Source organism: Triturus cristatus, chromosome 1_2 (genome assembly GCF_964204655.1).
Source record: "Triturus cristatus chromosome 1_2, aTriCri1.1, whole genome shotgun sequence".
NCBI classification, from domain to species: Eukaryota; Metazoa; Chordata; class Amphibia; order Caudata; family Salamandridae; genus Triturus; species Triturus cristatus.
In genome coordinates, this window is record NC_140580.1 from 766,417,118 (window position 1) to 766,561,296 (window position 144,179).

The 144,179-nt window shown below is 45.8% G+C and overlaps 1 protein-coding gene across 1 annotated transcript; it reads right to left on the reverse strand.

Moving 5' to 3' along the window:
* Window positions 1-44,299: 44,299 nt before the first annotated feature.
* Window positions 44,300-113,849, reverse strand: DUSP13A (dual specificity phosphatase 13A). Its single transcript, XM_085608745.1, has 3 exons — window positions 113,610-113,849; window positions 58,718-58,935; window positions 44,300-47,428 (listed from the first exon to the last, which is right to left on the reverse strand). The coding sequence occupies exons 1-3, from the start codon at window positions 113,813-113,815 to the stop codon at window positions 47,232-47,234; spliced, it is 621 nt and encodes a 206-aa protein (XP_085464871.1). The 5' UTR covers window positions 113,816-113,849; the 3' UTR covers window positions 44,300-47,231.
* Between the last annotated feature and the right edge of the window lie 30,330 nt (window positions 113,850-144,179).

Consider the following 144,179-nt stretch of genomic DNA (forward strand, 5'->3'; position numbering starts at 1 on the left):
ACACCTGGCTAAGTGAAGTGATAAATCTTGTCATGTTCTTACTTGTTCTAGGTGACATTTGTACCACACAGCCTACTTGTCTTCCTTGTGTAAGGAGTGATGATCCCTCACTACTGTCTCTCATGTGATGGTAGCCGTATTACATGCAACATGGCATACTGTGCAGTTTATGCAGTGATTGGCCAACACTTCCCATTGGTAAGTTGTGCTTTAACAGTGACATGAGTGTGCTAACTTCACTGGTGCCAAAAGCATTAGTGCTTACATGTTGCCCAATGTACATTTGACTGTTCTTAGTTCATCTGCAATAGTGTTTTTAAAATCATTCACTGACTGGTGACATGCAACAGAGAGTGAGATGTAGAACTGTAGAGATCGAATGTGAGTGTCTACACTCATCCTTACAAGGCAATCTGAGTTTGCAATACCAAAGAGTGCTGGGATGTGCCATCTCATTGGGACTCTAGTGATCCCACATCTTCATGTACTAGATATTCACGAACACCCAACAACCTCCAAAGGTGTATTGGCTTCTAGGAATACAATCTAAGAATGGCCTTATCACCGCTACCACGCAGGATTGGGGATGGTTATATGGCTAAATGAAGTCTTGTGCTGTGTGAATTTGGAGTATCTATCTCCCAAATGTTTGGACCTCATTTTTTTAAGGCAACTTACTAAGGTCCATGTGATATATAGCTAAACTACTTAAGTACAGCTTTCATTACACTTTTCAGGTAGTGGACATATGGTGATGTTGATGAAAATCTTGTATCCAGCCTATTTGGTTACATCATTTTACTATGATATAATACAAGTGGCAAAGTATGCAAGGTGAACAACTGTTGTAGTGTGGAAATAAGGACGGAGTGTAGACAAGTCCATCAATGCATTTGGAGCTGTGTGCAGATTTGACATAAGTGGAACCAACATTTTTGCGGGTTATGTAGCATGCATGCATGTGCTCATGCTAAATGTGAAGGCATGATATGTGCACTTAATAAATGTTTTCTGTTTATTTGTGATGGTCAGGTGTAGGAAAGCAGTTGCAATTCACTAATTTAACATGTCAATTCAGATTCATCCGCGCAAGGTGAAGGAGAAGGGGCCAACCTCGTTGGGACCCAGTGGGTCACAGTAGTTCCGGATGTGACACATCAGACACGGAGGGACCCAGTGACCAGGAGGCTGTGGGCTATGCCACAGAGGACAGCAGCCCACCATCATCTTCATCAGAGTCATCTCCTGGTGGACACTCCCAAGTGGTGGTGGACACCACAGGATTTGCACCATCTTCATCCTTGTCCGCCACCCCCAGTTCCATCAACACCCTCATCTGTTTTCCACCAACCAGTTTTCCAGACCCGCTCCCCTAAGGGGGGAGCTGTCTCCTTCGCTCCAGGCCCCTCAGCCCCTGCCCCTGGTATCCTGCTGCCCTGAGCGAGGAGGCTATTGACCTCCAGAGGAACAGCTCTCTGGGTCAGACTGCACTCCTGAGTGCCTTCCAGGGGCAAGGCAACCAGCTGGCAGAGATGGTGGCCTACCTGGAAGGTATTCACAGTGCAATGTCTGGCCTACAGAGGTCTTTTCAGGTTCTGGCCTCCTCACTCACTGCAGCCCTCCACCCATTTCACCTCCTGCCCCTTCCCCATCCAAATTTCCTATTCCCATGCTTGTCCCAAGCACACACACACACACTTCATCAGATCCAAGCACCACACGCAAACTAAAAACACAGGCATGCAACCACGCACCATGCACACACACCCCTCACCACCACCTCCATACCCCCAGACACTACACCAATACCTACAGACCCCTCCACAACCACATCCATACCCCCAGACACCGCACCAACAATCGCAGACCCCTTCACACCCATACCTCCAGACACAACACCATCACCCACAGACCCCACCACACCCATACCCCCAGACACCACACCAACACCCCAGACCACTCCATAACACCCAACACATCTACATTAAAACTTTTCATAGTTTTGAAGATATTGGTCCTTTGTCAGGGCTCTGATCTCTTAAGATCCAAACAGCACAGGAGCAGAATGATGCCTAGGTCCCAATGCCCCCTTAGGAACGTCCCTGTTAAGTTCTAAGTTTCCTTCACAGGTAAGTACCCAGGAGGGGAAAGGGGGTGGGGATAAGAAGAGACTGCCAATCTTGATATTCTGCATTTTCTTGCTTTGTTTCTTCTTTCTTCTCTGTAGCTTTAACTAATTACATTTCACTCAATACCTTCTAACGTTAGACCTTTTAACTTTTCTTTTCAAATATGAACCATAACCTGATTTTACCAGAATTATTCTTGGCTTGAGCCTCTCTTCTGTAGATTTCTTGATGAACCAATTATTATATAATGTAGAGACGCCTTACAAGTTGAGAAGTGGCACCAAAGAACTGTCTACTAATGTCTTGCAGGGAGAGCTTGCAACTGAAGCCCTACGGCAAGAACTAATCACCAGGAGAACTTAGGTAAGTGTTATGTATAACCCTTTAATTTTTTTAATTGACTAGGACAGGATTAATAATAGTTGAACCTTTCAGGAAGACTGTTATCTATCTGATTCCTCTACTTCTAGTAAGGTTAGTAGATTTAGGAAAGAGATCATTTTCCATGACTGTTTTCACGCTAATAGATATTATCCTATCTAGTCTTGAGTAGGAATTCTGGGAGTACCAGGAAGCAATTACAAAATTCACTGAGACATTAAATATTAGCTGAGGAGTGAAAACGCGACGTAAGAAAGCTTCATGTCCGCGAGTTCACAACTCTGTGAACACCACTCAGCTGAAACACTGTTCCAAGGCGAGCGTGCTCTGACTGAAGACTGCGAGATGAATAGAGCATGCACCCGGGAATACTGTGAATATTTGGGCATGTGCAGGTTAACTGACCTGGGAACAATAGATGAAACTTCAACTAGGCCGGCGAAGCTAAATGCCGCCTGCCTCCTCTACCCTTCTCTTCTTTAACATGATGGAGGAATTCAGGTAAGCTCCTACCCTTGGAAATTCTCCGGTGAAGTGCGCAGTCGAACATTGATGCGCGCTTCACCAAACGGGAGAATTCCAAGGAAAACTGGACCGCTAATCAGAGTGTGAGCTGGCGGCCCTCTTGGAGTTCCAGCTCCGCCAATTCCTACTCCAAACAGGTGCATGTCGAGACTAAGGACCTTGCCTACTACGTCTCGGAGTTTGAATGCAGGCTATCAGGGGCTCGCTAGGAAGAAACCTCCTGTGAACCCTGACAGTACCCCCTCTCAAAAGGGTTTCCTCCAGTCTTGGTTTAGAGGGAAATTTACAATGAAAGGCTCTGACCAATCGTGGGGCATGGACATCAGTACTTTTCTCCCAAGATCTGTCGTCAGGTCCATAACCTTTCCAGTCAATTAAATAGTAGAGATCGTCCTTGACTTTTTTGGAATCTAAGATTCCCTTAACTTCATATTCGATCTCACCATCAACGACTAGGGGTATTGGAGGGGTCTTTTGTCTTAAGGTAGGTTGAACTTTCTTTAGTGAGGATATGTGAAAAACCGGATGGATTTTGATAGACTCCTGGAGTGTTAAACCGTAAGTTACTGGGTTAATGATTTTTTCGATAGGGTAGGGACCTACAAAACGTGGTTGAAACTTTCGGTCTCCTGTTAGTCGCAGGTTCTGAGTACTAAGCCAGACTTGGTCCCCTATTTGAAAACTGGGTACCTCCCTTCTTTTCTGATCAGCCAAGTGTTTATAACGACCTTTAGCTAGTGTCAGATTTTGTGTCGCTGATCGGTGAATTTTAGCTATGTGTTGAGCTGTGCTGCTGGTACTTCTACACTTCCAAATTTTATCATGGAATTAGGATGTCTGCCATAGTTCATGAAGAAGGGGGAATAACCTGTGGACACATTTTGGGTGTTGTTATGAGCAAACTCGGCCGTCCACAAGAATTCCGGCCATTCTCATTCCTCATCCAATAAGTAGAGTCTAAGGTACTGCTCTAATTCCTGGTTTGTTCTCTCTGTTTGTCCATCAGTTTCTGGATGGAAACTAGTGTAGTACCGGTGTTCTATATGTAACCCTTTGGTGTAAGACTTCCAAAAGTTCGATAGAAACTGGGAACCTCTATCGGTAACCAAAACCTTGGGGACACCATGAATCTGAATTAAATTTTGGTTAAGGAGTAGAGACAATTGTTTCGCTGTGGGTATTCCCTTGAAGGCCACAAAGTGGATCATCTTACTGAAAGTGTCTACGCACACTAGGATTGTATTGAAACCAAGGGATGAGGGCAGATCTACAATTAGGTCTAAGGAAACTGTGTGCCATGAGTATGGGCAGTGGGTAGCGGTTGCAACAATTCCTTAGGTGCCAGCCTTTCCGACTTTCCCCGTGCACAGTTGTCACACCCCAAAACGTATTGGTGTACGTCGTGACTCATGTGTGGCCACCAGAATTTGCATTTAACTAGGTCTTCAGTCTTTTGAATTCCCATGTCACCCGCCAACGGGCTGTCGTGACACTCATGTATTGCTTGGTTCTGAAGTTCTTTCGTGGGCAAATATAATGCCTTTTCGTGATATGGTAGTTGATCTCAAATTTCTCTCCTTGGATCTTCTGCTGCCCACTCTCTCAATTCCTCTTCATTTTGTGTGTGCAGAAGTTGCTCTTCCAGAGATTCTTTGTAGATTATTCCTACGATCTTGTCACTTGGAATTATCTGTTGGTCTTCAATGATGTTCTTTTGGTTCTCCGTGTCCAGTCTTGATAACGTATCCACCTTACCATTCTTCGACTCTGTCCTGTAAGTGATAACAAAATCATAGTCTGCAAAGTACAGCGACATCGAAGTTGACGAGGTGTGAGGGTTCAGGCTGATCTCAAAAACTTCAAGTTTCTATGGTCAGTGAACACAGTCACTGTGCGTTTTGCACCCATTAGGTAGTGCCTTCAATCCTTAAAGGCGTCCTTTATAGCCAAGAGTTCTTTTTCCGTGATTGTGTAATTTCTCTCCGCTGGATTGAGTTTACGGGAATGATAAGCTACCGGATGCAATTGCCCCATGTCCTTGTGTCGTTGGGAGAGAATTCCCCCGATGGCTTGTTCCGATGCGTCCGTTTCCAAGTAAAAGGGCACAAATGGGTCTGCGTGGAGCATAATTGGTGCAAAATTGGTGCTGTAGTGAAACTCTTTTTTAACGAATTAAAGGCTTTTGCAGCCTCTTCAGACCATTTGAAAACCCCTCCTTTTTTGAGCAACCGAGTCAAGGGCAGGATCTTTTGGGAGAATTCATGAATAAATCTCCTATAAAAATTTGTGAACCAATCGAAGCTCTGGACTTCCTTCACCGCCGTGGGGGATGTCCAGTCTGTTACCGCTTTCACTTTTTGTTCATCCATAGTTATCCCTGAAGGCGATGACACAAATACTAAGATCTCCACAATGGTGGTATTGAATAAGCACTTCTCCAGTTTGACATACAGCGTAGTCTCTCTCAAGCGCTGAAGGACTGCTCAGACTTGTTCTCGATGTTCTTCTGTGTTCGAGTATATCAGAATATTCTTGATGTACATGATTGCGCATTTGTCTAAGAAATCGCTCAAAACATCATTGATAAAGTATTGGAACTCTGCAGGAGCATTGCACAGACCATACGGCATCACTAGATATTCATATAACCCGTATTTTGTTTTGAAGGCCGTCTTCCACTTGTCACCCTTCCGTAGTCTTATCTGGTATAGATCTTAGCCTCCTTCATTTGGTCTATAAGCACTGAAATGAGGGGCAATGGGTAGCGATTTTTTACAGTTATTCTGTTGATTTCTCTATAGTCGATGCAAGTCCTCAGGTTGCCTCCCTTCTTCGGCATGAAGAAAAGAGGAGAAGAGATTTGGGACTGGGATGGCCTGATAAAACCGTTCTCCAGGTGTTCTTCAAGTAATCTTTCAAATGTAGATTTTCTTTTTCAGTCAGTGCGTAGATTCGGCTGCATGGCAGGTTCGCCCCTGGTTCTAAATCAATTTTTAAGTCGTAGGACCTGTGAGGTGGTAACTTCTCTGCTTCGGTTTCATCGAATACGTCAACGTAATCTTCGTATTCTTTGGGAATTTCTGTTGTCTGTATGACGCACACTGACACACCATTCTTGCAAAGCTGTGCTGCGACACTTGATTCAGACTGAATTTCTCTCTCCGCATAACCGTGTTCCTTGCAATATTCGGAATTTAACTTGACTGTTCGAGCCTCCCAATTAATGGACGGATTGTGTTCTGTTAGCAATGGTACCCCTAGGATGAGTTGGAACTGTGGGGCATCAATTAGATTAAACTGTAACACCTCCTGATGACCTTCTGTAGTAATCATTTGCACTGACTCAGTATAACTGGCTATGGGTCCTGAAGTCAGATTGGTTCAGTCTACAGTTCTTACGGTCTCGCTTCTCTCTTTTCTGATAGCCCGTAAACCTATGCAGAATCAATCATAACCGTGATTTCTTTCACTACCACATTCGGAAACTTTAACGTCATGGTCAGAATTAAATTAGGGAAAGACGCTTGTAGTGTGTTAGCTACTTGATGGTTTATTGGAGTTGCTTCTTTACTTGCATCCAACAGTCCAACTCCATTTACTGGTGGGGCTGCAAGTTTTCCTTTTCCTTCATTGGAGTCTTAGGTCTCTTCTGACACGCCTTCACAAAATGTCCTCCACTGTTCTGCTGTCTATTCTCCTTCTCCTCCCTTGACATAGGACCTCTAATTGCGCCAATTTGCATTGGTACAGCACCTGTGGAATTTTCTGCTGCTCGTGTAACGTCAGAATTCACTCGGTCAAACCGGGGTACACTAGGTCAAAATTCCCTCTTCTTCTCGCCTTTTCTTTCGTTTTGCCGGAAGTCGATTTCTAAAACCAGGTCCACCAACACCGAGATCTCTGTTGGACGGTTCGGAATTTGCGCTAAAGCGTCTTTTAACTCTTCCCTTAACCCTCGATAGAAGACTGCTGCCCTCTTATTTTCTGGTCAATCTGTCTCCACCACTAGCTTGTTGAATTGAGTCAAGTAGGTGACCAATTTTCGATTTCCTTATCTTAGCTCTAGCAGCTCATTGTCTGTAGCTTGCAATGCTTTTCTTCTATAGAAGATTCGAAGGAATTATTTTTTAAAGTTCTCAAAATTGAACAAAATGGGATTATCATTGGTAACTAAGGGCATGGACCAAGAGGCAGCGTCTCTGCTGAGATAGGACTAAATGAACGCCACACGATATTGAGCATCGGGGGAAATTGTTAGGCGGGACATAAAGTGGAGGGAACATTGCGTAAGAAAGATTTTGACTTTTTGAGGCTCTCCATTGAAACGCTCTGGCGGGGCTAGGGGTATCACAGGAGATAATGAGTGGATCACTTGGGTGGGAGCGAAGGATAAGGGACTCGCGTTTGACCTCTGGGCTTCAAAGGTTTGAGTATTTTGGCTAGTCCCTGAAGCGGACTCACCCATCCTACTCGCTAGTTCTGTAGTTTCTCTTCTAGAACTGATTATCTCTTGTCTCAAAATTTTGTTCTCTTCTCTGACTGCTTCTAAATCTCTTTGAATACTTCCCAGTAGCTCGCCTACATTTTTTTAATCAAATCCCTCAGCCATTCTGCTCGGGTGCAAGCACCAACGTGGGCACTTCATTCTGTCAGGGCTGTGATCTCTTAAGATCCAAACAGCACAGGAGCAGAATGATGCCTAGTTCCCAATGCCCCCTTAAGAATGTCCTTGTTAGGTTCTAAGTTTCCTTCACAGGTAAGTACACAGGGGGGGAAAGGGGATGGGGATAAGAAGAGACTGCCAATCTTGATATTCTGCTTTTTCTTGTTTAGTTTCTTCTTTCTTCTCGGTAGCTTTAACAAATTACCATTCAATCAATACCTTCTAACGTTAGACCTTTTAACTTTTTTTTCATATATGTACCTTAACCTGATCTTACTGGAATGATTCTTGGCTTTAACCTCTCTTCTATAGATTTCTTGATGAACCAAATATTATATAATGTAGAGATGCCTTACAAGTTGAGAAGTGGCGCCAAAGAACTTTCTTCTTATGTCTTGCAGGGAGAACTTGGAACTGAAGCCCTACGGCAAGAACTAGTCACCAGGAGAACTAAGCTAAGTGCTATGTATAACCCTTTAATTATTTAATTGGCTAGGACAGGGTTAATAATAGTTGAACCATTCAGGAAGACTGTTATCTATCTGATTCCTCTACTTCTAGTAAGGTTGGTAGATTTAGGAAAGAGATAATTTACCTTGACTGTTTTCACGCTAATAAATATTATACTATCTAGTCTTGAGTAGGAATTCTGGGAGTATCAGGAAGCAATTACAAAATTCACTGAGACATTAAATGTTAACTGAGGAGTGAAAACACGACGTTAAAAAGCTTGACGTCTGTGAGTTCACAACTCTGTGAACACCACTCAGATGGAACACTGTGCCAAGGCGAGCGTGCTCTGACTGAAGACTGCGAGATGAATAGAGCATGTGCCCGGGAATACTGTGAATAATTGGGCATGCGCAGGTTTACTGACCTGGGAACGAGATAGGAAACTTCAATTTGAACTGCGAAGCTAAACGACGCCCTCCGCCTCTACCCTTCTCTTCTCTAACACAACGGAGGAATTCAGGTAAGCTCCTACCCTTGGAAATTCTCCGGTGAAGTGCACAGTAGAACGTTGGCGCACGCCTCACCAAACGGGAGAATTCAAAGAAAAACTGGACCACTAATCAGAGTGTGAACTGGCGGCCCTCTTGGAGTTCTAGCGCCGCCAACTCCTACTCCAAACAGGTGCATGTCGAGACTTAGGACCTTGCCCACTACGTCTCGGAGTTTGAGTGCAGGCTATCAAGGGCTCGCTAGGAGGAAACCGCCTGTGAACCCTGACATCCTTCCATTACTTTTCTAATTATTTAATGTTATTGTATAGTTAGTGATGTGTGACTACAGTTGCGTGTGTTTACTTTCTGATAGCCGATCAAGTTGAAATGGTTAGTATGATCTGACCTTAGAGCCAGTGCTGGAGTTACACAGGACAACGGGAAATGGTGAATGGGTGTCTGTCTGGGATGAAATCCAATTGGGGCTGACATTGCATTTGGTGTTATATAATATGGTAAGTATTTCAGCCTGGCCTGGTCACTTTCAACATCATTTAGGCTGCAGTTCTCCCTATGATGTAGGGTGGATATGTGGTTGATGTGTTCAAGTTAGATATTTGTTTATCCACACAAAAAGTTTGTTAAATTGTCATACGTTTTTCGACATTTGTATGGACATGTGTCTATTTTCCTGTGTGTACCTTACACCTACTTTACCTATGTTTGACAAATTTTATTAGTGCTGTGTTTGCTTTCATGACTTGTACTTACACATTACGATCCGACGCTGAGGCCACGGCGGTCCCAAGACCGCCAAACTCATAATCATGCCCTTAGTTTGGTCTTTCAATAAGATTTCCATGCCCCCAGAATCATAAAGGCCATGTTTGTAGTTTAAAGGCTGCAGTATAGGTTTAATATCAAATTATAATTTGCAAATAATATAAACTGTTTGGCAGTCTCGATGTATAAACATTCTCAATCCAAAGGCTTTTAAGTAAGGAGACTCATGTGCAGCTTTACAAAGTATCGTTACATGCCCAAATTGTAGCCATGTATAGATAAGTTGTGGAGATTTATGGAAGGTATACAATGAACTTTATTCACTTCTAACAGTCGAACACACTTTATATTTACAAGGCCAGGGACACATTTCTCAATAATGGATCTACCATCTGAACCTTCCACACCTTCCTCTAAACCAAAACCTATGAGATTATAACACCTCTTGTTCTCCAAATGGACTAGTGATTTTAAGGACATTTCTTATCAGCTAATAGTCTTATACAATATGAACAATTAGGTTCCAAATCAGAAACCTTTTTAGTATTTTCAGTAATATCTTTCCTGAATGCAGACATATCTGTTACTTGTTTAGCTCAGCCCGACACAGAGTCTCGTTTCGTATTTAAAAAAGCATGCAAACCCCCATATATATAGCTTTGCAGTGCTTTGTTATAAACAAAGTAAGGCAACGTATCACACAGCGCTGCTTTGCATTACCTTGCATCAGGTGTGAGATACATGGGTAGGGCTTGGGCATTTTCATTCACCCATGTATTTTGTTACAAATCCATATTTACAAAGACTTGTAAACATGGATTTGCATCAGAACGGGTGCCTCCCTGAAGCTGATGTAATGAGTAGAAATATCTTTATTTCTCCTCTTTGTATGTATGTGCTTTCTGCAGCACACATACAAAGAGGAAATAGCCACAAAGAATAGTTTTTGTGATGGAAGTTATTCCTTTCTGCACAAAACTATCCTGACTACAATGCAGGCACCCTTGTGATATGACGCAGGGTGCTCGTACTGGCACTAGGCAGCCACAAATGCACCAGTGCTAGGAGAGAGCAGAACTGCATCATATCTTTGGAACTATAATACAGTTCTTTTCCCTTTTCCTTTCACATAATGTAGCGCAGAAACATCACTTGCTGCACTGCATGAAATATTAGTAAATATGCCCCCAATCTTTGATAATTCCGTAAGTTATTTGAGTTATGATTTTATTGGCAATAAAGTATCATTAAGTAGAAAAGATGGTTCAACAGTTTTGTCCTGAAAACATATTTTATACTAATTAAATATATTTATGGAAAAATATATCACTTCAAATACCTTGAAGTTAATATAAGCATTAGAACAAACAACCAGTTGTAAAATTGGGTGTGACATTTTTTTGAAGAAATTTCTGCGCAAATGAAAATCAAAACATTGCTTTGTGCTGTGAAGTTGGAGCTCTGCCGTAAACTAATTTCAATTTCTGCTGGACTGTAATAAAGAAATGCTGCTATGGCAAACACATGTCCCACCAGTGCAGAGAGAGGTGCTACTTCAAAGCCTGGAGTTTTCACACTAAGGCCCTCATTATGATGACAGTCGGACAAGCGTCCGACCGACATTGTTTCGGGATCCGACCGCCTGACAAGGAGGTGGCAGTCCCGAACCCCAAATTACGATCCCACCGCCAAGTAGGCAGTCGGCAACATGCCTTTTTGAATTGAGGCTTGTTCTGCGGCCCAGAAAAGAGCCATAACACAAGCCTCAATGCAAAAAGCATGTTTGGAAACATCCCTGCACTGAGTGCCAGGCAGTATGTGGTGCCTGGCACTGGGTGAATGGATGTTTCGGGGGGCCATAACGAGTGCCCGCTGGCCCCATAGCAGAGGCCCAGGAGGGATGGGGGCCTTGCCACGTGCCCCCAAAGCCCCTTTCTGAAAACCTTTCTATGGCAGTGGTACCGCCATCGAAAGGCTGTCAGACATCGTAATCCTTACGACAGTGTCTGGGCAGGCACCACCCCTATTGTAGGATAATACACTGCAACTGACGGTCAGACTGGCTCCTTGAGCCCGTCAGAAGTGTCAGTCGGTCTCTCCGCCCGCTGCCTACAACTGCCCGCATCATAGTGCGGCGGTTGGACCGCAGCACCAGTTGTCGGATGGAACACCACCAACAGGCCATCCGCAGCGGTCCATCTGACATCGTAATTGGGTCATAAGATGTAAACAACATTGCTAATGGAAATAAATACACATATCAATGTGATAGTTCAGTGTCCTTAACTATAAGATTAAAACGAAAAACACACATCCCTCAGTGCCAAGTGAAAAGTGCATTCTTTAAGGTTACTTTTACAAAGCCGAAGGCTATCAAAGTTAGGTAAAGTCATCAAGGTAATAATGTTACCAAATCTGATTTATAACATAAATGTGTGAAATCCTCTGCTTTCAAACTGAAGTATTAATAAGAAAGGTAGCACCAGCAAGCAATGACAACTATTATCAAAATTCTATAATTAAATGATATACCCATGCATATTAGACTGCACTTTTGTTAACATTGCTTTATGTTAAATAATAAAAACATTAGGAATCATCCTGGTTTGAGTCTTATAAAAATATAGGTATGGTTGTCCAGTCCAACATATTGTTTTTAATTATCTTTTTGTGTTTTAGTTCTTATATTCATTTTATGTGTTATTGTTGTATGTATAATTGTTAATAATATTTTTAAATACAGTTTTTCATTTTAAGTGATTTATAAGTTTTAATTCAATTGGTAACAGTAATTTATAGTGTTGTAGCAGTTTGCTAGGTGGAAAGTTAATTAATTATAATTAACAATTATTACTAATGATGTAATTGATTATTAATTATGCTAATTGTGTAATAATTATATTTTGTAATTTATGTATTAGGTGCCGGCTGCTGGGTTTGTAGGGGTATAGGGTGGAAAGTTAATTAATGATTAATTAACAAATAATTATGAATTCAATAATAATTATTTAACTGATTATTAAATATTTAAATTGTTTAATATTTATATTTTTAAGGTATATATGATGTGCAGGATGCTGGGTTTGTAGGGGTATAGGTTGGGAAATTAGGTAATAATTAATTTATTAATTGACAATCAATTATTTATGTATTAATAATCATTTAATTCATTCTTATATATCTAAATTATGTAATAATTATATTATTTAGTTATAGATTAGGTGGGGCTGTTGGGCTTTTAGGGGTATAGGGTGGGAAGTTAATTACGTAATAATTAACAATGAACAATTTATTTATTTAATTGATTATTAATTCTGTAGATTGTGTAACAATTATATTTTTAAGTTGTATATAAGGTGTGGGCTGCTGGATTTGTTGGGGTGGTATAGAGTGGTAAGTTAATTAATATTTAAATAATAATTAATTATGGATGTATTAATTATTATTCTATTATTAATTATATTAATTGTGTTTTATGTATTTATTTTAATTATATTTTAAGTGTGGGCTGGTAGGTTTTTGGGGGCATAGAGTAGTAAGTTAATTAAGTAATACATACATGTAAAATATTTTTATTGACAATTGTTAAATTGTTTAACGGTCAGGTTCATTGTTTGTTTGTTTATTTCTATATATATAATTTTTTGGGGCGTCATTAATAGCATTCATATTAAGAGTTTTATATTTGTTATAACTTAATAGGGTTATTTTACAAATAATGTTATGTGTTTGAAGTGAAGTACTTTCCCTACTGTTGCACAGACCGAGTAGGAATAGTAAATGTAATCCCTCTGAAGTCTAGCGCTTTCCTTTTATTTGCACAGACTGGAGAGGGAATAGTAAATGTACCCCTCCGAAGTCCAACGCTTTCTTTACTGTTGCACAGACAGGAGTGGAAATAGTAAATCTTACCCTCTGAAGTCCAACACTTTCCCTACTGTTGCACAGACTGGAGTGGAAATAGTAAATGTTATCCCTCTGAACTTCAATGCTTTCTCTGCCATTGAACAAACTGGAGTGGGATTAGTAAATTTAACCCCTCAGAACTCCAGTGCTTTCCCTACTGTTGCATAGACTGGAGTTGAAATAGCAAATTTAACCCTTCCAAATACCAACACTTTTTCTACTGTTGCACAGACTGGAGTGAGAATAGTACATTTTACCCCTCCGAAGACCTACGCTTTCCCTACTGTTGCACAGACAGTAATGGGAATTGTAAATTGAATGCCTCCGAAGTCTAGCGCTTTCCCTACTGTTGCACAGACTGGAGTGGGAGTAGTATATTTTACCCCTCTGAAGTCCAATGCTTTCCCTACTGTTGTACAGACTGGAGTGGGAATACTATACCTCTTATTCCAAGACTTCAATACTTTTATTTTATATAATTTTTTGTATTTTTATATTTTTTATAATATTTGTAATTATTTTATATTTAATTAATTTGGACATTTATTTAGTGTTTGCAGTTGATTTGTTAATATTTTTTATGTTACATTATTTATATATATACCAATATGTGTGTATATATATATATATATATATATATATATATATATATATATATATATATATATATATATATATATATATAGTTCACAACTTGCGACTCCAACGTGCATTCATGCACTCCAAGAGATACGGACAACTTAGGGGCCGATTCCGATCCTGTATTTTTTTTTCCCGTCTGACTCGTATCTGTAAATTTTTCCATACAGATCGTACAAGTCCCGTCCGACCCGTGAAGTACGATTCGTACGGGAAAAATACAACTTTTCCCGATCCGATTTGTACGGATCGGCCCGATCCTTACAAATCGGATCGGGAAAAGTTGTACCAGACGGACCCGGACACTTTTCCGTACAAATTGTAAACATGCAGTCCAACCGTACTAGTACGATCCGGACCGGCTTTCCGATTTACGATTTGTACGGAAAACGTCCCGTACACGGGGAATGCCATTATCCGCTACGAAGCGAACTTTGTACGACTCGTATCTCGGGAAAAGTTGTTCCCGGGGTGCGAGTCGTACAAGGGTACGAGTCGTACAGGCATACACCCCGTGCGTTGTGTATGTATGGTGCGTACCCCAACATCGCATACCCCAACATCACGTATGTACGGTGCGTACCCCCAGCATCGCATACCCCAACATCGCATACCCCAACATCACATATGTACGGTGCGTACCCCCAACATCGCATACCCCAACATCGCGTACCCCAACATCGCGTATGTACGGTGCGTAAATACGCGATGTTGGGGTATGCGATGTTGGGGTATGCAATGTTGGGGTACACCATGTTGGGGTACGGGATGTTGGGAATACGCACAGTACATACGCGATGTTGGGGTACACACCGTACATACACAACACACGGGGTGTATGCCTGTACGACTCGTACCCCTGGGGACTCTGCTTTTACAGCTGTTTTTGGCTCCCGTAAGAAAAGAGCCATTCTGAGTGCCGTAGGGACGAATCGTACATGCTGGGCTGGAATCCGCTGCTTAAATACATACAGACGTCGCGTGCAAGCTGTTCCGGATCAGGATCGTTGGTTTATTTTAGCTGTATGGTCTTTTGTACGATTTGTATGGAAAGAGGCTTTCTATACGTATCGTACTTCCTAGGTTGTGAGAAAAGTTTACCGGGTATGAGTTGTACGGGAAAAATGCTCCATACAACGATTTGTACAGCCTTTTTCCAGGATTGGAATCGGTCCCTAGTAAGCTTGGTGCCCAGTGAAGCATTTATTTTTTCAGTTCAGTGCTTTGTCGATCATGACACGTTTCGGCCAACGCAGATATATTTCCAGCAAATCCCTCCTCCAAGAAGCAGATTAGGGGACACAGCGGGTCACAAGAAGTTCATTCATTCTGATAAGTGGCATGACACGTTTTGGCAGATGTGCCTTCTTCAAATGCCTTCGATAGTGGGGGGCGCTTGTTCATGATTTTAAACATGCTGCTTCACTCCCATTGGTGGGAGCACAGTTGACCACTACTTGATGAGGTAACATACTCAAGTCCCTCGTCATGGCCTGCAATTCCCAGAATGCATCATAACATGGACAATACATCAGTCGAATTTTTAGACACCAAAATCACGATTATCGAGAACAAAATAGAAACATGTCTGTACAGAAAGCCCACTGCTGGCAACTCTATCTTACACGCCAGCAGTGCCCATCCACGACACCTCATAAAAAGCATCCCCTACGGGGAACTCCTCCGCATTAAACGCATTTGTAGTATACCAGAGGAGAGAGCCAAATGTTCAGAGGAGGCAATGAGTAGGATGAGGCAAAGAGGTTACTCTGAGGGGATCCTCAGGGAAGCCTATGAGAAAGTGGAATCCATCCCCAGGAACTTACTGCTTAAAGATAAATCGGTCAACATGAGCCAACACAATTCAGTTGATATCCCCGATAACGTAATCTCCAATGTACCACGTTTGATTACAACATTTAACAAACAGCACCACAAGATCAGGGCCATTGTTAATAAAAATTGGCCGATTGTGCTAACAAACGGTGTTTTGGCCCCAACGCTACCCTCTAAACCAGTACTGACGTTTAGAAGGGCCAGAACCATGAAAGGAGAGCTCATGAGACCAAACATCCTAAGCCATACTAGCTGTTCGTGGTTAAAACCCAAAAATGGGTTCTTCAAATGCACCAGTTGCAGAGCGTGTAAATTTGGTCAAAATACTACTGAATACACAGTCCCATTCAGTACCAACCCTAGACAAATCAGGGGCCACTTTACTTGTAGATATGAATTCGTGGTTTATGTCCTTATCTGTACATGCAGCTTGAATTACATTGGGAGTACCAAATTACAAGCCCATGTCAGAATTTTACAGCATTTAAGGGCAATTGTGAATAATGACTCCAGCTACCCAGTAGCACGTCATTTCAGAAAACAACACAACAATGATCTCAGTTGCCTGAAATACTTTGTTGTCGACAGTGTCCCCGCACAGCGAAGAGGGGGCAACAGAGAGAAAGCTTTACGACAACTCGAAACCAAATACATTCTCAAATTCGATAGCAAAGCCCCAACAGGGCTAAACAACACTGAGGACTTACACAATTTTATTTGAGTATTTGCAGGCCACACTGTCAAAAATATTATTTTAATACTCTTTTAATATTTTATTATGATTCACAGTGTGTGCATTGGCAATCCTGCTGATCGAAGCCATCTTACTGACCAGTTCATGTATTTAACCTGTATCCTCATCAATATTGTTTGAGAGTTGACTTTTTATCTAGCCACTGAATTAATTTGTTCCTTTTATGTCTTGTTTGTTATTGTTTTGTTTTGTCTTTCGAATTTTTAAATGGGTATAGTTTGGGAAAGTGAAGAGATAAAGAGAAAAAAAAAGAGAAGAGAAAAAAAAGAAATAAAGAAAAAAAGAAAAAGAAAAAAAAGAAAAATACAAATTTCTTCCTCGTATATTGGAGCGTTCCGGCTCTACACATCTAATGAATCCTTCAGCCAGGTTCCTTTCATTATTATGTGTATTATAATTCAGAGGAATGCTGACCTATTAGACATGCCTAAACATTATACCGTAGATACATTATTCGAAAGATTTTAGGGGGGTAGCTGAATTCATTGTGTATATGTCAACATGAAGACACACACATATGATAAGTGTTTTAATATCATTTTCCCGTTGTTGTTTGCTTTCTTTTCTCGCTTGTGTTGCTATCCTATTATCATTTGCACTTTCTTCACCTTTTGACCAGTTTTCATGATTTTTACATAGGCAAAAGATCTTACGAAGCAATCTCGGGTTTTATGAAATGAGTGTGTAAATTGACACAATTTTAACATTTGTTGAAAAATTGTAAAGAATTCAGACCGTGTATTAGTTAACTGTATGAATTAGGTTTAGAATATAGCTGCTATGTGTGTATATACAATACATTTGTTTGCATTTTGCACCATTGTTGCGTATTTTGCACCTTGCATTCTTGCACTTTGAAGGCACATTTTGCACTTTAAATAATCAGGATTTGCACTACTATTCTGCGTATTTGCACAAGCTAAACTTGCACATCCGAATCATGGAACCTACTGTGTTTTTACATGGTCTGTAAAGTTTTCCAAGAGTTTTAAACAAGTTCTATACAGTCATCATCCAATATTATCACTATGAAATTTCATAGACCCATGCTGCTACAATTACCAACATTGTTTGTATATATATTGTATTGTTACATTTGCCATGTAAACTAGAGTATTTTTTATATGTTTATTTAACACCAGCATCACGAGGTCATAGAGTGCTCCTAAATATAAAGGTTAATGAAGCGGCAATTACTTTATGTGATCAAGGCCATCTGGTGGCCGAAACGCGTAATGGCGTGTTGTGTGGGTGCTGATCTTTATTAAAACCTGTGAAGCACGAATCGGTGTCCGTGTGCTTCTTCCTCGCCGTCAGGAAGTGGGAGACAGCTTTTTGGAAATCATATATATATATATATATATATATAATTTTGAGTCGGTGTATCAAAGGTTATATTAGGGTGTGAGAAGATGTGGTAATTTATCACATGGATGACGTCATGAGTGATGTCATGAGTGATGTCATTTGAGATGTCATCAGTTATGTCATGAGTGATGTCACTGACCATGTCATGAGTGATGTAATATGTGACGTCATCAGCAGTGGATTGCGGGCGCGCGAGTTATAGTTAGCTGAGCTCACTATAACGGGGGAATTTCATTGGTTTTTTACGAGTGAAATGTCCAGCTAACTATAACATGTGTGAAACCTATGGTTTTTTCAGTGAATTTGCAAGCTTTTTAAATGCTAATTCCTAACTAACATGTGTGAAACCTATGGTTTTTTCAGTGAATTTGCAAGGTTTTTTAAATGCTAATTCCTAACTATAACGTGTGTGAAACCTTTAGTTTTTTTTAGTGAATTTCAAATGTTTTTTAAATGCTAATTCCTAACTATAACGTGTGTGAAACCTATGGTTTTTTAACTGAATTTGCAAGGTTTTTTAAATGCTAATTTATGAATGTATTATTATATTTTTTACATATTTATTTTACAATAAGCCACCTATATATATAGTTATAGATTAACTTTATCCTGTAATATGGAATGGCTCAGTTTTTTTAAAAAAATTTGGATAGAGTTGAACAGCATAGTTAATATCTTCTATGAACTTATAAACACTTTTAATTTTTTCTTTTTTTTTTAAGTGTTTTTGACCGTGCGCGCACGGTGCGCGCACGGTACACGCATGCGTACGTGCTCCGTGTGCGCATGCGTACGTGCTCCACGTGCGCATGCGTACGTCGTGCGTGCTCCGTACGCGCGTGCTCTGTACACGCATGTGCGCGTGCTCCGTGCACGTACACGCATGCGTGCGTGCTCCGTACGCGCATGCGTGCATGCTCCGTGCACGTCCGCGCTCCGTACGCGCATGCGTGCGTGCTCCGTGCGCGTACGCGCATGCGCGCGTGCTCCGTGCGCGCACGGCAAGTCATGTGATTCAGAAACAACACTTTTCATTGGTTTATAGTAGTTTCAGGTCATGTGATTAAGAAACAACACTTTTCATTGGTTTATAGTAGTTTCAGTTCCAGAAACTTCCAACACCACACCCACTTCCCTCATTACTACTTCTGATTCCCTGGGAGAAGGAGCTGAGCAGCTTTTCCAGTACTCCAGTACTTGAGAATGGCAGAGCAGCAGTCATCTTCTGGGAGGGAGCAGGAGACCCTTGTGAGACAGAGACAGAGGAAACAGAAAGACTCTTTTATGTGGCAATTTTTCACTTTTCCAGAGGGGCAGAAGAAGGTGAATGCTCCAAAAGTCACCTGCACTCTTTATGATCGTGTCTTATCAAGAGGAGATCCAAAAAAGAAATACTCTTTTAGTATCTTCACTATGATCAGGCACGTTAGAGATGTTCATCCTGTGGCTTATGCTCGAGCTGCTAGAGAAAACCCTCCAGCAGCTCAGCCGAGCACATCCGCAGCAGCTCAGCCGAGCACATCATCGGCAGCTCAGCCGAGCACTTCATCTGCGGCGGCAGCTTCACCTGCTTCGGTTCCTCTGGATATACACCCTCTGTTTAAGAGGTTGCATATACGGTGCAATGCATGTAATGCTCCTCTCTCTTATGGGGACACCAGCATTCCCCTAATAGAGAGCAAGATACAGCAGCACACGTGCGGCACCCTATAAATTTTGCCATGTTTTTTGTTCCTCTGTCCCTCAATTAACATAACGGCTCTTTTTAGAGCCACCTAACATCTAAACACTTAAATTTGATTTTTAATTCTATTTTTTTTATGATTCCGCCGTGCGCACCCCGCGATTTATACATTTTTTTTTTTTTCAACCTTCATGGTCCTTCATGGACCCCCTGACAAAAGCTAGGGGGTCAGGAACTCTGTACCCTGCCCCCTTTTCACGTTCTCCACCTTTCTTTTTCACTGTCACACACAAAATGGCGGACAACACTTCCTGATTTCAACCGATTCGAATGTTGACTGACATGTAACCACCAATCAGAATTACGCTCGCGCACGGCACCGTACGCGTACGGTGCGCGGCTATAGATATTTATGTTCTTTTAACTGCACTTTTCTCAGGAACTACTGAACAGATTGACACCATATATGCAAAAGGCACATCCCTGACCTTAGGACTACCTCTTTGCCAAATTTCAAGTAATTCTGTTCAGCCGTTCGGGCTGTACCTTCGACTAAAGGTCCTATGGGAAAATGCATGGGGAAAACGCGTTTTGGGACCCCCTTTTTTCTCGGCCCCCGCTTGACAAATCACCCCGAGACTTTCAGGGTAGGAGCTGAGCGGAGCGCCCCATTAGTTTTGAAAATTTTGCGAGTATTCGTAATTTTGAGATTTCCTATGGAAACTCGGTCCTAACTATAACTATCTACTGGCGACCGCCAGTAGATTATATATATATATATATATATATTCACTGAAAAAACCATAGGTTTCACACACGTTATAGTTAGGAATTAGCATTTAAAAAACCTTGCAAATTCACTTAAAAAACCATAGGTTTCACACATGTTATAGTTAGCTGGACATTTCCCTCGTAAAAAACCAATGAAATTCCCCCGTTATAGTTAGTAAAGGGAACTATAACTCACGCGACCGCAATCCATTGCTGATGACGTCAGATATTACATCACTGTATTTATTCACTTATTTACCCATTTTTCTTTCCTTTAACCTTTAGCTATACATATTTAATAAATATTTATTTTACAGAAAGACACATATGATATCAGTGATGTAATATCTGACGTCATCAGCAGTGGATTGCGGTCGCGTGAGTTCTAGTTCCCTTTACTAACTATAACGGGGGAATTTCATTGGTTTTTTACGAGGGAAATGTCCAGCTAACTATAACATGTGTGAAACCTATGGTTTTTTAAGTGAATTTGCAAGGTTTTTTAAATACTAATTCCTAACTATAACGTGTGTGAAACCTATGGTTTTTTCAGTGAATTTGTACGTTTTTTTAAATGCTAAGTTATGTATTTATTATTTAAAAAAAAAAAAATTTTAAGGTTTTTCACCGTGCGCGTACCGTGCGCGTACCGTGCGCGCACGGTGCGCTTCGCTCACCGTGCGCGCTCTGTTGGCACGCGGTACGCTTCGCGCACCGGGCGCCCACATTACGCCGTTCGCGTTATTTTCACGTTTCTACCGTGCGCGCACAGTAAGCGCATTCTGCGATTTTTCGTAAAAATATTAAAAACATTTATGGCCCTTGGGGGTCCTTTGAGGACCCCCTGACAATGGCTAGGGGATCAGGAACTGTCCACCCTGCCCCCTTTTCATGTTCTCCACCTTTATTTTTCACCTCCCTCGGACTGCGAGAGACAAAATGGCGGCCGACACTTCCTGGTTTCGACCGATTCGAATGTTTACTAAGATCTAACAACCAATCAGAATTGCGCTCGTGCACGGCAGGGTGCGCTTACCGTACGCGCACTGTGCGCGCCTATAGATATATATATGCTTTTAAATGCTCTTTTCTCAGAAAATACTGAACAGATCTACACCAGACCTGCAAAAGGCACATCCCTGACCTGAGGACTATCTCTCTGCCAAATTTCAAGGTTTTCTGTTCAGCCATTCGGGCTGTAGCGCGGACTAAAGGTCCTATGGGAAAATGCATGGGGAAAACGCGTTTTGGGACCCCCCCTTTTTCTCAGCCCCCGCTTGAGAACGAGACCACCACGAAAAGAGTACGGGTTACTATGCCGCTCTGGTACTGAGTCTAGCGGAAGACTTTAAGCAGCTTTCGCCCCTACATTTAATTATTTTACGAGTGCTTCTGGTACCACACTCAGAGATACACATATCAATTGGGTATTGTCCCTCTTTTATTGAAGGTCTCCACATAACGTTTCCTTTAACTGATGTAATTCTATGCGATAATTCTTTTTTTGCCCTGAAGAAGTTTCCTTGTAGAAGACGAAACGCGTCGGCTATGGCTTTCTTTTGCTATCAAGATTGTGATACTACATACCTGTGATATGTGAGAAAAGAGCATTTAAAAGCATATATATATCTATAGGCGCGCACAGTGCGCGTACGGTAAGCGCACCCTGCCGTGCACGAGCGCAATTCTGATTGGTTGTTAGATCTTAGTAAACATTCGAATCGGTCGAAACCAGGAAGTGTCGGCCGCCATTTTGTCTCTCGCAGTCCGAGGGAGGTGAAAAATAAAGGTGGAGAACATGAAAAGGGGGCAGGGTGGACAGTTCCTGACCCCCTAGCCATTGTCAGGGGGTCCCCAAAGGACCCCCAAGGGCCATAAATGTTTTTAATATTTTTACGAAAAATCGCGGAATGCGCTTACCGTGCGCGCACGGTAGAAACGTGAAAATACCGCGAACGGCGTAATGTGGGCGCCCGGTGCGCGAAGCGTACCGCGTGCCAACAGAGCGCGCACGGTGAGCGAAGCGCACCGTGCGCGCACGGTACGCGCACGGTACGCGCACGGTGAAAAACCTTAAAAAAAAATTTTTTTTAAATAATAAATACATAACTTAGCATTTTAAAAAACGTACAAATTCACTGAAAAAACCATAGGTTTCACACACGTTATAGTTAGGAATTAGTATTTAAAAAACCTTGCAAATTCACTTAAAAAACCATAGGTTTCACACATGTTATAGTTAGCTGGAAATTTTACTGATAAAAAACCAATGAAATTCCCCCGTTATAGTTACTGTAGGCAACTATAACTCACGCGACCGTAATCCTCTGGTGATGACATATGTGTCTTTATGAGAAAAAAAAAATTTGTCAAATATGTATAGCTAAAATTTAATGGAAGAAGACATGGGCAAATAAGTGTCTAAATACAGTATTAGCATCAGCAGAGGATTACGGTCGCGTGAGTTATAGTTGCCTACAGTAACTATAACGGGGGAATTTCATTGGTTTTTTATCAGTAAAATTTCCAGCTAACTATAACATGTGTGAAACCTATGGTTTTTTCATTGAATATATATATATATATATATACACATATATGTGATCAAGGCTGCTTGAACGGCCGAAATGCGTCAAGGCAACGAATACTGGAATAAAACATTAATTGCACTATTGATGGTCTGCACTCGTCATTTCTGTGCGAAGCAGAGGAAAGGTGTCACGAGTTCGAGAGATATACACATATATATATATGCCGTTGGTGTGATATTTTGGTGCGTGGCCACTAAGCACCTTGGGCACCCCGTCCAAAGCAGTATGGCAGGCTAAGTCGCATATTTGGACTGTTTTCAAAGAACTTGAAATACTGCCGTTCCGCAGCTGCTGTAACATCAAAGCAACTTTGCTTGGGACTGACTCCAGTCCAGGAAGCCAGGCCGGGATTTCCCGAAAGGCTTGCTAGCGGCGGATGTTGGATTCTGGGACCGGCAGTGTGGTGCTTGATTCACAGGTGACACTAGCAGGAACGAGAGCGCCACCCACATGGGGAGGAGGTACTTACCTGAGGCGCCCAGAACTCTGCTACGCCCACCATGTAATCTTCGTCTATCGTAGCAAAGCAGGCGCCATAAAACGTTGGATCCCGGAAGCACTGTCTTGTTGGAGGAAGGCATCTGAGGAAGGATTGACTCCGAAATGCATAATGCCATGCCAATAAAGCTGCCGGTCTCATCAAATCCATTGTGTGTGCCTGGTCTTTCCGATGTGAGGGGCCGTTGGTGTGATATATATATATATATATATGAGAAAAGCCGTGGGCTTGCTGCGAATGCCACTCCACACCGTCACAGCATACACGGACACGGACCAAAATTGAAGTGCTGATTATTTTATTTTGTGCCTTTCTGCCGCCATAACGTTTCGGCTCCTCCGAGCCTTGATCACATGACAACATGAACCAATAAAGAGTTGGTTGATAAAGTGACTGTGCTAACATTCAACTGATCATGTGACTGCCTCTAAAAGGATATAGACAACAAGCTATCTTTCGGACCACATATTTCATCTCTTACTGGGAAATGTTTCGGCATCCTGCGGATGCTTCGCAAATTTCTCCCTCTAGTCTCTATCCAGCACAGAAAAATTATTGTCCAGGCACTGATCTGCTCCAGGCTGGATTATGCAAACATTCTGTTTCTTGGACTTCCCAAATATTTGGTCAGGCGTCTGCAAATCGCCCAGAATTCTGCAGCCCGAGCCATTTTTGGTCTTCCAAGGAAAGTCAGAGCCACGGATCTTCTTGCCACATTGCATTGGCTCCCAGTTGCAAAAAGGATTCTATTTAAAACTCTGACCACGACTTTCAAGGCCTTGCATGGCATAGGCCCCAAATATATCTCCAAACGACTGTCTTGGTATACCCCTCCCAGATCTCTTAGATCCTCGTCCTTATCAAAGATGAGTGTTCCCACTATCAAACGAGCAAGAGCAGGAGGACGGTCTTTTCGTTACTTAGCCCCTCATGCCTGGAATGATCTTCCACTCTCTCTAAGACAGACTTCTAGTCTTCTGTCTTTCCGCAAGGCTCTTAAGACTTTGCTCTTCCCGTAATCTTGATGCTGTTTCTGTGTTTGTATGCCCTTTTGGTGTTATGTTTTTCCCCATCTTCGGTTGGGAGTCTTCGTTAAAGCGCCAGGATACTCCAGTGGAGTGGCCGTGCGCTATAGAAGTGTACAAATAACATAACATAACATAACAACAGACTTAACTGATATAATAGTGCAAAACAGCGCATTTAAAAGTAGTGAACACACGGTAATTAAATTATAAATAATTTTAAAAAACCAATGTTAGGATATACATCAAATAAATAAATATATAATATTTAAAATCGATGTATGTGCAAATAACAAGCAATTTTACAAAGGATAAATAAATATATATACTTTCATTTGTGCAAAAAATCGCTGTTTTGAATGCTTTGCGTAACCATCTGAATGAATCAAGATGACACATTTTTATAAACGCATGGTCTCACATCTTAGTGTTCAAAACTGTATTGACATATTACGGGGTAAATCCCTGAAGGTAACGCTGTAAGCTAGTCTGCTTAAATTAGAACTCATGTCATAAGTACCGTCAAAAGATAGAAATTTTTTGTGCAAATGTGCAAAATAAAATGTGTGAACCAATGAGCCGCACCTGTGAGATAAATAAATAAAATTAGATATTTAAATGTATGCAAGTGTGATTTTAGTAGCAATAATTAACTGCTAATCACATATTAAGGGGTATATTCGATTCAAGATTTAACTTGAATGTATAAAAGGACTTGGCCCTGTATACCTGGTGACTAAAATTTAAGCAGGATGTTAAAACTCTTAATAAAAAGCATGTAAAGAGCATACAACAGACAGACGGAGACCTATAAATCTGCTTGATATTTTCTGCCTCACTGGACACAATGAACAGATCTCAGGGGAAGGCAAATCCAGTAGCCATCGAAATAAGAGGAGGCTGTGCAATGTTTTCTCAAGGTAAAACACCCATTTGTGAGAGCCCTCACCTTGGCGTATAATGTAATGAGAAAACACGTGAGACAATAATGGAGAAGAGCACCATATGTATTAAGGGTGCTAGAGTGACTTTAAATCAAGAACAGGTAAGTTCAGATTGCACTCTGAGAAGACTGGCAGCAACCCCGGGGGTACATATTGAATCATTATCTAAAAGGGGTCATGTTTCCTACATCAGATTGTAAGATTATTTAAAATGCATAAATAAATAAATAAATAAATAGATATAAACGAATTGGAGGAGCTGTGGGTTACCTCTAAGTCCTGCCAGATGTAATAGAATCTATGATGAAGGGACTGCAGTCAGCCTACTATTAGAAGGTGTTTAAGGTAGGCAAGTGTAAAGATCCTCTGTGATATTCAATCCCCCAGGGTGTTTCGAATCAAGCTGCAATATGTATCGTGTCTCAAGTTGGCGGAGTCTATGCTCCCTATCTCCTCCACGTCTGCTCGCTGTCACTGTATCAATGACAAAAAATGTTATGCCCTTATTGTCACTACGCTGGTGCTCCTTAAAATGTCTGGCCACTGGATAAGTATTATCTTCGTTAGTTATAGCCCTGAGATGCTGTAATATGCGCTTATGTACGGCAAGTTTCGTACTGCCGACATATCTAAGTTGGCAGGGACATTGTAAAACGTATATGGCAAATTCTGTTTTACAGGTTAAGACCTTCTCAATAAGGTGCTCCCTGTCACTAAAGCCATCTTTGTATGTTTTCGTGTTAGAACCATGGATGCAAGATTTGCAAGTTTTGCACTTAAAGAATCCGCTGTTGGTCTGAAGCCATGTGGTTCGTTCAATAGTTTCGGGACTAGTATTTACCAAACGGTCCTTCATGGAGGGGGCCCTGCTATAGGTGATAGAAGCTTTGTGAGGAAGAGTAGGGCCTATGATTGGATCACTGAGGATAATGGGCCAGTTTCGATTGATGATTTTGTACAAATCTGAGTGTTGACTACTGTATCCCGTGATAATCCTGAATGGACTAGCTGTTAGTGGTGGCAAAGTATTCTTTTTGACGGGTACCGTAGAATCAAAGGTTCTATAGGTATCAAGCAGTTTTTGTCTGTCTACTTGCATACTTTTCATAATAGCACTGTTGATGACTCGTGCATTATATCCTCTCTACAAAAATCGGGTTTTACTTGCTTGTTGTGCAAGCTCTAGGTCAGATTGACTACTGCATATTCTCCTCAGTCTAAGCATCTCACCGTATGGAATACTGTGGATAAGATGATTAGGATGTGCACTCCCTGCGTGGAGGATGGTATTCCCTGCAGTGTGTTTTCTGTATAGCCTGGTATGAATTGTGTTGTTAAAAACGAAATACCTCATATATATATATATATATATATATATATATATATATATATATATATATATATATCCACCAGTCTTTCTCCAGGTAAGGACAAAAGCGCGAGACAGCTCCGGGATAAACTGCAACTGACTTTAATAATTACCAGCGCTCTGTGTACAACAACTCCTGAAACGCTAGGCAGACGCGTTTCGCTGTGATAGCTTCCTCAGTGCCCGTTTCAAAAGTTTAAACAGTGTCCTGGGGGTCTGCTGGTATTTTAGCTGTTAATGCGGCCACTCCCAGTCAGGTGCTTACTTGCCCCTCCTCCACCTCCGAGGCTGTAGGACATCTCGCGCTCCACCCATCAAGCCACTGCATACTGGGAATTGAAGTCCTCCATGAGTGCCCATACAGTGATAGGGCCTCTCAGGCAACAAGTGATGCCCCAAACCAGTTTGGATGGTGGCCCCCACTCCTCCGCAGTTCCTTGGGGGGTGCAAGTCAGTTACAGTCTCTCTTATCAGGCAAATGATTTGCCTCCTCTCTCCCCTTACGCCAATAACCTCCGTGTGGAAATATGCAGTGTCGGGGGGGTATCGCGGTGTAGACAATACATCAACCAAAGGTTGCAAGTGTTCCACGATCCTACAGAACGAGAGGGCGTCTCGCTAAAGCCAGCACCTGCAAGCTGGCGACACACAACCACCAGTCTTTCTCCAGGTAAGGACAAAAGCGCGAGACAGCTCCGGGATAAACTGCAACTGACTTTAATAATTACCAGCGCTCTGTGTACAACAACTCCTGAAACGCTAGGCAGACGCGTTTCGCTGTGATAGCTTCCTCAGTGCCCGTTTCAAAAGTTTAAACAATGTCCTGGGGGTCTGCTGGTATTTTAGCTGTTAATGCGGCCACTCCCAGTCAGGTGCTTACTTGCCCCTCCTCCACCTCCGAGGCTGTAGGACATCTCGCGCTCCACCCATCAAGCCACTGCATACTGGGAATTGAAGTCCTCCATGAGTGCCCATACAGTGATAGGGCCTCTCAGGCAACAAGTGATGCCCCAAACCAGTTTGGATGGTGGCCCCCACTCCTCCGCAGTTCCTTGGGGGGTGCAAGTCAGTTACAGTCTCTCTTATCAGGCAAAAGATTTGCCTCCTCTCTCCCCTTACGCCAATAACCTCCGTGTGGAAATATGCAGCGTCGGGGGGGTATCGCGGTGTAGACAATACATCAACCAAAGGTTGCAGGTGTTCCACGATCCTCCAGAACAAGAGGGCGTCTCGCTAAAGCCAGCACCTGCAAGCTGGCGACACACAACCACCAGTCTTTCTCCAGGTAAGGACAAAAGCGCGAGACAGCTCCGGGATAAACTGCAACTGACTTTAATAATTACCAGCGCTCTGTGTACAACAACTCCTGAAACGCTAGGCAGACGCGTTTCGCTGTGATAGCTTCCTCAGTGCCCGTTTCAAAAGTTTAAACAATGTCCTGGGGGTCTGCTGGTATTTTAGCTGTTAATGCGGCCACTCCCAGTCAGGTGGTTACTTGCCCCTCCTCCACCTCCGAGGCTGTAGGACATCTCGCGCTCCACCCATCAAGCCACTGCATACTGGGAATTGAAGTCCTCCATGAGTGCCCATACAGTGATAGGGCCTCTCAGGCAACAAGTGATGCCCCAAACCAGTTTGGATGGTGGCCCCCACTCCTCCGCAGTTCCTTGGGGGGTGCAAGTCAGTTACAGTCTCTCTTATCAGGCAAATGATTTGCCTCCTCTCTCCCCTTACGCCAATAACCTCCGTGTGGAAATATGCAGCGTCGGGAGGGTATCGCGGTGTAGACAATACATCAACCAAAGGTTGCAGGTGTTCCACGATCCTCCAGAACGAGAGGGTGTCTCGCTAAAGCCAGCACCTGCAAGCTGACGACACACAACCACCAGTCTTTCGCCAGGTAAGGACAAAAGCGCGAGACAGCTCCGGGATAAACTGCAACTGACTTTAATAATTACCAGCGCTCTGTGTACAACAACTCCTGAAACGCTAGGCAGACGCGTTTCGCTGTGATAGCTTCCTCAGTGCCCGTTTCAAAAGTTTAAACAATGTCCTGGGGGTCTGCTGGTATTTTAGCTGTTAATGCGGCCACTCCCAGTCAGGTGCTTACTTGCCCCTCCTCCACCTCCGAGGCTGTAGGACATCTCGCGCTCCACCCATCAAGCCACTGCATACTGGGAATTGAAGTCCTCCATGAGTGCCCATACAGTGATAGGGCCTCTCAGGCAACAAGTGATGCCCCAAACCAGTTTGGATGGTGGCCCCCACTCCTCCGCAGTTCCTTGGGGGGTGCAAGTCAGTTACAGTCTCTCTTATCAGGCAAATGATTTGCCTCCTCTCTCCCCTTACGCCAATAACCTCCGTGTGGAAATATGCAGCGTCGGGGGGGTATCGCGGTGTAGACAATACATCAACCAAAGGTTGCAGGTGTTCCACGATCCTCCAGAACGAGAGGGCGTCTCGCTAAAGCCAGCACCTGCAAGCTGGCGACACACAACCACCAGTCTTTCTCCAGGTAAGGACAAAAGCGCGAGACAGCTCCGGGATAAACTGCAACTGACTTCAATAATTACCAGCGCTCTGTGTACAACAACTCCTGAAACGCTAGGCAGACGCGTTTCGCTGTGATAGCTTCCTCAGTGCCCGTTTCAAAAGTTTAAACAATGTCCTGGGGGTCTGCTGGTATTTTAGCTGTTAATGCGGCCACTCCCAGTCAGGTGCTTACTTGCCCCTCCTCCACCTCCGAGGCTGTAGGACATCTCGCGCTCCACCCATCAAGCCACTGCATACTGGGAGTTGAAGTCCTCCATGAGTGCCCATACAGTGATAGGGCCTCTCAGGCAACAAGTGATGCCCCAAACCAGTTTGGATGGTGGCCCCCACTCCTCCGCAGTTCCTTGGGGGGTGCAAGTCAGTTACAGTCTCTCTTATCAGGCAAATGATTTGCCTCCTCTCTCCCCTTACGCCAATAACCTCCGTGTGGAAATATGCAGCGTCGGGGGGGTATCGCGGTGTAGACAATACATCAACCAAAGGTTGCAGGTGTTCCACGATCCTCCAGAACGAGAGGGCGTCTCGCTAAAGCCAGCACCTGCAAGCTGGCGACACACAACCACCAGTCTTTCTCCAGGTAAGGACAAAAGCGCGAGACAGCTCCGGGATAAACTGCAACTGACTTTAATAATTACCAGCGCTCTGTGTACAACAACTCCTGAAACGCTAGGCAGACGCGTTTCGCTGTGATAGCTTCCTCAGTGCCCGTTTCAAAAGTTTAAACAATGTCCTGGGGGTCTGCTGGTATTTTAGCTGTTAATGCGGCCACTCCCAGTCAGGTGCTTACTTGCCCCTCCTCCACCTCCGAGGCTGTAGGACATCTCGCGCTCCACCCATCAAGCCACTGCATACTGGGAATTGAAGTCCTCCATGAGTGCCCATACAGTGATAGGGCCTCTCAGGCAACAAGTGATGCCCCAAACCAGTTTGGATGGTGGCCCCACTCCTCCGCAGTTCCTTGGGGGGTGCAAGTCAGTTACAGTCTCTCTTATCAGTATTGTCTACACCGCGATACCCCCCCGACGCTGCATATTTCCACACGGAGGTTATTGGCGTAAGGGGAGAGAGGAGGCAAATCATTTGCCTGATAAGAGAGACTGTAACTGACTTGCACCCCCCAAGGAACTGCGGAGGAGTGGGGGCCACCATCCAAACTGGTTTGGGGCATCACTTGTTGCCTGAGAGGCCCTATCACTGTATGGGCACTCATGGAGGACTTCAATTCCCAGTATGCAGTGGCTTGATGGGTGGAGCGCGAGATGTCCTACAGCCTCGGAGGTGGAGGAGGGGCAAGTAAGCACCTGACTGGGAGTGGCCGCATTAACAGCTAAAATACCAGCAGACCCCCAGGACATTGTTTAAACTTTTGAAACGGGCACTGAGGAAGCTATCACAGCGAAACGCGTCTGCCTAGCGTTTCAGGAGTTGTTGTACACAGAGCGCTGGTAATTATTAAAGTCAGTTGCAGTTTATCCCGGAGCTGTCTCGCGCTTTTGTCCTTACCTGGAGAAAGACTGGTGGTTGTGTGTCGCCAGCTTGCAGGTGCTGGCTTTAGCGAGACGCCCTCTCGTTCTGGAGGATCGTGGAACACCTGCAACCTTTGGTTGATGTATTGTCTACACCGCGATACCCCCCCCGACGCTGCATATTTCCACACGGAGGTTATTGGCGTAAGGGGAGAGAGGAGGCAAATCATTTGCCTGATAAGAGAGACTGTAACTGACTTGCACCCCCCAAGGAACTGCGGAGGAGTGGGGGCCACCATCCAAACTGGTTTGGGGCATCACTTGTTGCTTGAGAGGCCCTATCACTGTATGGGCACTCATGGAGGACTTCAATTCCCAGTATGCAGTGGCTTGATGGGTGGAGCGCGAGATGTCCTACAGCCTCGGAGGTGGAGGAGGGGCAAGTAAGCACCTGACTGGGAGTGGCAGCATTAACAGCTAAAATACCAGCAGACCCCCAGGACATTGTTTAAACTTTTGAAACGGGCACTGAGGAAGCTATCACAGCGAAACGCGTCTGCCTAGCGTTTCAGGAGTTGTTGTACACAGAGCGCTGGTAATTATTAAAGTCAGTTGCAGTTTATTCCGGAGCTGTCTCGCGCTTTTGTCCTTACCTGGAGAAAGACTGGTGGTTGTGTGTCGCCAGCTTGCAGGTGCTGGCTTTAGCGAGACGCCCTCTCGTTCTGGAGGATCGTGGAACACCTGCAACCTTTGGTTGATATATATATATATATATATGTATGTATATATATATATATTACCTACTGGCGGTCGCCAGTAGGTAGTTATAGTTAGGTCCTGTTATCCATAGGAAATCCGCAACATTCTATTTGGATTAACTTTGGCGCTGGTTCACGAATCTTCGCAAAATTTTCAAAACTGGTGGGACGCTCCGGTCCGCTCCTATCCTGAAAGTCTCGGGGTGATTTCTCAAGCAGGGGCCGAGAAAAAAGGGGGGTCCAAAAACGTGTTTTCCCCATGCAATTTTCCATAGGAACCGTTAATCGCAGCTGCAGCCCGAACTGCTGAACGGAATTACCCAAAATTTGGCAAAGAGGTAGCCCTTGGTTCACACTCGTGCCTTTTGGTTAAATGGTGTAAATCCGTTCAGTAGTTGCTGAGAAAATCAAAAGTAAAATCATAGATATATCTATGGCCTCGGAGGATCCGCACACCCTATGCGCACCCAGCGCGCACCCTCCCGATCACGAGCTGCATGCTAATTGGCTGGCAACTGGCTGTAATCACTCCAAACCAGGACGTGTTGGCAGCCATTTTGTGCCTCGGTAGAAGCGAGGCTTAAGAAATCAGTGGATGAAGTGTGCAAAACGTATAAAGGGGGCACATTTTTTTTTTTTTAACTGCAAAATGCGCGCTAGGTGCATGGATCCTGCTGTAAAAAAAATAAAACGAAGCGTGGGATGCTTCTTTAATAATTATCCCCCGGGGGGGCCAAATCCCGGGGGCAAAAAACATAACATTTGATGGGGCCCCCGGGGCTACAAAATAAATGGGTGGGGGGGGGCTCAAAGACCCCCCCAAGCCCCGGGGGGTTTTATATTGTGGGAGGGGGGCCGCGTGGCCCCCCTCCTGGAGCCGTTGATGGCCCTGGGGACTGCCACCCCCTAGGGCCGGCTCCTGCAGTGTCTCCGGGTGCCCACCCCCAGGGCACTGATGTTTGCTATGGCAGGGCGTGAGCCTAGGCTCCTGCCCTGTCATAGCAAACTTGGTTTGGATTTTGAAAGAGAGAGCAGGAAACCTGCTCTCTCTTTCAAAATGCAAACCATATTGTTTTTTCCCACGGGGAGCTGCATGTTAGCAGCACCCCGTGTGGAAAAGCAATGCCGGCTCCGGAAGGACGCAGGGAGCTGGCTGGGACCGTGGGGGCATTGGGGCTCCCCCCACGGTCCCCAACGTTGTATATAGGCCCTGGGGGATGGGGTCCAAGGGGAGAATAGAAATTAGTGATAAGTGCTAATTTTTTTTTATGGGCAAATTAGGAATCGCGCGCCTAGCGCGACGCTCAGTGTGGCCCCCTGGTGTGCACGCGCTGGGTGCGCGACTCCTATGCGTTGAGTGCATGACTTCTAACGCGTGGGGTGCACGACTCCTCTCACGTTGGGTGCGCGACTTCAAAAAAAATTGGGGAAAAAACAATTAAAAAAATATTATAAATATATTTAAAAATATATAAAATAAACAATATTAGAGTTTAAATATTTTTTAAAACATTTTTTTTCAATTTATATTAAAAATGTGTCATGTAATTTAAAAAATGTAGAAAAACAGTATCAAATAACTAAATATAACAAATAATATATTTAAAAATTATCATTTAAAAAACCTTTGAAATTCACTGAAAAAAACCATAGCTTTCAGATATGTTATAGTTGGGAATTAGCATTTAAAAAACCTTTGAAATTTACTGCAAAAACCATAGCTTTCAGATATGTTATAGTTAGGAATTAGCATTTAAAAAACCTTTGAAATTCATGGAAAAAAACATAGGTTTCAGGCACATTATAGTTATAAATTAGCATTTAAAAAGCCTTGGAAATTCACTGAAAAAAATCATAGGTTTTAGGGAAAGTTATAGTTAGTTGGACATTTCACTCATACAAAACCAGTGAAATTCCCCCGTTATAGTTAGTCCGGCTAACTATAACTCGCGCCCCCGCAATGCACTGCTGATGACATCACATATTACATCACTGATGACATCACTGATGACATCATCCATGTGATAAATTGGTGCATCTTCTCACACCCTAATATAACCTTTGATACACCCACTCTAAATTACAGACAGCCATTCTCAAAACCAATGACACTCCAACACCAATAACTACATACCCACTCACTGATTCTTAGGTCCACACACACATCCACTCACTCACCCGTACAATCACTCATACTTACGGTCACTCAGTACAGGACTATCATATGCACTCATACATCTATATAGACACTCACACACCGCCACTCATCCATAGAGGTACTCACACACCTAGTCAGTCATGCAAATAATTAATCACCCTCCCATTTACTCACCTATACAGTTATACATACACCAGATCACTTACTCATACAAATACTAGCACATTCTTATGCTCTTATACAAGCACACACTCATCCATAAAGCTACTCTCATAATCGCACACTCACTTATAGCGATTTATACACTCTAACACACATATATACTGCCTTTCACATATGTAGTTACTCACACATGTATTACTGAGATCTACATTCACTCACTAACACACTCATATACACACTCACTAGCCCACCCATACCATCCATCACAGATGTAGGCTTGAAACCATTCACCCAGTGAATCACCCAAGCCCGTTCCCGGGTCAAACGCGTCACGGCGGGTTTATGATGTGAATAAACCCCTTTTGTTGTTATACTCCTGTGGAATCCTGGTGTGTCTTTGGTCCGAGTGCGCGAGTGGAACTCCGTTTCTGTTGGATATATATATACGCCTTTGTTTGAACCTTGATGACGCTGATGGTTTGTTACAAGGATACTGTTAAGAACGCGGAAGTTGGGCTCAACGAGTGATCCGTGTACGATAGTAATTCCAAACTGTTCAGTAATATAACCTCGCAGGACTATTCTATTTCGTATTCAAGAAGTATATATTTCAACAATTGAACATCAAAGGCTGTCTCATGATGCTACTTTCCCCGTACACACTACATCCATATGGATTTGACCGTGTATAAAGGGGCTACCAAAGATTTGCACTGCCAGAAAAGATCGGTTCAAATTGTGAACAGGGGAGGTCGACATTAGTTGACCTGGAGGTGGAGGTCTAACAACACAGCAGACCTCAACCAGCCGCCATGGAGGAAGATATGGATGCACGCAGGAGGTTGAGAGCAAAGTCCATGTTCACTAAAGCGAGTGATCAGTTGCCTACTCAGGGGGTGGACTCTCTGCCGACCTAGTTAAATCAGAAGTATTCTAAATTGGAGAAATTGATTAAAAAAGAAATATCGAAATGGTGGGAAGCTATAACTTTGGAGAAATACCAAGAAGAAGGAAGAGTCCCTAGGGGGCTCCGTATTTTGATCGCACCATCATATGAGGATCCAGATCTGGAACTTGCTAACGAATGGGCAAGCAACTTAATGGAATGTTCGAACAGAATGCTGTCCATTTTAATAAAGTTTGCCTGGAAGGAACGGGCAACTTTGTTGAAAACAATTACGGATCTCAAGGAAGAAATACAAAAAGAGGATAACGCAGAGAATTTCACAATAAAAATGAATGAGATCAACAAACGTGTTGAAAAACATGAAGAAGAAATAATAGCTAAAAAAGAAAGGAAATTTTTACGGGACAAAATTGATTATCAATCTGGAAGGATTTTTACATTCGGTCGTAGATTTGATAATATTAAAAGAAAGGACACAGAAATAACAGAGGATACAACCACAGTCAGTGTAAGAGAAGAAAGCGACAAAAGTGATGTTAGCGAAAGTGATGTATCAGATGATGGAACAACGACAAATGCACAAACCCTACCCAGACCAGTAAATTTTTGGGAGGAATTCCGATTAATGAACCAAACCCAGAACCAACAGGGTTGGCAAAAAGATCGTGGCCGGGGAAGAGGAAGGGGGTACAGAGGACGAGGCAGAGGAAGAGGAAGAAGAGCAGGAGGACAATCCTTAATGCCAAACAAATCAGACGTGGCGGATGGAACAAGAACCACATCAACCCCCATGGGAATGGAAACAAGGGGTCAGAAAAATCGAAAATGAAGAATTTTCAGAATGTGGTAAATCTTTCTAGCCATTGTTTAAGTACTGATGAGCATGATGTACTACAGTTTGGTTTATCTTTCTGTCCCACAGCTTTGTTTTCGTATCCTAAAGAAAGAGTAGATTTATATCACTTCACTAGGAAACTAAGGTTACATAAATGGCACAAATTGAAAGTTAAAAACACCCACCCTCAGAACCTCTTAACTAAAGTTAGTCCAGTGCAGGACACCATTAATGAGGTTAATACTTTGATTGCCTTAAAAGAACTAGAATTTGAAGACATCATTGATCCTATTCCCATCACTGCTCATTCATTAGGCTTTAAGACTGACCTCAGTTGTCCCAATGACTTTTCACCCAAATCAAATTTTAACCCTACTATGCCCCCTAGTGGCATAGACATATTTGAAACTCTAGTGATTGCAGACCTTAAATCCTTAGCCAGAAAGAGGAAATGGCGGTGTGACAATCTAAGTAAACGACAAAGACTAGCAGTAAAGTCCCTACAAACTGACAAAAACATAGTGATCCGGCAATCGGATAAAGGGGGTAATGTAGTTATACAGGATGTACAGGATTACCTTCAGGAAGGGCTACGTCAGCTGGAAGCTATTGAATGTTATGAGACAGTGGATGTAGGCAAAATAGACGAGTCCAATACTACTTATCACAAAATGTTAAAGGATTGGCATACTCAGGGGATCCTGGAATGGAATGAATATTCCTATCTATTGAACCGTACACCCAAAGTAGCTTTACTATACCTTTTGCCTAAAGTACATAAAGACATGAAGAAACCCCCAGGTAGACCTATTGTGTCATCTATAGGATCACTTTTGGAAAAAACATCTAAGTACATTGATTATTTTCTGCGTTCTTACGTAGAGAGTCTTCCATCTTACCTGAAAGATAGCAGGGATTTTCTTAGGAAAATTAACAACATCATTTGGCAAAAAGACTACTTGTTAATCACACTTGATGTGTGTAGTCTTTACACGTCCATTAGACATGAGGACGGTTTACAGGCTTGTAAACAATTCTTGTCGTCACGTTCTATTTACTTTCTGCAACACACAGACATGCTACTCCTGATGATTAGATTCTGTTTGGAGAATAATTTTTTTGTCTTCAATGACAATTTTTACAGACACAAACAGGGTACTGCTATGGGCACCTGCTTTGCTCCCAGTTATGCCAACCTGTTCATGGGGTACTGGGAGCAGCAGGTGCCTAAGGTGTACGGTCCATATCGCAACCATGTGAAAACATGGTTGCGATATATTGATGATCTCTTTATCATCTGGGAGGGAAGTGAAGATCTTGCCCTGGAATTCATTAAAGTACTCAATGATAATGAGTTCAACTTGAAATTTGAGGGGACCATCAGCAATTCATGTATTGAATTTCTTGATCTGCAGATTCAGCCAGTAGGAGATACATTAACTACGAAATTGTATCGTAAGAAAACATCTGGTAACACGTTGTTACACGCTGACAGCGGACATTCCAAAGCCCTCATTAAAAGCATCCCGTTTGGGGAGTTCCTCCGGGCGCGGAGGAACTGTAGTTCTGACTACAATTTTGAACTAGAATGTGAAATCATGAATGAGAGGTTTGTGGAAAGGGGATATAATCCCAATATCATCACACAAGCTCGCGTGAAAGCTTCCAAATTCAAGCATGAAGAACTACTGGTCCCTAAAGTAAACCCTGATGAGGAAAACAGCAATATTATCAGATACATAACAACGTACAATTCAGGTTCATATGATGTGAAAAAGTGTCTGAAACGACATTGGGGCATCCTTAGAACTGAGTCAACTCTGGAAGAGATCGTTAATGATGTGCCCAATGTTACTTTTAGGAAGGCAGATTCCTTAGGTAACAAACTCTGTAAGAACGAAATCAGTTGTATGAGACCCTCTACCATAGAAGTGCAGGGCTTTTACACTTGCATGTCTTGTAAGGCTTGTAAATTCAGCTCTAATGTGAAAAAAGTTCACTACCCTATCACAGACGAAAACAGAAACATTGATAAACATCTTAGTTGCCTATCGGATCACTGTGTTTATGTATTAACTTGCCCTTGTGCCAAAAGATACGTGGGCAGCACGATGTTTGCTGCCAAGAAACGTGTCTTAGAGCATATGAGGGCCATACAAAACAGGGACAAGCTTTCTTCTATAGCACGACACTATGAAGAGTTCCATAAAAGCAATCGTAGTTTGCTAAAATTCTTTGTGATTGATCGGATACCCGCAACAATCAGAGGAGGGGATAGAATACGCAAACTACGACAGTTAGAATCCAAATATATTTTGGAACTTGACACAAAGATCCCGGTTGGTCTGAATTCCGAGGAAGAATTGTCTTGGTTTTTGGGCGAGTAGAAATTTAATCTATAATTGTTCTTCTGTGATTTTTAAGGAATGATGACTTGCATTTGGTGTATTAATGGACTTTGACCCATATATCTTCTGACAGACATCCTTTTTAACTTATTCATGCACATTGATCAGTTTTCATTCCAGTGTAAGAGTAATAATTGATTGTGAAATAGTGTGTCCTAAATGTGATAACCATTGAGTTTCATCGCATCTATTATTCTTTTCAGATGGAGTTGACATGTAAGAATTATTTGATGTGAAGACACACTCCGAGTATGATTTATTATTAATAATCAATTATCAGTATTGGTCTACGATAGTTCCATCACCCACTGGGGTTCAATTGAGAATGGTTTTGTTTCCTTTACTGTCATTAGTAGGATCACATGTTTAATTCTATTTATGCTAATTCTGCCACCTGAATATTTACCCACTGGGGTTTTATTGTGAGTCTATCTGCTTACTCGCATAATATTTGTTTTGTATCTCACAATGTGGTTTATATTGGTATATTGAAGAAATCCTTACCCACTAGGGTTGTATTATTTAATTTGGCTTCATAATTTACCAATAGTAAGATATGTACAAAATTAATTTTGGCTCCACCACCTTCAATTTTTGTTTACTGATTGTGAGTATTCGGTGTATTGTGGGTACCTTCATTGATTGATTATTTCATACAACCTGTATTGGTTTGATGCATCGTTTAATTTGAGGTGGATTATTATCTTACTCTTGGTGAAGCCATTTGAAGTTTTCTTCTGCCTATTAGGCGCATACCATTTTGCCCATATATACATATGTGTATACAGAGATATGTATTTACTTATATATTGCTTCAATATACGCAGTAGCAGTGACACTACCGAAATGGTAGCAGCATTTTCGCATTTACGGAGTGTCAATAAAGTTTTGTATATATAAAAAAATATTAAAAAATCAGATGTTGATGTACATACATGATGAGTTATCGGATGCTATTATGTTATTAAAACAGTATACTATGTTTTTTTAGGCACACCTTTTCCTAAGTAGGTACTATTTGTTACAATTTGTATACAGCGTGTATATAGGAGGAAATCTGTGGCTGTTGAATTGTACGTAGTTATTTAAAATGGCGACCGTATGGCACAGACTATGTGTAAAGTAATGCACATTTGTTCAAATCAAGAAGCAAATGACTTAAGTAATTTGACAAACTTGTAATGTGAATAATTGAGTACCTTATTTGGAGTGTTTTACCATTCAAAAATGGACGACGCATTGGGAATGAGATTGTATCAATGTGCCTGTGTTCTGTTTCCGATATGTCCTCTTTTTGTTTCACTTTATTTGGCGTTCACGCCATGCGTAGTAAATTGTTGATTGTTTAAAATGTGACATACTTGGAAAACAGTTTTACCCGTGATCAAGGCGGTGACGCCGAAACGCGTTGGGCATGTGCGGCTTGGTTATTGAAAATAAACGACTTTGAAGCCCCGTGATCTGGAGCGTGCTTTCTTTGGTAAGGAGTGCATGGAGTGCCTCTGGCATTGTCGAACTGAATTGTTGACAGGGAGCCTTGGACCCTGTAATGCACCGCTGTTTAAGTGTCCCGGTAACTTCTAAGGATGTGACTCGCAATATATATATATATATATATATATATATATATATATATATTCCAAAGAACAAAATTGCCAGGCCCAGATCCGGATACAGGCTTTATTTAATACTGCTGGCTGCATGCACAGAAATCCCTGACGCGTTTCGACATGAAATGTCTTAATCATAGGGCGGCGCTGACTTAACACAACACAGCTGTTAAATGCTCATTATCACGTGACTTGTAGTGAAAACTGCATTTCCCATAAGGCTCTTTAAACTGCAGTGCAATGTTCGTCATACCAGATGGTATCTTTTCACACTAATATGCAGTTTCACGTAAGTATTTCCCCTGAAGTTCTTAAGCCACAGTGCACTGCAGTTTAAAGAGCCTTATGGGAAATGGAGTTTAAATTAACGGGATTCTCCGTCCCCGTCTGCCTGTGGCCGCCCTGCAAGGTTGAGGGCCCCCGACGATGGAGTTTGGTTTTTGGATTTAATTGGGGGGCATGACCTGCCTTGCGCCAGATGGAACAACGGATTTGCCGAGTACTAACCATTTTGGAGGCAAGGAAAGGGAGACTAGAGGGGCAACAGCTCCCTCATGTCAAGATCCGGAGGCATCGCATGAATTTTGTATGGATTGGCAGCAGCAAAGTTTAATATCGGCCTGACTTCACAAAGTGACTTTACAAAATGAATTTTCATAAGCTTTTCGTGACTGCATTTGTGAGAAACTGCATATCAGCGTGAAAAGACACCATCAGGTATGACGAATATTGCACTGTGGCTTAAGAACTTCAGGGGAAATACTTACGTGAAACTGCATATTAGTGTGAAAAGATACCATCTGGTATGACGAACATTGCACTGCAGTTTAAAGAGCCTTATGGGAAATGCAGTTTTCACTACAAGTCACGTGATAATGAGCATTTAACAGCTGTGTTGTGTTAAGTCAGCGCCGCCCTATGATTAAGACATTTCATGTCGAAACGCGTCAGGGATTTCTGTGCATGCAGCCAGCAGTATTAAATAAAGCCTGTATCCGGATCTGGGCCTGGCAATTTTGTTCTTTGGAGTTTAAATGAACGGGATTCTCCGTCCCCGTCTGCCTGTGGCCGCCCTGCAAGGTTGAGGGCCCCCGACGATGGAGTTTGGTTTTTGGATTTAATTGGGGGGCATGACCTGCCTTGCGCCAGATGGAACAACGGATTTGCCGAGTACTAACCATTTTGGAGGCAAGGAAAGGGAGACTAGAGGGGCAACAGCTCCCTCATGTCAAGATCCGGAGGCATCGCATGAATTTTGTATGGATTGGCAGCAGCAAAGTTTAATATCGGCCTGACTTCACAAAGTGACTTTACAAAATGAATTTTCATAAGCTTTTCGTGACTGCATTTGTGAGAAACTGCATATCAGCGTGAAAAGACACCATCAGGTATGACGAATATTGCACTGTGGCTTAAGAACTTCAGGGGAAATACTTACGTGAAACTGCATATTAGTGTGAAAAGATACCATCTGGTATGACGAACATTGCACTGCAGTTTAAAGAGCCTTATGGGAAATGCAGTTTTCACTACAAGTCACGTGATAATGAGCATTTAACAGCTGTGTTGTGTTAAGTCAGCGCCGCCCTATGATTAAGACATTTCATGTCGAAACGCGTCAGGGATTTCTGTGCATGCAGCCAGCAGTATTAAATAAAGCCTGTATCCGGATCTGGGCCTGGCAATTTTGTTCTTTGGAGTTTAAATTAACGGGATTCTCCGTCCCCGTCTGCCTGTGGCCGCCCTGCAAGGTTGAGGGCCCCCGACGATGGAGTTTGGTTTTTGGATATATATATATATATGTATATGTATATATATATATATATATATATATATATATATATATATATATATATATATATATATATATTTATTTATTTATTTATTTATTTATTTATTTACTTTTTATAGTAGTAAATCACAGAAATATTTACTATAATATATTTTCTAATAAAAGCATCATATATGTTTATATAGGTACATATAATTTATATGTAGTATTAATTATTACATTTACTTAATTTACATTATATTTATCTTATTAAAATATTCAGGATTTACTATATTGTATTTCATTTGCATTTACATAGCGATTACTACCCCGACGAGGCACCAAAGCACTTTTTCGGAGATGAGCATGCTACTCTGGAACCCAAATAGATTAGTGGTGAATTAACATAGGGAAAAATGAAATTAATTTGAGCGGTGGACATGTTAGTCTGTTATTTGGATTGAAAGGGATAGTGGAGGGATAGAAGAGGGAAGGGTTTGCATTTATAAAGCGCTTGCTACTCCTAATGAGGTGGTGAAGCACATTTCAGCAAGTAGCATGCTACTCCGGAACCCAAACAGGCTTAGTGGGGAATTAGTATAGGGGAATATGAAATTAATTTGAGCGGTGAACATGTAAGTTTGTTATTTGGATTGAAAAGGAATAGTTGAGGGATAGAAGAGTGAAGGGTCTGGAAAGTTTTTTTTTTCTGGAGTTCATATCAGTAGGAGGAAGCTTGGGATGAGTAAAGGGGAGGTGGAAGGGGAAGATTAGGAGGGAAGGATTGTTTGGGAGATCTGAATAGTGAAAGTTATGAGAGGATGCAAGGAGGGGTAGAGGAGGGAAGGGTCTAGAAAGGGTTATTTTGGGGATCCTAGTAGTGGAATGGGGTTTGGGATGAGTGAGAGATTGGAGGTAGAGGATATATGAAGAGAGGTATAGGGTGAGAAATAGGATAGTGCATTGGAAAGAATAATGAATTAGGTTTGAGATGAGTCAGAGAGTTGAGGTAGAGGAAATATTGAGAGAGGTATAGGGTGAGAAATAGTGTAGTGCATTGGAGAGAATAGTAGAATGAGGTTTGAGATGAGTCAGAGTGGAGGTAGAGGATATATTGTGAGAGGTATTGGGTGGGATAAAGGGTAGTGCATTGAGTTGCTGAATTAGAAATAAAGTAATAAATATAAAAGTACATAAGCACATGGAAGGTATATATGTATAAGGAAGGTTAGTTATTCTAAATTCGTTTTTTTGCAATAGTGAAGCAATTGTCGATAAATAATTATGATAAAAGATTTACTTATTTATGCAGTCATCTATATATATGTTAAACATAGAAGAATATAAATATAAGTAATATGTACATTTGTTAAGCAGAACTAATGAATATCTACATATTTAAAACCGTAATTATTATACATATTTAACAAAGCAATACCCATATGTAGGTACGCATCTAAAGTCCAAATAAATGCTTATATACAGAGGCTTGTGCTGTGGGCAAGGAAAAGGGATGCAGCACAAGCCACCGTGATAAGGGGCACCTTCTGCCCATCCATAGACTGTGTACCATGCTTCATGTCATGCATGGCACACGATGCATGGAGGTGAGTGGGGGCACTACATGTTCCCCCAGTGCCACTTTGCAGTGGCTCATGATGGATGGAGGCCCTGTTTGGAGCCCCTAATTTCCCTTCCTGGCAACCTATACATGGAGGTGTTCTCACCATGAATAGGCTATCGTAAAGGGATATCCAAATCCAGACAGCGGTGCCTGGCTCGGCACCGCCACCATTATGTTCTGCGACTCCGACTGCCACTCCGTCAGGATCTGAGATTTTGGCGGAGGTAGCAGTCTGGACTCCGACCACTGTGGGCCAACCGCCACGCATTGTATTGCGGCGGTCAGCACGAAGGACAGGATGTCGGAGGCGATCTGACCGCCATCGTAATGAGGCCCTAAATGGTAATCAGGAAGGAATTCAACTTAAGTGCTTAATATCCACCATTTGTGAGTTAAACATGTAAAAAACTATCTACTGCAGTTTCGGTGTGAAAATCGTCAGATGGTATTTTAGCAGTTCTATTCAAACCATAAACACTACTGAGGGTGATACTGACATTCACAAAGTAATTAATCAAACATCCTTGTAGCCTTCTTCATCATTTATTGACACTGTCAATAAAAATATTCTTGCTCTCTAAATGTTTTAAACTAGGCTTGAATAAATGAATATTGCGGATGGTACCAACTTCTTGATCTTTCAAATAATACATATTAATCTCTGTTGCTGAACCTCTCTCATTGAATCTATACTTTTTCTGAATGAGTGCTTATCTTCCTCCATCTGCAACCTTTGAGTTTTTCAAAGGGAGCTGAAGCCTCTAATTTTGAGGTAATTGCACTCACGATTAGAGTTCATGGCACCCAGCAATTAGCAGCCGGCTGTATCTCAGCAGACATTCTGGATGCGGTGTAATTTACAGTGAAAAAACAACTTATTCTGTCCTGAAACCTCTGACAATTGTTTTATATTCTGAACATACTACAGTGGTTGTCAACTGATTACCTCACTACCACCCTCCAACAGTGCCCCTTATCTCTCCCAAGCCCCACTCTCACATATATTTCATTTGTTTTATGGCACTACTCAAACCAGTGTTCAGTGTCAGAGCACTTTACATCACACTCACATTATACTAAGACAATGAATCATACCTGTGTATAGGAAATGTTACACAAGACAATACAGACTACAAAGTGTAGGAGTCACATGTCATCCATACTGGTAGGCGGTATAATTTAAGAGTGCTTGGTCTGGAGAAGCACAAACTCAGGATTTAAAACGGAACACAGTGGTTGGCTTTTCTAATAATAATTTATTTCTACCCAAACAAAACTTTTTTTTAGCAACAATAGGATAAAGGAAGTCTGGGGAAAACCATAACGTTTGAATCTATACCTTGCAGTTTGCATGCAGCTCTTTGATGACACCTCATAGCTCACTGTGCTATATTAGCATTGTAACTTATGAACTGAACGTAACAGAACGATCTCTATGCCGAAAGCAGTAACGCACTAAGCTAGCTCCATAAAATACAATTCTGTGTACTGCATGGTACAATATAGTTGCAGCAGTCATTTTAACCCTCTGTGCTACTTTATGATGAGTCAAAACTGTCACTAGACAAATATTCAATCTCTCTCCAGAAGGTACATTAAACACCAGAGTTATTGTGACATTTTTATTATTGCCTGAAAATGATTGGATACTCTAGGATCTCTGCAGCAGGTTCTTTTAACCCCAAAAGGTTTTTCATAATACAGTGTCCACTCAGCTCGGCGCCCGGTGCAGTGGCACTGGTCACACCACCCTAAAGTCGCCCTGCCTCAGGCTATCATCAGCTAAGCTCATTGATGGCTAAACCTTATCAATGTATTAGCAGACCTCTGTGGCAGCAAACTGCTGCTGATTTCCATTTTCCAGATTCCAACTGGTGGTCAGATCTTCTGTGATCCTCATTTGAGTATCTGCTGATGTTATAAAATCAAGGGGAGGGGGGCTTTCGTATTTTGCCAGAGTACACACGAGGCTCGAACTTCACTTGCTCTATTATGCGATTGTTTTGTTTCAGCTTTTTAATTGCACGAACCTGGCCCAAGAGGGCTGCAGCGATTTACAGTGGGACCAGAGCAGGTATACATTTCAGAGGCACTGGTAGAATATGTGATTTTCCCTCAAGTACAGGATGTTGATAAAAGGCTGCAATTCAAACCTCATTCCCCATGTTCCAAAGTCAGCAGCTCTACCCATTATGCCTCATCTCTTTCCTATATTCAGGTTTCACCAGGGCTTCTTTTAGGACTACCTGGCAGAGGTTAACCTGATTCCTATCAGCTGTTATGCTGAGTCCTCTGACATAGTAGATTCAAAGTATCTGGCTAAGGAGGCAGCATCCTTATATAGCAGAGTGACTAAAGGCCGTCCTAAACAAAACCATTCTTAACAAGACCCTCACAGAGTCCGAGCATCAGCTTGGGCTGAGCTTCACATAAACCAGGAGTACTGCAGCATCACTTTGCAATACAGCAAGAAGATTGTGGCCCAGATCTACTAAACGTTGACGCTACACAGCAAGAGAATTTCCTGTGCTGCGTTGCGTCAGAGGGAGAGAGCAGAAATGTGACATATCTACCAAAAGATGCTCTCTCGTAGCGATGGTGCACTTCTGGCTGCCTGATGCCAACACAGTCACCCTGTTGTGGCCAGAATAGTTTTTGTGCAGGAAGGAACACCTTCCTGCACAAAAACTATTCTTAGAGCATTATTCATCTTTCTATGTAGGATGTGGAATGCAGCACACATGCAAAGAGGAAGTAATGAGGAGAAATAAAGATATTCCTCCTTGTAACGCCAGCCTCGGGTAGGCACACCATTTTGGCTCAAACCCATCTTTACTGACTTTATTAGACATGGTTTGCATCATACTACATGGGTGGGTCCACAGGAATGTCAATGCTCTTCCCATGTAACTCCTCTCCGATGCAACTTATCGCAAGGCAGCGTAAGCGCTGCCTTGCTTTACTTTTGGGATAAAATCCCACGGAAAGCCACATAAATCTTAGTTTACGTGGGTTTGGAAATCCCAAAATGGATTTTGCATCACACTGGCCACAAAAGTGGTGCATTCTTGGCGCAAGATCATAGAAAATGTGGTAATGTATATGGTGGGAACTTTACATGGCTATGTTTACCTTTTGAGGGTACGCTTTATCCTCATTTATTTCGAAAGCAATGGAAAACAAAAACAAAATAGCAATACCATAGGCCACATTGGCGTGTAGGGAATAAGTCATATGCACACTCAACTAGTAATAAAAACAAGTTTCTTCATAGTAGGAAAATAGCTGTTCTGTTATCAATGCTGAGGTGGGTAGGAGAGAGGAGAGACGCCGCACCTTTGCTGGTGCCCTTTCACAACATGTGGATACTTCAGACAGAACACAACTGAGTATATGTCACTATTTGGGGCACCATCACAGTTAACAAAAGCCCCAGCTGAGCAGGTGTCCTTGACATTGCTCAGGTATTATCAATCAGTAAGGTGAGATTATCTTCTGCAACCAAGTCATATGTTATCAAAAGGCTGATTTGCATGCCATGCAAGAAAAGCAGGATGTGTACTCTCCTGTAAACAGAACGGACAGGGTGAACCGGCACGTGACAGAGTCCATACTGCCCTCAGAGGTGGTAGGGTTCTCCGAGCTGTCTCACAGATTGGCTGTTCTTCATGACTCAAGTAGTGAGAAAGGCTGAATGTTCGTGCCGGGATTTGAACCCGAAGCCATGAGATCATCAAAAACATATTTCTGTAGTGGATCCATTAGCCTACTGAACTACAAGGCCCAATACTGCCTAATAGAGGACATTTCACCATTGACTTCCACTCCGAAATCATAATTCCCTCCAGAAATAAGAAGATTTCCAATTACCAGCCGCTCCACATCAGCCCTCACACCTTATGCATCTTAACGAGGGTGACCAAATGATTTCATGTCACCAGGACACCCCTTTTCATTCCTGCACTTTGCTTTTCCATATCATTGTTGTCAGGTGTTCTGGTCCAAGTGGCTCAATTAAAATTAACCAAGACTACAACTCCCAGAATGCGCTATTATGTAAAAGCGAAGCCCGGGGAATGGAATACTGGTGTCTATGTGAGTGACATCTGGGCACCTTATCCTTGATGCCTCTTGAGAGGAGAGGACACAGCGGTCTCCTCGCCATGTCCTACTGGCATGGCGGTGCCAACTCCGCATCCAGGCGCAGTAGCTGCTTGAGGAAGCCTCGGTTAGGCCAGATCCAGCGATGCTCCGCCACGGCCCGAATGGCCTGCTCTAGCCGCAGGTGATGCCTTATCATCAGGTAGGCGAGCACCAGGGTCGCCGATCTGCTGATCCCCACTGCGCAGTGCACCAGGATCCGACCTGGGAATAAATACACACACGTTAGCTCAGCCCAGTACAGTCCTCAAATGAAAGGCAGCCAAAAAGCGAACACAGAGCTTCAAGCGTCAGTTGTTGTTGTAGACACTCATGCTCATAACGTCACTGAAAAAGTCTGTGGAACTCAGGGACAAGCACAAACCAAGATCACACAAGGTGTCAGTGGCGAGCCAAGCTAATGTGCGATTTAGTGCCTTAGCCACTGCATAGTTAATGTCCTAATACTTTTGGGTTGAAACAATACATTAAGAGAACTAAAACATGTTATTGTAGTATTAGTTGCGCACAAAGGAAAGTGTTTGTTGAAATATACGGAAATCTAAGGACTGGATGGTTAGGGCTGAGGTAATATGTCAGATTTTCCGATGAGTCAGGACTCTAAAAGGCGGGCAGGATTAGTGTAGAGTCAGTCATATCCTACTTAAGACCTTTCGCTATACTGACTTAATTCACAAGAGATGGGCTTCTCGGTGGAACGTGTGTCTTGCCCTGAACTGCACCCTCAGGGCAGCAGTGGGCGTGGCTGACGTTAGAAAGTCAAAATTACTATTCTAACTCTAATCCAAGAATGTTTGGGGAAAGAGCAACTTCATAACAAATATTCCAGGAGGCTAATTTAGAATTCCGAATCCAGTCGTGGAATATTTTGGGGAAAAGTATACATTCCAAACACAAGATGATGGATGGAAACTTTTCGACCACTCACCCCCAGTCAAGAGATCTGGGTTGAATCCATCCTTCTTTTGCTCACCAGGCCACCCCAGTTTGAAACCAGCCATATGCAAATCAGTCTTGATCCTGCTCCTCGTGGGAACAGTCCAGTCCAAGTTGCCAGGCCAGGTCCTCCCTGGACAGGAAATAAGCATCCTGGGACCGGTTTCAGGGTATCACCCCATATCAGCTGTGATAGCTTGAATCCAGTGGCACAGTGATCAAGGGACCCCCTCTGAGCATACCCATGGCCACTTAGGGCAAACAGCAAACATAACAAGTTGATGGATGGAGGGGTGAATGTTTGACAATGTTCAGCATTCAGGCCATCATCTTTTTGTGTTGCGAAAAGTATACATTCCCCAAGTATTTTTAGGAATGGTTTGAAAGTAGTATTTTGGAATGGCAAAAAGTGCTGCCCCGAGGGCGAAGCTCATGGCAAAAAACGAGGAATGCCGCCAATGACCACAACCTAGGAATACCATGCCCCGTCAATCACGGCTCAGCTAGTGTGCTGATGTGGATGGACAGGCACATGTTTACTGTTTTAATCGCATTAGCACCATAGACATTTCCATTTGGGGTTGGAGCTAGCCTGGCTTTGACAATAAACAGTGAGTTCTTTTCAGCGGACACAATGCAGTTTTTAATTCCACAGTTACACGTAACCCTGTTTACTGTGTTGTACTTTGGACAGTGGGCATTTGTGGGTGGCATGAATAGAACACTGTGTACTGCCATGGGGCCCACATCTATGAAGGCAGGAAAATAGAATGGCGCCTGGTAGAAACCTCATGCCCTGCAAAAAGACGTGCAAAAATGTGTGTTGTGAAGGGATTTATTTATACATTTTCATAAGAACTAGAAAATGCCATTAGTCAATAAGCAAATTAATAACTGTTGAAAGATTACATGGATTTTGCATCATACTAAAAGGCTAATTTTCGCGAAGCATGTTTTTTTAATTCAAGGGCATAACTTTCTCTCATCATTATACCACTCGCCCAGCTTGCTCTTACCCCAAACTTAACTGACCTCACCTTAAAGCCATATATTGCCATAGGAAGCGTCAACTGTTGAGAAAGCACATACTTTACCTAAGTGGCACGCGGACCACTAAATAATCATAACAGGTGGCAAGTTTATTTCAAACCTCACAGTCATTCTGAATAGAGATCCATTTCAACTCCAATTTTACCAATAAGGCGAGTAACTAAAGAAATCAAATTCTGCATTCGATCCCATGACTTAAGAAACTACTACCACTTAACTAAATAATTATCCAAGCAAAAAAAAATCAACTAAGCAAAATTAGTATATCGTCCCTTCCCACGCCACCTCCCCCCCTCCTCTCCCCAGCCTCTCTTCCATCCTCTTGTTTCTTGGTGCTCCTCGACCTACTCAAGTTAACTGCTTGGTTCTGGCTAATGCCCCTTAATACCTAACTGATTAGAAGGTGCTATATAAAAACTTCAAATATTTAAATAAAAGAAAGCAGGCAGAATATCGGGCACTCACCGATACTCGCCAACACTCACCAATACTCCCCCCCATACATCGCATATTGTTCACTAAGAACCACACTTGTAATTTGATAAATCCTATACTTATACACACCTGGTTTAAGTAGCCAGTGTCTACCTGCAAACGTATGTAGCAAAAGGGGCATACTTCAACATTGGGTACCTCCTTGTAGTTACTGATGACTTAAGCATGTAGCAGGCCCCTTGGGAGATCTTAACAGGATGAAGACTGTAAGGAAATGCCCCTTTTTGCATGATCACCCCCAAAGTTTTGGACTGATGCTGCTGGTTTTTGACTCTGAGAGTGCACTGAGCCCTACCAAACAGGCCTCAATGCCAGTGATCTGACACTTAAAACATGCATGTCTGATTGACTTAACCACATTTGGCATAAGTTAACTTACTTATAAGTCCCTACTTTATGGTGCAAGGGGTAACCAAGTCATGCAAGGTGAAGTGTCCCTCATGGACTGCGACACTAATTGTGCCACCACAAGTGTGACAAAGCAAAGCAATGCTCCTAGCCCACATTGCTGGCTGAAAGAGCAATATTTGAACTGTTAACTATTTTTATTTTATTTATTTTATTTATTTGAACTTATAACGCGCATCAGCTACCCACAATGGGTTTCCCGGCGCGAAGGGATAGACTCAAGAAGAAATACAGACCTCTAGACTAACTAGAATTTGCCATTTAAGCTTAATGACAAAGTCCGGGCCTTCCTTTTTAATATATATGTCACCCCTAAGGCAGACCTATCTAGACCTATGGCAAGGTGCTGTATATTAAAAAGTGGGACACAACTTCTGTTATTCAGCTCCAAGATACCCTTGGGTGAACTTGTGCTTTACAAATACACGTTATGTTATGTTACATGTGTTTTTGCATGTTCTAACAGAAAAACCCAAATTGTCATTCTTGCTGTAGAAAGGTTAGTAGTCCTATTGGCGAGTACAGGGTTACACACTGACAACTCAGCTGTGCTAACTTTTGAATGAGACTACTAAAGTTGATACTTCAAGGTTTCAAAAGAATCATTACATTAAACTCGATTTGATACCCAAGTAAAAATGAATGTAATTTTTAAGTGAATGACAACTTTAGAAAGTTGCCACTCTGTTGGCCAAGTTTTGCAGGGACTGATTACAGTTGCTGGCCACAAGACAGCCTTCTGCCCTCCTGGGAGAAGGTGTGAACAACTCTCAGGAAGGAACACAAAGGGCCTGCCAGTGGAAGAGGTGTTATCTCTTCCTTGCAGAAAAAACAAATGGAGAGTGAGCCCAAAAGTAGATCTTCGAAAGGGAAGCCTCCTTTGAAGGGCAAATGGAGGACACACACAATGGGGCCTGCTCTTTTTGTCTAGTAGACGGGTTGGCATTGGGGACACAGTTGCCAAACAAATTTTACCCTGGGCATGTAGCCCTTAGGTACCCACACCTCTTGGGTGGGCTATCGAGCTCCCCATACTGACAAAGGGGGGGGTTCTACAATCTTAGGAGTGAACAGAATATTGCATTCTGAGACAGCTAGATGCCACATTCGACAGGACGTTGCCATCAGGCAAAAGGGGACCTGGTAGCCCATTGGCTAGTAGCCATTGCATCCCAGAGGGCAAGTTCTGGGCATAAAAGTGGCACCCTTGGCACTGAGACCTCAGATCAGATCTGCACTGGAGAGACGACAGAAGAAGGACTGCCCTGCTTTTCCCTGGACCCGGCAAAGAGAGTCTGCACCAAAGACTAGACTGCACCTGCTGATCCTGGGGCTAGCAAAGAGAGGACTGTGCCTGTGGTGCCCAGCTTTAGGAAAAGTCATCCCTGAGCCCCAGACAGAAGATGTGACTTCAAGAGTCAGTTGGCTGACTTCCTGTTACAGCTTCAGGATCACAAATGCTGAAGAAGCCTGACTTTTGGAGCTGGTTGTCAAGATTGCCTGACTACCGCTGACCGTCGAAGTGCAGCCTGGGAGTCAGACTCTCGATGCTCAAAAGTTGCACCAGAGTCTGCCGGATTTGGGAGAGTTGCCAGAGTACAGTTTGGTTGCCCAAGAGGGACACTAGCCTCAGTTAAAGGACTGTTGACTTTGCTGTAACCGGAGACCAGTAGATCAGTGGCAATTGATTTTCAGCTGGATCTCAACTGGACTTCGAGGTACATTAAACCCTGAACCCAAAGTCACCCCACCATGTTTGTAGACTCAGGAGTGGCCCCAGGAAGACCTGCATCCTCAGCATTCTGTATTCCTTGCATCAGACTGAAGAAATAGTGGCATCTAGCAAAAACCCAATATAGTCCCAAGTAAAATTTTAGCATCAATGTTGCCCTCCTTAAGTGACCAGCTGCCAGATGGTCATAAATCATACAATATATAACACAAGGTATGAGAGGCAACACATAAACAAACAAGCGATTTGATATGAAACGAACCAATAAAATTCTTTCAAGAAGTGTATAAGGAGTCCGATCTTGCTTGACTGTTCCTTTTATTATTTTTCTTTCAACCTTCAGAATGTAATAAGCAGACGCAACCAACGCGTTTCGCCAAGAACAGGGGCTTTTTCAGGGCCAACAAGGTCTGTTGCTGGTAAACAATATACTTCTTGAGCAACAGAGTCCTACCAGAGTCCCAAAGCCTTCGCTTCTCACTGATTAAACACAAGTAAATGTTTCAGAAGATCTTCAACACTTAGAGAATCATTAAGTATCGTAGTTCACACATCCGAGTGCTCAATTTGGGAAACATTAATCACAGCGGCAAGGATACTATGTTCGGCGACACCATTCGTCCGTCGCGTCTATGTTCGTGTGAGTCCTTGCATCAGGACTACGTCCTTGATGTCTATGGCGGTTCACTCATAAAGACTGGAACTGAACTGGAGACTGCTTTGACTGCAAGGTACCTGTCCTGCCAAGCCACAATGACTGACACCTGTGACATGCTCCCTGTCAGAGTTGGTCATCCATAGTGCTCACTTCTGCTGCATGTAGTATTAGAGTGGAATCATAAATTGTTATGAGTTTTTCTCAGAAAGGGACAAAGAGATATATAAATACACAGGAGAAGGTCGGTGGTCAAACATCTTTATTGCAGGCCTCTTCTTTGTATCATTAAAATAATATTCCTAAAAGGTGTGTGCTATTAACACTTTTAGGGAGTCAACATGTTTCTGCCGACAGTCAATACTCATCCAGGTCAGGGGTGTTCATCTGGACTGGTCTTTCACACTATCCAAACCCCACTGAAAAAACACCATACTAACATCAGAAATGTATCAGGTGTTTTCTTTCTTTCCCTTCCCCCATACTCTCTAACAATAGAGGTTAGATAGTGTAACTGGAAAAAAGGGGCCAGTTCTGATGAATGACCTGTTCATATTCGGCCTCAGTAGTACCCACTAAACCTCTGAGGAAAAAACAATGTGGCATGCTTAAACTGCTGTAAGGGTCACATTAGCAGAGGTGCAGGCCCGATTGCCCTCCCCATATACAATGTATATTTTGATACCTATGCTTTCTTGTATGCCACAATACTGCCACAATTTCTAAAGTCCCTTTATAGAAACTTGACACTCGGACTTAGGTCTCGACCTTGGATGGTAGTCTGCAAACCCTGCACTGATATATATTTAAATGACATGCTTAGGGTGCAAGAGTGGTGATGCCACCTTATCACAGCAGAAGGTTACATTTGTAATGCTGGGGCATTTGGTTTAATGATTACTAGCTATAAAGGTATAGTAGTGTGGACTGTCAGCATTTTGGGCAAAAGAATGGCATTTTAACTTACAAATCATGGCTGTAAGCAGGAAGGCTCCTTTGTGGTTCCTTCAGCAATCACCTTTCCAGCACCGCAAAGTGGTCATTTTTCTACAAATTGGTGCAATAACAAAATAGAGTAAATATGGATACATTCTATGGAGCAGCTGTTAAATACATCAAAGCCCACTGTGATGTTACATTAAAACTATTCTGGCGTTTTGACTTGCTAGACATAAAGCAAACACAGGGAGATGATGGACGGAGTGCTGAAACTTTTCAGATACTCACCCCCAGTCACAGATCTGTGTTGAATCCATCATCGTACTTTAGGTCACTTCGCCACCCCAGTTCAGACCCAGCCATATGCAAATCAGTCTCGACCCTGTTCCTCATGGGAACAGTCCAGCTGCTAAAGGCCAAGCAAGGTCTTCCCTGGACCAGAAACAAGCATCCTGGGACCGGTTTTGGGGTGATAACCCTCATCAGACAGGCCAGCTTGAATCCAGGGGCAAAGTGAGCAAGGGACCAACGTCTGGGCATTCCCTGCCAATTTAGGGTGAACAAAGCAAACACAAGGAGATGATGGACGGAGCGCTGAAACTTTTCAGACACTCACCACCAGTCACAGATCTGGGTTGAATCCATCTTCGTTGCTAGACTTGAAACTATTCCTTGAACCATTATGGTTGGCCGGATTGATAATAAATGAATTTTTAAGGCTCATTGAGAACAGCAAAGAGTGAGACTCCGTTAATGTTTATGTGGGAACTGAGCAAGGCCACGACTGAGTGTTGTTTAAAGTCTTTAAGGCCATTAAGGCTAGATACAATTGAGACACCATTACTATTACTGGCAAAATTGAGCCCCCCTCAGGTTGACCAGGGGCAGGTGCAGTTCTACCATGCAACGTGTGTGACCCTGCTCTGCCCAAAGACTCAGCACTAAGGTATCACCGCCACTTAGAATTTTTGAGTACATTGCAGCATCTTTCTCTGGCCACAGATGACACTTTACAATCTTTAGGTACTACTTCCCTTCCCCCTCACACACTTTCAGCTCCTGCAGGTACACCATTTGATGTTTGAATGATAAAGACTACTGATGATTCCAGACTGATGCTTCTGCGTTGGGAAAATAGGGAGGCAGCAATAGTAGCCACACAGTGAGGGTAGGGACAGCCGCACACCTGATATGGTGACCCAGAAATCACGTTCCCACAAGCCTTAGGCTCTATGTGCACAGTCCCTACACTAATGATTTCTTGTTTCTCCAAGCTCCTGGGGCTCATGACTCATTGATTGCCGAAGAGATTCTTACTCAAAACGCACTGTTCCACCAAGCCCTCTCTTGGCTCACTGTTTCTCCTGGCTCTTGGAACTCATTATCTGTTTTTCTAAGATCTCGATGTACATAACTCAGTGTTCGACAAGCTCTAGGCACTCAAACCTCAAAATGTGTCCAAGCTAAATTCATGACTTGCTCTATCTACAAGCTCACATATTTATGATTTCTTGTTTGTCTCAACTCTCACTTCCTATTTGACCATCATTTATGTACATCTCACTATTTGTTCCTTCAAAGTATTGATACGCACAACTCTACATTTCACTAAGATCTCAGTACCTCTGCCTCACTATCTTCTAAACTCTTTTTACTTCCTGTACTCCAGTGATGTTCCATGATTCACAGTTTCTTCAAACTCTTAGAATTGATGACTCACTGCTTCTTCAGGTTTCCAGCGGCCATGATTTGCTTTTAGTCCAAGCTCTTGGTACTCATGACCTACATTCATGCCCAACTATTTATTCAGATTCTCATAATGTACTCTTATTGTGTAAGCTCACAACTATTTGTTTAGCCAAGCACTTGGTTCCAGGGGCGGCTGGTGGCATTTGAAAGTGGTGAGCCGTAAAATTATTTGCATACTGCACTCCAATTATTTCATCCAGAACAAAATATTACAAACAATCCGCCCAGCGGGTTTCGTCTATTGTGGACATCATCAAGTCTCAGTCATTCATGAAAAGTCACATGTTCTGTGTTCCCTCTTAGACCAATCGGTCTATTCCCGCCGTGTCACCGAGAAGGAAACGCGTTAGATGCGGAGTTTGCAGATGAGTACCTCAATATAGGACTCAAATGCCAGAGACGAACTACCATCACACAACATGTCGACAAGAGCGTCAACAAACCACCTCATGCTCAGAGAAAATCGGCATGCTATCTACTCCAGGAGGCATGGAGCTGCTGTATCAATCACACCCACCAAATAAAGCACAAAGAACAGACCCTCAACAGTGTCACTCGCTTAATTAAGAAATGGCAGAACTGGTAACGCGTCTTCATTCTGGGTCCGAAGAATGAAATGTCCACAGCTCCAACCGTGTGAGCCTCACTCAGGCCACAAAACCCCAGATGCGAGCGAGCAACGACAATGCTCCTTAGCTTTGCATAAACTTTTCAAGACCCGCCAAGTAATTTCTGGCTGCAAAATTATGGTGTAAAGAGACAATGAGGCATTAGCATAAATTAAGTGTTAAAACTGAAAAGAAGAAAGTTTTTCGGGAGATCTAACCAGCTGATTATTTCCTTTTGAAGATCCGCCCCCATCTCGGTCGGAAAAACGGGTCGACTGAAATTGCGTCTCAGAGCTCCAATCTTCCTCACCTCAACAGGCTTGCTTCCTCCTTCTGCGCTCCACCGTGGGACCACAGCCGGTCCGTGCCACCTCTACTCGCTCCCCTTGACGCCTTCACGATTCGAACGGCACTGGATTGGACTGGCAAGTGGCAACCCCTCTCAGCCAAACCTGCCGCTGCCAGCAGCGCCAGGATTGGCCTAGGGCACGGTTACTACTCGCCCGCCTTCCCATTAGGAGACCAAGGTTTGAGCCTTTGCTCAACCCTCGCTCTCCTAATGGGCATGCGCCAGCCAGAGCAGACACTAGTGCGCATGACTGGGCACGGCGCAAAAATTCGCCCTCCGTCCCCACTCATGCGCACTTGTGCTGCTGCCTGTTGCCCCTGGTCTGACATTCATGTCAGTCAACATGACGCCGGACCGCCCACCCCTTCAGACTCTGAAGGGGGTGGGCGGTCCGACGTCATGCTGACTGACATGATTGTCAGTTAGTTCTCCCTCGGGCCGGCGTCTTTGAACTTAAGTAAACTGATTCAGTTTACTTAAGTTCAGAGACGCCGACGCTGCGGGCGGGGGGGCTACGCCCCAATGGACGTACCGCGCCTGCTTGGTTCTCAAGACTCACTGTTTTTCTGAGCTCTCATTATTGATTGTGCACTATTTCACTGAGTTCTTGATACTGATGATTTACCGTTTCTCTGCGTTCTCCGTTCCCATAATTTACATTTCACCAAGCTTTTTTTTGCTAATGTGATCGCACTACTTGTGATGCCCTTGGTGTCCAAGCTCCCAGTAGTCACATCTCACTATTTCTCTGCGGATCTCAGAAGCCGTGGTCACAGTTTCTCTCGTTTATCAGTACGTGCAGTATGAGTAAATGTTTCACCAAGGTCTCAGTACTCATAACTCATTGTTTCTGTTCTCAGGATTGCCTGTATACTGGCGTCTTCTGTTCTTATAACTCAGTGTTTCTCCCAGGTAGAGGTGCTCGTGATTTACTGTCTCTCCAATAGGTCATTGTCATGATTCACTGTTTCTCCAAGCTCACAAAATTCTTAACAGTTTCTCCAAGCTCTCAATAATCATGACTCACTTTTTTTTCTCCATCTTGCAGTTTTTGCAATTTGCTGTTTCCCCAAGGGCTCCACAATTTGGAATCACTGCTTCTCCCACCTCTCTGTACTCGCAGTACCCTACTAATTTTGATGCTTGTGGGTCTTTGTTTGTCATGGTCTATATAAGCAAGACTCATTGTTTCTAAAAGCTTGCTGTACATTCTCCAAGTTTCCCATACTGATGATTGGTTATATCTCTATGATCGTGGTCCTTATCACTCTCTGTCTCTACACACACTCAGTACTATTCCCAGTTTGTATAAGCTCACTTGACTCATGATCTCAGTACTAATGACTCATTGTTCCTCTGTGTTTCAGGGCGGCTCCTCCATGTGGGCGGAGGAGCATCGCCCTACTGCTTTCTTGCAGTGCAAGAAGCAGAAACATAAAATGGTATAAATACCATTTTATGTTTCTGCTTCTTGCACTGCGGGAAAGCAGAAGAAGGGTTTGCTTGGTTTTGGATCGGGGAGGAGTTGTGTTGTGGGCGCTGACTGTATGGTGGGCCCCAGGGCCGACCAAACCAGTCACGCACACTCTCCCTTTTCTCCATGCAGCCTGCATGCAGAAAACATCCTCCCCATAGATGCCTGTGCGGTCAGCGTCCCAGCCAATCACAACGCTGCCTTTGCAGCAGTGTGATTAGCGTAGTGGAGGGGAGGGAGGCTTCCTGCGAGGACAACGCGATGCAGGACCGGACCACCAAAGGTATTTTTTTTTTGTATTTAAAATAACCCCCTCCCCCCCCCCCCACTTGGCGTGCGACACCCGCCCCCCCCCCCCCCCCACCCACGAGTCATGCAGGCCGCGACTGCTGTGCTTTTTCTTAGCATGATGCACAATCTCCCCTTTCAAGCTCTTGATACTCACAACCATTTCTCTAAGCTCTCAGTAGCCACAACTCACCTTTTCTCTAAGCACTCATTATTCCTGACTTACAGTTTCTCCAACCATACGTATACTCAGAACTCAAACCGTCTCAAGGCTCACTCTTGTTAACTCACTGTTTCGCCAATATCTTGTATTAGTGACTCTCTGGGGGATTTGTACAAGGAAGTGGCGGAGAGAGGCGTTAGCTTTCCTGGCTTAATATAGAATGCTAGACTACTTTTCTATATTATTGGAACTTATGATTCTCTGTTTCTTTGTGCTCTCAGTATTCATGACTGTTTCTCAAAACATCAAGACTCATTGCTTATCCAAGCTCTCAGTGCTCTATCTATGCTCATAACTAAATATTTCTGCAAGCAATCCATGAATAAATGTTTCTCCAAATTACAATCGGCCTGCACAGATATAGATTTGTAATTTAACCTCTTTATTAAGTTCAGGAGGGACTTAAAGACCTGGCTTTCCACCCTGGATCTTTGAGTAGTTTATTCTGGAAAGCCAACGAATTATTCTCTGTCTCTTCTGTCACACGTAGCACCAAGAAGCCTCCAAGCAATCGTTAGCGCTTTACAAAAATGAAATCATATCAAATCAAGCCACAAAGTCTTGTAGCCGCAGTGAGACGTCCATACCTCCGGTTGTGTTCAGGGCTTTGTCGATAAATTCTGCAGCAGAGTAGAAATACTTGCTTATGTCAAAGTCTGGAAGGTCGTTGGCTGGCACACCGTGGTACTCTATGGTGGTTCCATAATATTCGTGGCTCCCCTGGCTGAAGAACTTGCCGTGAGCTGCATTGAGCACGTGGGTGATCCCCATCTTCCAAAGGAGATATCTGTTGTGGGCTGTCACCCTGAAAGGGAATGGATAAATGAAGGGCACGTTGTCACAGACAAGACCATGCCTGCAGTGTCAGGGTAGCCTGTGCTGTCTTGGTTGACTGTGCCTGCCCACACCATGATATCACCCTCCCTTACCAAGACACACACTCACCTACTCTTACGTGCCTAATATTCATGTCTTGTTTTACTTCCAAATGACTAGAAAATGTAATGATATCGCGTGATGTGATGATATTATGGTTAAGGGTGAATATTCTGGGGGTGTGGTAACTTCATAAAATGAAGGGGTGGGCTACAGGGTGGACATTCTGGTACAGCAGTGACTTCGTGGATGGAGCAGCGGGTTGTAGGATGAACATTCTGGGACTGGAGTGACATAATGGAATGAGTCTCAACAAAAAAAGAAGGGAGACTAGGAGCTGGTTGTGGTCCAGTACCCGTGCTCCTGATAATTATGATACCAAATTGGGGGTAACTCGGGGTGTGTGAGGGCAACAAGAGACAAGACATGTGCTTGCCTCTGATTAGCGGGTTCTAGACCTAGAATTCTTCTCTCTTCTTCCCCGTTATTTTTTCCCCCCTCTACACTTTTTTCCTTTGTCGGTGAGTGGGTGACTGCCAGCACCCCTCCCATTGGGACAGTTACCCCCGATTTGGTATCATAATGGAATGAGTAGCATGTTTGAGAGTGAACATTCTGGTACAGTGTTGATATCATAGAACCGAGCAGGTGATTATGAGATTAACATTATGGCAGAGCTGTGATATCATGGCATGGAGGATTATGTTATGGGTTGTACATTCTGGGAGAAAGGTGGCCTACTGGAATGGATTAACAGGTCAGAGTGTAAACATACTGGGAAAGGGGTGACATGAAACTCAGCAGAGGATTGGTTATAGGATGAACATTCTGAGAGAGAGTTGTGACATACTGGACTGGAGTAACAGGTTAGGGAGTCAACATTCTGGGAGAACAGCGTCTCATGGAATGGACCAGCTGGTTAGCAGTGAACATTCTGGAAAAGCAGTGACATGGAGTGAAGAATCAGATTTTATGGCACGACATGGAGGCCAACATTATGCAATAAATCCTTTATTGCCACCACTCAGCAGCATGTTAAAAGGTTCTTGCAATAGAGAATAAAGAACTTTGAACAACATTCCAGAAACAATAAAACCCTTAGGCAGGCCTGTCCTCTTCCTTCTTTTATTGCTGCTACTCTAAGGGAGAAGTACAATTTCATGTTCCCCATACAGCTTGATAAGTTTAAGGTTGTTTGTTATTAAGGGTGTTTAGAACTTTAAGATTGATGTGTGGGACACCCTTTGAATGATTTAAAATTAACTGGAAAAAATAAAGATTTCTTTAATGTATTACCTTTTTCAATTTTATTATTATAAATTTGAAGGGAAATGCTTTTATGTCTAGGGGATCTAGAGTTATTTACCGATTACCTTTGGGGGTTAGAAAACTGATCTGTTCGTTTTATTCGGATTATAGGAATTTTGGATCGTGAGGCAGAGTTAGATATTTTAATGAGCATGCTTCGAGGTTTTTTTCATGTCTGTAACGCGGTTCGTTTCGCCATTATTAGGGAGGCCTTCCTAGGGGGATTTATTTTGATCCGTTTGTGTCTATTTGATTGAATTTTCAAAGTATCATTTTTAAAATTAGCAGTTGTCAGTTATGTGCTCGCGTCATGTTACCTTGGTTACTAAGGGAAGCATGCATTTCTCTAACCTCGCTCTCCTGTGACGACCGCGTTCTGACTCCTGTTCCGAGGTCTCATGAACGTGTGTACGCGCGCTCGCGAGTTTGTAATGATCGAATTTAGTTTTGAACTTCTATTGTTGCCGTAGAGTGTAGCGTGTCACAGGTTACCTTGGTAATGGCGTTTCTCTCACACAAATACTTCTTGTGAAGAGATCGTTCGATATTTAGCGCTTGTTTTTGTTGGAGGTGACACATTATTTTTGTGAGCAGTAGGATATTTAATTTTCCTTAATAAATATTTTTATGTGAAAGAGAGTATATTTTAAGAGGATATTTTGGTAACTTTGTTAAGGAGTTGTTTCTTTAGTTTTGAAATAGTTTGGAAGCAAGCTAGTTTCTTTAAAGTGTTGTGAGTATTTAATTTACAAGTTTTTTGGGGTTTGAAGATTTTATATTTAAATACGGAACAAGGAGAGGGTACTCTGGATGAAAAGCGTAATAAAGCAATTGAAAAAATTACCACTGAGGTGTCTCTTCGCATGGAAAGGAAATTAGAATTGCTGGCAGCATCTAAGTCAAATAGACAAGATGAGGAAAGATTCTGGTCTGCGCCAGAAAATGAAAATGCACATGCCTCTCATGAAAAGGCATCACGTAAAAGGAAACATGTGTCTTACAGTGTGCAACTGGGTAAAAGGAAGAGATCTACTATGGTAGAACATGTTTGCTTTGCCGACAGGCAAGATGATGATGCCTCGGGCATGCCGAGTGATGATGCGGCTAAAAGTGTGCGCAAACATATGTCTGTTTTATGTGACGAATCCTCTGGCAGTGCAGTGGTAGATTTGAGTTGTACTTCAGACTTCAATTCGGAGGAGGATTTAATACATCATAAAGGTTCTCTAAAAGAAGACACCTCATGCACGGAGGGTAAACAAAATCTTTTGGACCGACTGGGTGAGAATATGTTTGATCCTCTACTCATTAAGCACCCAAAGAGGAAGGTCCTTTGGCTAAGGGACTTCTTTGTGGAGAAGCATTCATTAAAGATCTGTCTAGATATGTTGGAGCATTCAGCTCACTTCAAAAATCTCAGAGGGAGATTAAAAAGGTGTTCAGTGATCGTTTTTTTGGGTCGGCCGGGAGAACGAGGAGTCGGTTCTCCGGCCAAGGCCAGGGCATCACTAGAGGCTCCTTTTCACGTGGATACGGATTCAGAGGTTTCCAAGGTCAATCTTTTTCTCGCGGCAGCGGATTTTTTCCCCAAAGACTAAGAGTGAGGGGAAGATACAACAGAGGTGAAAGACGAGGATTTATTTAAAGAAAGGGGCAATCGGAAGAGAGAGAGATCAGGTAGAAGGATTTGTCAGCAACATTTTCTTAGTAGAGTAGGACAAAGGTGGTATGCGTCCAGTAATAAATTTGCGAGAGCTGAACGATTGGGTGGTTTATCACCACTTCAAAATGGAAGGGATACACTTACTGAAAGATGTGTTGTTGAAAGGAGATTGGATGACTCGGTTGGATTTAAATGATGCATACTTTATGATTCCTACTTGCAAAGAACACCAGAGATTTCTAAGGTTTGTGTGGAAAGGGATAACTTGGAAGTTTGTTTGTTTGCCATTCCGCCTGTATTCAGCTCCATGGTGCTTCACAAATGTTTTACGACCTGTGACGGCTTTTCTGAGAGAGAGGGGTGTACAATTAATAATCTATTTGGACGACATTTTAATTATGGATCAGGACAAAGAGACTCATCTTTCACACACTAGGGTGCTGATTACGATCCTGTAAAAAATTTCCCCGTACGACTCGTATCCGGTCTTTTTACCGTGCAAATCGTACAAGTGTCGTACAAACTGCCAACTACGATTGGGAAAAAGTCCATACGAATCGCATTGGGAATAATTCCCCACACGTCCTCGGGTCGGAAAATGTGTCCGACACGTCCCCAGACGATTTACCGTACAAATGTGAAAAGTGAAGTCTGACCGCGCAAGTACGATCCATCCCGTGCGTACAATGTTACAACCGTATGGAAAAAACACCGTCCGCACCGAACTCCCATAGCAACCATGGAGACATGTGCCCGCATACGCGCCCAACACTCCCCCCAGCCCTCCTATGTACGAGTCAAATCCCCACCCGTGTATGTACACCCGTGTATGTACGAGACGTACCCCCACCCGTGAATGTATGGAGCGTACCCCCACCCCAACAGTGTATGTACGACCTGTACCCTCACCCGCGTACGTATGGAGCGTACCCCCACCCCAACCGTGTATGTACGGACCGTACCCCCACCCCAACCGTGTATGTACGACACGTACCCTCACCCGCGTATGCATGGAGCATACCCCCACCCCAACGTGTATGTACGACCCGTACCCTCACCCGCGTACGTATGGAGCGTACCCCCACCCCAACCGTGTATGTACGGACCGTACCCCCACCCCAACCGTGTATGTACGACACGTACCCTCACCCGCGTATGCATGGAGCATACCCCCACCCCAACCATGTATGTACGGACCGTACCCCCACCCCAACCGTGTATGTACGACCCGTACCCTCACCCGCGTACGTATGGAGCATACTCCCACCCCAACAGTGTATGTACGACCCGTACCCTCACCCGCGTACGTATGGAGCGTACCCCCACCCCAACAGTGTATGTACGACCCGTACCCTCACCCGCGTACGTATGGAGCGTACCCCCACTCCACCCGTGTATGTACGGACCGTACCCCCACCCCAACTGTGTATGTACGACACGTACCCTCACCCGCGTATGCATGGAGCGTACCCCCACCCCAACCGTGTATGTACAGACCGTACCCCCACCCCAACCGTGTATGTACGACACGTACCCTCACCCGCGTATGCATGGAGCGTACCCCCACCCCAACCGTGTATGTACGGACCGTATCCCCACCCCAACCGTGTATGTACGACCCGTACCCTCACCCGCGTACGTATGGAGCATACCCCCACCCCAACAGTGTATGTACGACCCGTACCCTCACCCGCGTACGTATGGAGCGTACCCCCACCCCAACCGTGTATGTACGGACCATACCCCCACCCCAACCGTGTATGTACGACCCGTACCCTCACCCGCGTACGTATGGAGCGCACCCCCACCCCAACATTCTAAGTACGGAGCGCACCCCAGGCCTCAACACCAACACCTTCACCCAACATCGCGCATGTACGAGTCGTACCAAGCCAGACACAAGGACAGCACTGTACAACAAAATTCCCGAAGTACACACCGTACACACACAAAAAACGCACGTACACAACCAGGACAAAGCAAAACAACACAAGAATACACCATTCGAATGGCACAAAGCCACAAAACATGTCCAACAAGCACAAAAACAACACATTCACTGACCTGCAACTGCCAAAATCCCAAACAGAGGCCCAAAACACAACCACTCCTTGTAACACACCCACCCAAAGTTCAAACACAGCCACACCCACCAATGGACCAATAAAAAGGGCCCACAGACACAACCCATGAGCCTTTGCAACAGACTCACTGCTGCCAGACCCCACAGACAACCTACAGCACCATACTTGAACCTTTACCACACCTTACACTTGCACACCTTCACACACACACCTTCACAAACACCCCCTCATCACATTCACACACACACCTGCACAACCACACCCACAACCATCCACACCCACACCCCCACAACCATCCACACCCACACCCCTCACCATGCCCACTAACAAGAATCCAAAGTTCACTAGCCGAGAGTGGGAGGTCCTTGTCGACGAAATCCTCAGAGTCGAGCCACACCTCTTTGGAACATTGGTCAGACAGACCTGCATGTCCGAAAAAACAGCCATGTGGCAGAGGATTGTCGATGCTGTGAATGCTGTTGCGGCCACCAGAAGGACCAGGCATGAATGCCAAGCCAGGTGGTACGATCTGCGGAGGAGGGTCCAAGCCAAAATGACCGACGACTACAACCAGGCCAACGTCACTGGAGGAGGGCCGCCCCGCAGACCCGTACACTACCATCCCTGGGAGGAGAGGGTGATGGCCATACTGCCGGTGGTGTCAGTGGACGGATTAGAAGGACTCTGAGACCCGGGTGAGTACACAAACAACTCACCTCACATGGGGGGAATGTCATCCACAACCAAACTCACAATCAGGCACGCAACCACCCCAAGCTATCGCATGACTCAACCACACTCCATGAACACGCACATGCCACTGGCGCCACCATGCCCCATGCACCCAGCTGGACAATGCAAAGTCACAGGCCGCAGAAAACACCAACACAAGACACGGTAAGCCGGATGGCGGGAGTGTGGGCCCCAAAAATCACATAGTGTAACTCAGAAGCAGACAACAATGCCCTCTGCCCATATGGCCTAGGTCACAGCCAGACAAACAGTGTGTCCCCACACAGGAAAGACTTGCCAGCAAATGGCGTACGCCTTGCATTAAGACATGGGGGTGACGGCACGTTTTTGCACATGACAGCAGCTAATGAACAGCCAACACTGTGAAAGAGTGGCAGCACACACCACCACAGCAGCAGCGCAGACACAGACACTACACCCAATGGGTGCCTGGAGATCAGAAACAAACTCACATCGACAAGCCAAGGCCATTCAAAGGACTGGAAAAAGTGTGTGTCTAGGAAGCTGGGCTGAGGTGACAGAGGGTGACACACAGAGGGAGGGAGAGGGGGACAGAGAGGGAGTGAGAAAGGGACACACAGGGAGACCAATTCAGCCTTGGGGGGTGTGGGAATGTCTGCTCGTCAGCAGGTGGACTGCGTGCATGTAGACAAGGGTGGCCAGTGCCTGAATCCCCCTCTCTTCTCCATGGCAAAACACTGGGCCATGTCTCAACCTGTGCATGAGCACAACGCCAGCTACCTGCATTATATAAGTGTGTGGAACAACTCCATGTGCCCACGTACAGTGCAACACGGAAGGCGCCAATGCATGGCTCGCCACACCTGCTCACTCCACTGGTGACTGCAGTCACAATTGACGCAGCAAGTAAGACTGTGCCACACATAGGTAAAGTCGCAAAAGCTGTGGCCAAGGGACATACCCATGCACAAGTGCACTGTGAGTGGAATGCAAGACATATCCAAATTCCCAGAGAAAATGTGCCAACTTAGAAACGAATGAAACATGGATGTTGCATGGAACAAAATTAACATTGTCTCTCTCACACACAGGTCAACGCCGTGGATCACCCCCCAACACTAGGGGGGAAAACTCACAGGACCAGGCTCGGCGGGATGACGGACCCACCGGCAGCGATGACTCTCACCACTCTGTGGACGAACCCGACCCCGACCAACCTGGCCCCTCTGGTGTCCAACCACCTGCAGCACCTGCGTCAGGTACAACTGGGCCAACCACCACCCCCACTCCTGCCACATCCCAGGAGACACCCAGGATCCCTGCCCCACCACCACAATGCAGCCAGGCTGGCCAGGAGGGACACGGTGTACCGGGCACCCAGGAGGAGGCAGGCGACAACGCCAATGCCACCCCTCAGGGGTCCCGGAGACCCGATGTGCCCACAAGGGCAGGCCAGCTGCAAGTGGGCAGGGGTGGTGGGAGTGGAGGACGGCGGAGGCACGAGCCTGACCAGTTGGCAGCGGAACCGGTATATTCCCATGTCAGAAACATCCTGGAGACATACCGGCAGGACACCACGGGCATGGCCCACGTTGTGTCCATCCTCGAGGAGATCAAGACCCAGCAGGCCCAGCAACATGCGACACCAAGGGCGGATGGAGGACAGACAGGCTGAGCTTGTGACGGTGCTCACGGAAATTAACCGTTCACTCCGTCGGATAGCCGACAACATGGGCAACCCTCTCTGTGCCACCAGGCCTAGAACATCACCACCCACAGGGAGGGATCAGGAGGAGGAGGAGGAGACATCCGACGGAGCATCCCAAACATCGTCACGGCCTGCTTCTGAGGGTCCCCGCAGGAGGGCGGGTCGTCCACAGAAAAGACCGTGAGGGTCAGCGCAACAGCACCATCTCCCAGGACACCTGGCCTGGCACCTGGCCCACTGGACCAACAGCAGCACAGCAGCAAAAGACATTCTCTGCCACATGGACTTGCTGGTCACTGTCTGACCAATGTTGACAAAGACTGTGGCATGGACTCTGAGGATTTCCAATGGCAAGGACACCAACTCCCCTAGTGAACTTTGGATTCCACACACCCGGAAAGCCCCTCATGTCATACCCCTCCCCCCCCCCCCACGTACCCCAACCAAAATAAAAAGTTACACGATAAAGAGATGCCTACATTTTGTATTATTACCTTACATGTGTCTTGTAAAGTCTAACCATGCCTGAGTTCTCATTTGACTTCAACCATCCACACCCTGGGGCCTGAGTCTGGCACAGGACACACATGGGTCACAATGTATTAGGCAAGACAGACATGGAGCACCATACACAGCCGTGATGGGCCCAACCAGCTGAGGGGGTGGCCGCACAACCGTGCCGACAGACATATTGAGTACAGCGACAGCCATGCGCAGAGGTCAGGGATCATGTGGAGTGTCCTGGGGGGCACCCAGGTATGTGTGGACAGGTGGCAGAACCATGTCCTGCAAGCTTGAGTCAGGTGGATGCAGAGAATGGTGGCCTGGCCAACGTTGGATGCATGGGGATGGCACATGTCACAATACCCACACAGTCATGGACATCATGTACAATACAGAGTCTAATCCCACACAAACAGCTTGCATCTTGCTACTCGACACATAGACACATAGCCACTATCAGGGAAAACCATGCCAGACATGCCGTATGCACCATGGCAACACACCAGCATTGACTGAGAATAGGCACCTTGGAGGCATAGGGACACCTTTATTATTCATGTATTCCGGAATGCAGAGGCAACTCGGAGTACACATAAACAGGTCATGTGGAGTAACATGTGGGTCCAACACTGGAACCCCCCTTCTGCAGCACAAATGCGTGATAGCCATGGAACTGGCAGACAAGTGTCGGCTAACAGCTAAACACCCCCTGCTGCTCACGGAGAGGCTGCCATACACCATTGATCCTCTGATGTGGAAGTCCCACACCATGTCAAGCCAATGCAAACCGTATGTGTCCGAGGGCAGTGTTACACACATTGATGCCATCATCACAATCCACAATCCCATCACAGATGACTGTCAACAAGTCTGACCATCTATTCAGGTGTACCCAGCTACATGTCATGTGTCCCATGGTGATGCGACATGTCTGCAGAGGAACCAAACATCGACAGGGGCAGTGTGCACACATCGTAAACAACTGCCACACCCAATACACCCCTGATGCATCCCTTACCCTAAGGAGACTTCCAAACTTGTCTGTGCGTGTAACGCTGAGTCAGCACACGATGACGTGTCCATGAGGAATAGCAGTGCCACAACAATGCAACCAGCAGACGGCATGCGCAAGTACCTGGGGATGAGAGACACACAAGAAGTCAGCCACAAAAAGCACAGCCACTTGCATGTGCATGTACACGACACATGTAAGGATGACAACATGCTAGGTCACAATTATGACTGGGGAAATACACTCATCACTGGCACCATCACTCGAGTGACACATCCACACACACCTCTGACTCACGTGGCATACATGCAGATGGACACACACATCGCAACACATGCCACACGGGGACCAATGCGTGCACACACAGACACTGGTACTCACCACTAAGCAAAGAAGTCGCGTATGAGCCGACTCCGGATGTCCTCTTGCGGAACCACATCCTCCACATCACTAGCCCCATTGCCAAGCCCTTCGTCCTCCACGGGTGGATGGTCCTGATCATCTTGATCCAGGATGAGTGGCACAGCTTTCTTAACTGCCATGTTGTGCAGCATGCAGCAGACCATGAAGATTTTGCAGACCTTCGCCGGGGCATATGGGAGGGCGCCGCCGGTCTTGTGGAGGCATCGGAATCGGCTCTTCAGGAGGCCAAACGTCCTCTCTATCACTCGCCTTGTGCGGCCATGGGCGGTGTTGTAGCGGAGCTGGGCCGGCGTGCTGGGGTTGCGGAGAGGTGTGATCAGCCATGGCATGTTGGGATAGCCAGCGTCCCCTACATGGAAACCACATGGACATAAGTAGGACAGGAGAAGCCGTCGTGCTGGAAGTCTACGCAAAATACAGGACAGACAGAGTGTACCCACCAACAACACATGCTCGTTCGTTGAGCAGCTGCGTCATCATTTCAGGCACCCTGCTACGCCTCATGATGTAGGCATTGTGTGCTGATCCTGGAAAACGAGCACAGACATGTGAAATCACCATGTTGGATAGACACACCACAAGGGCATTGATGGAGTGGTAGTGCTTGCGATTCCTGTACGCTACCTCCTGTGCCTGTGGTGGTACCAAAGCCACATGTGTCCCATCTATGGACCCAATGACATGGGGCATCCCTCCCAGGGCATAGAATCCACGCTTGACCCCAGTCAACAGTTCAGGAGTTGGGAAATGGATGAACTCATCCAGGTGAAGCAACATGGCCTCTAAGAAATCATGCAGCACACGGCTGAACATGCTCTGGGACATGCCACCAACATGAGCTATGGTATAATGAAAGGTACCCGTGATAGGAAATGTAGGGCTGCCATTACCTTCAGCTTGGGTGTCAGTGCTGTAGGATACCTGTGCAGCGGTTGCAGGTGTGGTGCCAGCTTTGCCGTCAACTCCTCAATCAACGGTTGGGGGAAGCGGTAGCACCGGATACAGTCATTCTCCCGCATGTCAGCCAAGTCCGGAATTGGTCGGGGAAGAGGCGGCGCTCTGCAGTAATTTGGAAGTGACAAGGAAGAGTGAGTGCACTACAACAACAATTTATTTGTACTGAGCACATGTTAATCTGTCAATACACATATGCTACATACGGAGTAAGGTATGTGCCACATGCCCTGGACACGTATGGCTGCCAGGTGACACTCCTACCAAGACCCAGCTACACACGGAGATTGTGAACCTCCACATGCCATGGCATGGGATTAGCTGTGTCCCAGTGTAAGTGAACAGCCAGACGCAACACAGGAGTGACATACATCAACACATCAGCAGAAGTAGGATGTCGATTTCAGAGACAGGTAGCGGAACACTAGAGCCACAGGTCACATGACATTACACTAGGACAGCCCACACACCTTGCCAAAAAGGTGTACATGTAATGACTCACCACACATTCATTGAGAGGATGCAGACATGTCCTTGTTACGCTACTCCGTGTCCCATGCATACATACGCACCTCACATCCGATACCACATGTGGCCTGGTGTGCGTAACAGTGTGCCATGTCCATCTACACACAGACACATGTTGGTTGCTGCAACAGATGATGCTTTTGAGGGAGCACCAACATCAAACTAATGGGAACACCCCACATATACATGACATAGACACATCGTGCACCGTGGGTAGTCACATGTCTGGTGTGGTAACCCCTGTAGCGGGCATCAGGGGACACTTGCATGTGTTGTTGACTGTACCATGCCAGTGACGCTCATCCCAAGTGTGCAGTACGACATGCACACATGTCAAAGGAGTTAAAGGCATGCCTGGCATACATTGCACCGTCACACATAACATCTGTACACATCTCATCATACATCTGTTGCCTTCTCGACTCAGGAGTAATGTGCCACATCACAGCCTTTCACACCTGTGCCCCACACATGTAGTACTGCCCAGACAATGCCTTGATGTCCATCCATGGACAAGTATGTCAGCTCTATTCCTTCCTGTGTGCTGCCTGTCACCACTGTGATGTGTGAAAGGCACCGTACATTCGCTCAGAGGGCCTGTGTACGTTCCCTATCACTATGGGAGTGCTGCCGTATGCGTACCCATAGTGCTAGTGAGCGTACGCACGCGTGTACGGTCCGTTTCACTATGGGTACGCATACGCGAGAACACCCATAGTGATAGTGAGCGTACAGGCGTGTGTACGGTCCGTATCACTATGGGTGTGCTCGCGTATGCGTACCCATAGTGATAGTGAGCGTACAGGCGTGTGTACGGTCAGTATCACTATGGGTACGCATACGCAAGAACACCCATAGTGATAGTGAGCGCACGCACGCGTGTACGGTCCGTATCACTATGGGTACGCATACGTGAGAACACCCATAGTGATAGTGAGCGTACAGGCGTGTGTACGGTCCGTATCACTATGGGTGTGCTCGCGTATGCGTACCCATAGTGATAGTGAGCGTACAGGCGTGTGTACGGTCCGTATCACTATGGGTACGCATACGCGAGAACACCCATAGTGATAGTGAGCGTACGCACGTGTGTACGGTCCGTATCGCTATGGGTACGCATACGCGAGAACACCCATAGTGATAGTGAGCGTACAGGCGTGTGTACGGTCCGTATCACTATGGGTGTGCTCGCGTATGCGTACCCATAGTGATAGTGAGCGTACAGGCGTGTGTACGGTCCGTATCACTATGGGTACGCATACGTGAGCACACCCATAGTGATACGGACCGTACACACGCCTGTACGCTCACTATCACTATGGGTGTGCTCGCGTATGCATACCCATAGTGATACGGACCGTACACACGCCTGTACGGGCCGTTGCTATGCATTTGGGGTGCCCTAGGGCCACGGTACGCACCGTACCTGTGTGTGAAACTCCAAATTACATAGGGGACACATGAGGGACAAGTATAAAGGCCTACATGCATGCTGGTTGTCATGGAGACCAAGTTTAAAGTATGAATTTTTTCCGGAAGGTGCACAGCAGAAGTCAGTTTGAATGAATCTACTTTGTTGCAATGTGGTTCTGGAGTTGACATCATGCTCAAGAAAAAAAACAATAAAAACCCACTGACTGTTCTAGGTTTGAAGGGATTGGAGGAAACATAGGATGCAAATGTGAGTGACCAATCACTCTGTACTCCTGTGCATGAAACAGGCCAGCAAGGCAGATATAAGGCAGCCAGGTCCCATGAGAGAGCACTTGCCTGCACATCTTTGGATTCTACGACCCAGCTGCTGCTCCTGATTCCCTGGAACCATGTCAAGGTCTGTGGAGAGGGCACAGCCTTTCACCCTGGAGGAGAACCTGGCATTGCTGGATGTGATCCTCCCACAGTACCCCCTGCTGTATGGGCGACCAGGGTCTCAGGTGAGTGCAGAGTCTAATAGCACAGACTGTGTCCCTTTTTTGTGACTGTGACTTCTGGCATTGTGTCCAGGTGTGACACACATGCTATGTACTGTAGGGGGGGTCCCAGGGGGGGGAATGCCTGATGTCTCCCAGCCAGAGCATGCTGTGGTGCATGTCTGCCGTCCTCACTTGCATTGTGTTTACTGTGACAATCACTGCATGGTGCATGCCACATTCTGCCTGTCTTGTCCTCCTGGGAATGTAGCCTCTACAGTCCTCATTTGATTATGTGGTCAGCCCAGTGTGACAGGTGACTGTACCCACAGATGTGTGTTAGTTCTGTGTACCTGTGCTGAGAGTGTCCACGTGATGTGTTCGTACCCTGGACATGGGTGTGTGTGTAAGTCCCCTGTCATGTGGGTGGGTGCATATGTGGAGTGTAGCACCCGGGCTGCATGAGGGATGGATATACCCTGCCCATCTGATGTGAGCAGGGAGCAGTGCTGTGTGTCTGACGTGCAGAGCCAGCCCCACACCTGTGAGCCCCCCCCGTCTAGTGGCACATGTGCAGAGTCAGGTTTGTCGCTGCATTTGGCAATGGCAGGTGAATGTCCTGTGCCTGTGTGTGTCTGTGTACTCTGCTGAGGTAGCGTCAGTGGCCTGTGGCATGTGACTGCTTAGAGGTGCTGCACATAATCCTGGTGTAGCTTGTGATGCACAGTGTGAGCCTGGATCATTGATTGTGTCGTTGCCCTCATTCCACCTGTGTACTTTCAATGGCACGTACTGCTTTTGCCCTTCCCCAGAGGATCATGTCCCTATGACAAAGGTGCAATGCGTTGGATGCATACTATGCCTTGTTGTAAACCGCAAATTTGTTCTAATATGTGTCTCTGTGACATGTGCCAGGTGTATTGATGTAGTGTCACTTGTTCATCCTCACAGGTAGGCGCCTCTGCCAAGAAGCAGATCTGGATGAACGCCGTCAGTGCCGTGAGGAGGACGGAGGGTCGCAAGCGGCGCCTGGCCCAGGTGAGAAAACGCTGGCAGGATATCCGGTGCTGGACGCGGAGGATTGCACGGGTCCTGCTGGGGGACTCACCTGAGACCCATAAGAACCGCGGGCGCCGCCTTCTGACCCACATCCACAAGCGTGTGCTGGCGGTGGTCTTTCCAGACTTGGACAGGCGCTTACAGGAGAAGCAGCAGCAGGAAGGGGGTAGGTACATGTGTGTTTGTTGTGTGTCACCAGCATTTGTAAGTGCACAGTTGCATGGATACACTGCCAGGGTTTAAAGGTGCTGTGCAGATCCTGTTACCCACAGTACAGCGGTGCTCTCCTGCCTCCCTTGCCCTCCTTGCAATGTGTTCCCTGGTCTGTGTGTAGTCACTCCTTCACAAGGTTATCTAGGCTGGCACTTTATCCACGTGAACAATGCCTGTAGCATCATGTGTGGGGGTGGTGTGTAACAGGTTTTGGGACCTTGCCTGTGCCCTGTCCAGTTCAGTACTTGTGGGTTCCATGTCAGTTGGCACTGATGCTGAGTCCAGACATGGGAGTTAGTCTCTCAAGTGTCATGCCTTACAGCACGCATGTCCTATGTTGTGGCCTGTGACATGATGTGCATGAGTGTGCGATACGCATGGTGCAGGGATGGTGGCGTGTGTTGCAGTCATTCCCATTCAGGACCATGGAGTTGTGTGGCCACTACTGTCCCCTGGGGCATATTTTCCTAGGTGTCATGTGTGTCATCACAAAATGTGGACACTCTCAGTGTCCACAGCATAGGTTGTGCTCTGTGCCATTGTCCCCTGGCACCATGTATATTGACGTAAAATGTAGTACAAGTGTCCACTGTACAGCCTGACCTGATTTTCCTTGTTCATACTCACGGTGGCCAGTGCCTGTGTGTCTTGTTACAAACATCTGATGATGACTATTTGTACATGATTATTTGGACAGGCGCACCTTGGGTATTTGGTGTCCAATCTTGCATTTATGCAGCCCATGTGTATTTCACCCAGACTAAGAGATGTAAGTGCTTCCTGTGTCTCAACTAATTGTCTCATGTAGGGGGTGGTTGGTGCGGGCAAAGCCTACATGTCAAAACCCGATATCTCCTTGCTAGGTCTGGCCAGTGTGTGCTGTTTGTCTGGACATACACTCAAGGTGCAGTGAGCCAGTCATGGTGGGCATGTTTTCAGTATTACCTATGCAGCATGTGCCTCAAGTTCATGGATATGGTCCCTGCGCATCCCTATTTTCGGCGACGCTGTGTGGTGCAGATGCAGTGCTGGATTGTCCCCAGGGCCTGGCTCCTCTGTCAAAATTCCATTTCATGTCATTTGCTATTGTGTCATGCTCTCCACAGTTTTTCAGTGGCATGGTGGGTCAACCAACTGTGTGTTGCATGCCCCACATATGTACCTTGTTTTGTAGATGTTACTCATCTTTCTTTTCAGGCTATGCACTGTAACCTATGTAGATTGGACTCATGTGACATATGTATACAGGTGTATGATTAATTGCTGTCTCTTCACCTTGCCCACAGCACGTCGGGGGACACGGAGGGAGACATCAGCACAGACGGAGCGGAAGGACCGAGCACCAGTGCCAGCGGTGACATCGTGCCTGGCACATCGAGTGGAACTGAGGCGGAGGAGAGTGAGGCCGAGGACCTGTCCACTGCCACCACAGAATATGAAGCTGACGGGTCCGAGGATGATCTCTCCGAGTGGACGGAGGCTGCACCAGCAGCTGCAGCGGCACAACATCTCTCCCCGCCCCCTCCATTGCCATCAGCCGCCTCCCACTTGCTCGTGTCCCTTCCCAGCGTGCCCAGTCACCGCATGTCTCCTTCCTGCCAGGCACCGCACCCCCTGCCACTGTCTCCACTGCTGCTGCCAATGCCGAGTCTGTGGACATCCAGCGGCAGTTGCAGGTTGGTCAGGCTGCGATGCTTAATGTCCTCCATGGCCACAGCCAAGTGCTGAACAACATGGAGGCATACTTGGAGGACATTTTCTCATAGCAGGCTGACCAACGCAACTTGCTGAGGTCCATTGACTCGACACTGACTGCAGCAGTGGGTCTCCTGCAGCGCTTCGTCCAACCCCCTACCCCTGACCCATCCACACTTCCCACTCCCATGCCTGTCCCACGTACACCCAGACGTCAGCATGCACCCACCACAACAGACACAGGCACCACACCAGCAGGGAAGGTCAAACGCACACCTCCTGGCACGCACACACAGGGTGAAGTAGGCACACCCACTGGGTCGGGGGGCAAACGTAAGACACGCAGCCAGAGTGGGAGTCCGCATTCCACCAAGTCCACTCCCTCCAAATCCCCTCCCCTCAGCTCTCCTGGCCACATATCCGGCAAAGACTCCTTCATGGCCGCTCTGTCCCTGAGCCCCACAGTGACACCACCCCGCAAGCGGTCAAGGGAGTCCCCGGTCAGGGTGGTTGAGTCCCCCCCACTGTCCACACCCTCCCCCAGTAGCGCTGCGACCCATCCCTCTGACCCCCCCCCACTCCTTGGGGCCTGTGGTTCCTTCGGGTGCAGGGGAGTCGCTGGAGGACCTTGCTAAGGTGTGCAGCGCCATCCTGGCCTCCGCCTTTGGCCCTGCCCCACCCCCTGTGGTGGAGTCCTCCATCCCTGCACCCACGACGCCTACCCTTCGCCCTCATGTCCCTGCGGTGCCTGGTCCTTCCCCCCCACATGATGCCCTCCCTCCTCTGGAAGACGAAGGAGTCTGACTGTGCAGGCAAGCTAGGGGACACGCGTCCCACTGTGTCCCCCACCTGGATTTGAACTTTGGATTGCCCTATGGGCATTGTACATTTTGAACTTTCAAGGGACAAACAGATTTTTGGATGCTGAATAAAGCAATTTATTTTTCCTTAGTACACTACTGTCTGTCTGGTATTGCTGTTGGTGGACCTGCCCCATTATTTTGGGTGGTGATAATGTGTTGGGTGTGTGGGAATTGTAGTCTTGTGCTGGTCATAGAGTGGATCCTGGTATCTGTGTGCCATCACAAGCTGTTGGCTACATAACTTTGTTCATGTAAGCAGTTACTGCATGGTGACATCGTCCCAAGGTGTGTTCCTTCCTCTGTGTAACCTGACATCTTCCCTGCAGGGTCTTTCCAATATGTGGTGCTGAGCTGTGTCTACATTGGCTGGGTGTGTGACGGACTCGTTAGACTTGGGCCATGCATGCTGAGCGATGTCTCCACCTGCATCATTCGTAGCGTCCTTGTTGGTCACTGTACTTGTGTATGTAGACTGTTGTCATGACTTCATGTGGACATGTTTTCTTTTCGGCGCTATGCATGTGTATACTCCCAGCCTCGCACACATGTGGTACATGTACTGCAGGATCTTTGTGCACCTGACTGACATTTGTGGGTATTGGATCTGTGGGTACTCCACCCTTTTCTTTGCAGGGGCACTGCTGTGAGTGTTAGGCACCCACCCCTCCTGTGTCTGGGCACTGCTGGGAGTGTTAGGCACCCACCCCTCCTGTGTCTGGGCACTGCTGGGAGGACTCTGCACACACCCCTCCTGTGTCTGGGCACTGCTGGGAGTGTTAGGCATCCACCCTCCTGTGTCTGGGCACTGCTGGGAGGACTCTGCACACACCCCTCCTGTGTCTGGGCACTGCTGGGAGGACTCTGCACACACCCCTCCTGTGTCTGGGCACTGCTGGGAGAACTCTGCACACACCCCTCCTGTGTCTGGGCACTGCTGGGAGTGTTAGGCACCCACTCCTCCTGTGTCTGGGCACTGCTGGGAGGACTCTGCACACACCCCTCCTGTGTCTGGGCACTGCTGGGAGTGTTAGGCACCCACCCCTCCTGTGTCTGGGCACTGCTGGGAGGACTCTGCACCCACCCCTCCTGTGTCTGGGCACTGCTGGGAGGACTCTGCACCCACCCCTCCTGTGTCTGGGCACTGCTGGGAGGACTCTGCACACCCCTCCTGTGTCTGGGCACTGCTGGGAGGACTCTGCACCCAACCCTCCTATTTCAGGATATGTACGCTTAGGACATACACGGGTGTGGGTTCGCTCCATGCATACGTGGGTGAGGGTACGGGTCGTACATACACTGTTGGGGTGGGGGGTACGCTCCATACGTACGAGGGTGAGGGTACGGGTCGTACATACACTGTTGGGGTGGGGGGTACGCTCTATACGTATGCGGGTGAGGGTACGGGTCGTACATACACGGTTGGGGTGGGGGTACGCTCCATACGTACGTGGGTGAGGGTACGGGTCGTACATACACGGTTGGGGTGGAGGTACGCTCCATGCATACGCGGGTGAGGGAATGGGTCGTACATACACGGTTGGGGTGGGGGTACGCACCATACATACGCGGGTGAGGGTACGGGTCGTACTTACACTGTTGGGGTGGGGGGTACGCTCCATGCATACGGGGTGGGGGTACGGGTCGTACATACACGGTTGGGGTGGGGGTAGGGGTCGTACATACACTGTTGGGGTGGGGCTACGCTCCATACGTACGCAGGTGAGGGTACGGGTCGTACATACACTGTTGGGGTGGGGGGTACGCTCCATGCATACGGGGTGGGGGTACGGTCCGTACGTACACTGTTGGCATGGGGGGTACGCTCCATACGTACGCGGGTGAGGGTACGGGTCGTACATACACGGTTGGGGTGGAGGTACGCTCCATGCATACGCGGGTGAGGGTACGGGTCGTACATACACAGTTGGGGTGGGGGTACGCTCCATACATACGCGGGTGAGGGTACGGGTCGTACTTACACTGTTGGGGTGGGGGGTACGCTCCATGCATACGGGGTGGGGGTACGGGTCGTACATACACGGTTGGGGTGGGGGTAGGGGTCGTACATACACTGTTGGGGTGGGGGTACGCTCCATACGTACGCGGGTGAGGGTACGGTCCGTACATACACGGTTGGGGTGGGGGTACGCTCCATACATACACGGGTGAGGGTACGGGTCGTACTTACACTGTTGGGGTGGGGGGTACGCTCTATGCATATGGGGTGGGGGTACGGTCCGTACGTACACTGTTGGCATGGGGGTACGCTCCATAAGTACGCGGGTGAGGGTACGGGTCGTACATACACGGTTGGGGTGGGGGTACGCTCCATACATACGCGGGTGAGGGTACGGGTCGTACTTACACTGTTGGGGTGGGGGGTACGCTCCATGCATACGGGGGTGGGGGTACGGTCCATACATATCCGTACCCACGCTGTGGAATGCTTGTGCGGGCCGTACCCAGGCCTTTGCCACGTGGGTACAGCCGTCCCGCCATTGTTGGGGTGACGTAGGTGTGGGCGTGGTACGACTCGTACCCACGCTCTTAAGGCGTGGGTACGGGACGTACCTGTATTGTTGTGTTGCCGGTTCGCATCGTCAACCACTTCCGTTGTGGCGGACGCTGGCTTTGCTGGACACACCCCCACCCCCTCGTAGTGACCAGGGCCTGGAGGTCAGGTATGTCCAGGGCATGTGAGCTGTGTGACTTGGGTGGGGGTTTTGTGGCCTGCCCCTGCTCCTGCCCCCCCCCCTTTCCCCCCTCCCTTTGTTGTTCTGACCTTCTGCGGCGTCTGCGTCGTAACCTGTAGAGGGGGTCGACTGCTATGAGGGCCGGGGTGACACGTAGGTTCAGGTCCATGTCTGTCCGTCGCGTGCAGGTACTCCTTGTTCGCGTCGTCCTGATTTCCCGGCTGTTTTTGGCTGCCGGAAAATATTCTCCGTGCGGGATGACGTCGGTGCGAATCGTACTTCCTGGTTCGTGAATGGCAGGCTGCGTGAGTCCCGACGTCACGTCGGCGCTTTCCCGGATCACATTTGTATGTTTATTTTCGTCGGTCGGGGTTTTGTACGATTCGTACGGAAATAGTATTTCCGTGCGAATCGTACTTCCATGTTTGTATATTGTTGCGACCGGGTACGCGTCGGACGGAGAATATGCTCCGTCCGACGGTTCGTACCTGGTTTTTACAGGATCGTAATCGGCACCAAAGTTGGCTGTAGAGTTGCTAGAATCGCTGGGTTTTATGATAAACAGGAAAAAGTCTCAATGTATCCCAAATCAACAAACACAATTTTTGGGTTTTGGAGTAGATACGATAGAGGCTGTCCTGAAGCTTCCAAAAGAAAAACTGAAGAGAATTTGGAAAGAATTGAAAAATACTCTCAAGTTGAACCATATTTCTTTAAGAATGTTGGCGCGCATTGTTTGATTTCTATCTTCTACAATTCAGGCTATTTTCCCAGGTCCATTACATTACAGGGCCTTACAGAGGTTAAAGGCTTTGCATTTGAGAAATAGTTTAAAATATTCAGAGAATGTATGTCTGTCACAGGAGGCAAGACAGGAGTTGATTTGGTGGTTGAGGAATAAGGAAGCATGGAATGGGCAAGCAATTTTTGGAGTGAATGCGGATCTGATTGTCGAGGCAGATGCAAGTCTGGAAGGTTGGGGTGCAAGTTGCGGATCGCAATGTACTGTCGGTCGATGGACGAGTCAGGAAAGAAAGCTGCATATACAGTCTTTAGAGTTGTTAGCTGGTTCTTTTGCTATAAAATAACAGACTGCCAGATGTTTGGTCCTCTTGAGGATGGACAATATTTCTGCTGTGAGGTATGTGAACAGGTTGGGAGGTCCTCGATCGAAAGGTCTAGCAGATTTAGCGATAGTTTTTTGGGAGTATTGTTTGGAAAGAAACATTTATGTCCAAGCAGAACACATCCCAGGGAACACCAATTCAGTGGCAGATTGGTTCTTGAGGAATTTTTACGATTCAAGCGACTGGACGCTAGACAGGACAGTTTTTATGAGATTGAACCTTCTTTGGGGCCCATTTCACATACATCTCTTTGCGAACAGCATAAACACTCAATTATGGAAGTTTTTCAGCTGGCGCCCAGACCCAGAGACTCTGGGGATAGAGGCTTTTCTTCAGGACTGGAGGGGACCCGACTGTATGCTTTCCCTCCTTTTTCAATGAGAGTTACAGGGATGATTCGGAAATGGAGGGAAACGGTGGTGGGGATCACCTCGTTTTGGAGTTCTCAGGCTTGGTACCCTATATTGTTGTAGATGAGTGTGGACTACCCCATACTTCCTCCGATGTTTCAGGGAATTTTACAAAGTCCTCTGGGAGAGATTCAGGGTCTGGTAGAATCGGGGCATCTCTGACTTGTGGCTTGGAGACTTTCAGGAGAGTCTGGAGAAAGCCAGGACTTTCATCAGAGGCTTCGAAACTCATTGAGGAATCCTGGGCGCATGGAAGTAGGAAGGCATATAAATCAGCCTGGAATAAGTGGAACGGTTGGTTTGTGGAAAGGGACTTGGATCCCCTTTCAGCTGATATAGTTCATGTGTTAAATGTTTTAACTGATTTGTTTTCTATGGGTTTATCTTATCGGTCAGTGAACCTTCATAGGTCAGATATTTCAGCAGGTCACATTCTCTTGAGTGGTATAACAGTCGGCCAAGATGTTATGGTTAGGAGACTGTTAAGAAGTATCCGTCTGGCTAAACCTCCAGGTCCTAGATATACTGCCCTTTTGGATGTTTCTAAAGTTTAGCTTTTTCTTGAATCATGGAATGATAATATGGAATTAAATCGAAAAGATTTATCTTACAAATTAACAATGTTGTTGTGCCTTCTTTCATTCAGAAGAGTATCGGATGTTCGTGCTTTAGAAATCACAAGTAGATGTTTTACTCCTGAGGGTATTTGCTTTTATGTTAAGCAAAGGACACAAACAAATTCTTCTTCTATATTTTACCTGTTCTTGGATGAAAAGGAGAAACTTTGTGTGGTGCGTTGTGTGAAGGAATATGAACGTAGAAAGAGCACACTAAGACCTGTTGGGGTGGATCAATTACTCATTTCTTTCAGGTATACTTATCAAGCTGTTTCTTCGCCAACTTTGGCATGGTGGGTAAAAGAATTGATGAAGAGAGCAGGTATTGATATAAGTTTGTTTGGTGCGCATTCAGTGAGGGGTGCAGCTGCTTCTAAAGCTTGTGTCTTGGGTGGTAGCCTACAAGACATTTTACGATGTGCTGATTGGTTTTCAGATTCGATTTTTAGACGTTTTTACTTTAAGCCTATTGAAAGTGCAGCAAGATGTCTAGTTAATATGCTTTGAACTTGCATAATGTTGTTCTCCGTTTCGTGCCATAAAATGTAGATTTTCCATAGCCTTAGTGGGTTTAAAATCTGCATTTTATTAAGGACACGGAAGCTAATATTATCCCTCCTATGTTTTTTTCCCTACCCTGATGTTGTTCTGTTTTGTTATTAATGCAGGTCAAACTTAATCTATCTGGAGTTGGTTGGATTCGATTTTATCTCCTCTCTTCGTCTCTTGAAGCATGAAGATTTCACCATTTGTTTGGATTTATTAGAGACTGAAAGTTATTTTGAAATGTGGATGTTCTTCTCTTTTCGCAGGCAATGGAAAGAAGGAAGATGACAGGCTGCCTACGGGTTTCATTGTTTCTGGAATGTTGTTCAAAGTTCTTTATTCTCTATTCTAAGAACCTTTTAACATGCTGCTGAGTGGTGGCAATAAAGAATTTATTGCATATTAGCCTCCGTGTCCTTAATAAAATCCAGATTTTCAGCCCACCAAGGCTGTGGAAAATCTACATTAGTGTTGAATATTCTAATGCAGCAGTGACATCATGGAATGGAGCAGCATATTAGACAGTAAACATTCTGGGAGAGTGATGAGAGCAGCAGGTATGGGATAAACATTCTGGGAGAGCTGTGATATTACAGATTGGAACAGCAACAGATTATGGGGTGAACAAACTCGGACAGCACTGACATCATGGAATGGAGAAGCAGATTACAGAGTGAACATTGAGTGGTGATATGGAATGGAGCAGCGATTTACGAGGTGAACATTCCGGGACAGCGGTGACGTCATGGAATGGAGCAGCAAGTTACAGGGTGAGCCTGCTAAGAGAGCGATGACACGAAATGAAGCAGCAGGTCAGAGAGTAAACATTCTGGGAGAGCGGAGACATCATGGAATGGAGCCACGGGTTACAGGGTAAATATATTCAGTGAGAGTTGAGACATTAGGGAATGGAGCAGCTGGGCAGGGATTAACAGTTCTAGAAGATTGGTGGCCTCATCGAATGGAGCAGCTGGTCATGGAGTAAGCATTCTGGGAGAGCAGTGAAATCGTGGAATGGAGCGGCAGAGTACATGGGAACATTCTGTGAGAGTGGTGACATAATGGAATGGAGCAGCAGGTTACAGGGTTAACATTCCGGGAGAGCGATGACATGATGGGATGGAGCTGCAGTTTACAGACTTAACATTCTATGAGAGTGGTGACATCATCGGCTTGAGAAGCTGGTAGGGGATTAAACGTTCTGGGAGAGTGGTGACAATAGAATGGGGCAGCTGGTCAGGAGTAAAATATTCTGAGAGCAGTAAACTCATGGAATGGAGTAGCTGGTCAGGGAGAGTAGTGACATTATGGAATGGAGCAGCAGGTTACAAGGTTAACATTCTGGGACAGTGGTGACGTCATGGAATGGAACCGCAGGTTACAGAGTTAACATTCTATGAGAGGGTGACATCATGAAATGGCGCAGCTGGTCAGGGAGAGCAGTGACATCATGGAATGGAGCAGCAGGTTACAAGGTTAACATTCTGGGACAGTGGTGACGTCATGGAATGGAGCTGCAGGTTACAGAGTTAACATTATGTGAGAGCAGTGACATCATGGGATGGAGCAGCAGGTTACAAGGTTAACATTCCAGGAGAGTGCTGACGTCATGGAATGGAACCGCAGGTTACAGAGTTAACATTCTATGAGAGGGTGACGTCATGGAATGGCGCAGCTGGTCAGGGAGAGCAGTGACATCATGGAATGAAGCAGCAGGGTACAGGGTGAACATTCTGTGAGAGTGGTGACATCATGGAATGGAGCACCAGGTTACAAGATTAACATTCCGAAAGAGTGGTGACGTCATGGAATGGACCTGCAGATTACAGAGTTAACATTCTATGAGAGCGGTGACATCATGGAATGGCGCAGCTGGTCAGGGAGAGCAGTGACATGGAATGGAGCAGCAGGTTACAAGATTAACATTCCGAAAGAGTGGTGACGTCGTGGAATGGAGCTGAAGATTACAGAGTTAACATTCTATCAGAGCGGTGACATCATGGAATGGCGCAGCTGGTCAGGGAGAGCAGTGACATAATGGAATGGAGCAGCAGGTTACAAGATTAACATTCCGAAAGAGTGGTGACGTCATGGAATGGAGCTGCAGGTTACAGAGCTAACGTTCTAGGAGAGTGGTGACATCATGGACTGGAGCAGCTGGTCAGGGATTAAACTGTTCTGGGGCTGCAGTGAGATCAGTGAATGAAGCCGCAGTTTACAGGTTGAACGTTCTAGGAGAGGTCACACATGTGCTTTATGAGATTGACCTTTGTAGGATGTGTCGTTTTAAACAAATCGACTCGCCGATTTGGCACCCGTAACTCTTGCTTCATTGCAATAGAAACGATTTTAAAAGAGAGCCCCATGTTTTAATGGCTCGTCCCTGACTACGCTACATCCGAGAGTCTCCAGATTCTAGAAACATGTCCGGCTTTGGCGCTGCCCTTCATTTGACATGAACATGATGACTCCTGCGGATCTCCACAGAGGGAACCATTTAGGTCACTGGCTGCAGGGTAGAAAGTGTCACTGGACTGTTCTACTGCAGTCAGCACAGCCTCCAGGGTGTCACATATCCACTAATGCTGCTGATTCTTGAACAAATGATCAGCAAATTGAATTGTGAAACTCCAATTATACCTTCAATGCCATGGTAACCAAACTGCCATGGTAACTAAACTTTGATCCTGGAAAAGCAATCTACAATAACTCTTAAGGAACATAAAAATATCATGCCTACAGTTGTATTTTAACTTCAATGTGATGGGAAGTATATACTTAAATACTCTGCGAAATATGAGCCATGTTGTATGGCGTCCTAGCATTAGAAGCGCTTTAACCTACAAACTCAATCTGCAGTCATTTTCCGTGCCTTCCTGCTGCTCTCGTATTACCAGGAAAAAGTTCAGTGAAGTTAACACTGAACTGCTGAGTGGTGGCAATAAAGAATTTATTGCATATTAGCCTCCGTGTCCTTAATAAAATCCAGATTTTCAGCCCACCAAGGCTGTGGAAAATCTACATTAGTGTTGAATATTCTAATGCAGCAGTGACATCATGGAATGGAGCAGCATATTAGACAGTAAACATTCTGGGAGAGTGATGAGAGCAGCAGGTATGGGATAAACATTCTGGGAGAGCTGTGATATTACAGATTGGAACAGCAACAGATTATGGGGTGAACAAACTCGGACAGCACTGACATCATGGAATGGAGAAGCAGATTACAGAGTGAACATTGAGTGGTGATATGGAATGGAGCAGCGATTTACGAGGTGAACATTCCGGGACAGCGGTGACGTCATGGAATGGAGCAGCAAGTTACAGGGTGAGCCTGCTAAGAGAGCGATGACACGAAATGAAGCAGCAGGTCAGAGAGTAAACATTCTGGGAGAGCGGAGACATCATGGAATGGAGCCACGGGTTACAGGGTAAATATATTCAGTGAGAGTTGAGACATTAGGGAATGGAGCAGCTGGGCAGGGATTAACAGTTCTAGAAGATTGGTGGCCTCATCGAATGGAGCAGCTGGTCATGGAGTAAGCATTCTGGGAGAGCAGTGAAATCGTGGAATGGAGCGGCAGAGTACATGGGAACATTCTGTGAGAGTGGTGACATAATGGAATGGAGCAGCAGGTTACAGGGTTAACATTCCGGGAGAGCGATGACATGATGGGATGGAGCTGCAGTTTACAGACTTAACATTCTATGAGAGTGGTGACATCATCGGCTTGAGAAGCTGGTAGGGGATTAAACGTTCTGGGAGAGTGGTGACAATAGAATGGGGCAGCTGGTCAGGAGTAAAATATTCTGAGAGCAGTAAACTCATGGAATGGAGTAGCTGGTCAGGGAGAGTAGTGACATTATGGAATGGAGCAGCAGGTTACAAGGTTAACATTCTGGGACAGCGGTGACGTCATGGAATGGAACCGCAGGTTACAGAGTTAACATTCTATGAGAGGGTGACATCATGAAATGGCGCAGCTGGTCAGGGAGAGCAGTGACATCATGGAATGGAGCAGCAGGTTACAAGGTTAACATTCTGGGACAGTGGTGACGTCATGGAATGGAGCTGCAGGTTACAGAGTTAACATTATGTGAGAGCAGTGACATCATGGGATGGAGCAGCAGGTTACAAGGTTAACATTCCAGGAGAGTGCTGACGTCATGGAATGGAACCGCAGGTTACAGAGTTAACATTCTATGAGAGGGTGACGTCATGGAATGGCGCAGCTGGTCAGGGAGAGCAGTGACATCATGGAATGAAGCAGCAGGGTACAGGGTGAACATTCTGTGAGAGTGGTGACATCATGGAATGGAGCACCAGGTTACAAGATTAACATTCCGAAAGAGTGGTGACGTCATGGAATGGACCTGCAGATTACAGAGTTAACATTCTATGAGAGCGGTGACATCATGGAATGGCGCAGCTGGTCAGGGAGAGCAGTGACATGGAATGGAGCAGCAGGTTACAAGATTAACATTCCGAAAGAGTGGTGACGTCGTGGAATGGAGCTGAAGATTACAGAGTTAACATTCTATCAGAGCGGTGACATCATGGAATGGCGCAGCTGGTCAGGGAGAGCAGTGACATAATGGAATGGAGCAGCAGGTTACAAGATTAACATTCCGAAAGAGTGGTGACGTCATGGAATGGAGCTGCAGGTTACAGAGCTAACGTTCTAGGAGAGTGGTGACATCATGGACTGGAGCAGCTGGTCAGGGATTAAACTGTTCTGGGGCTGCAGTGAGATCAGTGAATGAAGCCGCAGTTTACAGGTTGAACGTTCTAGGAGAGGTCACACATGTGCTTTATGAGATTGACCTTTGTAGGATGTGTCGTTTTAAACAAATCGACTCGCCGATTTGGCACCCGTAACTCTTGCTTCATTGCAATAGAAACGATTTTAAAAGAGAGCCCCATGTTTTAATGGCTCGTCCCTGACTACGCTACATCCGAGAGTCTCCAGATTCTAGAAACATGTCCGGCTTTGGCGCTGCCCTTCATTTGACATGAACATGATGACTCCTGCGGATCTCCACAGAGGGAACCATTTACGTCACTGGCTGCAGGGTAGAAAGTGTCACTGGACTGTTCTACTGCAGTCAGCACAGCCTCCAGGGTGTCACATATCCACTAATGCTGCTGATTCTTGAACAAATGATCAGCAAATTGAATTGTGAAACTCCAATTATACCTTCAATGCCATGGTAACCAAACTGCCATGGTAACTAAACTTTGATCCTGGAAAAGCAATCTACAATAACTCTTAAGGAACATAAAAATATCATGCCTACAGTTGTATTTTAACTTCAATGTGATGGGAAGTATATACTTAAATACTCTGCGAAATATGAGCCATGTTGTATGGCGTCCTAGCATTAGAAGCGCTTTAACCTACAAACTCAATCTGCAGTCATTTTCCGTGCCTTCCTGCTGCTCTCGTATTACCAGGAAAAAGTTCAGTGAAGTTAACACACTTGAGCTGATAGAAAATGAGCAGCAATGCAGCAAGACCATTACAGTTGAGATTATCCTAATGTCCTACTAGCCTGCTTCTTGCACAAGCTCTTGTGTTTGTAGGGTTAGCCAAAAGACACCTTGCCCGTCATGATCTTTTTAAATAGCCATACAGCGAATGACCGCCCTCCCAATAAGGCAAATTAGGCTGCGGGAAACAAGGGGCCAGATTTGAGATAGCAAGGCACCCTCCTAGAAAAATTAACTTGACAGGTCAGGGAGCAGGGGGAAAAAACATGAAACAAAAACTACCAAGGTAGTGTTCCCTCAGGGCATATATTTCTTTAAATGAGGGCTTCTCAAAGCTCAGACATTGGGCATAAGAAACGTTCTTCTCCACACAGAGTAGTTATTTGTTATTGCATCTTTTATTTCATGTTTTCTTTCTTTTAAAACTTTTAGTATTTCACATCTTATAAAAAAAAATATTTTTGGGGGCATATATATATATTTTTTTTTTCAATAACAACACAATGACTATCATTATTTGTCCAATGGTGCTGTACATAAAATACACAGTATTACAACATTTTTAAAGTCACATTTGGTGAGATAGTAACAAGAAAATAATTCGACGCATCCCCACACACAAACACACCTCTCACAACTCTACAATCATGTCTCTTGCACTCAGTACATTCACACTATACACCCCAGATCAACACTGCATGCACAGATGAAAAAGCCGGGTGATGAAATCAACCTGGGTTGCTGTGCTGATAGCTGGGGTGCCACACTCTCTCTCTGGTTATAAAGCCATACAGCGAATAACCACCCTCCCAATAAGGCAATTTAGGCTGAGGGAAACAAGGGGCCAGATTCATTAAGGGTTTGCACTGGTGCAAAGCGTAACTGATCACCCCAAATCCCCATTGTTTTTTTACGCAAAGCCGGATTTACTAAAATAGCCAGACTGGGATTTGTGTAACGAAATAACGCCCCTTTGAAGCAGGTGCTAAAAGGGAGAAATGTTTTAATTTCTCTAAACATTCAACAGATTGCATATGTGCTACTCTGACACAGCACATCTACAATATGTGGAAAACGTAAGAATTTGTTTAGGCAAAGGATTTTATCAGGGCTTTAAGTGGGATGAAAAAACTGGGGGGTCTCTCAAAGGGGCGTGGCCAATGCAATTAAGGACGTGGCTTAAAAACACCTAAACTAAAAATCTGTGATTAGCATAGTGTGCTGTCAGACTTGTATTTTGCCGTTTCTGTCATTGCATCCAGATATATGATACAAGTACATCATACCTACAACAAGTCAGGACTATTGGCTTTGTCAATGGTTGTTAGTTGCATAAGCTAAATAAGCAGCAACTATGGCTTGTATATAATATTGAAAAAGCTTCACTTAAAGGCCTGGTGACACCACAATGTTACTGCTCCTGAGTTTCAAATAGAGAAGAGAAACCCAGAGAGAAAATGACTTTCTTTAAAGGATTTCCCTTCCCCTACAACGCTCACCTGGCATGACGTCATGACGTAACTTCTCTACTAGTGAGAAGTGAGCAGTGTGAGCACCGCACATCGATGTGTCTGCTGTCACTGCAGTCCGGAAAAAAACGAACCGTGTGAGCCAGGGCACAAAACAGAGCTTAATAGAGACCCGTTTCGAGGCCCCCTTTAAAAAACTGCCAGTGCTCAGCACCGGTGAGACCCGGCCCACTTAAAGCCCTGGATTTTATACTGAAACAGTATTCTTGCTATGATAAATGTCACACGCATGCACGCACACACACACTCTTTTTCTCTCTCTCTCTCTCTCTCTCTCTCTCTCTCTCTCTCTCTCTCAGATGCTTGGTAGTCCAGTTGCACACCAGCGAAGTAGTAAACAGTAGTACGCCATTTTTGATAAATATGGCTCTCCGCTTCTTTCTCCACCTTGCTCAAGGGTAGCTACTTTGGTTGCTGCACTTCTTTTCATTAAAGAGTAATAAACCTGCCACTTAGTGTCTGGCCAAATAAAACATAATTTGGGGATTGTGGATTTCCCACAAAACCAAATTGTGTTGTCTATGGGGAGAGACTTTGGCGTATATTTACTAGGAAACCGTCAGAGCGCGGCGTTAAGCCAAGAAGGCTAACGCTGTGCTCCAGCTGTTTCCAAACGCAGGGATGCACCATATTCACAAGAATACGGTGCACCCCTGCCTTTCCCTTAGTGCTGGCGCTGAATGCAACAGCTTAGCGCCAATGCAGGCACTCTTGCACCATTGTGCAAGGGTGCCTACATTGCAGGGAAAGATTGTTTATGTGCAGGAAGGTCTCCCTTCGTGCACATAAACAATCAGTTATGTTATTTGGTAACTTCTATGTATGCTGCAGAATGCAGTATACATAGAAATAGCAACTCGTACATTTTTTTAATGATTGTTTATGTGTAGGAAGGGTCACCTTCCTGCCCAAAAACAATCAATGGCGTTTTGCTGTTTCTATGAGTGCTGCACAATGCAGCACACAGAAACAGCTAAAACGAGGAGAAATAAAGCATTTCGCCTCGTTTCGCTATGTTAAGACCAGGTTTGCCCTGTTCTTAATTTTGGCGCTGCCCCATTTTTACGCCTCCCTTGTAAATATGGGGTAGCATCAAAATCAATGGGTGTTGCGGCGGAACGCCCACCGCAACACCCATTGACACCCCTTTTACGCTATGTGTAGCGTGAAAGGCTGCCTTACGTTAAGTGGCTTAATGCCGCCTTGTGAATTAGGCAAAGCCCATATCGCAACAGGAACGCGGAAAAAGTGACGTTCCTGTGGCGATAGGTCTTGTAAATATGCCCCTTTGAGTCCCTGATCCTCATTTCCTTTATCCGGTGGGTGATGCACTTTGCAGCATGAGCTATGCAAACTGGCATTTGTAAAGTCAATAGGTCTCGCCTTACAATGGCATTTCGGCATCACATGTGCACCACGATGCAATGGTACCCCTAGCATGACGACGCTTGCATGTGCATACATTATGATGTGGTGACTATTTTGTTTGTTTTAATTTACAGTTGCAAAATAGAGGAAACCCATCACGGAGTAGCAAATAAAAATTTAAAAATTGTGCACTCAAGGGTATTTTTTTGAGAAAGGAGTGGCCCAGCATATTGCACCTGTCAGGCCCTCCAAACAAGAAAATAATAATGATAATAAAAATAATAATAAAAGAACGAGACAGGAGGGGGCCATAAGCACTGATGAGTGTCAAAAGCAACACAAGAGAACAGAACAATGGGGGAGCTTTGTGAGGGAGGGGGTTGCATTATTTAAAAAACAGAGACAAAAACAAGTTGTTGAGGGAATCAACCATTGGAAAAACCAACTTTCCAGGTCTTCGTAAGCCACTGATATTTTTATTTCATTTCTTTTTTTGCTAGCATAAGCAATAAACATTAACATTTTCAAATTAATAATAGTAAAATGCTGTCATCAAATGGTGGTGTGCATGTGTTTGCAAAAACAAAGTAAAAAACAATTACTTATTTTTTTTTTAAAGTAATGAAAGCAGAGATTGGCCTACCAGCCCTAGCACTGAAGTGGACTACTTTTTAAGTGGCTGAGCACACGTGCAAGAGAAAAATGTAATCACTCACAGTGAAGAGAGCCAATAGCTGAGGTGGGTGGAGGACCCATTGCCACATGGTGTATACTGTGGTGGGCAGACACAAAATGTGAATGACAGACTAGTGGATGGAAAGGGCTGATGGAAAGTCCCTCTATGCACAAAAGTATATATGTATTTTTGTTATGATTTATTTGAAAACACAGTGGTTGGCACAATTTTCAAAGTGAAGGTGCTGGCCATCAGCATCACCCCAGCACCATAGCGGTTAAGAATAATCCAAGTGCCGCTTAAAGAGTGAATGTACAGAATGAGCCAGTTCCTAGTCATGGGAGAGTGAAAGGAAGTGGTTGTTGTCCACTGCTGCATTTTCACTGTAAGTGATAAAAGTGTGCTTTGGTAGTGTACTGTAATTTATCCAGACCACATTCCTCATCGAAATGCTGTCATCATAGCTGAAGTAACACCAATGATAAAGACAGTGCAGGTGATAGTAATAGCCATCAAGAGGAATGTGTTATACTAAATAAAAACAGAAGGCATATTGTGGCAGCTAAACTCTGCCATGAGAAGTACTGTGTACCATTGTGTACGAAAATGCCTCCTTTAGCATGATTATCCCCAATTTCCGGACTGATGCTGCTGGTTTGACTCTGTGATGTAGGACTTGGCTAATCAGGCCCCGTGGTTATACTCTTACCCCTATAGCATGGGTTATACTCCTAATTGTCATATTTAAATTACCTACATGTTCCTAGTATATGGTACAAAGTGTACCCTGGGCTGGTAAGTTAAATGTAACTAGTGGACATGTACCACCCACTGCAGTGACAGTGCAAACATGACTGCACACCTACTTTGGTAGCCTGCCTGTACAGTTTTAAAATGTCAAGTCTGGCCTGTCAAAATAACCCCCTTTAAGAGATCTAACCCCTCATTTTAAGTATTAATAATTCACCACTAAGTAGTCCTTAATGCCCATAATGCAGGGTGTGTGGTATTTAAACATAGGAAGTGTAAAAGTTTAATGTTAAACATGCCTTTACACTGAAAAGGCGTCAAACTATTTTCACTGTAGCAGGGTTAGCTAGTCCATAGGAAAGCATTGGGATACCATATTTAATTGAATAATGTTATTTCTGCATAGGAAATGCCTACAAAGTTAATTCTTTGACTTTTAAAATATTTATTTCAAGCCCAATTAACTGGTAAAGTCATGTTTATAATAAATATTTCAGAAAAAGGACTTTGAGAAAGTCATCTTTTTCCTGCCTAAAGCCTCTAAAAGCCCATTTGCATTAGCCTCCAGTTGTCACCCAGGCGCTGAATAGCCCATTGGTTGGTGTGAACGTGCTCCCAGAGCTGAGACAGAGGCCTTGGGGGTGGGGATATGTTCTGTGCCTCTGGCATGAGGACCATCTGGGCTGTATTTAATTAACTTCAAAGAGGCCTACCCTGTCATGGGCAAATGTGAGTTAACACCTGGCAGGACCCTCTTTTGTTCACGTAGTCAGCCAGGCATCAATCCCAGTGGGAGAAGAGAGGCCCTCAGAACTGGTGTGAAGTGACCACAGGGGAGTGGATGCTCATTCCCTGGCCACACCTCTGGGTGAGCACAAGAGCAAGGAGAAATGTTCTGCCATGATGGATTTAGGTAGAGAGGTGCACTCTGTGGGGGCACTGTAGGATTGTTTGCAATAGAAAAAATGAGGATTACCTGGAATTCACTCGTCTTATGCCAATACATCCAATTTTAATGTGAGTATGAGATGGTTTCTTTTCTGTCTGGTGAACAATACTATTGCTCTAAGATTGCTGGTTGCAGAAGTCTGTAACTAGTCCCAAGGCGCACAATCTAAAAAAGGTGCCAGGAGGCTGATGCGAGTTGAACAGAAATTAACTGACGTTTACCAAAAATATTGAAAAAATGCTTGAAGAAATAATCCATGTATTGTAGATTCACATGCTCTTGTTGTTACAGACTTTTGCAACCAGCAATCTTATTGTTTGCAGTAGGACACACAGGAACTGCTGCAAAAGTGGGAAGAGTTACCTCTGGAAACTTTTTCCCTATTGGTTAGGGAGGGACCAGGAGTCACCTCGCCTACAAGATAGTGCCAGGTATAAATGTGGCATCCCTCGGCACCCTCTTCAGAACACTACTGGACCTGTGGAAGACAGACAAAGGATTGCACCTGCTGTTGAGACATGTGAGGAGACCTGAATGGTTAGACCTAATCCTACTTGTACCCAGGACAAAGTGGATTCCAATGGTTAGTTGGCTGACCTTGTGTTAAGCTACAGGGGCACAACAAGCTGTCAGAAGCCGTTTTCCTGAAGAGCCCAGCAAGCCAGTTCCAACTGGACCTGCCCTGGATGCTGCCGTTGGCTTCTGCTGGAAGCTTCTGCCCCGCTGGAGGAACCCAACCTCTAAAAAAGTGACTGAGTACATACAGGGAAATCTTTACAGGACAAAGGCACTAAAAGTACCCAGACAATGAAGAACCTTCTTTGAGTGCAAATTTTGAATTACTCCTGCTCTGAGCTTTTTCTCTAAAAGTCAAAGGCTTCTCTGGGACCTGCTCCAACAGCTATTCAAGCCTTTCTCAGCCAAGTACTGCTGCCTTGCCCTGCTGAAGATTTTTGACTACCATTTCAGAGAACGCCATCGCAATGGCAACAGATTACCCTCCCTGACAAGACCATGGTCCGCCTGCATGATTGAAATGTGGGCAGACCATAGTTTGATGAAGGCAGAGACTACTCCGCCTCCACTGTGGGAAAACTTCTCCAATGGCCTGACAGAATAAGGGTTGTTGGAGGTTTGGCTATATGTCTGCCTACCTAATTTAGATGGACAACATATAAACATTTTTCAGTGCCAGTCACAGCCAAGAAAAACCTAGTGGTTATGGAACTGAAAAGGGTTAAATTATTTATTTTTCATTTTCAGAAAGAAAATCCCAAAATAGGATTTTCTTTTTGAAAATAACAGAACTCAGAAAGTTTGCCTGCCGTACGGCAAAATCATAATGCATTGACAGGAACCGCTGTGATAATGCTAGAAATGTTCGCTAGGCAGCAGACATTTCTAGATTTGGCCATTGGTACCTCCGTCGGGTCGACTGAATAATTTACTCCATTGCTCTGGTAGAGGACAGGCCGATCGCCTATAAATAAATTAGGCCATATGCCAGAAGTAAAATCTTCCGATGGAGTTGAGCCTGGTTCCTGAATCGACTCACCATCCATCACGGTCATTCTAAAATCACACCTACGCAGAGCTGCCAAGTTTTCAGGTTGCTAATGTGTGACATTTCCATAGTTTCAGTGAACTTATTAGTGACAGTCAACTGCTAAATGTGTGACACTCAGAATGACACTTTCTTGCAAGTAAAAGCAAGCAATGAAGTGCATGAAAAGAGATCAATATCAGAAGTTACACCCTTTTGAGCAAGGAGAAGCTCTACAAATGTCTTAAAACAGCTGCAAAACCTCTGAAATAGAAGGTTAACACTTGATATATATATATATATATATATATATATATATATATATATATATATATATATATATATATATATATATATATATATATATTATCTACTGGCAGTCGCCAGTAGATAGTTATAGTTAGGAAATCTGAAAATTCTATTTTGAATAACTTTGGCGCTGGTTGACGAATCCTCGCAAAATTTTCAAAACTAATGGGGTGCTCCGCTCAGCTCCTACCCTAAAAGTCTCGGGGTGATTCGTCAAGCGGGGGCTGAGAAAAAAGGGGGTCCCAAAACGCGTTTTCCCTATGCATTTTCCCGTGGGACCTTTAGTCGAAGGTACAGCCCGAACGGCTGAACAGAATTACTTGAAATTTGGCAAAGAGGTAGTCCTCAGGTCAGGCATGTGCCTTTTGCATATATGGTGTCAATCTGTTCAGTAGTTCCTGAGAAAATTGCAGTTAAAAGCACATAAATATCTATAGCCGCGCACCGTGCGCGCACTGAACGCGCACCGTGCCGTGCGCGAGCGTAATTCTGTTTGGTGGATTCATGTCAGTCAACATTCGAATCGGTCGAAATCAGGAAGTGTCGACCGCCATTTTGTGTGTGACAGTGAAAAAGAAAGGTGGAGGACGTGAAAAGGGGGCAGGGTACAGAGTTCCTGACCCCCTAGCTTTTGTCAGGGGGTCCCTGAAGGACCATGAAGGGTGAAAAAACATTTTATTTTATTGTTTTAAATCGCGGGGTGCGCGCACAGTGTGCGCGCGGTGCGCGCATGGCGGAATCATAACAAAAATAGAATTAAAAATCAAATTTAAGTGTTTAGATGTTAGGTGGCTCTAAAAAGAGCCTTTGTGTTAATTGAGGGACAGAGGAAAAAAAAGACATGGCAAAAATTATAGGGTGCCGCACGTGTGCTGCTGTATCTTGCTCTCTATTAGCGTAATGCTGGTGTCCGCATAAGAGAGAAGAGCATTGCACGCATTGCACCGTATATGCACCCTCTTAAACAGAGGGTATATATCCAGAGGAACCGAAGAAGGTGAAGCTGCCGCTGCAGATGAAGTGCTCGGCTGAGCTGCCGATGATGTGCTCGGCTGAGCTGCTGCGGATGTGCTCGGCTGAGCTGCTGGAGGGTTTTCTCTAGCAGCTCGAGCATAAGCCACAGGATGTACATCTCTAACGTGCCTGATCATAGTGAAGATACTAAAAGAGTATTTCTTTTTTGGATCTCCTCTTGATAAGACACTATCACAAAGAGTGCAGGTGACTTTTGGAGCATTCACCTTCTTCTGCCCCTGTGGAAATGTAAAAAATTGCCATATAAAAGAGTCTTTCTGTTTCCTCTGTCTCTTTCTCACAAGGGTCTCCTGCTTACTCCCAGAAGATGACTGCTGCTCTGCCATTCTCAAGTACTGGAGTACTGGAAAAGCTGCTCAGCTCCTTCTTCCAGGGAATCAGAAGTAATAATGAGGGGAGTGGGTGTGGTGTTGGAAGTTTCTGGAACTGAAACTACTATAAACCAATGAAAAGTGTTGTTTCTAAATCACATGACTTGCCGTGCGCGCACCGTGCGCGCACCGTGCGTGCACGGAGCACGCACGCATGCGCGTACGGAGCAAGCGCGTACGGAGCATGCGCGCATGCGTGTACGGAGCACGCGCGCATGCGTGTACGGAGCATGCGCGTACGGAGCACGCACGACATATGCATGCGCACGTGGAGCACGTACGCATGCGCACACGGAGTACGTACGCAGCGTGCACCGTGCGCGCACCGTGCGTGCACGGACAAAAACCCTTAAAAAAAAATATTTTTTTTAAAGTGTTTATAAGTTTATAGAAGATATTAACTATGCTGTTCAACTCTATCCACATAAAAAAAAAAAATGAGCCATTCCATATTACAGGATAAAGTTAATCTATAACTATATATATAGGTAGCTTATTGTAAAATAAATATTTTAAAAGTATAAAAATACATTCATAAATTAGCATTTAAAAAACCTTGCAAATTCAAAAACCATAGGTTTCACACACGTTATAGTTAGGAATTAGCATTTAAAAAATCTTGCAAATTCACTGAAAAAACCATAGGTTTCACACATGTTATAGTTAGCTGGACATTTCACTCGTAAAAAAACAATGCAATTCCCTCGTTATAATTAGTTCAGCTAACTATAACTCGCGCACCCGCAATCCACTGCTGATGACGTCACATATTACATCACTCATGACATGGTCAGTGACATCACTCATGACATCACTGATGACATCTCAAATGACATCACTGATGACATCACTGATGACGTCATCCATGTGATAAATTACCACATCTTCTCACACCCTAATATAACCTTTGATACACCGACTCAAACTTTAAGAGTTCCATTCTCAAAACCATACATACTGCAATACCAATAACTACATAGCCACTTATTAACTCTTAGGTCTACATACACCTCCACTCATTCACCTGTACAGTCATTCACCTGTACAGTCACTCACACTTACAGTCACAACATACAAAACTATCATATGCATTTATACACCTATATAGACACTCACACACCACCAATCATTCATAGAGGTACTCTCACACCTACTCAGTCATGCAAATAATCACACTCCCATTTACTCACCTATGTGGTTATACACACTCAAGTTCACTTACTCATAAAAATAGCATCACAGTCTTACGCTCTTATAGAATCATTGATGCAAGCACACACTCATCCATACAGTCACTCTCACAATCACACACTCTCACATCTACCCACTTATATACTCTTACATGCACATATACTGCCTTTCACATATGTAGTTAGTCACAAATGTACCACTGAGATATACATTCAATCCCTAACACACCCATACATACACTCACTCAACCATACAGTCCATCACAGATGCACTCTTAAAACCATGCACCCTTAGAATCACCCACTCACACATCTATGCATAGAGTCATACACACCCTACCCACACAAACACTCAGGAACCCATACAGATACTCAGTCAAGCAATCAATAACTTATATAGACACTCATATAGGTATTCACAAAACCATGCAGCCACTTATACACCAACATACAGAAACATACAGATATTTACACAGTTTAGTCACTAGTCTGCAGTGAGATACATTTAATGACTCACTTATAGAGTTAGTTACGCACCACAGAAAATCATCCATTTACACACTTGTACACCCACTCATTCTTCAACAGGCCTTTCCCTATATATATTAAACATATTAAAATTGTTAAGAAACACATACTCAATGGATGATGTCATCAGTGATGTCATCAGTGATGTCATCTGAGATGTCATGAGGGATGTCATGAGTGATGTCACTGACCATGTCATGAGTGATGTAATATGTGACGTCATCAGCAGTGGATTGCGGGCGCGCGAGTTATAGTTAGCTGAACTAACTATAACGGGGGAATTTCATTGGTTTTTTACGAGTGAAATGTCCAGCTAACTATAACATGTGTGAAACCTATGGTTTTTTCAGTGAATATATATATATATATATATATATATATATATATATATATATATTGTGCTTTCCGCACAATTGCATAGCTTAGATCAGGTGCCCTGTGTGCGAGACAGGCATGGTGAAAAACAGGGGCATTGCAGTCCAACCCTTTGGAGACGCCCTGGTTTCCCGTCTACCTATGAATGCGCACAGGGGAAAAGAGGCATGAAGGACTTTAGAAGAGGACATTGAGAACTACAGAGGGTTTTAATGCGGAACATTTTTTTAGAGAGGGTGCTGACAGTGGCGGCTGGTGCATTTTAAAAGTGGTAAGGCAGGAATATAAAGTGCATGCGACCTTCAATCAAACATCGGGCGAGGAGGATGAAAAAAAGGTACAAATAGCCTCACAAAGACAAACTCATCCAAACACATTCACACTGCACTCACAAGGGCATACCACTCATCCAGTGTATTCACATTGTCACATAATTCATTCTGCGCTCACACAAGCACACCATTCACTTATACAATCTTACTACTCACAGTGGTCTTACTACTCGCCCACTTCAGTACTCACCCTGTGCCACGCTCACCCTGCGCATGGAACACACTCTGCAATCGCACACAGGCACATCACTCACCCTGCACTCACACAGTCACAACATTCACCATCACCAACCACCCTGTACGTACACACCCCAGGCTGCAACAGGACTAAACGCTCCCTGCACCCACACTCTCAACCAGTGTCCTGCCATGTGTTGTGGAGGTGCAGCAAAGGAACAAAAAGGCTGTAGTCATTTCCGGAGTCCGCACTGATGACGACCCCCTTGGAAGTGCCATTTGGGGCAGAGCAGGGATGTTCTGTCCTCTAAAAGCCTCCGTTCTGACCACGCACTTGTTGAGGAAAAAAACAAGCTTTTAGACACCCTGGGCCAGTAATGTACCTGTAGGTTTGCCACCAGACCAGTTCGTTAAAAACATTAGGAAAATCATTGAGAGCTGTTATTTTTTCCCAGTACATACCTCATACTTCAAAAAGAAGAAAGCACTTTAAAACCTGCCACAATGATGTCTTACTGAGTAAAGCATGAGCACAGATTACTTTACATTACAAATCTGGAAAGGGGACATGTTCACAAACTAAAATCGTTGGGTGGCCCAGCTGACATCTGGCCTTGAATTTCAAATTCATCCTTCAGAGGTCGACAAAGTGTGTTCCGTTAATTTTTAGAAACACACTGAATGAGCTAAAGAACGCAGGAGCTGACGCAAGGGTCCCTTGCTGTGACCTCATGCAACAGAGACGTGATTCCAGGCCAAACAATCCACAATAAATGGAAGCGGCGAGGCAAACAACAACGGGGATTGTTGTCAATGGCTTATCTCGTCATGTGGTGGCACAAAGGAGTTGGGCACAAAGGACCTGGCGCGGTGGGCACCAAAAGGCACTAAGATCTATTTACAAGGAACAGAACTGTTCCAAATCCACTCGATGGACTCTGGCAAGGGGAGGGGTACAAAAATAAGTCAGAGGGTGCCAGCAGAACAGCAACAAGGCAGCCTGAACGTATTAACATGAAGTGGAGCCCAGCTCAGGCCTAGTTTTGAACGAAAGGGGTCATTTGGCATTCTGTTGAAGTCCAGGCCTTGCATACTGATAAAACATGAGCAAATTGCCATTACTTTAACCTACCTGCCGCAAACATCAGGACCCACCTCTCCCTGTGGCAGCAAGCAGACCAATGGAGGCGGTGCCGGCTAAGGGTGCAGCAATGGTCCAGTCCAGAAAGGCACTGGGCAGCACTGGCTGGCACCCCTGCATCACTGCCACTCCGAGGCAAAGTCGAACCCAGGAGCAAAGGGTTAACGGTTCAATTAAATGTGCTCTGTAAGCGCTCTCTCCCCTGCCAGTGTGCTGCATACACTGTGAGCTCCTGTCCAGCCCACCCTCTTCCAAATAAAACCATACGAGCATCGGATGGGGAGGAGCTCACACATTTGTCAGCCCTCCCTCCCATGCCTACTGCAAAGTGTGGACCACGCCATTGGCCACAAGACAGAACACCCAAAAAACAACATATACAGGGGCACTCAGAAACACCACGCCCACCACCCTGACATCACAACACTGCCACGGGGCTCCAGGGCAAGCAAACACTCGCCTGGCCGGCACATGCGCAGCTCTGTTCATTTTTCCAGCTATAAAAAAAAAAAATCAAAAATAGTTTCAGGTTACTTCTGAGACTGAGCACTACTGAGCCTTTTTCTAAAGCAGCTACACCGAGTGGGTTTTTCTTTGTATCGTTGGGGAGTCAACGTCCCTATGCCCATTAATACCAGTCGCCTATGGTTGCTGAGGGTATGATAAGAACACTGGTGTGAGATAATAAAGTCTTGTTTGATGATAATATTACTGCTTTTGTATAGTACTATTGTCATGTCATGAGATCAAATGCCACACCAGGAGCTTGAAACTCAGGGCCAGAGCTAGTCATGGGCCATGTGGGCAGCTGCCCAGGGTCCCGCTCCTGCTGATAACTGGACCTTCACTGCCTTTCAAAACACTTCAGTGTTACAAGGCCCAAGCAACAGCAGTGGTGCAGAGCTGTGTGACCCAAGGGAGGGGAGCCCCCTTCCATGGGCTGAAAGGGCTTCGGAAATCTAATCATTGCATCTGCATAACAGCGATTAGATAGGCACTTGAAGTGCGTTAGGTGTGAAGTTAGTCCTGCCCCAGCGTGAATGTACAGCAGGTGTCCTGCAGGGCTTACAACAAAAAAAAGAATCACGTCCCATCACCTAGGATGGAGGAAAGGGAGACAGGTGCTATCAAAATTCAAACAAGCATTTGCAATGCAATGGGTCTCGCAGTTGTGAGAGTTTGAGCTATTGGCTTTGTAAATGGCAATGCCTTTTATTTATACATGTTGGTTTTTAAAACATAAATAAAAGGCATTGTCATTTACAATGCCAATATCTCAAACTCTCGCAAATGCGAGACCTATTGCATTGCAAATGCTTGTTAAAAGGGGCCTCGAAATGGGTCTCTATCGGGCTCTGTTTTCTGCCCTGGCACAGGTGGTCCGTTTTTTCCCAGATTGCAGTGACAGCAGGCACATCCATGTGTGCGTGCTCACACTGATCACTAGTGGACAACTTACGGCATGACGTCATGCCAGGTGAGCCTGGGGTTGGACGGAAGGGGGGTATTTCCCCACAACAGCATGTTCAATGCTTTTAAAGTTCGCCAATTTGTGATTATCTTGTCATTCTGAAAGGTCAGAAGCTTCTAATTCTTCGTGTCATTGGGATAGTTCTCAGGCGACTGGTTTCTTCAACTAAAAAGGTTCAATATACACTTGAAAATGGAAATCTGGACCTGTTTGAGAAGATGAAACGGTTCTCTGTTGATGTAGTTTCAGCTGCCGTCTACTTGTTTGTGGACGGCGTGGGACGGTCCTTACATTTGTGGTGGAAGGCCACCAGTTACAGTACATACGCACATTTTGTTGTGAGGGTTGTTAAATGGCTCACTGTAGCTCTAATTTTAAAAAGCTTACTAGCAAACGTGTAGCACAGTTCGGCTCACCTTCAATATTACCCATTTAATATCTTTATTCAGTTAAACCACCATAACTAACAGTTCATTCGTCACACCAAGCACATATATCAAGGTTGCAGATCATGCATGCACATTGTGCATGGTCCAGACACCAAAGTGGGGTGTGCATTAGTAAGTGCATCGAACCCAACATCTCAGTTTAGCTGAGTGAAGTAATTCCTGCGCTAGACTATCCTGGCCCCTAGATGTTACCTCCAATTTCAAGTCTCCATTCAACTATCAGCATTGGCCCAACTGTTGCTCTTACTCCAGTGTCACCTGGAATAGTTAAGGCAATTGTAATCTACCAACATCTACATTCTGCACATATGTTCGTGGATCAGTGTATTGGGCTGTTGAAAGCTCCTCTTGAGTGTGTTAAATCTTTGCTCCGTCCCATGCTGCCTAGAAAGGGCCTTACTCATCTGTCTGAATGCTGGTCGTCTATCGGCTACCGCAAGTGAAGCACCCACAGACTCAATCTTACACAGTGTGAGCTCAGTGAGATGTGTTTATAGCCGCATGTTTTTGATCAAACGCGATATGTGTGTCCATTATAACAATTCTGCCGTCACACAACCTCAGATTTCTTGCACTGCATGACGCCGTGTCTCTGTGACGTCATTGAAGCCAGAAAGCACCGCTGACGCGTGCGGACATCAGTTCTGTTTTTTGCGCCATGGACAAGTTCCGGAGCTCTCTCATTCTCGTCAGGAATGGCAAACTCATCGGCGAATTCTTAAAAAACAAGCGCTGACCTAGGAAACGCCGTAAAGAAAGTAAAGAAAGTGAAAACACGCTGAACCGCCGTGCCCGCACAGCAAACGCGTGCACATCTCTTGTCCGGGTGCATGAAGGAGCTGAATCAAGTGCGCGGTGGGAGAGGAGACGCCATGCACGTGCACATCGCCTGTCCGTGCGCGCACATGGTTTGTCTCCCTTCACGCCCCAAAGCGACGACAATAGAGGCTCGTCAAGGTGAAGCAACGCATGCGCTGCGTTCGCTAGCGAGACCTAAAAAGCACATTTCTTTAACACACAGGAGCATTTTACCTTAGTACATGGGATTATATTACTGGATTGAGATGTATTTAGTAAAAGTGATACTTTTAAAACATGAACTGAGAAACACTGCTGCCTCTGCCCTGATCATGGTATTAGCAAACTAAGAGCAGAGTCACTGGAATTATGTGGCAAGAAGGACCAAATTAGGTGGCAGAGTTAACTAATATATGCGGAAAGAAAACGCAAATTATGTGGCATGATGCAGCACATTTTGTGATAGTATTACCTCATGAGTTTGTCATTCACTCAAATACATCGATAAACAACAGAATTATGACCAGTTAATTATTGTGAAGGGCTTTCCACTGTGCATGAACAAGTATTGATGCGTTTTTAATAATGTTTGATCCGTTTGAGCTAGAAACCAAATTCTTTTTTGTTAAAAGTTGCACCTTATGCAGCAGATGGCTTACGAGGCAAATCCAAAATTATGTGAAAAACGCAGCGACCGCAAAATCAAATAATTTCAGTGGCCCTGGCTAAAAGGCATGTCAGGGTTCATGTGTACTCTATGTGTGGGCTACAGTCTTATTAAACATGCAGCAAAATTATAGTCTATTACATCAAACACAAGAGGTGTTGTACCTTACACACCTTGACTACACATACTTGACTGTGCACTGATATGCGAAAATGAACAAAATGGAGGTTGGTCTAATAAAGCATTTACGTAGGATCACACAATTTGATCAATCAGGGAAGCCAGGATTGATCCTAGATTTTCCAGTTTCTTTCTGTGCAATTCAGCTAATACATGGGTATCTCTTTGTGGCATTAAAACTTAACGTTTCATCTATAAATCTTGAAGCATGAGACTAGGGTCTGGGTGACAGGCAGAGACCACATTGTATTACTGGCAGTTTTACATAGCACGAACATTGGCCATGGACATAAGAGCGCTTAGACAAAGGCTACAGTAATTTTTGTCCAGCACGGAGATTTGTCTGGATTCACAGCAAGTCTTGACCTTCCAATTAAATCTCACTCCAAGTGAGACCCTTTCCTGCCCTTGTCCTGACCAGAGATCTAGAGATCATAGCTCCTGTCCTGAACTCCCTCTGCAATATCTTGCTTGCCTCCTCAAACATTCTTATCAATACAAAAAATAAACAAGCTGTGGTGGTTTCTCTGCTCAAAAAACCTTCAGCAGGCTCATTTCTCTTTGCTACCTTTTGCTACCTTTTTCTCAAATGCCCTGCAAAATTTTTCTGTAAAAGTAAAAAAGCTGAAGTACATTGTGAGACTTTTTCTTTGGGTCTGGGGCAATAGGTAATTAATTGGCAGCATTTGTGGAGGATACAGTTGTTTACGATTACTGTTTCAGAACTGACTATTTCATGTCATTTGTTTAAGAGTTATTCCTTTTAGAATCTTGTCTCTCCATCGGGAGCAATAATGAGCAGTCAAAGCTTACTCCCGGAGGTGATAAAGGTATTGGAAGTCAAATACAATATGTCACTTTGATCATACCAGATAAGCACCTTATCCAGCCAGCCTATCTATGTCTTTTAAAAGAGACTGATTTAGATCAAGTGATAATGGAATGAAACAACAAAAAATGTGTTCTGTGACTACTAATCCCCAATACCCAACAAAAGTCTTAATATTTCTCTGTGTGTGCAAATCGTCCTTCAAAGTGATAATGAACAGTAGTCCACCCTGCAAGGCTTAAGTGCTGCGAGGCCCAAGAAAGGTGCTAGATTCAAGTAGGAAAGAGAGAATACGCATTTAACTGAGAGGTCTACGGCCGGGCCACTTGGTGAGATGATTTTGGGCTCCATGCTTGGGCTGGCTTGACTGCTGGTGCACAACCCAAAAGGATGCTACCTTAGTATTGGTGTGCATAGAGTCAATCTGACCGTGCTCATGTAGCCAGCCTGCTCATTGTCATATGCAGAATGACAATGGCCAGTCTGGGCAAGCACAATAGGATGTGCGCTTCCTCCCATGACAAATATTCCCAAACCTCAGGGAGTGAGAGTGAGGCCTGAGGAAGTGGCTGCTTTTTAGGAAGCACTGTTAGAACTGGCCTACTGTGGGAGATGAGGAGAAGAAGCGACTGGACTGGACATGTGGCTGTGGGGTGGAAGAAAGCTGAGAAGCGAGCGGCGTACCATAGAGTACTTCAATGCACATGGAGCTATCTGCCAAACACTAAGCCTCTGTGAGTAGGTGGCCAGTAGGTTCAGGGAGGCAGATATTTGCATTGGAGGTTGGAAGACCACAAGTGTTTGGTTGGGTACCTGGGGAATGACTGGAGTCACTTGTGCTTGATGGAAATGGTCACATCTTAGAGGGGCCTTGCATGTTCCTCTTCTGCCTGGGGCCCCACAAACATTAGGACGGGCCTAGTGGAACTACTCACACATGCATAAGATACCAAACATGAACCCACTCAGTTATCATCCAAGGAATCAAACATGTATGTTGCAATTACACACAGGTCTTTCCAGGAGGTGCTCTAACTGGCCCTGCTCTTTTACCTAGGCTTGCAACCCAGTGTGCCCTGTAAGATGTACACATATATTCATGCAGAGGCATAGAAGTACTCTGTGCTGCAGTAGTTAGACATTTAACTTGCAGTTTACACACAGACGCTTCAGTCCCTCCCAAAAATGCAGAACTTTGCAGTAACCTGCTGCAAGGTTGGATTGGGAAGGCGGGCAGTTGAGCATTGGGCGATGGGCCAGTGCCTAACGGTGACATGTGGGCCATTTTTTTAGGTCCTCTGATTCATTCCTGCCCTGCCAGGCCATCACACTTCATGCTATGGTGGGTGGGCGAGTATGGTAGGTCTGACAATCGGCCCTAATGTGGGCCAGGTGTCGCTTCATTTGTTAGTCCATTTTTACCTCAGCTCTCCCGTGGGGCCGGCTTGGCCCAGAAGCAGTGTTTTGCTCATGACCCCTCCCCTGCCAAGCCATCACATTCAGGCAATGGTGGGTGGGGAAAGGTGTAAGTATTCAGGGGTCTCGCTGGGGGTGCAGGATTTTCGGGCTTTGGGCCATCTACACCTCAGCCCCCACAGGAGTAGAGGTGGCGGTGTCCTTTTTCCTGACCCCTTCACTGCAAGGCCATTGTCCTGCGAGGGAGTGAAGTAAGATAACTCTTCCTGGGGAGTGTGTGAATATTTGCATAGGCCTCGCTGTGAGGAAACCTTTATTAAGCTTTTTTTTAAACTAGAGAGGAGGTGGTGTTACAGCCAAACCTGCTGACTTTGGAAGTGGAAAACCAGGCTCCAGTCCCGGCATCGGCTCAACATCCTGTGATTCTGGGCAAATCACTTAATCTCCCAATGCTTGAAGTCAAAATAAATTTGATCTTGTGTAGTGTAACTGATGCTTATGTAAATTGCTTCAATGCTCTTGTGCCAAATTCGTCCTATGTAAAAGTATAAAAAAGCAATTAAAAAAAACAGCAATTTATTCATGTTATCAGATTCCGCAAGGGCCTGAGCATAGTTACAGAGCGCTCTTTATACAAAAATATCCATATTATTTTTTAACATGTCTTTTCTGTTTTTGTTTAGTGTGGCTATTAGTCATGGATAAGTAAAGCAGGTTTAGAGCACATTTTAAAGTGTTTTCACCTTACGTTGACTCTTTACAATACATACTGATTAGAGGAAAAAATACACACTTTTGGTGATTTTCTTCATTTTCGCACAAGAAAGGATATTAAAATACAGGTCGTGTCAGTAAAAAAATGGACAGGTGGCAACCCTAGACAGATAAGATTTTGTGGCCATTGAGACATTTTATTTCACCTCGCCCACCTGGCCAAAAGGCAGTGCTTCTGGTTTTCACCAATCTTGCTGAGTCTATAGGCTTTAAAATGCTTAGGTTACGCTGGGACACTTTTTATGGGAGGGGAGCCTCACAAGTTGCCGTGTGCACATGCTTTCAGTCAACATATTGTGTCAATATAGCGCCGCAGACGTCCGGTCATATCATGCAGCCACACACCTGCAAGTGTTGAATGGTGGTATGGCTCCTGGGACGACTCAGCATTCTGGGTGGAGTGCTGGGTTATGCGAGACCTATCCATACACTCATATCTGTTTAACAGGTCAGACCCACAAGATATCCCTCCGGCGACAAGAGTAATGATCTTGATGTGGCGTCAATCCCTACGTCAACTGGGATGGTTGGGCTGCCTTACACGAGAGACCCCGCTGCGGTGAAACAGACTTCTCCCCCAGGTGGCAGGCCTCCAGGGCTTTGATAGCTGGGATCAAATTGGGATATTCTCCTTGGGAGACGTCATGCACGGACATGTCTTTAAGTCATTCCAGGAACTCCGAGGGGAGTTCTCTATGCCCCGCAGTCAATTCTATAAGTATCTACAACTACGGCATGCTTTACAGCCCTATATACATGGCCTCATGGCTCTCCCCAAATTCAGCCCATTGGAGGGTAAACTATTGATGGGTGACTTGGACGACCATAAAATTACGAAAATTTACCAGGCCTTAATAACAAACAGCTCAACCACCTTGGGCGCTTTGAAGGCAGCTTGGGAAACAGATTTAGGCCCCATTGATATCGATGATTGGACGGAAGCAGTGAAATCTCCGTGGGGGCGGCAATCTTGGTGCTCTGCGGCTGTTACAATTCAAATACCTGCATAGGTCATACTATACTAGGCATAGACTTTGGAGGATGGGACTGGTCGCTTCCCCTATGTGTCTGCGGTGTGGTAGTAACAAGGGCACTTTCATGCACACAGTTTGGTCCTGTTCTGCATTGGATAGATTTTGAAAGGGGGTGGTCACATGTCTAGGTGAGGTACTGGCATGGGACCTTTCCAAGTCCTGCAAACTCCTCTTACTGCACAGTACTGCTGGGGTGGGGGGGCAACAGATATAAGTGACATTTGCTGTTTCTAGACCTCACACTCGCTAAATGAGATACAGCCAATTATGGAACGCGGAGCGCCCACCCCTCTTGGTCACATGGAAGAGGGGTATGAATTTCTACATGAGCTTGGAGATACCGATTTTTGAGGCAAGAGGCTGCCCACAGAAACATACAAAAATATTGCAAAGATGGGCAGATTATAGAGGTCTGACTCTGGGGCCTCACCCGCTAGAATCAGAAGTTACATGGTATGGGAAAGATTCAGACACTACTCTCAGATCCATTGCTCATACAGGTGAAAGGTAGCTATGGGAGGGGGTGGTGGGGACTCAAGAGGGTAACTGCACAATGTTCTAAGTTTTTATGTTCTACTTTTGCTTTTTGTTAACTGTCTTTTCATCAATGGTCAATGACCTGGATATTCAGTTATATTCATGTACAAATACATCCACCGTATTCTTTCTGGGTCCAGCGTGACCATACTATACCAAAATCCAATAAAATATGTTTTGGAAAAAAATTCTTAGGTTGCTAAACATTTCTCTAAAAATTAGTCCAATGAAACTAAAGAAATGATGTTTCATGAAAGGCCACGATGCGCGAATGTGGGCCAATTTTTGGGGGACCGCCCGGGCCTAATTTCAATCCCAATCCGACCCTGCCTGATGCATGAACACGCACACACACGCAGCCTGCGCGGGAACCCCCTGAGCTGTTTGAGCTGTTTGTCATGCCCAAACCTTCCCAGTAGTTAGCTCCTCCAAGAGTTTGCCACTGCCCAGGTTATGGACACGGTCCATGGTAGCACTGGGGGGTTTCTCAATACCGGTTTATGGACACAGTCCATGGTAGCACTGGGGGGTTTCTCAATGCCGGTTTACCAGGGGCCCCACAGGCAGGTAGCATCAAATATGTATAGCCCTTGCTTTGAATGCAGGCTGAAGTTAAATAAGGTTTCAAAATAAAAGCGCATGGCCATTTAGTAAATAACTGCACACTTACAGTGTGTAGTAAGGGGCTGCCTGCAAAACACTAATGATTGTAAACTAGCAAACACTAAAAGGATTAATTATTTACTTAAAGCAATCAGATAATCAGAGATCTGGTTTGGGTGTGGCTTTTAAGGCAGAGCCTTCTAGGGGAGCATACTTGTGACCTACATATCTGAGGGAGGTCCGATGGAATGGTGGCCTTTCTGGGCCCATTACCTGCCTGCTCCTACACTCCATTAACAATGAGAGTGTGAGGTCTCTCTTTCCATCCAGAGGGATTCCATTACAAATCGAATGAAATGCTCATCCCTGTTTTAAAATCAATGCCTGAGACCAGAGGAATGCCACTCATCATGGACTCACAACTTAGCGCCCTGCCGGAACCGGATGATACACATAGGTCTGAGAGAGGCCAGGCAGGGCCACCAGAGGAAGAGCACAATTTAGGCAAAACAATGATGTGTCCATAGCACAGTCTCTTAGGCTCACTGGCAAGCTAAGTATGTAAGAAAGCACATAGGGGCAGATTTATGTTCCCTGGCGCATCCCTGCAAATCAGCATGGATGCGCCAGGGAAGATGCGTCACGCAAGTTTGCCCTTGCGCCACCGCAGATGCGCCGCATTTACAATGCGGTGCATCGTGGCGCAAGGACAAGCAGATACGTGACGCATCTGCCGGCGTAAGGTTGGCGCAGTGCTGAAGTTGCGTCGCAAGCGCGACGCAACTCCAGCACTGTTCCAACCTACCCTATCCCTAACATGGTGCGTCAAGCCTTACGCCTGCTTCAAGCAGGCGCAGGGTTTTGACGCATCAGTGTTGGGAAAGTGACTCAGTGAAATCTTATAGATTTCACTGAGTCACTTTTCAGGGGCGTTCCTGCGACGGAACGCCCCCCCCCCCCCGAGTAGAAACGCCCACATGAAACCTGACGCAGGTTTCATGTGGCGCAGGGCTTTACACCGTGACGCATCTCCATAGATGCGTCACGATGTAAATAGGGCGCAACATGGCGCAGGGTTTACGCCGCCGCTGCGTCACAAAAGTGACGCAACGGCGGCGTAAAAGTGGCGCAAGTCTGATATAAATCTGCCCCAATGTGCACAGATTAAGCACAGCATGTGAGGCTGTTTTTTTAAACCCCTCATGATCCCCATTATGTGTCAGTGAGCGCTGTATGCATGACTAATGCATTTTAGTGTGGTGTTGCAGACACCAGCACTAAAATAATTTCATCTAACCCCTGAAGTGTGGTACTTGGCAGGGCTGCCTACGTGCCAATCAAGCGCAACCAGAAGAACCCGGTCGGTGCCCAACACTTTTTGGCACTATTTACATTAATAACTTTAAAAAAGCGTATCTCCAGGTCACCAGAAATGTTGTCATTTTGATGTCATTTTGTTCAATAAGATTCCGTCTATTTTTATAAATTGGAGTGGGATTTTTATTGTGTTGTGTTTTTGACTTTCTATTGTTTTGGTACTTCAAAATGTTTTACACATTTTAAGTTAGGCCTGTTTGCTTTGTGCCATAGCTAATAAGGGTTGAACTCAGGTTTAAATTACTGAAACCTTCACTGCACCAGTGGCATTATTGCTAGATGATATACTAAAACAACATGCAATGACCACCATTGCAAAGTTAACAGAACCCCAATGGTTCTCATTTTTACTCTACGCTCAATAAGGAGGTTAAATCTGATAGCAGAAATAACTTTAGAGTTCCTCTATACCTTACTTTCCAATTTAGCATTTTGGGGAAAATAGAAGTTATGGTGTGCAGCAAAACATGCTGCAACAGGAGTGCTTTGGCGCATTTTATTGAATTTAGAATCCGCATATCGCTAATTTCTTTCATGGGGGTAAGAGACATAATTTTTCTTGCAGATATCCTATTTTGCCCTGATACAGTAAAGACACATCATATAAGGGAGTTTATGGCTAAATCTAAACTGCATGTGCAAAGAAAATTAGGTTTCCTAACATGTTTGTGTGGCACTCAAAATAATTGCCAGTATATACGGTACAAGATAAGCGTATTGCATGCCAATAATAAACTAGGCTTGCCTCTTAGGTCAAAAGGCATAGTCATCTTCAGGATGCTAAATGTCATATTTAATTAAGCTGGGGCTTATTGAAAACTAAGAAATGTAAAGTCTCAGTGGTGTTGGCCCTGTATGCAATACCCAGAGTAAAAATAGTTTGACTAATTGAACATTGAACATTAGGATTAAGAGACAATGTTCCACATATATGTCTATTATAATTAATATTTTGGAATATTTGTAAAGTTAAGTTTGCAAAGAAGGCAAATATTTCTTTATGTATATTAAAAACTTTTATAATACAAAAACCGAAGCAGTTTCTCAATCAAAAGGGAGGGGAAGACCCTGACAGGTGGATCAAATGGTCCGATCAGAGGGATCCCGGGAGGGGGGATCCGAGTGATCAGGCTAACGTGCCCTCATGCACCCAGTAGGGTGGCATGCTTCATCATAGGGCGCATGTCAGACGGGCGCTGCAGTGCCCGATGGGCCCCTCAATAAGCGCTCTTTGGCAGAGATTTTTTTTATCTTTAAGCCGTATGATGTGTGCAAGTGAGGGGGTGTGATGTAGGGTGGTGCGTGAGTGGTTAAATTAGGGTAAGGGATCCCTAAAGGGTTTTAATAGAGTGGTGGTTCCCAAGACACAATAAAAACAAGCATTGGCATAGCCAATAGGTCTCGCCTTTGGGACCTTATAAGTGTTTAGCCATGCAACAGTTCCATAACTAAATACATATAAGGTCCCAAAAGCGAGACCGATTGGCTATGCAAAGCGGCCGTGCGGCCGCGAAAGTTAAAGTGATCGCGATCGGGATCACGATCAAACATCAAAAGCGGCGTGCGGCCTCAAAAGTGAAAGTAATTGCGGTAAAGCGCAGCACGCTCGCCCGCGCACATGCACTGTAGCTCTAGGCTGGCCTGGTAGCACTTTTTGGAGCCCTCTCAATAAGTCTCGCCAGACAAGCGCATGCGCTGGGTCAGGCGAGACCTAACAAGAGAGCTATCATAGGTAATAATGTACTGTGATCGCTTCAGTGCGTGTTGAGTGAAGTCAACATGTTTCATGCCTTGATGTCTGGCGGGTCAGTAGCATTTCATAAGGACCAGGTAAATAACTACACTACTGAGGAATGGAACCCAGTAAATAGTGTACGGCCTCCACCGAAATAGGTTAATACTGCACCTGCTAAAGTGCAGGAAGGGTGATCCAACCCAAAAGTTGAGCGAGTGATGCCCCTTCGGGGAGGCAGAGGACTGCGCCTTGCTGCAGGGAGAAAAAGTAGACCTCGCGTTATAGTAGCTGGGACCTACCACCCTCTGCAGACCTACAGGTCACCGAGGAGCATGGGTGCTGCACCTCTCTAGAAATCGCTCCTCGTCCCTCCCTTGATTATCTATTAAAAACCTTTGCCATGTCTGTAGCCTTTTGCTTTTAAATCTCCATAACCTCAGCAAGAACATTGAGCTACAAAATGCCCTCAACTTTACAGTCCGAGAAAGGAAACGTTAACACAGGTCCTCATGTTTAACTCAATTTGTCATTAAATGCTGCTTGAGGTTGACCCTTTGTCTTTGAACATTATCCAAATACTGCAAAAAACAAAAGTATGTTTATTTCTGATTCCTCTGCTCAATTAATCAAATATTATCTGGGGGTGGAGCAGCCCCTCCTGCACCCCAGTTCCAGCTCCTGACAAGGCTAGACCTAAAACTTCGTTTTTTAATCTAAACACTGAAAGGATACAAGTCATCCAATCAAAAGACAGGTTAAGAAGCTATACCCCAGGGGAGAGACAAACACAAGAAGAAGGAAAGCCATTGAATAAGAAGCACACAAATGACAGACAAGAAACCTATCAATAGTAATCAGTGGGTTGACCCAAAGCCTACTGTACGTATTGGTATTGCCCATAATAGGTCCTCACAACAAACAGCTAAACACTGTCCATAGGCAGAACCTAACACTTCACTGAATGTGACCTCTCGCTGACCACAGACACAAGAGCTTGTGCAAGAAGCAGACAATTATCCTTGGGTGAAATCTGCCCAATGTAAAGCTGTTATTACAGCCTCTGTATACATATACTGAGCAGCCGCGGCCCGTGCAGGTAAGAGCAGTAGGGAGGTAGAGCCAGGTTGGGGGGGGATTCGACAGACAACCACGAGGTCGTCTGTCGAAATAGCCCCCTCACCTGACCCCACCGCTCTTACCTGCACAGGCCGCAGCTGATACTGAGCCTGACACACCTCAAGCTGGCTAATTGTCAGAGGCAGAATGACAATAGGCTGCTCCTTCTGTCACAGCATGAGGTGTCGCTGCCCCCTGACTCCCTCCAGGTGCGACGGAGGCCTCAGGAGCTGCTGATGGGAAGCCATTAGCACTCCCTTTGCAGAGGACTGGGGTAGGGAGATGGACTGCAAAGTGAGGGTGGTTAGGGTCAGCGAATGAGCTCCTCATGTTGTGTCCCTCTCCCCTCAAGGAAAGGAGGGGGGGGGGAATAAATGAGTCTCTGATGTCCTTTTCCTGCCAGAGGCCGAGTTCACACTTTATAAAATTGCAAAAAAACTAAGGATTCTGGTATGTAGGCCAATTTTTTGGGGAGTGCCCTGGCCTAATTGTGATCCCAATCCGACACTGTCCAGATGGTGAAGTCGGCAACTAAGGCACCTGATCGCATCTCTTCCGCTGGCAATACTTCAACTGCTGAAGTCAAAGCATGCTCAAATTATCCTGCATGCATATGAAATTTGTAGCACGAAAGTTGCCAAATTTGTGGACATTCTTCTTCGTGGCACGATATTCTTGTAACTTCTTCACGTACTGACGTTTTAACTGCTATAAGGATATATAAAATGGGGTAAGGGTCTGAGCTGCCGACTTCGAAGGCAGTGGGAACCAGGTTCAAGTCTTGGAGGCAACATTCTGTGAGTCTGGGCAAATCACTTAATCTCCCTGTGCCTACAATTCAACGCCTTGAGACCCTCACAGGTGATTTGCTGTGCTTTACAAATCCTACATCTATCTACTATATTCTATTCTATGCAATCAGATTGATGTATGTAGTAAAATATCACAAGCTCAAATATATGACCGCAGGGAAAGGTAATATGTCCCGCATTGAGGGCTTTGAGTGGTCCGGGTCCTGCCGGTGCTCAGTTCTAAAAAGCAGGTGTCGAAACGGGTCCCTATGGGGCTCTCCATTTTTGTCAAATTATTGGAGAAAAAATATCTTAACTCTGCAGCAGAACCACCCTTCACTGCCTTTGAGGTAACTTCAAAGAGACTCGTTAAAATTCTTTCACAGCCTCATCATTTAAAAACTGAAGCATTTTTTATATTCTATACACTAAAGCCATAGTTGTTGCTTTTTAATCTTATGCAACTATCAACAATTGGCAAAGCCAATAGTACTTGTGTGTTGTTGGTGTAATGTTACTTGTTGCATTATATATCTGTATGCAATGACAAAAGCAGCAAAATACCAGTCAGGCGGCGCACTATGCTGAGCACAGATTTTTAGCTTAAGTGTTTTTAAGCCACGCCTTTAATTACATCAGCCACGCCCCTTGCCCCATTATAATGAGGAAGCATGGCAGGCCCAGACAGAGACACTAATGTGCTAGGCAATTACTGACGTGAGTAGCTGCACCAATCCGATGAGCCTCCGAAGGCCCCCCATCTGCCAGTCATGATTTCTCCTACGACTTCAGTAGTGTAGCGAAGCGATCTGAAGTTTCCCAGCTCCATAAGCGGGCAGCCAGTCAATGTGGGACTTGCACTCCTTAATTTTAAATGTCACGAGCAGGACCGCAGGTCCCAGAAAACAGTTTTGGCCAGAAGGTGCGACTCGTTCACGGGCCTAGTATACTACGGAGCTCGCTAACCAAGTCCGCCTCTGACAAATAAAATGGCAGTGATGAACCAAGGTGCAAAGGTGATCTTTACTTACAAGTCACCAAGGAATAGACGTGGCCAAACTTCGTCGACGTGGTTGCACGCCCGCCTCCCCGTGGCCAGCAACTGCTCAATATCTTTCACCGTTGGGGGCGAGCCTTCCTCGGACCCCGTAGAATCAACGGCGCCCCCTTCATCTCCCATGTCACCGGTGTATCTGCAGTCACTCACTGACTGCCAAGCCTTGGAGCATGTCTCCATGCCAAGGGCCTGCCAGCGGTCCCAAATGCCAGTTGTATTTCTGGAGACACGCGGCGACAGGTGCCCGCGAGAGACAAAATGCACTTTGCAATTTAATCAACGTGAAGTTACGTAATTCAGTTTCACCGCAGCCTGCCCGCTCGTCAGCATATCGCTGGACTTTCAAATGGCGATAATGCTGCCCGATGACTGTGCTGTTTACTCATGAAGCAGCTGATGGGTACGGCACGAAACATTGCAGAAATAGCATTGCGTGCAACTTGCAGGTCGTATTTTAGAGACCTCTGATGTGGCGTAACTGCCAGAGCTGTCCGCTTTAGAACTGGGAATTGGCGTCGGCTCAACACCCTGTTATTCTGGGCAAATAATTTAATCTTTCTGTGTCTACAAAAAAGTTGAAAACATGTAAAGCGCTCCAATACCTTCGGGTCGAGTTCGCGCTATATAAAACTGCAAACAAAAATACCCTCAGCATTTCACTCTTTCATGATGAGTCCACCCTCCTACCCCAAACACACTTGGATATGTAGAGATAGGCAATTCTGTCTCAGAAGTCACACTATCGCCTTTCGGAGTGCGTCGATGCTCCAAGCCTGGCAGTTGGCCTCTATACTTTTAATATTTGTTTTGAGACATTAAGAAAATATTACCAGCTGGAAGTATCATTCTACCAATATGGTTCTAGTTCTCCACCGTATATAAAAATGGACTGCGCACGTGACATAATCCACACACTAACCATTGCATACACAAGTACAAACATGGATCAAACAGCTGTGCTGGATCAACAGCTAGTTTCGATTGACTGCAGCTACGTCATGTCTTCGTGGCAAGAAAGGCAGTGTTTGGTCCAAACACTTCTGCCAATCGTCTCATTAAAGCACATTTCTGGAGGTGGTGATCTGTGACCAGAATGTCTGTGTATATTGTTTGCATTTCATTATGCTGTGGTAGTGATGGTTTGTATTGCTTCTTGTGCCATTCTGTTTTCATGCTGCATTATTTCAATGTGGTTTTCTGTTGCAATGTGGTTCTTACAGTAGATTGTGTTATGACTTTTTGTTGTATTGTGTTTTGTTATGTTAAAATTGTGTTATTATGTTGTTTACAATGGCATAGCTAGACCTTTTGCGGCCCGTGGCTGTCCTTCGTTTGCGGCCGCATTGAAGGGGGTGGGGGGTGCTGGCGATTCTTCCGCCCCGCGACGGCCGCATTGAAGAGTGGGGGAATGGGTGGGGGCGATTTCCGCCCCGAGACGGCAGGTAGAGCGGGGGGAGGCCGCTGCCCCCAAAACCTGTGCCCCCCCCCCCCCCCCACCTGCTACGCCACTGGTTGTTTAGTTAACAAATATCAACAAATACTGTTATAGTTCCCGCCAAAAGCAGCGCATGCCTTTAAGGTCTCCTGGCTCCCGCTTCGTGGTGCTCTGCAAAGCGGGTTTACACCCTCTGCATGCTCGCTTGTAATTGTCCCGGCCTGTACCCGGGAATGCACTATGCCATGTTCTCTGCACCTCCACCTGGTGTTGCCTTGGCCCAGGAATACTATTAGTAGCTCTGAATGAAGACTCACATATGGTTGGCCACGTGCCATAGTCATGTCAGTGATACAGACAGTGCGGTTTTAACGCACGGGCACACTGGACAGTTGCCTGGGGGTCCCACCAGCATAGGGGCCCCATGCAGACCAGAATTTAGCGGTAATTTTCCGTTAAACAAATGTAGGCAGGGCCCAGTGCACTGCTTTGCCCGGGGGCCTATAATGCTGCTAAGACGGCCCTGGATACAGAGGTGTTCACAAGCAGCGCCTGGCTGGCTGCAGGCAGAGAATAGTTTCAAGCTATTCTTACAGCCCATATTCTGCCATGGAAGAAGTTTATCCTGGAATTTTTAGTGTCCCAGAGGGAAACAAGTAGAAACGAACAGATCCTAGGTGGAATGACCACCACCACATTGGATAAGGCTTCATTTCCAAACTGGAGCAAATATTGCACTGTAAGGACCGACCCGTGAATTAAAGATTGACAATTGCCACACTTTCCCTAGGTATGCATATCAGCAGTCCTCAGATCTCTGGACCTAATATGTTATTTAATAACACCCTTCGACCAGTAGGCAAAGAGCGAAAGATACTGCTTCATGGGCCCCCGGCATATCTGCTTTCAAGAAGACCAGGGTACAGGATGGACCAGTCCCAATCAGTCCTCAGTATCTGTTATTACCATGAGAAACAGGCCTCTTGCACAACACTCCACAGTCCAGAGCACAGAGATAAGCAGATGCATTTCTATAAGGACAGCCAGGGGCACACCTTGGTCAATAATATCGATGGTGTGAGTGGTAGGCTTCACGACAATCACTGCGGCGTAGATAACTGAAGACTGCTGTGTAAGGGGCATGCAGGGAAAGGATTGCAAGGTTTTAGGAGTGCAATTTTAAGGTAGGACAATATTCTAATAAGTAAACAACAATCTTGTCATCATTAATGTATAAATCCATAAGCCACAGCGTACATAAATACAGTGGCGGCTGGCATGTGCCGAGGTTGGGGAGGCGGGGGCAAAGCAACAAATAATAATAAAATAAACTTATCATCCTTTCTTTGCAGCATGACGTCCCCCTCCCTCCAGCGTCTTCTGGAATCAGGAAACTGCTGTACCCAATCCTGTCGCTGCTTTCACAGCATGAAAGCACCAGGATTGGATAGAGCGGCTTCTCTCAGCACTCCTATGAGCGCTGGAGGACTGCGCTTTCTATAACCCAGCTGTCTAAGACAGCGAGATTAGAGAACTTTAAAATACGCATGTCTAGATGGTCGGCATAAGACGGCCGGCCAAAGAGACATGCTCATTTTAAAGTGCAGAGCTCTCTGCTGCTGACACTCTGCGGGTCTAGCCCCGCCCCATCCTGACAGTTCAGGACGGGTCGGTTGCTGAAAAATAAAATGGTAATAAATAAACGTTATTACTTTTTTATTTTTCACTTCTGGGGCTTGTGGGGTGACCCTCCTCTGCTCAAGTGGAGGAGCCACCACTGTATAAATATGAGGACAACGTGTAAGTCTATTGCTGAGCGCAAACAGGAGAACTCCTCCCTAGCAGCAGATTGCGCCTAATACACTTCCGGTTTCTCCACCGTCTCCACTATACTCCCTGTAGAGTGAATAAATGGGGTCTGAGGGGCAATTCGGACTGTGATAGGTGTGGCGGGGGGCAGATTTTAATCATTATGCAAGACAATCCACAAGATCAGGACCCAGGCTATACCTTCATTGCAGTAAGTGATTGGAGTTAGGATTCCGCCGGGATTAGGGGCCAGGGAAGAGCACCGACCACAGAGCAATGGACGCAAGAACTTACATATTGCAGTCTGCAGGCGGAACTATAGAACAGGTTAATACCTGAGCCCTCTGGGTCACGTGACATCTGGACACCCTTCCAGAACTTTCTAATTACATCCTGCAAGGCACAAGTAGACCGAGCAACTGAGTGACCATTGAGAATGTCAAGATTGGTTCAAACCATACAGTTTGGTGGGGTGACGCTAGCCCTTAAGCTTGTCGTTAGCAAACATAACTGAAGTGGCAGTGAATGTATACTGTATTTCTACTGCTTGTCTGTAGCGTGCTGCACCGTACAGATGATGTTGTATTTTAAAGTACTGTTAATTAAATAAATCAAAAATATGGAGCACAAATTTTAGCATTAATGATGACATTATGTTGGAGGCCATGGCAAGTCAATACCACTGTATAAGAGCTCAAACCAAACGTATAAGCGTGATCCACAAGCAAGTGCACACAAGGAAGGTATGGGACAATGAGTAACATTATTTACTGGCTCCAAGGCCAGTAATGCTGTTAGCTCATGAATCGACCAGCTCTGTTGCCACGCTTGTTCCCTATCCATCCACAATGTAAGTTGACTCTTGTGAAAGTTGCCTTTGAGGTACTGTCCTCAGAGTTCCACAATGCATTCTGGGGTTAATGGTTAACTGTCTCACTTATCAATCCAACTTGTGTGCTAATATATACTATGCTTTTTAAAAATGATTTATGGCCCTATGACCCCTACTTATAAATGGTCCAGTTAATAGGACAAGTATTCTCATCCGATGCCCAGAACAACTGATACCACTGGCAATGGTGTTTCCAAGGTGGGGGACATTTACTTTGGAATTACATTTGAAAATCAGTGATTCCACACTGCCTTCTGCATGATTTTTCTCCAATTACAGCCTGCAGGTTGAGTGCCTGCAGGCAAAACTCTAGACCTGCTGTGTTTCAATTAATCTTGTAATCTGGGGGGCGTGGCCATGCAAGATGGCCGACAGGGGGCGCTTCTAAGAGGCTCCCAGAAGATCCAGCATTATCCTTATTAATCCTGCCCTTAAGGACACTGCTTGGCTGTCTTTGTCAGGTATATGCCTTGGTTATGCCATTGTGCCCTGAATTCTTACCCCGGTGAGCTGCAGGGGGTACCCTGGAGCTGGTGAAGGGTGGTGACTCGAGGCAGGCCTGGGGCCTTGTGTTGCAGGCTCTGAGGACTGTTAGTTCAAGCTCATCTGGATTCCCCCTCTCCCTGGAGTGAGCGGTCTCTTCCCCCTAGGGGCGGGGGGGGGGGGCTGAGGTGCTCCCGGTGGTGACACTCCCCAACTGTCGTGGCATTGGGTGCGCTGATGGGGCGGAAAGCATCCAGGGCCTTCTGTCAGACCTGTCGTGTGGGACAGCGCAGAGTGAGCTGCTGGTGACTATCGTCATTCCCTGGCCCAGTCTGGTCAGTGCAGGGGGAGGGCGCTGTACCAACCGGCGCTCCTCCAGAGGCCTTGTCGCCCTGCTAGCATTCCTGATGGGGCGAGGTTGCCCCCCCCCATCAGCAACTACAAAAGCGGCAATATTGGACTGGTTGTGTGGGGCCTCAACGTAAAAGGAGAGAGAGGTGGCCTAGCGGAGCGGAGGCTGGAGCCTGGGCCTGAGTAGCCGGCATCCGCGAAGGAGTCTGCGGGGTGCCTGAGGTGACAGGCAGCATTCATTGAGCTTTACCGGGGACCGATGTGGTGAGTGCTGGAAGGTGAAAGATCCTGGAGGCCTGCATGGCACGGGTTGAGTGGCGGCCTGTTGGGGCTCCCGCTTTGGGGTTGGATTGCCCATCCCTGGCTCTCCTGATTACAAAGAGGGAGGCGAGTGAAGATTTGGCAGTCGTTTGTTGACTTGGAGCCCCTTTTTGGTAAGCGACTCACCCGTTTAGGGTTGTGCTGCCTTGTGCCCCCCCCCTTCCCCTTGACGGAGTGGTTGAGAACTATCCGGAACCAGTCTGCTTGGTATACCTAGGCTGAGTACACAAGATACTCCTGTACCTACAGCACCCATGGGAAGGAACAGGCAAGCAAGGGGTCATCAGGACTATACCGTGGATCAAAACACAACCTCTGCCTTGCAGCAATGTATACCTGCAGTGCCCGGCAGGGGGAGTGAGGATGCTGTGCAAATGATGGAGGAGCCCATGTGGACTGAACTGTTGGAGGCCACTCAGGGGTCCCGGCTAGCCCTAGAAAATAAAATCGAGACTGTCGCCCTTAAGGTTAATCTTTTGTACACTGACCTCTGCAAGATTTCCGACAAGGTTCAGTTGGCAGAGCGCTCCATTGGTGAGTTGCAAGCAGAGGAGGCCACATTAAAAAAGCAAGTTGCTATAGTCACGTTCCGTGTCAGAGTCCTAGAGACAAGGGTGGAGGATGCAGAGGGTCATTCCCACTGCAACAATGTCCATCTCTTGGGATTCCTGGAGCGGGCTGAGGGGGCAAACCCTGAGCAGTTCCTTGAGACCTGGATCAGGGACACTTTGAAGCCCAATGGATTATCCTCCCTGTTCATTATTGGGAGGGTGCACCGTGTGTTGTGGCCTGTCATGGCCCGGGGCCCCCAGCAGACTATTATTGCTCTAATCTTAAACTACAAAGATCGGGACAGCATTCTCAGGACAGCCAGAGACACCTATGCTGCTAAATATGAGAACCATGAGATCTCCATCTAGCCAGAATATACAAACAAGGTCCAGAGAGCCCGAAAAACATTTCTGGAAGTCAAAGCTAAATTGCGCTCCATCGGACTCCATCACATGTTGCTATACCCAACCCGCCTGAGAATGCTGCCGGGGTACAAATCACACTTTTTTGATTCTCCTGATGATGTTTGGTGCAAGCTGGATGTGTGGGACAAAGTGCCTAGAGAACACAATGGCTCCTGGAGATCTGAGTCACGAAGGGGATCGCCGCTTTATGGGCCCGGAGGGAGATGGGATACAAGCTTGGAATCTGGCTCTCGTCGACCCCACAGAGGCGACTACTCCAGTTAGGGTGGAGAAACAGGAGAATGGCACCAGGGCCCTGGCCCCCAAGGGGCGGCACCCCGGGGCGTGGGAAGAGGCAGCGCGTCAGGAGGAAGACAAGTTGCAGCCGGCTTCTGAGGACGGGGTCAAAATGACGAACATAAACCATAACAAGAGAAAGAGAATGTTATATGTAGGCCAATTGTTTAATTCTCTGATTGTTCCTTTGCAGGGGAGGTCTCCTTACTTTTACTCTGTGCTTTGCCGCCCAAAGTTATAGAGGGTGGCATGCTAGAATGGAAGAGGAACTCTCTGTGGAGGAGGTGGGTGCTGCCATTAAGGCATTAAACAAGTCTAAGGCACCCGGCGCTGATGGATTCCTGGCGGAATTAAATCGGGCCTATTCATTGGACCTTAGGGAGAAATTGTTAGAGGTTTATTGAGAGGCAGAGATGAAGGCGGATTACACTTGATATTGAAAAGGCACTTGATAAAGTGGAATACGTTTTTCTCATTGCAGTGGTGAGGGGCATGAGGTTCAGTCCAAATATCTGTGCCTGGATTCGACTGTTGTACACTGAACCCTCAATACGTATGAAGGTGGGGAGAACTCTCTGAGCCCTGACCAGTGAAGAGAGGCACTCGGCAGGGCTGTCCCCTCGCACCCCTATTGTTTGCCTTGGTGATCGAGCCGCTTGTGATGCTGCTGCATGTGGAGATGGCTCCCGGGGAGGATCCTGGTAGGGAACTATAAACATGTACTCTCACTATAGAGCGGAGGATGTGTTGGTATACGTACGTTGGCCAGGAGAGTCCATTCCATTGTTGATGAGACATCTGAAAGATTTTGGTAACATTGCAGGCCTAAATTAGTGTTTTCCTTGGGAGGGCTGATTGGGACACAGCCTCACCAGCTACCAGATGTAGGTCTCCGGTGGGAATTGGAAGGGTTTCAGTATTTAAGGATCTGGGTTACCCACACGAGTGCCCAATGCCAGCGCCAGGATTCTGAACAGGGCGTTGACCAGCCTGGTGAACTCCATTGGCTTTTGGAACCAGCTCCCTCTGTCTGTAATGGGCAGGGCAGAGATAGAGAAAATGGGCTTTCTTCCCAGATGCCTGTATCTTGTACAGAATTCCATGTTTCAACTAACGGATAATTTTTTTAGTCGGCTGGACAGCCCGTTGGTGACACTCCTGTGGGCGGGTGTGTGCAGCAGAGTGGTGATTGAGACACTGATTGGGACTTGGAGGACGGGGGCTTAGCAGTCCCAGATGTACAATTTTATTATTATGCCGCACACCTCCAACATGATGCCCGCTTGCTCACGGAGTCGGATAACTGGAGAAGTGGCTCCTGGGGACTGAGATTGGGGGACACCCTGCGCCAGCTGCTGATGTGGGGGGGGATCAGAGTTTCCCCTGTAATACCTGGTTGCCCACACCACAGGGATATGGGAAACAGTGGTCCAGAAAATAATTTGCAGGGCTCCCTTCAGTAGGGAACTGAAGCTGCAGGATCTGGTGCTCTTCAGAAGCATTGAATCCACCATGTATAATGAACAATGGCACAAAGGGGGATATCTGGCTGTGGTTGACCTTTACCCTGGGGATACCTTTATATAATTCCTGGATGCATAGGACTTCTTTGGGATTGGACCAGCTCATTTTCTTCATTATGCCAAGCTGGAGAGCATGGCAAAAGAGCTCTGGGTGGACGTCCCAGAGGCCCCATCGGCCATCGGGAGTCCTTGATGGTCTCATTGGGTGGGTAGAGGACACCATCTCATTATCCATTTTTACAAAGCCCTTAGAAGTGATATACAACCACAACAGTACCCTGCACGGAGAGCCTGGGTAAGAGATAGAGGAACGCCTATCTCTGATACGGACAGGGAGATATCGTTGAGCCACGGTAGTACTGTATCCTGTAATAACCGGTTTAAATGCCTGCCTTTCTATTTTCTACACCGCACATACATCACGCGCATAGCCTCAACAAAATAGACCCCGTGAGGAACGCTGCCTGTGTGAGTTGTCGAGTGGTTGGAGCTACCTTTCTACAGTTAGCCTGGGAGTGTGCTCCAGTTAAGCCCCACTGGGCACTTGTGGTACCCTGCATAGAAGCGGCCACGGGGATTGGTGTCCCACTGACCCCGCTTGCTTGTCTCCTGGAAGCAGTGGTGCATGGTAGAGGTAGCAAGATCCCCTATACACTAGCCCAGCTGGCCTTACAATTAGCAAAAAGGCGGGTGTCTATTGGATGGATAGGAGTGAAGGGCTGTTGATGACTCATTGGCTAAGAGACCTGATGGAGTGGGGGCCTTGAAAGAACAACATATGTGATCATCATGCACTGATGATGTGGCATCTGAGGCTATAATGCAATGGGCCCAGCTGTTGGTTATGTTTAAAGATGACGGTGACCAACCCATGGAGGATGGGTCCGAAATGGGGGATTGCAGGGTACTTGAAATATTTTCTCTGTTGCTTCCTAACGACCTAGCGGGTATTAATATTTCACTGTGCGATATCCACCTCAATGTCTTGGTTTTATTTCTTTAATGTCTTGGAATATCTTCGGACCTACGAATATTTCGGCATTTGCATTATAAAATATCACTGGATCGTACATGTCTTAATTGTATGTCAGATAATTAAATCTTTACAGAGTTGCCAACATGCACTGTCTGTTTGTTGTTAACAAAAATTTAAATAAAATACAGTTTAAAAAATATCTTGTAATCTGGATTTCCACAGCACTCATAGTGAAGGCCAAAGAATAGTTTAATAGTGTCCGAAACAATATTTGAATTTATCTTGTTTCAATACATCCATATTTTGACAATTCCAGCAGTTTTTACTTTACAATTTAAATTGATAAAATAAGTTTGCAGAGCCCCTTCATTTGGTTTTGAAACCATACACCGATACTCTACTGTGGACACATCCACACAGCTCTATGTGCATTTATCTGGATTGCGACATGTGCAGCTATCCCATGACTGAGACTTCATCAAAGCATTCACAATGCCCCTTGCTCTCGCTTGCATAATGCCGGGATATCCCAGCACTGAGACACAGGGCCGTTTCTACTATTAGGCAAGACTAGGCGGCCTCCTAGGGTGTCAAAAGGGTAGGGCGGTAATTTTTTTTTATATCTAATGGATTAATTCTTCTAGCCTGGATGACAGGGGGAGGAAGTGATGGTAGTAAAAGGGAGGGGGCGGCATTTTTCAATTCTCGCCTAGGGTGGCAAAACACCTAGAAATGGCCCTGCTGAGACATTCATTAGATTCACATAATACACCTCTACTCTGACCTACACCACACACTGATATGCAGGAACAGAGTGATTCACAGGGATTTCTTGATGCACTTCTCTGCTGACATGCAGGGTACGCCTGTGGCAGGCAACAGACACAGCGACAGGTGTCCCAGCACAGATATATCCACATAGGTCTCACAAAGCTCTATTCTGACTCACTCTATCAACTGTATCTCCAAACTGAAACATTCAGAGCTTTCTTAAATATTCATTTGGCTCAACCCGATTCATCAGGGAGTAGAAGCAAGTTCCTCTTTCTCGTAAGCTAGCTCCGACAGTAAGATGTTTATTGCAGAGACTCACCTAACCTACAGGTTCACAGCTTGATAGGCTAATTTAAGGCCACATGTACGACCCCATTTTGCATGCGCAAATGGGTTTGCGACCCGCAATGCAAAATGTGAATGGGCTATGTACAATTCCTAAATAGCGAGTCACAATTTATTTGCGACTCGCTATTTAGGAATTGCGAGTCGCAATTAGGAAGGGGCGTTCCCTTACTAATTGCATCCACAAATCAATGTACGAATGTTTTGAGTCCCTTCCACTTTGTGCCTGCCTTTAAAAACGTTTAATTTTTTAAAAAAATGCATCCCGTTTTCCTTTAAGGAAAACGGGCTACATTAAAAAAAAAATTAAACTGCTTTATTTAAAAGCAGTCCCAGACATGGTGGTCTGCTGAGCCCAGCAGGCCACCTTACCTGGGAGGGCCTGTCATTCCTAATTGGCTCGCAAATTGCAAGAGGCTCATTAATATTAATGAGTCTCGCAATTTGCTACCCCATTGGGAATCGCAAACAGTGTTAAACACACTGTTGTACGTGCAATTTTGCACCTCACAAATTGCGAGTCACAAAAGACTCGCAATTTGCAAGGCGCAATTTTGCGCGTCGTACATCTGGCCCTTAGTTTCCTATGTTTTCAAAATCACTAAATGAGACCGACAGTATAGTAATATAGTTTCCCATAAACTGCTGCAAGGTAATACGCCCGAAGAGGCTTATTTGCAAGCCCCTTGCGCTGCCGGTATGTCACTTTTTCCCATTTTAAAATTGTAAATAAGCCCCTAAATGCTGTAGATAGGTGGTGACTGGTTTGTAGTGGGGCCAGAAAACATGCATGCTCTCAGTTCCACCCATACACAAGCACACATACTCGCACCCTTCCATTCTCAAACACACATGTGCACTCATACTTAACGTAACCATTAATTCATAGACAAGCGCAAGACGCTCACATCACAGAAATGAAAGCCCTTGCATGGGCCAATTCACAGCACATGCATGCAAATACAAGTACATTCATACACACACACACACATACCCTGGCATTCAACGAAGACATGCTGGCTGTGAGGGCAGCACCAGTGGGTGGCAGAAGGGAGAAGCACAACAGTCCAGGAGGAGCTGCAGGCTTCAGAAGGAGAGCAGGAAACAGCAAACCTCACTAACTCCTCTCTAACTTTGTCAAGGGATAGCAAATGAGAGGAGGACCGTTCCAAACTCTTCACAAAGTGGTGTGGGGTGAGTTGGACATACTGATCTACCCCACTATGCGACGAGTTGAGGAAAGAGTGGTGTGAGAGCTCGCAAACATACAATCAGCGCTTCAACCTGAAGCACCCAGGGCAGACTCTCTCAGTGACACTCCCCTGCGTCATGAGAAGAAGGATCCTCACAGGTTTGCCAGGTTAAATATATCACTGCCCTCTGGGCTCTGCCACATTCAGACTGGCAAACATTGGCTCAGGCTGCCAGGTGCCTGCGCATTAGTGCATGTAAAGCATCTGACTGCCTGGCCTTGACATCATAAATGTCTGTAAGGCTGACCTTTGCTCAGCCTGATAGACACTTATCCTTTGGAGAAAGGAGAGGGTGGAACCCCTGCACCCATACTAAAGCGTCGCCACTGTTTATTTTATCTGCAAAACCTAAGCACTTTTCCAAACCACTTTAAAGAATCGGTTAAGGAAGCTCTTCAAACTATACAGGTATTGAGGTCTCTGGTAGTTCTATAAATGTGGGCAAGTTAGGCTCGTGACATACAAACTGGACATAAAACACGTTTGTGTGTTGGGTTAAAACCAACTTACAAAAGACAGACTGTGGTGAGGTTGTGGAGCACAGTAACATGTTACCGGAACCTTACAAGACAGCACAGTACACAGTTCTTACATTACCCATATTTTTAGATTACGCACATTTACAATTTGATGCACAGGGAAATATGGTGATCTGCAGCTATCACAGGGTATGTGGCTACAAGGAAAAACAGGGATGAGAGATCAGGTCTTGAAGATCAATGTTAAGAAGGAATCCTTTTGAATGTAGTAATAATAACAGTTGTTTCTCAGATTGTGAAGAAAGCGGCGAGAGCCTGCAGACAATTGACATGCTACCTATTTCACCACTTTATTCTCAAACAAAAGAAACTTATATTTTCCAGTGTTAGAAACTGGATTATTTTGTGGCGCGGGTAACTACCCACCTCAAGGAACAACCAAAGCTCATGTCAGTGTGAATCCTCAAACAGCCGCGGTGCGTCCATTGGGGCGTAGGGGCGTAGCCCCACCAGCCAGCCCTGCTTGGACCCGCGGCTGCCCACTTCTCTAATCTCTTCTTCCCTTTAACCTCTTCGAGCCAGAAACGCCCGGGTGAGGGAAGTAAGGAAGACTTGGCAGCCCCGCCCCCTCAGCACCTGGGGACTGAACAGAACAACTGACAATTATGTCAGTCAACGTGACGTCACCCGTGGGCGGTCCGGCGTCATGTTGACTGACATGCAGTCAGACCGTCACCAGGGGCATGGAGCAGCACAATGCACAAGTGCGCATGAGTGGGGACGGAGGACGAATTTTCGCACCGTGCCCAGTCATGCGCACTTGTGTTTGCAGTTCTGGCGCATGCCCATTAGGAGAGCGAGGGTTGAGCAAAGGCTCAAACCTCGGTCTCCTAATGGGCAGGCGGGCGGAGTGTAAAACGTGCCCCAGCCAATCCTGGCGCTGCCAGCAGCGCCAGGATTGGCTGAGAGGGTTTTGCACGCCCACTTGCAAGCAGTCAGTGATGTGTGCGTAGTGCGTGGCTGTTCCCGAGTGTAGGCGCCATTGTGCCAACGGACCCCAGGCAGCGGACCGACCTGCTCAGGTAGGATTTTTTAATTTTATTTCAAAACTTCCCCCCCCCCCCCACCTCCGCGATACACCCCCCCCCACGAGCCGCAACTGCTTTCCATAGATCCATTTTCATGTAGGACACTGTTCCGAATCCTTCTTGTGAATGTTGAACCCCCCAGCTTCCCATCCTCTCTCAGGTCGCACCTCTTGAGATTTACAGTAGGCGACTCCGAAGCTTTCCATGAACAGTCAGACATTCCATGTTTAGGAAGGAAAGATACTTTGCTGTTTGGTGCATATGAGAGGCTACGTCGTTGAGGGAAAGGGCGGGCAAACTAGACAGCTGATGCTCTGCACATGTGTGCGTTTGAAACATCCTGCTCAAAGTACCCAGAAATGGCTGTTTTGGGGAAGATCAATACCATTAAAGCCAACATCAGATATAGCTATAACTATGGGAGGTAACCTTGGCCTGTGGTCGTCACATTAATTGTAAAAATGCATCGAATGATTGTAAAGTGGAGGGAAAAGCGACGTGGTAAGTACACACTCTCTCTCTGTCTCTCTCACCCCTCCTCTCTCACTGACCTACATACATTTCTGTGCAAATGTTAAATTGATGGGACAGAGAAGTGGAGACTGAGGTGATTGCTATGGCACATTTATCCCTAAAGGTGTCTGGGGTACACGCTTCCCTCAGATGAACAAAAGCTTTAGATTAAAAGATGCTTCAGCTTTTGAGATGCTCAGTGGCTGCCCAAACACATCTCCCTCTTCCTTTCTGGATGGGATTCACCTGTTGCAGGCGGCTGGTGATTCTGGATGACGTGGATAGCAGACAGCAGCTTCATGCTTGCTGTGCGTTTGTGAGAGGCTGTCCCAGTTAGGCCCATTTGACCTTCATTCTGCCTTGATATCACGGTCTGCTGTTAGCAATGCTTAATTTGTAAAAGTATAGTTACAGGGATGCAAGATTTTGCTCAGAAGTCCACTGGCGGTGATTTCTAATGTCTAGGCCTAACCATAGTGTGCTCTGGAAGCAGGGCTGTCTGAATCTGAAGCAGATGCAGGCTTGAATACACGCCTATGAAAAGGCCTGTGCCAACCTTGGGGTGGCAGTGCTCACTTTGCCTGTGCATGGTCTTTGCTATGCATAGTGGAACTGTGATTTTTTTTATTTTATCTTTTTTCTGGATTTTTCTGGATGTCCCCTTTCGCTGCTACTATTTGCTCTGGCTATTGAACCCATGGCGGTGTGGGCCATGGGGGATCTCATGCAATGGGGAATACGGGTGGGGACTGGTGCTTACCTGGTATCGCTATACTCGAATGATGCGCTGTTTTATGTTGCGTCTCCCCGTGTAGCGATCTCCAAACTCCTCCGGCTTTTGGCTAGCTATTCAGGGTTACACCTCAATAGGAATAACTCCTTAATCTTCCCGTTGGCAGGACTGGCAGCACAAAATAATGAAGACCTGCCGAGGCTTGGCTTCCGGTGGGAGACCGGTCACTTCCGTTACCTAGGCATACAGGTGGCCTATGGGGATGCACAAGTGTTACGCTTAGACATAAATAGGGTACTTGATTCCCTGAAGCGCTCTGTGGCCTTTTGGAACACTCTGTCGCTATCCCTCATGGGCAGGATTTCTGTGGCCAAAATAGTGGTGATTCCTCGGTGTCTCTACATGCTGCAACACTCGTTGTGTAATAAACTATTGACAGTCTTCAGACAACTGAATTAAGTGTTGGTATCTCTATACTGGGCAGGAAAGCACAGTAGGGTGGCATTGCAGGTTCTGTCAAGGGGATATGAAGATGGGCACCCAGACTAGACCTATATTATTATGCGGCACAGCTGCAACATGCAGCTCGGTGGCTGGATGACGGGTATAGTTGGGAGAAACATCTACTCAGTGGACGACTGCAGCCAGACCACTTACCGGAAATCCTGATGCAGGTGGCAGGTGTGCCCACAGACTTACCATACACTGTTAAACAGACAGCATATCTCTGGCAAAAGTTTGTAGAGCGAACCTCCAACATGCACCATTTCACCGGGAACTAAGCATTTGGATCATAGCCCCAATAGAAAAAATGGTTGAAAATATGAAATGTCAGGCTTGGAGAGCACGCGGCTGTCAGGTGTTGGCAGATCTGTATTCCAACGACACCTTTGTCACATTTGAATGGGCATGCAAGGAGTTTGGTTTGGGGCAGGGGCAATATCTTCAGTACGCCGGCCTTACAGAACTGGTCAGAACAAAAAGGCCAACGTATCCAAACACACTAGAAACAACTGAAATACCGGCTGTATTGCTTACATTTGGAGGTGGGCGGTGATTGGTGTCATTATATATCACTCACGACATACTCTATAGCATCACTGATTATATCACTGCAACATTTACAATGATATCATTGAAGACAAAACTGTGCATGGCAGGGTTACCTTGGTTAATGAGTTATAGTTGCTAAAGAAAACTATAACCGGTGAGTTTCAGTGTTTTTTTTAAAGTTTATAATGTTACGTTTTCACTGAAATTTTCACCTAACTATAATGTCACTTTAAACTTTGTTTTTTTCAGTGAATATTTTTATATATAGAATTGAAACTGAAAGGCGGACAAATGTGATTGACAGTTTTGCAGTATAATGTCTTGTCTATACAGGTTGCAGCTTTATATTTCCACTTCGAAAAAAATAATATGGATAAATAGTGATAAAATTACAAATAGTGCGGATAAATGAAGTCTTACTTGGAAAAAATAAAAAAAGCATACAACTAAGCGCTGTAATTAGGAGAGGAAATTGTTGATGCGCGTGATACAAATAGGAGTTATACGCCTGGGTATCAGTTGGAAGAAGATTCTTTGTATGAGTTCTGAAAATTGTAGCAGCAAATGCTGTATGGTATGTTTGTAGAAATTCAATGAGTTTGTTATGAATCTGAGCTCTAAGTCACTGAAGCATGAATCTAGGGATTTAGGGATCAGAGGTAGGCTAATTCATGTACAGGGTTTGAGTGAATTGTCACATGATTCTAGTAATAATTATTCACGGTCATCAGGACAAGGCTCTCTGCAGAACAGAGTTGGCTCTATCAGTGGTCCCCTGAAAGTCTGGCGCCCTGGGCAGCTACCTATGTTATGCCATCTATTAATGTAATAACTGCACTTTCACAATTGCTTTATTAACCTTCCTGCTTTCTCAAATTTGCTTGAAAATGCACGATTTTTCTTCTTTTTTTTCAAAATTTTCTTGGGGGGGGTAATCCCCCCAAACCCCCCTTTTGGGGTTCGGGATCGCTCGCTGCGCTCGCTCGCTACGGTGCTGTATGCTAATTCGTTTGCGCCCCACCACTTTAAAATCTCACCCACCACCCCTGGACGTGACATGCTCTGCACGGCAGGTTGGAGACTTCAGATGGCTGAGGTAAGTTCATAAATATCTACGGCTCCGTGCTGCTCACCTCGCAGCTAAGATGTTGCTCCAGGTGGTGCTGCGTGCCTCTAAATGTGACGTGCAAAAGGAGTCTCACTCCCTGCTCAGCAGCACGTGAGTTTTTAGGTCGAGCCTGGGCAGCGCATGCTCTGTTGCTAGGCATGCAGTAGTGGAGTATGGCTTTGAAGCCCCGCCCACTCTCCCCCCATATTTGTCATTGGCTTGTGTTATTGCCCTTCGTAAAAGATGGCTTGCGAGTCGTTATTAGGCTTGTTAGTCCCTCCTTGGTAACGCCTTATTTGCATTTGTAACCTCCCTTGGCGACTGGCTCTTTTACTAATGTTGCGACACGGTAAGTCTTATTTAGTCTGTAAGCACTCTTTTTTTAACGGGTTTCTCCTACTGCAGGCTGGACGTGCTTTCCTCGCCGTCCGCGCTTTTACTTTCAAGCAGCCCTGGACAATGAGGTCGCTTCTTTGAAGGGAAATAGGTCTGGCATTTACAAGAGTTTGAGCTATTGCCATTGTAAATGATAATAGCACAAACTCTTGTAAATGCGAGACCTATTGCATTGCAAATGCTTGTTATCTGCAAAATGTCATACAGACTACGTGCTGTAGTCTTTTCCTTCCCATGGAGGCAGAGCCAAGAAGAGCTAGACGGGTCAGAGAGAAGAGACGGCCTCATTGAGTGGCATGAAGCAGGCCTTTTCCAACAGTGTCTGAGGCTCCACCTATCACCTGCACCTTTGCCTGCTTGACTGCGCCACCTACTAAAGTGAAGATCAAGGCTATACAACAGTAAGCCCGACTTCGTTACATCCTTCCTGTCAGCTGCAGACTGGACCTTAAGGAAGTGCTTGGTTGCCTGACCTTGCTACATGCAAGTGTGAGGCAGCCTTGCATTGTTGATTTTATCCTGTATTTCTACCCTGTCTGTCAGAGATACACTTTAAAATTAAATCAGGTGTTGCAGATCAGGAGGAGGTGCACCGAGCCCCAGGGCCTTAATTAAGAATCAACCACTCTGATTGCTATGTCTGTAAAATAGAAGGGTACTAGGAATGTGCCAAGAAGCCACCCACTGGTGCGCAGCTCCAAGGATTTCAAGTGTAGGGTTGGAGTAGAAGTTGACCCGAGAAAGCCAGGGTTTGGTCTGAACCACACTAGTCTTGGTGAGTGGGGTGAATGTTAAAACCAGGGACACCGTGCCTCCCAGCATGGTGAAATATAGGTTGTGGCCACCATCAACAGGTACCAGGTAGAGGCTTTGAGGGGCGCAGGAGGCAACATGACCACAGTGATGGAAAAGCTGGTGCGCCCACAGCTGATCATTCCAGATGTTCTCCACAGACTTGAAAACATTGACAATGGGGGCAAAGTACCATCCTGTAGCAGTGGTCGCCTTGGAGTGAGGTGAAGTTTCAGGCCCAAAAAAAGGTAGCTGTGAACCTTTCTTTTAAGTGGAGTGTCTGCTGGGTAATGATCTACAACTTTCTGCCAAAATGGATACATGCAGAATGGTGGATGTTCCTGAGTGTGTGTGGTTACAAGGGCCCAGACACCTCAACAGGGGAATCATGGGAGTCTGGAATAATGGTCCATTCTTCGCTGTCAAGAGGAAGAACAGATCGTGTGGAAACCAGTCCCACCTGTTCTCGCAACCCAGAGGGAGTTGACCTTTCCGAAAGGGCATTGGGCCTAAAGGCAAAGAGGACGATGTCCTGGGATACCTACCTGACATCTCAGAGATCTCCTGGGAGGATTGTGTCCTGTATAGTGGGGACTGTGAGGGGACTGATAATGCTTCAGTGCTATAGGGCCTCCTTGCTGAAACATAGGACAGGTTTATAAACCACTTTTACTGGCACCAGTTGTGTGAAAAGGTGCAGAAATTAAGTTGTCTTTGCAGATATCAAGCCAGTAGCAAGAGAGGAGGACAACCTAAAGTGGTGGGGAGACCATTTGAGAGGGTGGGGATTGATATTATTTGACCCCTAGACGATAAGACAGTTAGGAGAACAGGTTCATTCTTGTAATAGTGGACCATGCCACCAGGATGGTGACCGTGCCTGTGGTAGCCAAAGACATGCTTGGTATCTTTATCAGAGTAGGGTTCCCCAAGGAGAGTATTTTAGACAGGAGGATGAACTTCATGTCTGAGTAGTTGAAGGCTATGTGGGATAAGTGTACCGTGGCTTACAAGTTAATCACGTCTTATCAACCCCAAACCAATGGGTTTGTTGAGAGGATCAGCAAGACCCTGAAAGGCATGATCTTGGCTTTGAATGAGAAAGTCAAATGGAATTGAGATGTATTGTTGCCATGTCTTTTCCCTGCCTATAATGAAGTGGCGCAGAAGGGAATGGGCTTCAACCCCTATGGACTTCTATATGGGCATCCACTCAGAGGTCCTTTAAGTTATGCCAGTGAGAGAAACCTCTCAATGAGCCATAACAGGCCAAAGTGGATTATATATTGGGCCTGAAGTCTTGGGTGGCTGAGTAAGGCTGGAAAGAGATAATGAAACTGTAGTATGACAGAACACCAGCAGATGGACTGTCATTAGTTTGTGGGGCAGTTCTTACTGACACCTTGTTTGACTCAGTGATGTGTCCATGAAATAGACACTGGTGACATCTTACCTGTCAAGAGCAAAATATATATAGGTGGTATTACAAGGTTAGGGCCAGCATCAAGGAGGAAGTGGCCAATATGTTGTACGGGATGGAGATTGAACCTTCCAGCAGTCCTTGGTCCAGTCCAATGTTACTAGTACCAAAGACCACCCCACAAGATGGGACCCCAGATTTGAGGGTCTGTTTGGACTATGAGTGCTCAATGTTGGCACGGAAACTGATGCTCACCCCATTCCGTAGCTGATGAACTCATAGACAGGTTTGGGGATGCCACGTATCTCAGTAATTTTGATCTGGCATCTGGGTACTAACAGATTGCCCTTTCTGGGGGGGGGCGAGAGAGGTATTCATCATCTATTCTTGAGTGCCACCTTCAGATCATGGTGGTGCTCTTTGGAATAAAGAATGACCCTACCACTTTCCAGACACTTGTCAACAGGGTAATTGGAGAACTACATTGCAGCATATCTTGATTATATTACTGTCTTTAGCTCCACCAGACATGATTACTTGACTCACCTGAAGAAACAGCAGTGCCATGTTTGACTACCAATGTAGCAAATGACAAATAGGGTAGGGATTTGTTGTGTACCAGGACCACCAAGATGGTTGGGAACTTGTACAGCGTCTCCAACCCAAGGTCAAGACAATCATGACCTGGGTACCAATAAAGACTCAGCCTTAGGTGAGAGGTTTCCTGAGTCTAAATGGGAACTAGAGAAGGTGTGTTAAGTGGTATGGCACCATTGTGGTCTCATAATAGAGCTGACTTCCAAGAAGGAGGCCAACAAGGTAATCTAGACTGATGAGTCTCTGAAGGCCCTGAAGGATGCAATATGTACTGCACCAGTCCCCAGGCCACCTGCCTTCGGCAAGGAGTTTCTTGTCCAAACAGATGCTTCAGAGCATGGGTAAAAGGAAGTACTATTACAGGTAAATGATGAGGACCAGGACCAAACAAAAGCCCTTATCAGAAGGCACCTACTCTTTAGAGAGCAGTATTTTAGTGATTTTCATAGGGATGGCTTTGCTGTGGTTTGGTCCCTAAAGAACCTAATACTCTACCTGTTTGGGACTCATTTCGGAGGTCAAACTGACCACACACCTCTTTGATGGCTGATAAAGATAAAAGGGTGGAGTCCAAAACTGTGGTCTATCTCCCAATGGTCTTTACAGTGGAACAAAGACCTGTAACTGACCACACCGATGGAAAAGACCTTTGTAGGATTTTTGGCTTATACAATGAGAACTGCCAAAGGAATGGCTCATAGATTCTCATCCTTCAACTGGGGGGGGGGGCAGTGTGTGAAAGTGTTTCTTTATGGGTAATCATCACCATTTTTCAACTCCGCATAATAGGGCACTGTTGACCAGTACACAGTATATGTATTCTGAACTCTAAAGAAAAAAGGTAACAGTGGCCGATGCCCAATGGACATATTTCTCTTTCCAGTAAGGCCATGGTGTATGGTACAGGTGCTATACCCATAGCATGTGAATTAAATGTCACCTGAGTACTGAAGCATGCATTATGCTATCAACCACACTGCCCAGTAAAACGATGCTTCAGGGCTACATGTTTAGCCTGCCTGTTGCAGCTTTTAAACCTGCAGGCATAACTGTCAAAAACCCTTTTGGCAGGAGGAACCCCTATTTATAAATATTAAGTAAATCACCCCTATGTAGGTCTTGTAGCCCAAAAGGTATGATGCTTAATAATTAAAAGTTAAGCATGTAAGAAGTTAAGGTTAGCATGTTCCTACAGTGACTAGCTTGCAAAAGCTATTTTTACCTAAAGTACAAATAAGTGTTATTTTTTTAAACTTTTGTTTAGAACAAGCTACAGGGTCCATTCAACCACAGTTCTTACAATTCAATTGTGTAGTTGGATTTTTGATAAATATACAGGAAAAGATTACTTTTATGAATGTATACTTTGTGCCTAAAGCTTCAGTAAGCAAATTAGCATTAGCCTTCATGCCACTGCCCTGTCGGTACTTTCCTCTTGATGAGGTGTGAAAATAGCTCCTAGATCAGAAACAATTGCTTGGGCCTTTTGGCAGGAAGACCTAGGTGTGAGCGATGTACCTCACCCTCTCTAAGAAAGGGCAGTTGGGGAAGGTTCAGGAACTTTATTAACGAGTGAGGGACCAGGGTGAAAACTACCCATTTATAGTGAAGCTTAAAGTCTGACCTGAGGAAGAGGGGCTTTTTGATCCCAGGGTACACTGTAATTATCCTGACACCATTCCTGTGAGAGGGGAGCTGGCACCAGAATCCGTTTGGTGTGGTTGAGGAGGAGGGGACTGGTCCTTTACCTAGACACACCGCTGGGTAGGCCACCAGCCTCCTCCACGGGCAGAAAGGTCCAGTCATGTTGAATTTCACTAGGAATGGTGCACTGTGGAATAGTTTACAGTAAGGGAAACAGGATGTATTTCAAAAGAGGAAGGAGATGCACCCGGGAACTTTGTGCCCATTGATTAGAGAGTGCCCCGGAGTCGCCCCAACCACTGGCTTTTGAATTGTACAAAAGTAGCACCTCACAACTCACTTTACAGAACACATCAGGGCCTATTGGTGAGCAGAAGAGTAAAAGCCTGCTGCTGGAAACCTGAAAAGGATTCGAAAGGTTGAGTCCTCCTTAGGCCGACCTCCTGTGTGGCTACAGGGAAATCAAAAGTTGCCAGCAGCCTTTGTCCTGAAGTGGTCTGTTGTTCATTTACAACTGAACCATGACTGGACACTCCTGGTGACTCCTGCTGAAGTGAGACTTGCCCCTAAGTCCTGTCCTTCGGGTCCTAGGAGCATTGGAGATGATCACGTGGAGTTACTTTACAAAGATGGAAAAAGTTGGTACCTCATGAGTTCTGGAGCATCAGCAATAACTTGTGGATAAGATATCTGATTCTGTGATGACTTTGTCAGACACAGCTTCCAGGCTTGCCCAACTAGATTTTCCTGAGCTCCGAAAACAGGGACCAAGTCTGCACTTGGAAATCATGACCAGGCAAAGGTGTGAAAAATATCCAGCCAACGGTAGGACTTTGCTGGTGTAGTATTCAAATTATTTCTTGTAAGTTGATCAACAATGTATAACCTGCAAACTCGTTTTGCCGTGGTAGATCAATTAAAACCCAAGATAAGGCAGAAGCGGTCTTTTTAGATGAAGAAAAAGCCTTTCACTCACTTGAGTGGGTTACATGACGGTTGCATGTAGGAGAATGGGAAGCTGCATAACAGTTTACCTGTAAGCGAATGATTTCCAGATATATGTAAGAGACCATGGGATGAATTTGCCTTCAGTGCTGGAGAAAGTAAATTTGGTGATTTATCTCACCTAAAAATTGATCAAAGTTAGTTCTTGATATTCCCTTTGACAAATAATCCACATGAATATGCCGTGTACTTTTCACTACGGTGAACAGAGGACTCATTGTGCTATCTTGGGGTCATGGTGCACTGTGATGCCTCCACTATCATCACAAACAACAAACAGACAACAAAGAACACACTATCAGAGTGGGTGGATTCCTGGATCCAGTTATCACTCTCCATGAGCAGGTGGATCACAATTATGAACATTTTGAAGCAATAGTGCGTCACTATTTTTTCATTCTTATACATGTTAAGACTGTAAACAACGGTTTTGTCACAATAATATCAGGTTAACACCTACATACAGCAATCAGCAACTGAAAAGTGATCAGACTCTATTCGACAAATGGCCTACCACAGTACAGCGGTACAAAAGGGGGTGGTGATGGATGGAGCGTCAGAACCAATCAAACACTCACACCCAGTCAACAGATCTGGGTTTGATCCATCACCGTTCTTTAGCCCACTCTGCCACCCCAGTTCAGACATGGCCATATGCAAATCAGTCTGACCCTGTGCCTCATGGGAACAGTCCAGCCCGAACTGCCAAGCCATGCCTTCCCTGGACCGGAAACAAGCTTCCTAGGACCGGTTTCTGGCATTTCAGCCGTCTTCAGCCAGGCTTGCTTGAATCCAGTGGCAAAGTGAGCAAGGGACTCACGTCTGAGCATACCCTGCCAACTTATGGCGAACAAAGCGGTACAAAAGGGGGTGGTGATGGACGGAGCGTCAGAACCAATCAAAAACTCACACCCAGTCAACACATCTGGGTTTGATCCATCACCGTTCTTTAGCCCACTCTGCCACCCCAGTTCAGACATGGCCATATGCAAATCAGTCTGACCCTGTGCCTCATGGGAACAGTCCAGCCCGAACTGCCAAGCCATGCCTTCCCTGGACCGGAAACAAGCTTCCTAGGACGGGTTTCTGGCATTTCAGCCGTCTTCAGCCAGGCTTGCTTGAATCCAGTGGCAAAGTGAGCAAGGGACTCACGTCTGAGCATACCCTGCCAACTTATGGCGAACAAAGCGGTACAAAAGGGGGTGGTGATGGACGGAGCGTCAGAACCAATCAAACACTCACACCCAGTCAACAGATCTGGGTTTGATCCATCACCGTTCTTTAGCCCACTCTGCCACCCCAGTTCAGACATGGCCATATGCAAATCAGTCTGACCCTGTGCCTCATGGGAACAGTCCAGCCCGAACTGCCAAGCCATGCCTTCCCTGGACCGGAAACAAGCTTCCTAGGACCGGTTTCTGGCATTTCAGCCGTCTTCAGCCAGGCTTGCTTGAATCCAGTGGCAAAGTGAGCAAGGGACTCACGTCTGAGCATACCCTGCCAACTTATGGCGAACAAAGCGGTACAAAAGGGGGTGGTGATGGACGGAGCGTCAGAACCAATCAAACACTCACACCCAGTCAACAGATCTGGGTTTGATCCATCACCGTTCTTTAGCCCACTCTGCCACCCCAGTTCAGACATGGCCATATGCAAATCAGTCTGACCCTGTGCCTCATGGGAACAGTCCAGCCCGAACTGCCAAGCCATGCCTTCCCTGGACCGGAAAAAAGCTTCCTAGGACCGGTTTCTGGCATTTCAGCCGTCTTCAGCCAGGCTTGCTTGAATCCAGTGGCAAAGTGAGCAAGGGACTCACGTCTGAGCATACCCTGCCAACTTATGGCGAACAAAGCGGTACAAAAGGGGGTGGTGATGGACGGAGCGTCAGAACCAATCAAACACTCACACCCAGTCAACAGATCTGGGTTTGATCCATCACCTTTCTTTAGCCCACTCTGCCACCCCAGTTCAGACATGGCCATATGCAAATTTATTTACGCAACTTTTATAGCGCGACAAATACCCGAAGGTGTCTCAGTCTGACCCTGTGCCTCATGGGAACAGTCCAGCCCGAACTGCCAAGCCATGCCTTCCCTGGACCGGAAACAAGCTTCCTAGGACCGGTTTCTGGCATTTCAGCCGTCTTCAGCCAGGCTTGCTTGAATCCAGTGGCAAAGTGAGCAAGGGACTCACGTCTGAGCATACCCTGCCAACTTATGGCGAACAAAGCGGTACAAAAGGGGGTGGTGATGGACGGAGCGTCAGAACCAATCAAACACTCACACCCAGTCAACAGATCTGGGTTTGATCCATCACCGTTCTTTAGCCCACTCTGCCACCCCAGTTCAGACATGGCCATATGCAAATCAGTCTGACCCTGTGCCTCATGGGAACAGTCCAGCCCGAACTGCCAAGCCATGCCTTCCCTGGACCGGAAACAAGCTTCCTAGGACCGGTTTCTGGCATTTCAGCCGTCTTCAGCCAGGCTTGCTTGAATCCAGTGGCAAAGTGAGCAAGGGACTCACGTCTGAGCATACCCTGCCAACTTATGGTGAACAAAGCGGTACAAAAGGGGGTGGTGATGGACGGAGCGTCAGAACCAATCAAACACTCACACCCAGTCAACAGATCTGGGTTTGATCCATCACCGTTCTTTAGCCCACTCTGCCACCCCAGTTCAGACATGGCCATATGCAAATCAGTCTGACCCTGTGCCTCATGGGAACAGTCCAGCCCGAACTGCCAAGCCATGCCTTCCCTGGACCGGAAACAAGCTTCCTAGGACCGGTTTCTGGCATTTCAGCCGTCTTCAGCCAGGCTTGCTTGAATCCAGTGGCAAAGTGAGCAAGGGACTCACGTCTGAGCATACCCTGCCAACTTATGGCGAACAAAGCGGTACAAAAGGGGGTGGTGATGGACGGAGTGTCAGAACCAATCAAACACTCACACCCAGTCAACAGATCTGGGTTTGATCCATCACCGTTCTTTAGCCCACTCTGCCACCCCAGTTCAGACATGGCCATATGCAAATCAGTCTGACCCTGTGCCTCATGGGAACAGTCCAGCCCGCACTGCCAAGCCATGCCTTCCCTGGACCGGAAACAAACTTCCTAGGACCGGTTTCTGGCATTTCAGCCGTCTTCAGCCAGGCTTGCTTGAATCCAGTGGCAAAGTGAGCAAGGGACTCACGTCTGAGCATACCCTGCCAACTTATGGCGAACAAAGCGGTACAAAAGGGGGTGGTGATGGACGGAGCGTCAGAACCAATCAAACACTCACACCCAGTCAACAGATCTGTGTTTGATCCATCACCGTTCTTTAGCCCACTCTGCCACCCCAGGTCAGACATGGCCATATGCAAATCAGTCTGACCCTGTGCCTCATGGGAACAGTCCAGCCCGAACTGCCAAGCCATGCCTTCCCTGGACCGGAAAAAAGCTTCCTAGGACCGGTTTCTGGCATTTCAGCCGTCTTCAGCCAGGCTTGCTTGAATCCAGTGGCAAAGTGAGCAAGGGACTCACGTCTGAGCATACCCTGCCAACTTATGGCGAACAAAGCGGTACAAAAGGGGGTGGTGATGGACGGAGCGTCAGAACCAATCAAACACTCACACCCAGTCAACAGATCTGGGTTTGATCCATCACCGTTCTTTAGCCCACTCTGCCACCCCAGTTCAGACATGGCCATATGCAAATCAGTCTGACCCTGAGCCTCATGGGAACAGTCCAGCCCGAACTGCCAAGCCATGCCTTCCCTGGACCGGAAACAAGCTTCCTAGGACCGGTTTCTGGCATTTCAGCCGTCTTCAGCCAGGCTTGCTTGAATCCAGTGGCAAAGTGAGCAAGGGACTCACGTCTGAGCATCCCTGCCAACTTATGGCGAACAAAGCGGTACAAAAGGGGGTGGTGATGGACGGAGCGTCAGAACCAATCAAACACTCACACCCAGTCAACAGATCTGGGTTTGATCCATCACCGTTCTTTAGCCCACTCTGCCACCCCAGTTCAGACATGGCCATATGCAAATCAGTCTGACCCTGTGCCTCATGGGAACAGTCCAGCCCGAACTGCCAAGCCATGCCTTCCCTGGACCGGAAACAAGCTTCCTAGGACCGGTTTCTGGCATTTCAGTCGTCTTCAGCCAGGCTTGCTTGAATCCAGTGGCAAAGTGAGCAAGGGACTCACGTCTGAGCATACCCTGCCAACTTATGGCGAACAAAGCGGTACAAAAGGGGGTGGTGATGGACGGAGCGTCAGAACCAATCAAACACTCACACCCAGTCAACAGATCTGGGTTTGATCCATCACCGTTCTTTAGCCCACTCTGCCACCCCAGTTCAGACATGGCCATATGCAAATCAGTCTGACCCTGTGCCTCATGGGAACAGTCCAGCCCGAACTGCCAAGCCATGCCTTCCCTGGACCGGAAACAAGCTTCCTAGGACCGGTTTCTGGCATTTCAGCCGTCTTCAGCCAGGCTTGCTTGAATCCAGTGGCAAAGTGAGCAAGGGACTCACGTCTGAGCATACCCTGCCAACTTATGGCGAACAAAGCGGTAAAAAAGGGGGTGGTGATGGACGGAGCGTCAGAACCAATCAAACACTCACACCCAGTCAACAGATCTGGGTTTGATCCATCACCGTTCTTTAGCCCACTCTGCCACCCCAGTTCAGACATGGCCATATGCAAATCAGTCTGACCCTGTGCCTCATGGGAACAGTCCAGCCCGAACTGCCAAGCCATGCCTTCCCTGGACCGGAAACAAGCTTCCTAGGACCGGTTTCTGGCATTTCAGCCGTCTTCAGCCAGGCTTGCTTGAATCCAGTGGCAAAGTGAGCAAGGGACTCACGTCTGAGCATACCCTGCCAACTTATGGCGAACAAAGCGGTACAAAAGGGGGTGGTGATGGACGGAGCGTCAGAACCAATCAAACACTCACACCCAGTCAACAGATCTGGGTTTGATCCATCACCGTTCTTTAGCCCACTCTGCCACCCCAGTTCAGACATGGCCATATGCAAATCAGTCTGACCCTGTGCCTCATGGGAACAGTCCAGCCCGAACTGCCAAGCCATGCCTTCCCTGGACCGGAAACAAGCTTCCTAGGACCGGTTTCTGGCATTTCAGCCGTCTTCAGCCAGGCTTGCTTGAATCCAGTGGCAAAGTGAGCAAGGGACTCACGTCTGAGCATACCCTGCCAACTTATGGCGAACAAAGCGGTACAAAAGGGGGTGGTGATGGACGGAGCGTCAGAACCAATCAAACACTCACACCCAGTCAACAGAACTGGGTTTGATCCATCACCGTTCTTTAGCCCACTCTGCCACCCCAGTTCAGACATGGCCATATGAAAATCAGTCTGACCCTGTGCCTCATGGGAACAGTCCAGCCCGAACTGCCAAGCCATGCCTTCCCTGGACCGGAAACAAGCTTCCTAGGACCGGTTTCTGGCATTTCAGCCGTCTTCAGCCAGGCTTGCTTGAATCCAGTGGCAAAGTGAGCAAGGGACTCACGTCTGAGCATACCCTGCCAACTTACGGCGAACAAAGCGGTACAAAAGGGGGTGGTGATGGACGGAGCGTCAGAACCAATCAAACACTCACACCCAGTCAACAGATCTGGGTTTGATCCATCACCGTTCTTTAGCCCACTCTGCCACCCCAGTTCAGACATGGCCATATGCAAATCAGTCTGACCCTGTGCCTCATGTGAACAGTCCAGCCCGAACTGCCAAGCCATGCCTTCCCTGGACCGGAAACAAGCTTCCTAGGACCGGTTTCTGGCATTTCAGCCGTCTTCAGCCAGGCTTGCTTGAATCCAGTGGCAAAGTGAGCAAGGGACTCACGTCTGAGCATACCCTGCCAACTTATGGCGAACAAAGCGGTACAAAAGGGGGTGGTGATGGACGGAGCGTCAGAACCAATCAAACACTCACACCCAGTCAACAGATCTGGGTTTGATCCATCACCGTTCTTTAGCCCACTCTGCCACCCCAGTTCAGACATGGCCATATGCAAATCAGTCTGACCCTGTGCCTCATGGGAACAGTCCAGCCCGAACTGCCAAGCCATGCCTTCCCTGGACCGGAAACAAGCTTCCTAGGACCGGTTTCTGGCATTTCAGCCGTCTTCAGCCAGGCTTGCTTGAATCCAGTGGCAAAGTGAGCAAGGGACTCACGTCTGAGCATACCCTGCCCACTTATGGCGAACAAAGCGGTACAAAAGGGGGTGGTGATGGACGGAGCGTCAGAACCAATCAAACACTCACACCCAGTCAACAGATCTGGGTTTGATCCATCACCGTTCTTTATCCCACTCCGCCACCCCAGTTCAGACATGGCCATATGCAAATCAGTCTGACCCTGTGCCTCAGGGGAAGAGTCCAGCCCGAACTGCCAAGCCATGCCTTCCCTGGACCGGAAACAAGCTTCCTAGGACCGGTTTCTGGCATTTCAGCCGTCTTCAGCCAGGCTTGCTTGAATCCAGTGGCAAAGTGAGCAAGGGACTCACGTCTGAGCATACCCTGCCAACTTATGGCGAACAAAGCGGTACAAAAGGGGGTGGTGATGGACGGAGCGTCAGAACCAATCAAACACTCACACCCAGTCAACAGATCTGGGTTTGATCCATCACCGTTCTTTAGCCCACTCTGCCACCCCAGTTCAGACATGGCCATATGCAAATCAGTCTGACCCTGTGCCTCATGGGAACAGTCCAGCCCGAACTGCCAAGCCATGCCTTCCCTGGACCGGAAACAAGCTTCCTAGGACCGGTTTCTGGCATTTCAGCCGTCTTCAGCCAGGCTTGCTTGAATCCAGTGGCAAAGTGAGCAAGGGACTCACGTCTGAGCATACCCTGCCAACTTAAGGGCGAACAAAGCGGTACAAAAGGGGGTGGCGATGGACGGAGCGTCAGAACCAATCAAACACTCACACCCAGTCAACAGATCTGGGTTTGATCCATCACCGTTCTTTAGCCCACTCTGCCACCCCAGTTCAGACATGGCCATATGCAAATCAGTCTGACCCTGTGCCTCATGGGAACAGTCCAGCCCGAACTGCCAAGCCATGCCTTCCCTGGACCGGAAACAAGCTTCCTAGGACCGGTTTCTGGCATTTCAGCCGTCTTCAGCCAGGCTTGCTTGAATCAAGTGGCAAAGTGAGCAAGGGACTCACGTCTGAGCATAACCTGCCAACTTATGGCGAACAAAGCGGTACAAAAGGGGGTGGTGATGGACGGAGCGTCAGAACCAATCAAACACTCACACCCAGTCAACAGATCTGGGTTTGATCCATCACCGTTCTTTAGCCCACTCTGCCACCCCAGTTCAGACATGGCCATATGCACCACCCCCTTTTGTACCGCTTTGTTCGCCATAAGTTGGCAGGGTATACTCAGACGTGAGTCCCTTGCTCACTTTGCCACTGGATTCAAGCAAGCCTGGCTGAAGACGGCTGAAATGCCAGAAACCGGTCCTAGGAAGCTTGTTTCTAGTCCAGGGAAGGCATGGCTTGGTAGTTCGGGCTGGACTGTTCCCATGAGGCACAGGGTCAGACTGATTTGCATATGGCCATGTCTGAACTGGGGTGGCAGAGTGGGCTAAAGAACGGTGATGGATCAAACCCAGATCTGTTGACTGGGTGTGAGTGTTTGATTGGTTCTGATGCTCCGTCCATCACCACCCCCTTTTGTACCACTTTGTTCGCCATAAGTTGGCAGGGTATACTCAGACGTGAGTCCCTTGCTCACTTTGCCACTGGATTCAAGCAAGCCTGGCTGAAGACGGCTGAAATGCCAGAAACCGGTCCTAGGAAGCTTGTTTCTGGTCCAGGGAAGGCATGGCTTGGTAGTTCGGGCTGGACTGTTCCCATGAGGCACAGGGTCAGACTGATTTGCATATGGCCATGTCTGAACTGGGGTGGCAGAGTGGGCTAAAGAACGGTGATGGATCAAACCCAGATCTGTTGACTGGGTGTGAGTGTTTGATTGGTTCTGATGCTCCGTCCATCACCACCCCCTTTTGTACCGCTACCACAGTACAGCATCACGTGTGGTATCAATTTAGAAACTTTTGATCTGTTTGAGATCTAAACTAATTTTGTGGTCTTAAATCTGCAAGTCCTGCAGAAGAGGATGGAGCAGCGAGGCAAATTCATAATAATGCAGAAAATGCTTTCGAATTGCATAATTTAATTGGTCCTTCCACTAGGTCTAGTTTTTGTCAACTCCTGGCTTTGCCAATGCTTTTTCAGTAAAACATTTTCTGCCGATGACGTACAGCATCAACAAAAAAAATAAGTAGA

Excerpts from the sequence above, each read along its gene's own strand:
- DUSP13A (XM_085608745.1), bottom strand. The coding sequence starts at position 113,815 with ATGGAGACATGCTCCAAGGCTTGGCAGTCAGTGAGTGACTGCAGATAC. Across the intron at positions 58,936-113,609 it reads CGTCTATTCCTTGGTGACTT|GGTGACAGCCCACAACAGAT; the intron begins GTAAGTAAAGAT and ends ATTCCCTTTCAG. Across the intron at positions 47,429-58,717 it reads AGCCCTGAACACAACCGGAG|GTCGGATCCTGGTGCACTGC; the intron begins GTATGGACGTCT and ends ATTTATTCCCAG.